The sequence below is a fragment of the Pteronotus mesoamericanus genome, unplaced genomic scaffold (assembly GCF_021234165.1).
Source record: "Pteronotus mesoamericanus isolate MK-2021 breed Mesoamerican mustached bat unplaced genomic scaffold, CSHL_Meso_final scaffold_408, whole genome shotgun sequence".
NCBI classification, from domain to species: domain Eukaryota; kingdom Metazoa; phylum Chordata; class Mammalia; order Chiroptera; family Mormoopidae; genus Pteronotus; species Pteronotus mesoamericanus.
Genome location: NW_026555315.1, coordinates 6,301,900 through 6,436,175, shown reverse-complemented (window position 1 = coordinate 6,436,175; position 134,276 = coordinate 6,301,900). Strand labels below are relative to the sequence as shown.

Below are 134,276 nucleotides of genomic sequence, written 5' to 3'. Positions count from 1 at the left end.
TCCACAGGTCCCACTGCTTTGTCTCCGTCAATGGTGGACATTCATCACCACGGCCACAGCAGTTCCATCCCTTGCTGGCCTCGTCTGATTTAGAATGGTGTTTACTACCATGTTTCCTAAACTTGGCTGTATGCTGGAATCAAAGGGGAATTGTTTAAAACAGTCTAATAATACCTAAATTCAGCCCAGAGATTCTAATGTAATTGATCTGGGGTGTGGTCTGACCATCAGGACTTTTATTATTATTATTTTGGGGTTTTTTTCAGTGTTTTATTTATTTTTTAAATATATTTTTTAAATTTCATCTTTTTCTAATTGTTCAGATACATTTGTTTCCCTTTTCCCAACATCACTTTCCCCTGCCCCACCCACCCCCACCTCCCACCTCCCACCTCCCACCTCCCATCCTCCATCCTTCCCCTATTTTGTTATTTTTAAATCCTCCCCCAAGGATATGCTTATTGATTTTAGAGGAAGAGGATGGGAGGGAGCGAGAAGGAAACAGCGATATGAGAGAACATTGATTGGTTGCCCCCAGTAGGCACCCCGACTGGGGATCAAACCTGCAACCTAGGCATGTTCCCTGACCAGGAATCGAACCTGCAACCTTTTGGTGTATGGGAAGATGCTCCAAACATTGGAGTCATCCCTCCAGGGCTGGACATTAGGACTTTTAAATGACCCCAAGTGATTCTACAGTGCAGCCAAGGGTGAGAACTACTTCAGGTGTTATCACTTCAGGAGCCTCCTAACTTCCCACCATGCTCTTCCCATCTGCCTGAAATTCACTTGACGTGGCACAATAAAGACAAGTGACTTAAAATGCAAAGGATGGCTAAACAGGGAAACGGCTGAATCTCTTTCCCACACATGCTCCATCAATCAGCCTTCCGATTCTTCTGTGCCTTCCTGGCAGGAAGAGATGAGGACAGAGGGAACGGGTCCGGGAGTGGGGAGGGAAAGGGACAGAGGATCTGGGTTCAGGAGACCCATGTTCTAACCTCAGCTTTGCCTCTGTGTAAATGTGGACAAATCACCCCTCTCTCCCCACCCTGGGTCTCACTTCCCCATCCATGAAGTGACATTCCTTTGACAGCCCGCGTCTAGAGTAGGGGCAACTCCACAATCCCCAAGAACCAGCCTGCCAGCAATCCTAAAGCCTACACATACGCAGCTCCCCTGGACTCCAGCTTGCCCTGCTTTCTGAAATTCGCTTAATACAATCAAGTTATAATAAAGCTTAATTCCCAGAAGACATCACTGTACTTCTGAGGTTATGAAACAATTCTAAGTAAATTTATGAGGTGGTGACAAGTAGAGGTTGTGGGGGATCAGCTTTTTATTGCAAAGACGAGAATTTTGTATAATCAGCTGGGGCTTATCAAGAGTCAGATGTTGCCTAAGAGAGTAGAAATGCTTCCTCTTTTGAACAGGTCACTGTGGAGTCACTGTAATAATTTTTTTATATAAGTTGTTTAAAGGGAATCCTGTTCTTGTTTCTGTGGTTACCACTTAATTGACAGGATTTTATAGTTCTTGGAAAAAAGAAAATGGAAATTCCACGGAAACAACAGGAGTCTTATAAAGCATTTTTGATGAGACACAAGAATGAGTAGGATTGAGGTAGGGTAATGTTCTGGAACCAGCCTGAAGGGTGAGCCCAGGAAGACATCCCTGAGCAACCACTCTTTGCTTTCAGATTTTTCCCCAAGGTCTGGGCTGAGGGCCCCTCTGCTACGAAGCCCAATCAGGCCATGATGGTTGCACAAATCACAACCGTCTAGCGCCAGCCCAGTCAGGCCCAAGTCCAACTCTTGAATGTTAGAACTTGAACATTAGAGGTCAAACTCTATTGCATACAGAAAGAAAAGGGTATCTGGGAAAGGACAGACTTTTTCCAGAAACTCTCTGGCACTCAGCCCCCATCCCCCAATTCGGAGATGGGAGCACATCCAAAGCAAGGCAACCTCTCGAAGACTACTCAGATGCACTGGGAAAACATTCTAGATGAAATCCATGCAATCACCTCAAAATACGCGTTGGCCGAGTCTCCTTGTGCCTTGCACTGGGGTAGATGTTCAAATCAGATTTGGGAAGTAAGTAAACTGGATATCACCCCTGCGCTCTTTCTGCAGGGCAGTTGAACAATTCTGTGTCCCAGGCACTGCGACTTCAGACTGGGGATTGAGAGGTTGCAGAAGACCTGCCCCTATTCTGGAAGGGTTCACAGTCCATGGAGGAGACAGACAACAGACCCGGCTTGACTCTCCTGCTGTCCTGGGGCTGGACTCCATCTGGACAGACTCTGGCTCTTGATTCTATTCATAATGATCCTTAAGTATTTATATCCCACTAACTGTCTGGTGGGCTATCTGGTCAACCCAGCCTCCAAATATTAATCTATCTTGATTATTGAGTTTTTTGGCAGCTCCTGAAATTTTGCTCTGGAGGCAAATGCCTAACTTATCAAACCCTAATTGAAACCCTGAAAGACCTCTGACCGACGGCCACACAGACACAAGCAGCTGCAGGGTAGAGGGGCGAGTGCTTGGAACAAAGCCCCATGAGAGTTTACAGGGACATTTGAGTAACGCGGGGGGCAGTGTTTGCCAAAGCGCTCTGTGGAACATCACTCCTGTGGGGTGCTCATCCAAAAATAAAAAATTCTGTGGACTAATACATTTGGGAAACCGTGCATACTCTAGCTTCCCATTTAGATATTTACGATGGACATGAACTTACTGAAGACTCTGGGAGGCCTGCGTGAGAAAACATTACTTTTCTAGCCCATCACCTGTGGCTGCTTAGCTGGGTCAGCTCAGGCAAGTTATCGATGTTTCTTAAAGTGAAATGAGAGGGCCCTTATCTCTTGGGGGTGCTTTTCAGAAATACAGAGTCCCTGACCCTGCTGCAGACTGTCTGAGTCAACCTCTGGAGCTAGGGCCCAGGGCTCTGCTTCGAACAAGCTCCCAGTTGATTGTGACTCATGCTCAAGCTGAGAACTCCAGATAAATATTTCCAGGCCTTGGCTTTTCCTCAGAATGTAAAGATCAAGACATAAATTTGACCAAAATATTAGTCAAAAAGAAACCTAGACACTTCCCAATTTATTCTATGATGCCAGAATTACCATGATAACAAAACAAGGAACAGACATCACAAGAAGATGCCCTGGCTGGTGTGGCTGAGTGGATTGAGTGCCAGCCTGAGAACCAAGGGGTTGCTGGTTCAGTTCCTGGTCGGGGCACATGCCTGGGCTGTGGGCTGGGTCCCCAGTGGGGGAGCATGAGAGATAACCACACACTGATGTTTCTCTCCCCCTTCTCTCTCCCTCCCTTCCCTCCTCTCTAAAAATAAATAAAAAAATATTCTTTAAAAAAAGATATCACAAGAACAGAAAACTACAAACCAATATATATGTAATAAATATAGATGCAAAAATGTTCAACAAAATACTAGCACACCAAATCTAGCAACATATCAAAAGGATGATGCACCATGACCAAGTAAGATTTACCCCAGAACTGCAAGGTTGGTTCGGCATTAAAAAAAAATCAATGACTATAATATACCACATCAACAGTATAAAAGACAACCACCGTATGATTATCTCCACGCATAGGGAAGAAGCATTTGACAAAATCCAACATCTCTTTATGCTCAAAACACTCCAACTAGGGAGAGTAAAGAAATTCTTCAACTTGATTAAAGGCATTTTTAACCAAAGTTAACACATTTAAGGGTGACAGAGTTACTGATTTCCCTCTAAGATCAGGAACAAGCAAACCAAGGATGCCTACTCTTGTCCCTTCTATTCAGCATTGTACCAAGCACAGAGCAGAATGACAAGTGCTGGGGGCGGGAGAGGGAAACACCGGTAGCTGCTGTTCAATGGGCATAAAGTTTCGGTTCCACAAGACGAGTGAGTTCTAGAGATCTGCTGTGCGACCCAGTGACTGTGGTTAATCATCCTGAATGGTGCCATTTAAAAAGCATTTTAAGAGGGTAGATCTCATGTTCATTGTTTTTACCACCAAAACCAACACAAAAGGACACGAAAAATCCTTTTGGAGGCGATGGATATATTTATTACTTTGATTGTGGTGTTAGTTTCAGAGGTTATGCATATGTACAAATTCATCTAACTGTATACATTAAATATCTGCAGTGTTTGTGTATTAACTATATCGATATATCCTGTGTATAAGTCCTTTGTCAGGTATGTTTTATAAATACTTTATTCCACTCTGAGACTTGCTATAATTTTTTTAATGGCATATTTCGATGAGCAGAAGTTTTTAATTTTTCCTTTTTGAGAAGTTTTTAATTTATATGAAGTCCAGCTTATCAAATCTCTTCAAAGTAATTACTGATTTCGAGGATCTATTTAAGATAACTTTGCCTACCCCCAGATCCCCAAAATATTCTCCTGTTTTATTCCAGAAGCTTTATGGTTTGCTTTTGGTTGAGGTCTATGATCCATCTCAAATCAACTTTGTGAATGGGATGAGAGAGGGATTAAAGTTTATTTTTTTTCTGTATGGATATGCAGTTGTTTTAGCACCATTCATTGAAAAGAATTTCATTTTTCCAATTGGCTTGCTTTGGTGACTTTATAAAAAAATCAAATGACTGTTTAATTGTGGGTCTATTTCTGAGTCCTCTATTCTATTTTATTGATCTGTTTGTTTATCCTTTTGATAGTGACACAGTGTCTTGATTGTAATAGCCTTATAATAAACCATGAAATCAGGTAAGGTAAATTCTCCAATTTTGTTGTTCTTTTTCAAGACGCTTTGGATATTCTAGGTCCTTTGCATTTTCATAAAATTTTAGAATCAACATATCAATTTCTACAAAAGGATCCACTGGGATTATAATTGAAATCGAGTTGCATCTAAAGATCATTTGGAGAGAACTAACCTCTCAACAATATTGCATCTTCCAACCCATTAACGTACTTCTCCAGTTCCCTAGGTCTTCTTGAATTTCTCTCAGTAATATTTTTTAGTCTCCAGTACAGAGGTTTTACACATATTTTGTGAATTATTCCTGTGTATTTCATGTTTTTTAATGCTATTGTAAATCATTTTTTTCAAATTTTATTTTTTATCGTTGGCAGCCGAGCCAAGTGCCAGAAAAGTGACAGACGAGACAGCCGCCAGGAGACTGTACGTGTGGGGACGCGGGGCTGGTGGGGGGGTATTTATTTACAGGCCATTGCAGAGGGTCTGAGAGGGTCAAATATCACGTGGCCATGCGATGGGAGGGAGCCTAGATGTACCATATCGTCTGGAAAATGGACTCGATTTTCTTTATTCTGTTCCTGAGAAGCGACATCCTTTCTCAACATTCTCCCAGGAAGGGAAGGCGGGCCAGTGCCAAGGGGAAGTAGTGCTGTGCCTCTCGTCCCTCCAGCTCCCCGGCTCCATGATCGACCAGCCCTGTGGTGGTGGAGCTGCTGCCGCCATGGTCTGGGACGAGTGGGTCCTTCTGTGGACAAGCGCCCTGGCCTCGGCGGTGTAGGTGGCACATTCTATTCTCTCCCCAAGGAGCTGCCGTAGCCTCTGGTCCTTCACTGGCTTAGCCAGCAGGAAGGGGGTGGCGGCTGAAACACCCAGGATTTACTCTGTAGAAGTGTCACAGCCAAACTGCGGGGCTGGCTGGCTGCGCTCCCCCACTGACCGCCCCCCTCAAAGGCTTCTCCAGCCCTGCTTCACCACGTCGCCCCACCCAGCGACAGAGCCAGCTGCCCACACCTCTCACAAGGGCCAAAACTTCCAACTCATGCTCTGAGGGAAGATTCTCAAGAAGCATAAAACTGGACAAGCCCAAACACCGCCCATCCTGGGTCTGTTTCTGTTTTGTCAGGAAGAGGGCATAGGTGGGGGGCGGGGGAGGAAGGCCGGAAGCTCCTTGTTTAGGCAATCGGGCTGTATGTGCGTGGGGGGGGGGGGGCGGTGGCAACCACACCGGGCGCTGCCATCCCTCTCTACTTCCCATGATGATCCCAGAGCCCCTTCAAAGAAAGGTGTAGCCACTGTGCTTTAAGATAATGCTAGCTGCTCTAACAAGTAAACCTCCAAATATATTGGGGTTTTTCCCCCCTCATTCAGATACCAGTTCATAGCAGCCGTTCCTGGTTTGCACATAGCTTTCCTCCATGCAGCCACTTAGAGACCAGGCTTTTTGCCTTTGAGGCGCTACTGCCCCCTGGTCTAACTGTTGTCCTTGGTGCCCACATCTAGTAGGAGGGGAGATCCTGTGGAAGGTATAACCACTTCTCAAAACCCTTGGCCTAGGAGTGGCGCATATATTTTGTTCACATTCCACTGGCAAAAACCTGTCATGGGGCCGTACTTGGATGCAAGGGAGCCTGGGAAATATGGCCCCTGACTCAGCACTTGATTCCCAGCAACAACTTGATCCTGGAAACGAGAGCTTGGGTTTTGCTGTCCCTGCCACTGATTCCTGCTGAGTTTTAACCAGTTCTGTGACCAGGCTGGATTGCACCCAACCTGGGTTTGTCATGGTTCCTGTCTCTGAAGTTGCTCTCCACCTTACTCAGCCACCTCAAGTTTCGCTGCTTTCTAGAGACACTTGCCAAAACGTAACCTCCTCCAAGAAGCTTTTCAGACACCTTAATATCCACCCTGAGGTCTTCCATTCTCTGAGCACCTTGTTTGCCGTTAACATGAGCTGAAGCAGCGTTTGGGAGCAGGTCTTTCCCTTCCTCATCTGCTCTTTATGTTTGTAATAACTTCAACTGAGAACCAAGACTTCCTCCCCCCAGTCAAGACTGAGCCTTCAGATAAACGCACTGGGAGAGGGGCCGAATTCTCACACCCCGCGGGAGCTTCTAGAGGGGCAGGAAGGAGAGCAAGGGGGCCCTGGGCTGAGTAGGGCAGGGGGCAGGTGTAGCAAGGGAGGGCTGAGGGTCTGATGCAAGATTTGCTGATGCCTCAGCTATACTTTTCAATCATACGTTGAGTATCTTTGGCTTTTTCTAGACAAAATGAGAGTAGTCAAATAGTGTCCATTTGTTAGTACTTACCCTGTGCCAAGCATCACTAAGCATATGTTATGAGCATAATTTTTTAAACATTGAAAAATTTTTTTATTTATTTATTTTGAGAGAGGGAGAGGAAAGCTGGTGGTGTGGGTGAGGGGAGAGATTGGTTGTTCCACTTACTTATGCATTTGTTGATTGATTCTTGTATGTGCACTGACTGGGGATTGAACCCAAAACCTCGGTGTATAGGGACAGAGCTCTAACCTAACTGAGCGACCCGGCCAGAGCTATGAGCATTATTTGATCAGTCTTCCCTAATGAGGGAGGGGCTTTTCCTTCATCCCCATTTTGCAGCTGAGGAAAGTTAGCCGCGGGGAAATGAACTTTCCTAAGGACACATGGCTAATCAGTAGGAGAGCTTGGGTTTGAATCTGGATGTCCAACCTCAAAGCCTGCTAATTCTTGGGTCCTTAAGTCTCCCTCTCCCCTGAGACAGCCCGTGTGGCAGAGGCACCTAGTGCTGGCTGAATAGCCATGGGCTCCTTCAGCCTTCCTTGCAGTCATGCTGGAGCCACGTGATCAACTCTGCTCCACGGGCTGTGAACAGGCGTGGCATGATATATAATTTCTGGACCAAAGTACTGAAGTGCTAGAGTCCAACCCTCTTGTTCTCTCTTGTCCTTTAGTGGTGACTGTAAAGCCCGTGGCTTGAAATGGAGGCGTCTCTAGAAGGCAGTAGTCTGCACCACTGGGCCATGGTACAAGGACGGCTGACCTGTAGCAGCTTTGCGTGAATGAGAGCTACGCCTCTGTTGGGTTAGCCCACAGATTTGGAGATTCATTTGTTACCACAGCAGACTATATAGACCAATAGTCGCCCCGAGGAGGGTAACATATATATCACTGCTCCGCCAGTTAGCTACTGACAAGGCAGGGTCCCTCTGACACTTGGTTTTGTGAACCGTATAGTTCCCCAGAGTTAGAACGGCTGCCCAAGGACTAGCTGCCACAGGAGAGAATACTGAGGGTCTTCCGGAGCCCCCTGAGCAGTGGTTCTTCCTCTGCCAGCCATCTGGCTTCTCCCTGTTGCTGGTTTCCAAAGCTGCTCGACTTTGGCCCAGGCCCTCTGTCCCCACCCCCAGCAGACGGCTTCCAGAGGCCAAGGCCCAGACGCCGCTGGCCCTTATCCAGGTGCCGACCAAAGTGCCTGGAAGTTTTCTGGAGCCTCACATTGTCTATCAGATGGATCCCTGGGGACGCAGAGCTCTCGCAATCCAGGAAATCACCGAAACTCTGTACCCGTTCTGCTCCCCCAGCTCCTGGCAGCCACCGCTCCACTTTCTCGTTCTGTGAATTTGGTCGCTCCAGGCACCTTATACAAGTGGAATCATATAGTATTTGCCTTTTTATCTTTGACTTCTTTCATATAGCATAATGTCCTCAAAGTTTATCCATACCGTAACATGTGTCAGAATTTCCTTCCTTTTTAGGGAATAATATTCCAGTGTATACAAGGTCTCTCCAGGAAAATCCAACCATCGTTAATATCAGGAGAACCTGGCAGCCAAGGCGAGAGGACTGGAAGGCGCATGTGTGAACAATGATGACTTCACTGTATTAGTCGGTGGGGGCAGTAGACGCTGTTGAGTGAGCATGTGCACTGTGTGGCTGTCACATTCGAAATGAGCAGCATTATTTACAATAGCTGAGTGCTGGAAACAGCCTAACTGCCCATCGGTAAATGAGTGGATCAAAAAACTGTGGTACATTTGCACAATGGAATACTAAGGAGCAGAAAGAAAGAAGGAACTCGTACTTTTCACAACAGCATGGAACTGGAGAGCACTATGCTAAGTGAAATAAGCCACTATGCTAAGTGATGAAAGACAAATACCACCTACGATCTCACCTCTAAGGGGAACCTAATGAACAAAAACAAACTAACGAGCACAATAGGACCAGGGGCATGGAAACATGGAACAGGCTGACAGCGACCAGAGCGGGGGGAGGGGGCGATGGTGGAAAGAAGGGGAAGGGACTAGTCAAAGAACGTGTGCGGATGACCCATGCACGCGGACAACAGCGTGGGTGCTGACCGTGGGGGCGGGGGCGTGGGCTGGGCGGAGGAAGGGAGAAGGGGAAACTTGGGACAACTGTTATAGAACAACAAACTATTTTTTAAAAATAAGTGAATTTACTCATTTCAAAAGAAAAAGAATGACTGAGTAGAGCAATGAATCTGCATCAAATTTGGTGTTAAGCTTGAATTCCTCCGTGGAAACTATTTGGATGATTCAGAAGGCCATGGCTACGGGCAACTGGTGATTGGCAGCTTCATCACCACAACACGCCAGCTCATGCATCACGTCTCCTGCAGAATTTTTTGGCGAAACATCAAATCACCGAGGTGACTCAGCATCTTTACAGCCCCCGATTGGGCGCCCTGTGACTTCTGGCTTCTCCCAAAACTAAAATCACCTTTGAAAGGGAAGAGATTTCAGGCTGTTGATGAGATTCAGGAAAACACGACAGGGCAGCTGATGGCGACGGGGAGAGCGGTGTGAGGTCCCAAGGTGCCTCCTTTGAAGGGGACTGAGGCATCACTGTCTTAGAAACAATGTTTCTTGTATCTTGTTTCTTCTTCAATAAATGTCTCTGTTTTTCATAGTACATGGCTGCATACCTTCTGGACAGACCTCTTATACCACATTTTGTTTATTTATTCCTCCTTCCATGGACACCTTTGCTTCCACCTTTTTGTTATTGTGAAGAATGTTGCTATAAATACGGAGGTGCAAATATTTCTCTGAGATCCTTGCATCTTTATATGTTTAAATCATATGAATGAAAAAATGTATTAATTTATTTGACCAAATAATTAAAATTTCAGAGAGTGAACTATAAATCAATAGAAATGGAAGTTGTACTATTTCTTCTCACATTCCTTTCAGAAGCTCCTGCTCAGCCTCCGAGCATACGTTTGCCTGGGGTGTCCTCTCCTCGCCACCTCCACACACACCACACACCCCCCCTCCCCACTGACAGGGCAACAGCCAGCTCCTGGGACCAGCAGGGGTCCACAGAGAGGGTCTTCCTTAGCCCCGGGCAGTGGCTCGGCACAGCCTTGCCCTTGCCTGCTTGCCACCTTCCCCTGCCAGACAATTGGCCAGGACACATCCCTAAACTTGGCCCGCCGCACTGTCTGTGACTCAAGGCCCAGGCTGCCCGGGAACGCCGACACCATCCTGGGGCCTGCAGCTGCTGGTTTTTCTACTTGGAAATTCCTTTATTGCCTCTGCTGCAACCATCCCCCGCTCCTCCCTGGTCCCCAGCATGTGGGGAAGGAGGGTAGGGAAGCCTTGGGACAAACACCCTCTCAGAGTGTGCGGTGACCCACAGGCTTAGAGAGAAAGGACCCACCGTCCTTCGTCCTCAATTCCAGAACCCTGAAATACCTGGAAACTAAATGTGCAGGATGGCAAAACATGACCTGAACTGACAGAGACTAAAGTGTAGTCTTTATTTATCTCGTTGAGTGTGCACCTCATATGTTTTGCTGCAGAAATGTACGTGCTTGATTCCAGGAGGCTGTTCCAGGTCCCCTGGCGGTGCCATATCACATACAACCCCTGCATTGAATCTTCTTTCTAAAATCTGAAAAGTTCTGGCCCTGGCCCGGCAGCTCAGGTGGCTAGAGCATCATCCCAATACATCAAGGTTGTAGATTTGGTCCCCAGTCAGGTCACGTACAAGAATCAATCAATGAATGCATAAATAAGTGAAAAAACAAATCAATGCTTTTCTCCCCTCCCCCTTGCCTCTCTCTCTAAAATAAATAATTTTTTTTTTAATCTGAAAAATTCTCAATTCCAACACCCAGCTGGTCCCTGGGATTTTAGAAGGCAAAGGAGTTTCCAGATTGGAAAACCGACCGTGGGTCTGTGTTACGTCCATTTTTCTGAGCTGAGCCGGGGCCCAGAGCGGCCGGCCACAGCTGGCAACGGGCTGTCGGCCTGCGAGGGAGCGGGCATCGCCCTGACCCGCCTCTCACAAAACATCCCCCACCTTTCCTCTCCTGACCCTCCTCTGGGGAGCCTCTCTTGTCCATCCAGCCAAAGCTGTAGCCCTCTTGGCAGATGCCCCGTTCCTGTTGAGTCCCAGAGTCCAGCCCAAGGCCCACCACTTATGGGCACTTTGTTGGGAGGCCAGAGGGCACAGCAACTAACGGCTGATCGGAGGCTCCAACTACTCGGAACCCAGACATTGGGCAGGTTGCTTATCCCCTGTGCCTCCATTCCCTCAGCCATAAGAGGGCATAATAATAAAAGTAACAACACCCCTCCCGTAGGGTTGGTGTGAGGGTTAGAGAATGCGGCCCGGCCAAATAAAATGCGGGAGGTCCGTACTGCACGGGACATACTTGTGCTAAAACATTATTCATTGCAATTCAAATGTAACTGAACACTCCATACTTTTATTTGCTAAATCTGGCAACTTTATCCTAGCACAGAGTTAGTCCCCAGTATATGTTAGCTGGTATATTAATAATAAATGTTGAATAACACAAGAGGCTTTTTATCATAGTATTTGTATGTGCCTACTCTTCCGTACATGATTAAAGCTGCTTCAAGAACATTCATTCATACATTCATTTAACAATTATTTATAGGGTACCTACTATATGCAAGTCAGAGTTCCAAGCTTTGGGGATAAAGCAATGAACCAGACCTGTTTCCTGCCCTCATGAAGCTTCCAGGTTGTCAAAAAAGACGAGTATTGAACACCAATTACCCATCTTGATTAATAACCATTGTGACAAGCCCCAAGGAGAAGTTCTAGCTGCAAGGACAGTCTATGACGGGCGCCTGAGCTGGCCTGGGGTGGGTCCTAAGCCTCGAATTTTCCAGCTCCTCCCTCACACCTCGGCTCTCAGTGTCCCACCTGGTAGGTGGCTGGACGGCGGTGCCGTTGGAGAAGGGCTGGGTGAGGGTGCTCCTGATCCCTGGGGACGGAGGGCTGATGTGACCACCAGTGTCGCCGCCGTGGCTCTGGCCCAACTCAAGCCAGCCACACTCTCTCCCCATCCTCCCTGTGAGCGGAATGAGCTGGGAGGTGGCAGGTCTAGTCGAAGACTCAGCCCAAGGTCAGGATGGATCTGGGCTAAATCCATGCCCTCATCTTTAGGAACAGCCTCCTGTGTGCTCGCCCACTGAGCAGACTCTGGGTAGGGGCTAAGAGAAAGGGCTTGGGGTACAGGATGTCTGTCGAGGCTACAACAATCAGCTGGTGACGTGAGGTGAGGGAAGTGCCTTAAAGATCAACTGACATGACATTTGATGGATGAGGAAACTGAGCACTCAGAGGGGGAAGTGATTTTTGAAGGTCACACGGATCTTTCCTGGTGAAGCTGCCACCAAAACCCAGGCTGATTCTCAGGCCACAGTCCCTGCTGGTCCCCTTCTCCCTCCCCCTGCCACACACACTGGTGGTGAAGAAGGGCTCCGTGACTTCACGGCCCTTCCCCCAGCTGGGAATCCCCAAAAGGGGTCACCTGGGAGTCCACAGCACCCCTTTTCCCACATCCCCCAGGCAAGTTTCGGTGCATTTTCATGCCCCTGACCAGGGTCCCCCGGCCTCTGCCTGCAGTTCTGAGCAGGGGAGCCACTGAAAGCCAACCTCAAACAACCGATGAGAAAGCTGGCCTTGAAAAAGTTTCACTTCCCAAGTTTCACTGCGGTGGCAGCCCTCTGGGCAGTGATGTCTGACATCCCTAATGCTCGCTCACCAGCTTCTTGCAAACCCTGAGGAGTTTGGCCTGTGACCCGCTCAGGCTCACTGAGTGCAGGACCCCCCTCCTCCCTTCTCCCCAGTGTTCGATAGTGACTCAGGTCACCAGCCCCAGAGACGGGGCTCCGTGAACATGCACACCCTGACCCCCAGAACCATCCTTCTAGCCTGGCAGTCCCCAGTCCTCTGTGTGCTCAGCTGAGATGTCCACAAGGGCCAGGACAGAGCTTTCACCTTAGTGTCACTCCTCTCTGTCCCCTAACCCTGACCACCTCTACTGACTTAGTGAAGACCCTTCCCAGGCTTCCCTGGCAGCCTAGCATCATGTGAAGCTCTATGGCCTAAAGCGTGTCTCTGCCATCAGGCATCCCAAGTTCACCTTCTGATGCCAGGTGTGTGTGGGAGTTCTAAAACTTATCCACCAATTCTTTGGCACTTCTCCCATTGATACGTGGGGTCTATATCTTCTCTCCTTGAACCTAAGCCACACTTATAGAATATGGGGGCCATAGGGTATGGCGGAAGTGTGGTGATGTGACTTCCAAGGCTAAATTTTCAGGACAATCAGCTTCCTTCAAGTACTCTGGGCGGTCAGGTAAAGAGCTCAAGGCTGCCATGTGGTGAGGAAGCCGCAACCGTGCACAGGTGCCTGGCCAATGGTCCCAGCCAAGGTTTATGCCAACAGCCAGCATCAACAGCAGACAGTGAGGGATGCTTCGTGTCCAGGGAAATGGGTGAGCCAGAGGTTCTGGCTAGGGATGCTGGGAACTTCCCAATCAGGACCCACAAACAGATGAAATCTTTGCTGGCCCCAAATCTGGCCTACAGGCCCAGAACCTCAATGTTGCTGAGGTCTCCAGAGATGGATGGAATGAGGGGGCCAGACTCCTCTACTCCCTGGGCTCACAATGATGAGAGACACTGGCTCTGGGCTTTTGCCCCCAGCTCATAAGCTAGCACCCTCGCCCCTCTGGGCCCCAGTCCAGACTGAGTGCGCTCATAGTCACTGGTTTGGAAGGGGTCTGAGGTCTGGACTGGAAAACCACACCAGCTCTCTAATCTATGTTTCCTTTACTTCTCTGTTTATTATTCAGCTCTCTCCCCAGTAGAGAGTGAACTCCGTGAAGTCAGAAGCTCACAGGAGTTTATCTGTGTGATAATCTGCATCTCCAGCTCTTACAGCAGTGCCTGGCACATAGTAGGTGCTCAGAAACATTCTCTAAATAAGTAAATGAAGGGACGGGTGGATGGTTAGCCTGTCACTGTAAGGCCAGACCAGTCGCAGCCTAGGCTCTGCTCCCTCCTCTGAGACATGGGTGCCACGATGTGACCCAGCTGTCAGGGGTGTTGGTGGGTGGCTCGAGAGGACAGACCAGTTTTCCTGCCTAGTGTCGCTAACACTCGGGCGAGGACTGCAGGGGTTGTTACCGTTGTCGGGTATCAGCAGGCTTCTGACCTTCTGACTAGAAGACATATTCAGGCTTTCTGAGCCCTTGACGCAGGCTCCACGAGGACTCCCAGCCTATGAGCAGATTTGGGCTCCTGACCTCCGAAGCAGACGAGACACCTCCTTGGGGCTCCCACGGCTCTCCTCTCTCCCTGCTGTCGTGCGTACTGCAATCCCAGCTCTGGTGCACTGACCACTTGTTGGTCTGTGAAATTCCAGGGTGTGAGGCCGAAGCTGCATCCTATGTACCCCAGGTCTAGCCCCACTCCTGCCTGGTGCAATGAATGGATAAGGAAGGGGTTAAGTTGGTCAGAGCTTCCTCTGAAATCACCTGATACCCTCCCATTTGTCAGATTTTGAGCTGAAACACTAGAGCCCAACTCCATCACCCCATAAGAAATGCTCTGTAATAGCCAAGATGGTGGGTCACAGGGCCAGCTTCTTCTCTTCCCTCCTAGAGTCCCATGGGGGCCTGCCCATGCGGGGAGGAAGGCGGCGGTAGTGTTAAATGGCCCCCACCTGTGCACACAGACAAGGTAGCCACAGCGCTCTGGGAGGCACCTGCATTTCCACAGCAAACCCAGCAGGGAGAGTGTGGGGGCGGGGGCGACCCAGCGCTAATCAGCACCCCTGACACCTCCCCCAGCCCTCCTGGTGGCTGAAGAACCTTTCTGTGGTGTTCGGTAGCGCCTTTCTGGTACCTACTGAGATTATTTACAGAGGAGCAGGTGTGAGGAGTTGGGACCTACCCTCCCTGCACCCCTCACGTACTTGCAACTGAGTCTGCTCAGGCTCCGGGACCCAGGAGGGGAGGGGGCCCCTCCCTCCAGAGTGGGCTGGGGAAATGAGGGCTGCTGTCTGGAAAGACAGCCTGGCTAGAAGGCTTAGAGCCAGCATTTTGGGCGGGGGTGTTCAAGGCAGTTCTAGAAAATCTAGTTAACCTGTGCTAAAAGCTAGTTAACTTTTTACTCTCTCTGGGACCCTTCCTCCCTCCATAGTGCCCTCTGCCACCAAGACCCATGGTCTCCACCTTCTTCTCTTTCCTACTCTTCCTACCTGGCAGGCCCATTTTTCTACTGCAGCAGTTGGAACCTGCCCAGTGTGGCCTCAGCTTGGCCTACCTCCCTTCCAGGCCTCGCTCTCGACTCCTCTGCAGCCCCCTCTGGAGCCCCAGGGCCCTCCGGGCTTCCCTCTGCCCCTCGGCCCTGGTGGACACTTCCCAGCAACGCTTTCAAGAAGAGGGCCTGGAGGTGGAAGGGGGCGTCCTCCCTGTTCCGTACGCAGTTTCCAAACCAATCCTCCTCCTCCTTCAAACCCCTGGCTCCTTTGAACACACACGGACCAGCTCTGCTACCCATGTCCCTGCCGGTGTTGGCACCACCACCTCCCGGCCACTCTCCCACATTCTGGGCGGGGGCGCTCATTGCCTGCCATCCGCCCCGGCCTTATTCACAATGACTCCAACATCCACAGGGATGCTCCATCTGCACCCTGACCTCGTTGCTTCCAGACATTACTTTGTCCACTCCACCCAGCTGCCCACTCCAAGGGTCACGCCCTAGACCTTGTCCTCATTGCTGACAGTCCCATCCCTGAGTTCCCGCCCTGACCAGCTCACTCTCTCCTAGGAAGCCTCTTCAGAAGCCCCCACCCGGTGGCTCTCCTGCTTCCTCGCCTGCCGTCGCTGCCCCTCCCCCATGTCCCTTCTCTCCTGCTCACCTTGGAGTCCAGGGCCTACCATTTTGGTGGTTCTCTTGCAACCACCCCACCTCTTGTCCCCTGACCCCACTGTCATCCTGTCCTGGCAGAGCCTCAGTGTGGCAAAGCCACCTCTCCACCTTCTCCCCACCTGCCCCAGAGAAGCAGGAAGCTGCCAACACAACCCCACAACCAGGCTGCCTGGGTACACTTGAAGCTCCAAGGCGCTCGGCCCTGCCTGGAAACTGTTGCGTTCTCCTGGGCTGACCACGGACCGAGCTGGTCAGGTTGAGGGGAGAAAGGGAGAGAGGATGCAGGAAGGACTTAAGCAATTCCTGGCTGGGGCAATAGTGTGTGCAGTGATGCTGTTTTCTGATGGAGAGAAAGAGGTTTGGAATAGAAACCAAAGCTTCCCGCAGTTGCTTCTGGCAGTTCTACCCCCACATCAATCAAGGCAGATTCGGCTCAGCGGTCTTGGGAAAACATCAGTGGGAATCCATCAGCTCATCGCCTTAAACCTTTCGGTGCATCTCCCTGTAGACTTTATCCAAATGTCTACGAGCCTTTCATAATCTGGCCGCTGGCCTCCCTCCTCTTCCGCCTCGTCCCTTCCACTCTCCACCTCGCCCCCGTTGAACATTTCAGCGCTCCAGCTACAAAAAGCACCGCCTCTGCTCCTCTAATGCCCCGGGCCCTGCTCCGCCCCAGCACCTTTGCACTTGCTGTGCACTAGGCCTGCTGTGCTCTTTCCATGCCTGGCGGCTTCTCAGGTGTCATCTCCTCAGAGACTCTTTCCTGCCACATGTTCAGTGCAACCCGCCGGTCCCTCCAGGTCTCTCCCTGTCACATCATCCTGTTTGTCATGCCTTTCACATAATGTACAATCTAAGGTTACCCTGTTGGTTTGTTTATGAGTTTCTTCTTCCCCATCCCCAGTGAAGGGGGCCTTGTTTATCTTGCTGGCTTTACCTCCCTGGCAGCTGGCGCACACTAAGCATTCAACACTCATCTGTTATACGTGAATGAATGGTTGGGTGCTTGGGTTCCTTTCTCTACGGTCGCTCTGAGGATGAGCCGCAACACTGGGTGGGACATCACCCTGGAAACTGGCCCATGCTGCACATGGTAGATGTTTTGCTTCACCACCACACTTGGCACATAGTAGGTACTCAGTCAGTGCTGATGAAGGAACTCATAGGGCAGGAGGCAGGGTTTCGGGTGTGAATGAAGTGTAGAAAGTGCCAGCGGCGGTGGGCCTCATTAGAGGAAGGGGGTGGGTCCCCTGTCCTGCTCTGCCCGCCTCATCCCTGCCAGTCCCCGCCTGTCGTACCCCAGCTGTAGCTCATTCTCCTCACATGTCCTGTTGTTTCCTACCACCAGCCCTTTGCTCACGAAGCACCTTCCTCTCAGAATGCCTTCAGGAAGGCCAGCTGTCCCCTCAGCACTCCTGGCTTAGCTCAGCCATGACCTGATTCCTTCATGGACGGTAACTGAACAACTGCTCTGTGCCTGTGACAGTCCCAGACGCTCAGGCGTGGGGAAAACAGCTGAGGACCAGGAGCGGACTTCCTGCCCTCAAGGACCTTACATTCTGTGGGTGGGATGGAGAGCACGGGATCAGCAATCAAAACATTGACCTCCTCCGGGAAGCCTTCCTTGACCTCCCCCCTCCAAACCCGGTGCCTCTTCTCTGCCTGCCTTCAGGGCCCTGTGCCCCTCCCCAGTTGTACTTACTGCCCCGTGCGGCGAATTTGTGTCTGCATCTGTCTCCACTCAGGAGGTAGTTAGACTGGGGCTCCTGTCTATTCTGTTTCGTCCTGACCAGCACGAGGCTGGCACTTTGCAACTGCACCTTTGGGCTGAACTCCGCAGGCTGAAAAGTCAAGGCACCGTGTTTTGGGCTGATGGGCTGGCGAGGGCAGAGCCCAGGCACCGTGGAGGGGCCTGCCTAATGGGGGAGAGCATGGGGTGCGGGAAGGTGGGGTCAAGTGGCGCGCTGGTTGGCCCCAGATTTTGCTGGGTGCGCAGGGTTCAAATGGGGTTCTACAGCACTTGCCTCGCTAAGGGAATAGGTCCCGATTTACCAAACCCCCAACGGCTCCATGGGCGTAGTCACGTGTGAAGTCACATCTGAACAAGTTGCCCCCCTCTCCCCGCTGCCCTTCCGATGACTTCCAGAAGTTTAAAACAAAGTGTCCCTGTCTCACACAGCAAGTGCCTGGCTTAGGGAACCTGTTAAACTACCAAGAGGTTAAGGAGATGTTGGAGGCGCTCTCTTGGGTGACCTATCCATATAGGGCAATAAAGGGAACTGGGATGACTTGGGGACATCCCTAACCTTTGAGGCTGACGTCATGGTGATAACTACCCACCCACAGCACATCTCGTGGTGCTGGTTCTCCATAGAGGTGAGCAAGGTCCTTAATGCACAGCTGCATGCCTGACAGCTGAGGAGCACGGAAAAGGAACTAGCACCCTCTTCCCAAGAAACTGCCCAGAAATTAGAATCATTTGAAGAGCTGTTCGTTCTTTCATTTGGCAGGTGTATATTGAGAGCCTTCTCCTATAAGCAGGGGCTCACCCCCAAAGGCACACACACCATATAAACTGCAACTCTTCATGGGTAAATGGCACAGAGGGGGTGGGGTTTACCTCCTGAGGGGTGGGGCACTGAGGAGGAGCTTAAGCTGGGCACTGAAGGATGGGCAGTGCGATCGTCAAGTGGAAGGGCATTCTGGGGCGGGGAGGACGGTCTGCACAGACACCTGGGCCTCAAAATGTGAGAAGCAGCAGGGCGTGTGCAGGCAGCAGCAGGCAGCTGGGTGTGGTTTTATGTGTTAGGTTCACCTTTTGTGCCCAGTGCTGGGCCATTTCATTCCACTGATCAAGCCCATCACCCTTTGAGGTGACTTACAGATGAAGAAGCTGATGCTTAGAGAGGTTCGGTAACGTCTCAAGTCCCACAGTCGGTGGCAGAGCTCAAGTTCAAACTCAGGTTCATCAAATTCCCAAATCTGTGCTCCTAACCATCACACTGAACTGCCCTGTGACATGACGCAGGATCTGAGGAGCCAGGAATGGCCCTTTGGACTTGACTGCAGAGGGCGGAGTGCCCTGAACACCTGCCATTTGCATTCTGCCTTCAAGAGGCCTCTCAAGGTCCTGGCCGGTGTGGCTCAGTTGGTTGGAGCATCATCCCATAAACAAAAAGGTCGCAGGTTTGATTCCCAGTCAGGGCACGTGCGTGGGTGGCGGGTCTGCACCGGTGTTTCTCTCCTTTCTCCCTCTCTTCCGCCCTCTCTAAAACAATAAGCGTGACCCTGGTGAGGGTTAAAAGGAGAGAGAGAGAGGCCTGTCACATCCTCAGACTTTCATTTTCTTAATACTTGTCTTTAAATGTTTTACTTTTTAAAAACTTAAACTTAAGTGTTTTTTCTTGATGTATAACATGCCTATAAAGGATTTCCCACACCAATTAATTTTCACTCCTGTAACAAACAGCAATTTTTCACCCAGGTCAAAATCACAACATCATGAAGCACCCCCAGTAGTTGGCCTGGTGCCCCTTCCCACATACAGCCGCACAGGTAACCTGTCTCTGGGTTGTAAAAGCATAGATTGGTTTTATTTGCTTCTGAATTTCATATAAATGGAACCAGAAAAACTGTTCTTTCTTGTGTCTGGCTCAACACTTGTATAGTTTAACTTATTTAGTTTTACTTTGATACAGTATTCCATTATGTGAATATAACAGGATGTATTTGTCCATTCTACTGCTGACGTAGAGATTGTTTTTGATTTTTGGCTATCATGAAGAAAGTTCTTATGGCTATTCTCACGGATGACTCTTGGTGAACACATGTGCTCCTTTCTGTTGGAATTCCACTCGGGAGCTGAATTCCTGGGTCGGAAGGTAGGATGGGTATGCTCAGCTTCAGTAGGTATGGCCCGTTTCTCACACTATTTCTTATAAATTGTACCCTCACTACCAGTGAACCAGAGTTTCAATTACTCCACATCCTTGTGAACATTTGATACTGGAAGTCTTCTTCGTTTTAGTCCTGGTGGGCGTACAAATTGTGGTTTTCATTCGCATTTCTCTGATCACTAATTCTCTGAGCACTTTTTACGTGTGTACTGCCACTTACACATGTTCTCTTTTTATGAACTGTTTACGTTTTTTGCTCATTTTTCTATTTGATTTTAAAATTTCTTTTAATTTTTCTTATTGATAAGTAAGACTTCTTTCTGCACTCTGGATTTTAGTCCTTTGATGGACCTATGATTTACCATATCCTTTGCCAAATATATTTATTTTATGGACCATTATTACTATAACAGAAAATCAATATCACATACCATAGGTAGTCGGTAACTGTAGAGTAAATAAAATAAGGCAATGTTATTACATTCTAGCTAAATCTCCTGGGGTTGACAGCGTGGCTAGAGTCCTGATTCAAGTTAAGAGATTAACAAGTAGAAAAGAAGTGAGAACGCCCAGCTATAAGGGATGTGGGTGCAATGAGGGCTTTAACTAAGGGCGGACATAATGCGATTGATGTTTTGGAAAAATCATTCGGTTGGCAACGCGGATAAAAGCAAAAAGAGAGGCGAGGGACCCACGTTGAGAGCAGTTGAGCAGCCCAGGTGCTGTCAAGGGTCTGTGCCGGGCCCTGGGGTGGGTGTGGGAACCGGGAAGATGGGAGGCAGAGTCTGGGCAACGTACTGGCTGAGTGATGATGTTAAGAGGGTGAAAGATGGTGTCCACGCTGACTGTGGGGTTTCTAAATTGGAGGACGGACAGGAGAGAGGTAGCCGAGACCCGAGAGGCGAATATGTGAGGAGGGAGGGGATAATGATATTAACCTGGGATGTGCTGAATTTGAACTGTTCACTGGACCTCAGAGGTAGAGTCTCCTGCTCATTCATTTCACAAATATTTACTGAGCATGTCCGTGTGCCAGAGCTGCAGCGGCTGATCATGCAGATAAAATTCCTGCTCTGGTGGAGCTTAACGGTTGTGGGGGAGGATAAACAGCTGGAAAGACACATAAGAACAAGGAAAGTATCAGGGGACTCAGGACTCTAGGCTCTGGGCTGTGAGGTGGATTCAGGGCCCTTTAGAGTAAGGGCAGCAGGTAAAGCTATCGGTGGAGGAGAGCCTGCTCCAGGGCTGGGAGGGTAGAATGCCAGTGTTGAGGGGGGTGGGCGAAAAAAAAAACTCCCAGGAGTAATCAGAGGAGGTGGAGGGCAGACGCAGGTCACTGGAGGGAGGAGGGTTTCAAATATCTGTCAACTGACACATTCGTTCATTTATTCAAACTTAGGGAGTAAGGCTCTAGGGAACAAGAGATGAATGAGAAGTCTCTGGCAAGGCAGATGTGTAAACTACAAATTCTTAGGCAAGGCTGCATGGAAAAGATTCTATTATGGAAGTACAGACCTTGCATTGTGGGAGCACAGAGGGTGGGAACTCACACCTTTGAACCCCCTCTGTGCTAGGCCCTGGGGAATGCTTCTTGGAGGAGCCATCGTGGAGCTAGAGAACAGGCGAATAGGCACGAGGGCCTCGGGCAGAGAGGGACCTGCTTGAGCAGGGGCGTGGAGCTGGGAAGCTGCTGGGCACGGCCTGGCAGCGGGGCAGCTCTGCATCCGCAAGCTCCCGGGGTTAAGAGTGGGCTGAATTTGGAAGGAGATGGGGCCGGCGCGGGTTTCGAGGGGAGTGCCTGCCACTCGGCATTGTTCCGCCGAGTGGACCCTGGAAACGCCGCAGTGGAGCTTCTCTCCGCAGCCCTGAGGTTGGCAGGTGCCCGCGCCCAGTAAGTGCCCACTGTGCCCGCTTCACGAACGCCAGCTCCGCACCGCCCAGCGCCAGCTGGGCAAGGCCCTGTAGCAGCGGGCAGGCGCGTGCAGGAATGGGCGGCGGGGCTGCGGGCGCGTGAGAGGGATATAGAGTACAGGGACGGAGGGGTTGTGAGCACGTGCTCCGGGGGCTTCGGAGCTTTCCCTTGGGAGAAGTGGGCAAGGAACTGAAGGCAGTTATCAGGGGTGAGGCAGTTCGGACGGGGCAGAGGTGCCAGGGCCCAGCCTGGCGGCCTGAGCTCAGACACTGGCTGAGCGCGAGCCCTGGGCTGGCCGGGGGGCGGTGGCTGGCGCCCTCGCCCCTGCGCCCGCCTGCCCGCCTCCTCCCGGTCCAGGCCTCACCCTGCCTCCTCCTCCACTACCCGTCTCAGCCTCATCCCTCAGCCGTGCAGCTCGGGGCTGCACTGCAACTTCTGGGGCTGGGCTCGGAGGGAGACAAGACTCCAGGGTTCCCTTGGTTCACTGGCCCAGCGGGGGCCCAAAGCTCCCTGGAACCCTTCCAGTTGTTCGCTGTTGGGAATACTCCCTTGGACAAAAGATCTCTGGCGTCCCCTACTGGCAGCTCTGCGTCAAAAATCCAATCGCTCGGTCCGCGTGGCCAACCCAGAGGGCCTGAACACAGGCGGCCGCTCTCGGTGGCAGGGAGGTAGTGCAGAGGCCAGCCAGGGCGCAGGCCCGGCTTGTGATGCTTACCTGGGTTCCTGATCGGTGTCACTCCCTCCCCCGTCCGCTCACATCTGGGAGAACCTCTTTAAAAGCAAGTAATGAGCTATTGATACCCGCAACGACTTGAATGGAACTTAAGGGTATTATGCTGAGTGCAGAAAGCCAATCTCAAAAGGTACATATTTTATGTCTCCATCTATACAACAGTCTCAAATTCTTGTCAGAGAAGACAAGGCTGTCAGGCCTTAGGGAAGGGGAAAGAGTGTGGCTACAAAGGGGTTTCTTTGAAGGTGGTAGAACAATTCTCTATCTTAATTGTGTGCATAGGTATACAAATCTATGCATGTGATAAAATGTCATGGAATTAAAGTCAAAGACATACAAAAGAAGGGGTATATGCAAAAAAATATGGTGAAATCAGTAAGGTCTGAAGTCGAGTTAATCCTATAGTGCCATTGCTTTCCTGGTGTTCCTAGGGCACTACAGTCTTGTAAGCTGTCACCAGCGGGGAGGCTAGGTGATGGGTACACGGACCTTTCTGTGCTATTCTTCTCTTTAAAATAATTTTATTAAATTTATTGGGGTGAAATTGGTTAATGAAAGTGTACAGGTTTCAGGTGTACCACTCTATAATAAGTCATCGGTACACCGTATTGTGTTTACTACCCAAAGTCAAGTCTCCTTTCATCACCATTTATCCCCTCTTCACTCTCTTCTACCTGCCGCCAGCCTCCTTTCCCTCTGCTAACCGCCACACTGTTGTACACGTCTATGAGGGTTTTAAAGCAAATTTTTAAAAAGATTTTTATTTATTTATTTTTAGAGAGGAGAAGGGAGGGAGAAAGAGAAACATCAATGTGTGGTTACATCTTTCACGCCCCCTGCTGGGGACCTGGCTGCAACCCAGGCACGTGACCCACACTGGGAATCAAACGGGCGACCCTTTGGTTCGCCCGCCGGTGCTCAATCCACTGAGCCACAGCAGCCAGGGCAGAGTTTTTTTCTTAATCCCTTCACTTTTTCACCTAACACCCCTCCCCTCTAACAGCTGTTAGTCTGTTCTATCTCTGAGTCTGTTTCCATTTTGTTTGCTAGTTTATTTTCTTCATTAGATTCCACATATTGGTGAAATCATGTGGTCTGGCTGGCTTATTTCACTTAACATAATACTCTCCAGGTCTTCCATGTTGTAGCAAAAGGTAGAATTTTCTTCATTTTTACAGCCGAGTAGCATTCCATTGTGTAAATGTACCACAGCTTTTTTATCCACTCATCTACTAATGGGCACTTGGGCTGCTTCCAATCTTGACTATTGTAAATAGCGCTGCTATGAACATAGGGATGTGTATAGTCTTTTGAATCAATGTTTTGGGTTTCTTTGGAAATATACCCAGAAATGGAATTGCTGGGTTATAAGGCAGTTCCATTTTTAATTTTTTTGAGGAAACTGCGTACTGTTTTCCACAATGGCTGCACCAATCTGCATTCCCACCAACAATGTACCTGGGTTCTCTTTTCTCCATGACCTCACCAGCACTTGTTGGGTTTTTTTATTTATTGCTGATGGCCATTCTGACAAGTGCAAGGTGATATCTCATGGTGGTTTTAATTTGCATTTCTCTGATGATGAGTGACATTGAGCATCTTTTCATATGTCTATTGGCCATCTGTACATCCTCTTTGGAGAAGTGTCTATTCAGGTCATTTGCCCAATTTTTAATTGGATCATTTGGTTTTTTTTTTTTGGTATTGATTTGTATAAGTTCTTTATAAATTTTGGATAGTAATCTTTTATCAGATGTATCATTGGTTAATATGTTCTCCCACTCAGTGGGTTTTCTTTTCATTTTGTTGATTTCTTCTGTTGTGCAAAAATTTTTAGTCTCATGTAGTCCTATTTGTTTATTTTTCTCTTATTTCCCTTGCCTGAGGACCTATATCAGAAAAAATATCACTACAAGAAATGTCTGAGATTTTACTACCTATGTTTTCTTCTAGGATTTTTATGATTTAGAGTCTTATATTTAAGTCCTTAATCCATTTTGAGTTTATCCTTGTATATGGTATAAGAAGTCAATCTAATTTCATTTGTTTGCACGTAGCTGTCCAATTTTCCCAACACCATTTATTGAATAGACTGTCTTTACACCATTATATGTTCTTGCCTCCTTTGTCAAGTATTAATTGATCATAAAGGCATGAGTTTATTTTTGGGTTCCATTCTGTTCCATTGATCTGTCTGTTTTTATGCCAGTACCATGCTGTTTTGATTAGTATCACCTTGTAGCATAGTTTAAAACCAGGTAGCGTGAGTCATCCAACTTTGTTCTTCTTTCTCAAGATTTCTGTGGTTATTTGGGGTCTTTGTGGTTCCACATACATTTTTGGAATATTTGTTACTGTTCTGTGAAATACATCATTGATATCTTGCTAGAAATTGTGTTGAATCTATAGATTGCTTTGGATAGTATGGATATTTTAATGATGTTCATTTTTCCTATCCATGAACACCGTATATGCTTCCACTTATTTGTTTCTCCTTCAGTTTCTTTCTTCAGTGTCTTATAATTATCCAAGTTCAGGTCTTTTACATCCTTGGTTAAATTTATTCTTAAGTATTTTATTTTGATGCAATGTGATTGTTTTCTTAGTTTCCTTTTCTTTCTTTTCTTTAAAAGACTTTATTTATTTTTAGAGAGAGGGGAAGGGAGTGAAAGAGAGGAAAAGAAACATCGATTGGCTGCTTCTTGCATATCTCCAACCAGGGACCTGGCCCCGCAACCCAGGCACGTGCCCTGACCGGGAATGAAACTGGTGACCTTTCAGTTTGCAAGACAATGCCCAGCCCACTGAGCCACACTAGTCAGGGCTCTTAGTTTCCCTTTCTGATAGTTCATTATTGGTATATAAAAGTGAAACTGATTTATAGATATTTATTTTGTATCCTGTTACTTTACTGAGTTCACTGGTCAGTTCTAGTATTTTTTTGGTGGGCCCTTTAAGGTTCTCTAAATACAGTATCATGTCATCTGCTACGTGAGTCCTTATGAGTCAATAATTGCTTCACAATAAAAAGTTTATGGAAAGGCCATGGTTGGTGTGGCTCAGTTGGTTGAGTTCCGGCTTGCAAACCGAAAGGTCGCTGGTTCCACTCCTACTCAGAGCACTTGCCTGGCCTGGGGCCAGGTCCCCATTTGGGGGCGTGTAAACAGCAACCGGATCAATGTTTCTCTCCTTCTCTTTCTTCCTCCCTTCTTCTCTCCCTCCCTCCCTCTCTCTCTCTCTCTCTAATTTTTTATATATATAAAAATTTTTTAAAAACTTTATGGAAAGAAGAAAATACAGTGGCTATATCATCCATTTGCACATCTCTGTTTAGTGGCTCCTGGTGGGCCACAGATGGTGAAGTCCATAAAAGGAAATCTGCCAACTTCCTCCATAAGCCAAACCCTCTTTTGAGGCTGGTGACAGAAGACTATCCCCAAGGGGTGGGCTGGGACAGGGGACTGGATATCATAGCCCCAATTCCACCTGGCAGAACCTCCTCCTTTGGTAGTCCCAGTGAGTATTCTCCTGTACTGGTCTGAGGGGGGCGCCCATCCATCTCTGGTGTTCTGGTGCCAAATGGACAAAGCGCCCCACCTTTAGCACTACTGGGACTCAGGTCAAAGTCTTGAAAACAGGCTGCCCTGGAGCTTTGGGCGATAGTCACAGGCTCATGTGCTGCTCTGCCCACCAGGTGTTCTGGCTACACCCATGGGTCTCCTCCAGACACTTGTGCCTCTGGCCCCCACGGTCTCACCACAGAGGCGGTCTCACCCCAGGATCCAGGACTGTCCTCGGGCCTGAGGAATGAAGACCACCGGGGGGGGGGGGATGTACATTGCACTTGTCTCCTTTCATCGTCCTAAGAGGTCTCTGAGGTAAGTGTGAATGTCCTAACACTGAGTGGACACTTCCCAGGATGTCCCTGCCCAGTGGGTGCCACAGGGCCCCATTTACTGTGGTACACAAGGCCCTGCACACTCTGTCCCCTTCTGGCCTTTCCCGTGTCCTCTCACACCCATGACCACTGGATTTCTGGGTTCTAATCAAAATGGTCTTAGATTTTGCTCTTCCCACAAATCTTCCTGCCTCAGAGCCTTTGTGCATGCTGCTCCCTCTGACCGTACACTCTTCCCTTAATTCCTCGCCGTGTTAACTCCTCTTCATTCTTTAGTGCTTGGCTCACATGTGGCTTGTGGAGAGGCATCTCAGGTCCCTGTGGGACAGCCATACTTCAGTGTCCCAGCTTCACAGGGTCCTGTGCTTTTTCCTAGCTCTTATATAAACCTAGTTAATCAAGTAATCAGGTGTTTAACGTATGTCCAGTTCTGAACCTTAGACCTGGATGAGCGGGACCGCTGCCCTGCCGTGGGTCCTGCCACTTGACTTCTCTGTGCCTCTCTCCCCAGGAAGAGGAAACGGGGGCTCTCTTAGAGTCCAGGCCCTTTCCTTTAGACCACACTCCTGATATGTGGTATCCCAGAATCCCCCGCCCCAGTGGCCCTTGGCCCATCGCCCCGGGAGTGGGCCATGTGAAGCGGTCAAGGGGAAGCAGCTTGCAGGGGGTATGGCTGTTTGCACTCCCGGACTGGAGTGTCCGCACCTGCACACAGGAACTCCTTTGGGCGGGATAGATCTGCAGGTGGGAGGCACGGGCGGCAGGCTGAGAGCAGAGCGCCAGCGCTCTCATTCCGCCCCATGTGGGCATGGAATTTGGGAGCCTTGACGTTTACTTCAGAGCCTGGCCTTCCAGGTTGGTACGAAAGTATACTTGTCAAAGTAGGAGAATGGAACATATTTTATTAGACAGCTGTTATCTTGATTTATAACTTTACAGTATTTCGATGTGTGTGGCCTCCGTTTGTACTTCTGCCCAAGCCCCACTGGCATTCGGGGTGGGCTTGGGTCAGCCTCACCCCCCGACCATACGCTCCACCAGGGAGGCAGCATGCAGTACCCCTGCCCCAGAGCACAGTGCCTGGCACAGAAGAGCAGGTAATAAATATTGGCTGTGAGAAACAAACAGGATAATCCAAGTAGAACGCTTGGTGTGGTAAAAATGTCAATAAATATTAACTATTATTGCTAGTCGAATAAATGGACAGGGTGGGTGAGGCAGGGGGCCGAGACCCATAAACTGAGGTGGTTTGTGTATGAGGGAAGGGGGGCTGCTGACCCCAGGGTCCACACTTCCTTTACTGAGGTTGCGTGCTCCTTCCTCCCAGCCTGCAGGCCACTCCCAGGTCTGCACAGCAAGTGGGCACCTGGTTGTCATACTTGACAACCAGGTACTGAGTGGGTTCTCTCTTCACCTTCAGGTACCTGCCCAGGCCCAGAGAGAACCCACCCAGCTCAGTTTGTTTTTTTCTTTGTTCTACCTATAAGCCCATGCATGGTTGAGGGGTAACTGATAGGATCAGTTTTACCCTCCCACCAGACTGTGCTCTGCTGTAAGAGGAGCTTGAGGTGGAAGTCAGGTCAAATGCTGGACTCTGAAAAAGTCCCTTTGCCTCTGCAGGCCTCAGTTTTCTCATCTGCAAAATGGGATTTTGTGTGGAAATGGTGCATGTCAGGTGGCAGGTGCCAGGTACACATTTAGTGAATAGGAAGAACCCTTGCACAGAACACAAGTGGGTCAAGGAGGGCAGCATCCCAGAACCCCAAACAGGAAAGCAGCCCCAAACAGTGAGAGGGCTGGGCAGCAGTGCATTCGTGGGGCCCGAGGGAGGCAGGTTCAGCTCCCTGTGCTGGAGGCTCGCAGCAGGGGCGTTGCTTCAGGATGGGCACAGTGCCGGTCCACAGGGTCTCTCTGTTAAGGCCTCAGGCCTGAAGAAGCCAGGAAGCCCCTATCCCAAATTTCTCTCCCCAGCCTGGGGCTTGGGCCATCCCAGAAAACAGCCTTCACCTCCGCCCCCACATTCTCGCACACGCACAGTAGGTGGCGCTGTAATAAAGAACAGAACCCAACTAACCCCAAAACAGGAGAGGTGAGAGGGAAAAATCAGTTTGTGACCTTCCCACCAAGGGTCGCCATACCCTCAGAACCGAGGGGTGCAGAATTCCCAGCGGCCTGTGGACCGGCGGGAGGATGAAGGTCTCCGAAGTCGAGTCCAGCCGCGTGGCAGGACCAGCGAGGGCAGGCACAGTCCCAGGCCCGCAGGGCCAACCGCGGGGTCAGTGCGGTGGGAAGATCTCTGAGCACTGCTGCAGGATGAGTTCCACCACCTGGTTCTGGAACACCATGGTCATGGGCATACTGGCTTCCTCTGTCTCGGGCCGCAGCAGCGTGGGCCCGAAGACGATGGCCACGCTCTGCACGGACATGCGGTTCTGTTCGCCGTGCTCAATCACCCTGCAGCGGGGTAGGGTGGAATGGAGTGGAATCGGGGCTCAGAGCAGCGGGGGCTGGAGGGGCGGGTCCGCCAGAGCCGCCCTCCCATTCCCGCGGCCTGCGCGCGCTCACCGGCAGAGGTGCTGGAAGAGGAGGCGCAGTGTGTCGTGGTTGGGGGCGGGCAGCGAGCGCACCAGGTCACGCACGCAGCGGCTGCGCTGGGCCTGGTCCTGCAGCTCTGGGGAGGAGGAGGGTGGGCTCGGCGAGGGGAACGAGTAGGCTAACGCCCAGTGTGCGTGTGGGTCCTGCCCATCCCCACCCCCCACCTCCCCGGGCACTCACTGATGGCCGCGATGAACTGGCGGAAGTGCGAGAAGGGGAAGAGGGGCTCGGGCAGCTCTCGGAAGAAGAGCTTCAGGGCGCCGGTGATAACGTGAACGTCCTCCCAGCGACCGTCGTCCAGGTCGAGACGCTCATCTGCGGCGGGGGCGGGGGCGGGGGCGGGGGAGGGAGGAAGAGGTGGTCAGCACCCCCTCATGCCTTCAGGGCCTGGGGCAGGAGCTGGGAACCATCCTCACCGTGGTCCACCCTATAACGCAACTTCTGGATAGTCGCCAGGTTTCCACTGATGCGGTACAGCCCGTCGATGTCCAGTCCTGAAGAAAAGGGAGGCGCTGACACCGGCTTTGGTGGGACTGGGCTAAAGTCCCTGCTACGATTCCTACTCAGGAGCCCCCAGCCTTTTCCTTTCGCCCCCGCGCCCACCCAGGGGCCTCCCTTACAGGGTCGGTCCTGGAAGGAGGCTGCCAGGCGCCCAGGATGCCCGCCCAGCCCGCCGCGTACGTACCCCGGGCCTCGACTGTGCGGATGCACTGCTGCACGAAGCGCGGCACCGGGCTCCGCTCGCGCTCACACAGCGTGGCCAGCGCGCAGCCGAATACCTGGTCTAGGGGACAGGCTCGTGAGCCGGCGCCGCGCTCCCCTAGCCCACCCGCGCTGCCCCGCCGCCCGGGTCCCTGCGGTACCTTTGATGTAGCCCTTTTCCCGCAGCGACTGCAGGGTAGGCCGCTTGAGCAGGAGCTTGCGGAGCTTGGCCCGGACCTTGCTCAAATCGCTGTCTTGGCCCCCAGGGCTCAGGGCAGGCGCAGCTGCCGCAGGGAATGCAGGGGCGAGTCAGTCGGTGGCGCCCGGGTGGCCCAGCAGGCCCCAGCCGGTTGTCGTGCCCCTCCCGCAAAAGATGCCCCCCACCCTCCCACCCCTCCATCCCGCGCACACCTGCTCCCGGCCGCGCCTCATCCTCCCGCCAGCTTCCCAGGCGCTCCCTGGACCCGAAGTCCAAGCTGCTGTTCTCGCTTTCCTCCTCCGGGGGCAGGTCTGCGGACTAGAATCGCAGGGCCTCAGAAGCAGAGCCTCCGGCCATCGGGGGTCCTTCTAGGGGAGGGGAGGGGCCCGAGGGCCCTCCCAGCAGGCCTGGCGGCCCCGGACCCCGCGGAGTTCACTCTTCCCTTAACTCGGTTCACTCCCCTCACCTGCAGCAGGGAACCTCAGAGCCTTAGCCCTCCTCAGCTGCAGGGCGCTCTCCAGGTGCAGGGAGACGTCATCCTGCTCAGCCCTACCCGGCTCCCGGTTCCTGTCCCCCTCTTTCCACATTTTCCTCAGCAACCCTGCACACCCCCCACTAGGCCAGCATTCCCCACTGCGTGGCTCCCAGTTCTGAGCTTGCAGTTCCAGCTGGGGCTGGAGCCAACAACTCCCTGGATCTGGATTCCTGCCCCTGGTAACAGAGCCAAATGTTGCGCCCAGCGTGGGGTCCTAGGGCCCGTGGGAGTCAGAAAGGCCCAGGTGGTTTCCAGGTGAAGAGCTGCCAGAGGGGGGCTGTCCCATCTCTACATCTGCAATGGATATTTTGAACCTAAAAAATGGTAGGGTCTTCACTGCCACCCTTTAAAATGTTATCTTCTAGCTTCAGCCTGTCATTCCAGCCTGAAGCTATTTCTCAGATATTTTCTTTTTCTTCCGTCTCCCTTGAAATGGGATTTCCCTCCGGGATGTGCCTCCAGCCCTACCTGGAGAGCCCTCCTGCAGGCTGGCTCCCCTGCTTACAAAGGCTGTTTCCTCAGCAGCCCTCCTGCCATCCAGCCATAAGCAGGGGCAGGGGAAGGGGCTGCATCTGCAGGGAGGGGCATTACCCACTGGTGCCATGGGGCTCCCAGAGCCTGAGTAGAGGACCCCACCCACAGTGGGCACAGCTGCCCTGCATAATGGCTGGCCATCCCCTCCCCACCAGCCCTGGAGGCCGCAGGCTCCGCCTACCAGTTCCTGGATACCCTGGGCAATGGCCTTGTGCCAGGTGCTGATGATGGCCTCCGAGTCGTGCTGGATCAGGTACTCTGAGCCATCTCGGCTCCGCAGCTGGAGAGACACAGGTCACTCAGTCATCTCTGGTTCCCTGGGTCTGTTCCTGTCCCCAGGAACTCTGAGCTAATGGAGTGAGGGCCTCACCCCAGGCCAAGGCATTCCGCCTCATTAAAAGCAGTAGGTGACAGCATCTCTGTGTTACAGATACCCAAATGAAGGCTCAGCTGTTTTCTTGTAGACGCCCGGTTTGCGGCTGATAGGGGAGGGGTTGCTCCGGAGCAGACCAGCATGGCTCACTTGTCTAGCACACTTTCCCCGGCCCCATCCCACCTCCCCAGGAGCCACGGAACAGGGCAGGCCTCGCCCAGAGCACTGGCCAGCAAGAGTCAGTGACAGAAAATCCCTGTGGAGGCCTCGGTCACTAGAATCAGGAATGAAGGAAGTGCTGGGAGAAAGCCCCTAAAAGCAGATCAAGGCTGATCTCGGAGAGAGAAGCATCCCCTCCCCCAATACACACACTGGGGACCTGGCAGTGTTGTCCCCCTTTCGAAGCCAACAGTCCAACCCTGTCCCACCCCCACCCTGGGTAACACATCCCTTTATAGCCCACTTCATCAAGGAGAGTAATTACTCATCAAGAAGAGCAATTGCCGGGGGAGAGGAGGGTAGGAGAGAGGTGGGGGGAGAGAAATGGTGATGGAAGGAGACTTGACTTGGGGTGATGAACCCACAATACAGTGTACAAATGATGTGTTGTGGAACTGTGTTCTTGAAACTTGTATAATTTCGTTACCCAGCGTGTCACCCCAATACATTCAATAAAAAAAAAAAGAAAACAAAACAAAAAAACAACAACATGCTTGAGGGGAAAGTGTTCTGACTACTCAAAGCTCTTTCTGACCAGCAGGCTGGGGGTAGCAACCCACTTACTCTTATTCACTCCAAGGAAACACACACACACGGCTTGGAGAGGCCTGTGAGCTGGAGGAAGCGTTGCCCTGCAGGTCTGCTGGGGGCTCCTTCCTGACCGCAGGCCGTACTCTTCCTCAACGGGCCCCGAAGGCTGGATTTCCAAAGCCACTATTTTATACTATTGAGGACTAAGCAGATGTCCACGGCCCAGGCTGTCCTTCAAACCGACTGCCGTTGAGTGTCCTTATTCCCTAACAAATCCCCAAAGAACAGGGCGAGGCAGTCGGCAACTTGAACAGATCTCTCATCAGCCTGCGGCTCTGAGGACCAAGCGTTCAAGGTTAAGGTGAATGTTTGCTTTCAGCAGCTCATGCCAACCCTGCCCTGGGGGTCCAATGAGAGTTGGAGTCAGCGGACACTGTCTCAGACAACAGGGTACCACTTCCAGAATCAGAAAAGGCTATGTTTTGGCTGCCCGCCTGAAAACCTTAGACAGAATGCTATTTAAATAATTTTTAAAAATTAAAAAAAAAAGAAGATCTGCATGCTCCAGCCCACCACCATCCCCTCAAAGACTAGAGAGCCTTCAGCAGGCAGCTAGCATAGCCCCGCGCTGGGCTGACAGCGCCCTGCCTGTTATCCCAGAGAACGGTCTAACAACGCTTCTAGAACAACCGTTGTTTTGGGCAGCGTTCTGAAAACATAATCAGTTCATATTTGACAGTTTCATTCATAAGGCAACGCTGCATAATTACGTAGCACTGTTAAACGGACAGGCCAGCAGAGTTGCCTCAAACCAGCTGTTTTTGGAAGACGGTGATTCAAGCTTTCTGTGGCTCTGGGGTGACTGAGAGGAGCTGCTGTGTAATTTCGCCACGCCCAACTACCTCACCACAATGTAGAATGGCGGGCGGGGGCAGGGGAGGGGGGAGGGCGGGGTGTTTCTTGAGAAAAGTCCTGGAGTTGCCTACAGGCCAGCCCTGAGTGGAGAGAGGACGGCCACCTGCCCACCGGGAAGCAGGGGGCTCCTCGACTTCCACTCAAGACGGCCAGTCTTCCCTCAGCTTGAGTAGCTTCCAAGAGTGCCATCTGCCTTCCATCCTTGCCAGAAATGACAACTTGGAAGTGTTTACTCTGAAAATCGCACCAAAACCCTGCCGGAGAGGTGACATTTATAGAGCACTAATTGAAGGATGTCTCTCTGGGTCAGGGAAGGAACATGCCTAGCAAAAGTGATGTCCTTCCTCCATTTCACACCTGTGGCAAATAGTTGATCACCGCATTCTACCCTGCTAAGCCTGCCGAAGATTCCAGACCTACTGATCAGAGTGGCTCATGATCGGAAACCAGTTCTCCAGACCTGCTCTGTGGATACTCTGCACCAAACAAAGCTTGGTGAGTCACCAGCAAACTACACCCTCGAGCTCCTTGCAGAGTTACCTTTCCAGCGCTGAGATGTAAGGTCATGCTTTTGGCTTTCATAATGTTACCTGAAGCAGGCCCAACAGTCCCTTACTAAACCAGAATGGAGCTGCACACTAAACATTTCTTCAAGAGCTAAGGGTTAGAAAAAAGCTTTGATTTCCCTCAAAAGCTGGGAAAGCTCCCTCCCGCCCCACAATGAGTAATAGGAGCCATGTAACTAACCGATCGTCATTCTCTTTTTGCTTTGGGGAAACCCGGAGCTCCCTTTTTGTCAACAGCAATAACCTTAGCACCTGCCCTTCATCTGCCCCCTCATCCCTCTCCACTAACTCGTCCCTCTTCTCTAACTCGTTTTGCCTGGTCCTCCCTTCGCAGTAGATCTTACCAGCTCACCATACGTGTTTTTGTTGTGAGCTGTCTCAAAGCTTTAGGAGATGGAGGCGAGAGTAAAAGTAGTTTGAAATAAGACAACACCAGGGGAGCGAAGGGCGTGACACTGTGAGGGTCCTTGCCTGGACCCCACCTGGACCCTCTCCTCCTGCCGGGGGAGACTGAGGAAGTGCCCACTGCCCTGGTTTATTCAGGGAACACAGCCCAGCTGGAAGCCGAGCTCGACCCAGCTGCACATTTCCCCGGCCTGTCAGTAAGTGGCTAGGGGTGTGGCGCCTGCTGTGTGTCTCAGGCCAGAGCAGCTGGGCTGAGGGCTGCCTTTCGAGTCATGGCAGAATTTTGTCCCCCAGGCACTCTTACTTCTCATCACCTTCCAGGGCCAAGGACTGGTGAATTCAGCTCCTGGAGAGGAAATGGCAGAGCCCGTAGTGCCGGAGATACCGTGCATGGATTGCTAAGGGGGAGGCAACTTTGGCCTTGAGCCTGAGAATTCCAGCCCCAACTCTCCCGCCGTGCCCCTGCTTGGGGCTTGCCTAGGCTGAGTCCTAAGCCATCAGTAAGCCCCCTCTCACTCTCCCTACCCCCACAACTCACCTCCAGCACATTCTTCTTGCTGGATTTGTCTTTGGGAGCCCAGGAGAGAGAGGCCCCCTTTAGCTCCACCGTGTACTCGGGCGTAGAAAGCTTGGAAGGCTGCCTCTGTGGGAGAGAAAGGAGGTGTGAGGGGGGCCCTCAGCTCAGACAGACCTGCCTCAGCGCCCTGGCTCCCACCCACCAGCCTCTCTCGGCTCTAGGGACGGGATGGGGACACAAGGTCTAGAGGAAGTGGGCCCAGGGATTCCCGGAACCCAGGGGTCCTGGTACTTTTTAACCACAGAGCCTGCGGGCTGGCGGGCCCTGTGCTGCCTGCCTGCACAGGGGAGGCAAGGAGAAGGGTGAGCAGCTCCCACTCCTGCAGGCAGGGCGCCCAGTCCCCAGCTGCCTGCCCGCCAGGCTGGAGCTGTCTGCCCGCGGGGTGGGCGGTGAACCTGCTGTTGTCACCCCCTGCCAAAGGTCCGGCCTCCTGGACATCCATGTTCCAGTGTCTCAGACCTGGTCTCTGACAGAGCAAACCAGGTAGAGACAGGAGTCAGGAGCAGATGGGGCGACCCCTGCCTGGGGGGTCTGGGCCTCACCAGGCCAACTGCAGTTGAGGACTTTGAGTCCTTGAAGAATGTCAGGACGCCGCCTTCCAGCACTGTCCAGGAGGCGCTCCAGTGCTTCTTCCTAGGGGGGGGGGGGCGCAAGTGGGGGGCAGGGCTTGGATGTGGCCCTGGGCTGGGGCCCCCTTCCCACCCCCAGGAGCAGGGCACAGGGCTTAACAACACCGCTTGGGACACCCAGCCCTTGGAGGCGGACCCCCATTGTCTCTCCGTGCCTCAGTGTCCGCAAAGGACCTCTCGTAAAGTTGCTAGGAGGATTAGCAGAGCCTGGCACAGCGGAAGTACTCGGTGAAGGTTGGCACGAAGGCCCGCCCCACCCCACTGTGGGTGTGGGTGGGCTCTCACCGAACCCGCTTTCCCTTGTCCGCTGTCTTGGTACGATGGAGCACGCCCGCCTTGTCCAGGGTCTTGATCTTAGAGAGAGAAGCAGAAAGAGGAAGCAGTTAAAGGGGTGAGGCATGGTGGGCAGATGCCGGTCGCCCCCTCAGCCAGCAATGCCCCACAGGCCGGGCCTGGATCCCCACCGAACCCTCTGTGCTGCTGGAGGCGGAGGGGGGCCGGCTCTCACAGCAGCAGCAGCGGGAGAGATTCCCCCCCAGCTCCTCGCCTCACCCAACTCTGGGCCTGCGATGACCCAAACCCAGGTTCATTCAGCCCAGGCTAGTGCTGGGGCCTGTGGGGGAGACATGCCTGGCCCAGTTCGAGACCCCGGCACCTCCAGAACTCCCTTATTTCTTCTGTAAGGTCCTACCCAGCCTCCACGCCCCTTTCCTTACTTTCTCCTCGGGAGGGCTGGCCTGGGCTGGGGTCTCACTGTCCGGGTTGGATTTCAGGATGCTTCGAGGGGCAGGAATTGGGACCTGGGGAGAAGGGCACTGTCAAACAGAATCCTCTCCTCTCTCCCCAGGGCTCTCCCTTCCCCAGTTGGTTACCTGGGGCAGATCCCACTGAACAGAGTCGTTATTTGGGTTGTAGAAATAGGGCTTCCCATGTTGGTCCTCCAGCCTCACCCACTGCGGGGAGAGGGAAGGTCAGGGCTGCCAGCTGGCTTCGTGGAAGGGGAGGGAAAGGTTCCCCCTAACGAGAGCCCACCATAGACCCAAGGAGTCTGGAGGGACAGGTGCAGGTGACTGAGTATCATGGGCTGGCTCGAGCCGGAGCAGGAGCTGCAATCTGGTGTTAAGGGGAGCTAGTAGTGAGGAAAAAAGGGTTGGGGGCGTGTCCCCGAGGCCGTCTGGGCCACCTGGCCATTGCCCTTACCTGCTCTTGCGTGAAGTGGTTGGTGTAGACCGTCTGCCCTTCTGGGTTCACATGGCAAGACCAGCCCGGGGGCGTGGCCAAGGGAGAGGCAGGCCCAGGCTCACTGAAGGAGCCCGAAGGGGAATAGTCCTCCTCTGGGTAACTGGTCGGTATCTCAGGGTAGTCCGTCTCCGGGGTGGGAGGCTGAAGGGAGCAGAAGGCTGGGTCAGAGGCCCTGCGGGCCAGCCCCACCCACTGCGGGCCAGGCCCCGCCCCTTCGGGCGCGGCCCCGCCCCTCACCCTCTGGTTCTTGGGGCTGCCGGGGCTCAGGCCGGGCTGCATCTTCAGCTCGTCCTCGTCGTCTTCGGTCTCGTCCTCCCAGACCGTGTCGCCGGTCAACGGGTTGTAGAAGAAGACCCTGCGGCTCTCCTCATCCCAGTACTGGCCCCACTCGGTCTCGAGGCTCTCGCGGCTGCCCACCGAGGATGGGGAGGTGGCCGGGCTGGCGGCGCCTTCGGCGGCCTCGAAAGGCGATTCCCAGGTCGTCACGCCCGTGTCTGGGTTGTAGTAGTAGGGCCGCCCGGTGTCCGCGTCCGTGTGCGTCTCCCACACCGGGCCGGGGCGGGGAGCCGCAGGGGCGCCCGGTGAGGTGGCCGGAGGCTGTCTCTCTACGTTCGCGTACACGGGCTCAGGGGCTTCATCCCCCTGCGCGGGAAGGAAGGACACGGGTCAGCGTCGGGGTCACACAGTCCCGACTAGGCCGCTTGCCATCTGAGTGACCTTTAGCAAGTCATGTACTTTGCTGCCTCAGTTCCCCAGCTGCAAAACATCTGCTTGCCAGCTGCGGAAATTGTAGTGAAGAAAGAATGAGGAAGTGTTCTTGAAAGTGCTTTGCAACGTATGAAATGCCCCAGAGGCGTGGGACAATTACACGAATTATCAATAAAATACTGATAATGGAATTCTCCCAGCTGCGCACTCACGGGGCTGACGCAAATGGTGGGCAGGAGCAGAGAAATGGCCGGGCGTGGTTTGAGAAACGCACACCTTAAAGCACAGCTTCTGACACCTGTTTGAGTTCAAGGACACATCTTTTTCTTTTCTATCTTTCAACAGAAAATTTTAATTGTACTTATTCATAAAACAATTTAAAAACCTATTCACATCCTTTGATGAAATCATTTGACTATATTAGTTTAAACCCTTTTCTGATTTTTATCCACTGATTAATGAATTTCACACCCCTTTCTCTACAGTGTTTCCTATTTTCATACATACTTATGTTCTGACTTTTTCACTTTTAATTGTTTTTTACACATTTTCCAAGGTAGCTGCAGTTGCCTTAACTTTTCCCCCGTCCCCATTCGCCCGGGTCCAGGCCCCGCCTGCAGCATCCGGCAGTCCCCCCTTCCTTCCTGGCGGGGAAATCTCTGCGGCCAGAATTGGCACTGCCTCTGGATTTGGGGCGAGAACTTCCTGGATGTGGTGTTTTCAGGCCTCTGAGCCAACTCCACACAAGGGAAAGAGAGGAGAGCCAGATGGAAGGGAGGAAGAAGGGCAAAGAAAGGTGAACCCTCCCCCGCCCACGAACCCCGACCCCCTGCCCCAAAGTGGAGTGAGGTGGGGTGCAGGATTCAGTCGCACAGAATATAAGCCTGGTTATGCTTAACACCCTCAAGGCTCCCTGCAGCGTTCAGGGCAAAGTCCAAGGAGCTTTAACAGGGCACCAGGGGCCGCCTATCACCTGCCTGTCTTTCACCTTATTTCCTGCCACTCCTTGCCCCTGAACTTGAACTTTAAGCTACAGTAGCACTGCCCCCCCCACCCCCACCCCGCCGCTCTCTGCTGTGTGTCTGACAGGCCTCAGCTCCTTCACAGCCTGTCCTGGCCCATCCCCACCCCTTTCTCACCTGGCTGACTCCTAGTCCTTTTTTAAGACTCAGCTCAAGTGTCACGTTCAAGGCCTTTCCAAAGATTTCTCCTGTGTGCCAAGCATAGCCTTGCACCCTCAGCCCACCAGAGGGATAGATATCAAACCTCAGGCAGCGGACTAGCACAAGGAGATTAATACTGTGTCTTAAGAATATAGAATGTGCCCTGGCTGGTGTCACTCAGTGTATCGAGCGCCAGCCTGTGAACCAAAAGGTCGCTGGGTCAATTCCCGGTCAGGGCACAGGGCACATGTCTGGGTTGCAGGCCAGGTCCCCAGTTGGGGGCACGTGAGAAGCAACTGATGGATGTATCTCTAACACACTGATGTTTTCCTCTCTTTCTCCCTCCTTTGCACTCTCTCAAAAAAAAATAAATAAATAAAATCTTTTTTAAAAAAAAGAATATAGAATGCTACAAAGAAAAAAAATGATTTCAAGATGGTAAACTCAGCCTAATTCCAATTGTTTTTAGAAACCCTCCAAAATGCTAATCAATGGAGACCATCGACGGGCAGTTGTAATTGCATGGATTGGGCTTATTTGCTTTAGTTTTTTTCCTTTAAGCTTTTCTGCAGCCTCAACACTTTGTACAATAAGCTTTTTTTTTAAATCACAGAATTTTCTCTGTTGCTGCGACACCTCCACTACGCTGTAAACTCCCCAGGAGGGGAAGCATGTCCTGCTCATGGTGGCCCTTCCCTGAGCCGTAGGAAGACACCTATAAAAATACTCATTTGTTCAGCAGATTCGCCTGCTCTGCACCAGGCACTGGTTTAGGCACGGGAATGGGGCAGTGAAGAAATGGACGTGAGGCCATGGCCAGGTAGCTGTTTGTTAGTGTCATCTTGATATGCCAAGGTTACAGGTTCGATCCCCAATCAGGCACATACAAGGAACAACCAATGCACGCATGGAAAGGGGGAACAACAAAGCGACATTTCTCTCTCTCTAAAAAATAAATAAGTAAATAGGCAAATAAGCAACTAAATAAATAAGAAGAAATGGACAGGACCCCCTCCCTGCCCTGGCAGCCTGCACCCTTGTGCAAATGGTGGGGGGTGGGGAAGAAGCAGGGTGATAAGTGACGAGCACAGGAGGCCAATGCGGACTGCTGCTAACAAAACAAAAGCCCTGCCAGCCAGGGGGTGTGGCAGCCTCGCCCAGGCCTGTAAGGCAGGTCCCAGGCACGCAGCGGGCGGGAAGAGCTGGCACACCAGCCCTTCAGTTCCTCGCTCCTCTCCCTGACCTCACAAGCTCCCATGTGGCTCAGACAACCCTCAATCCCACTTCTCCTTTCTCTCCACCCACGACCGCACTCCTGCGGCACCGTGTGTTCCAGCCACATCAGCCCCCAAACACACAGGCCTGTGCCTACATCCACGCCTTTGCCCCAGGCATGCCCTCAGCCCGGGGCTCCTTACTCTCACTCTCTGCCTGCCACATCCCGCTCTGCCGCTGGAGCTCGGCCCGCAGGCCTCAGCTGGGCAAGGCCTTCTCCCTCCAGAGAAAAGTCTAACCTGAAAGGACAAAGCCAGCCCCATGTGCTGTTGTGGCATCATTTGCCGAGCAGGCCTGTGACCTTGTTAAACCAGGACTGCCACTTTACTCTTCTGAGCTTATGTCCCCAGGACTGGAAAGTACTGGAAAGCAAGAACAGAACTAGCCGCTCTGTACAGCCACAGGCAGAGGATGACGTTGATCGAACTGCGGCCTCGAGTTTCGCCTCAACAGCCCCCACCTCTTTTTGAATCCAAATGTAACCCAATAAAAGCCCAAAACCCCCACCCCTCAAGACTGGTGTATCCCTCCACACCATGCCCCTCTCCTTTCTTGGGAAGTGAATAAAAACTTTATTCTCTACACTTTCTTCTCTTTGTGAATTCTTTTACAGCCCACGTCACCAACCACCTTAAGGTAACCCGCTGTCCCCTTGTCTGTTAGGGTCGGAGAGCATTCTGCCTTGGTGGTCAGCTCCCTGCCCACCCATCTGCCTACCTTCTCTGCCCCTAAAAGGCAGGAGTTTCTCGCGAGCAAGGCTCAGAATGGTACAAGTGACCCCAGTCGCCCCCAGCAGGTGGTCCAGGGCAGATCCACCACAAGCACTGACTGCTCGAGCACACAGGTCACCTCCATGGCGGATGTCAGCAACCAAAAACACACCTGACACTACAGGACAGGCTGGGGTTGGCTCTGAGCAAGGTCTTCCTGAAAATGAGGGTTCAAGCAACAGGAACAGGGGAGTCCTTGGGGTGACAGGATGGAGGCTGGAGAGGAAGGTGGGTGACCAGACACAGCTCCTCTGCACCCTGCTGGACCCACTGAGGCAGTGGCCTGGCCCATCCCTGGGCCAGGAGCGCGGGCAGTGGACTGGCCAAGGAAGGCGCCAGGCTCTCTGCAGCAGGGATTTCCACCTGGCCAGGCTGCTGGCCTTGGTCTGAGTCCACGGGGAGCCCCAGGCTGGTCAGACTGATGGGAATCTTGCACAAGGAACACTCCCAGCAGGTACAGAGAGATTTGGAAAGCAGGAGTGCAGGCCTCCAGCATGACATGGCTGCCAGGAGGAAGAGGAGATGCAGAATCACACTGTGGGGCGCCGGAGTGCAGAGTAGAGGTTAAACGGGGGCAGGACAGTTCCCCCTTGCAGGAGGCACATCCCGGGATTGGGGCCGCCCTGGGAGGTAATGAGGGGCCTCCCCGGGAGGTGAGCAAGCAGAGTCCCGCCCCCTGTGAGGGAGCTGGACCGCAGCAGCCCTGATGCCCCTTCAAACTCTAGAACCTTCCACAGAGCCCCTCATCGCTAAAACAGAGGTACCTTCCTTTGCTGGCAGAGCCTCAGCCTGGATCAGACTGGCTCCTGGAAGCCAGGTGGGGCCAGTCCCTTTACATCCTCTGGCTTTTGAGGGGGCGCTCACCCAGCTTGGAGCAGGGCCTGCCCCCCCGCCACCCCTACTCCGGAAGGCCCAGACAGGGCCCAGGCGCGGCCCACGGGCAGGGGCCTGACTAGGGCGCCAACGGCTCTCGGGGCCCAGTCCCAGTTTTGGTTGAGACACCGGGGATACCTAGTGGGAAAGAGGAAGTGCCTCCAGCAACAGGCCTGGGGACAGAGCTGAGAGGGGCCCGGCTCTCACTACACTCAGCCTCCCAGCCCCCAGCCCTACTCTTGTCTTCAGTTCCCACCCGCAAGCAGGTGGCAGGCCCACCTCCCTTCCCCCGGGGCTGCTGGTTACCTCGCAGCCTCCCTCTGCGGCCCCCTCGGTCAGGCAAGGCCTCAGAGAGGGAAAGAGCAAAGGAGGAGGGTCCCCAAACTCCGCGAGACTCCCTGCTCCGAACCCCAGATCCCCAGCTCCTGACAAGGCCAGGGGATGGAGGTCCACTGCTGGCCCCCTGACCCCACAGGCGGCTCTGCTGTCCCTATCGGAGGCCGGGTTCAGTCCCCAGTGCCAAGGTCCCCTACCTGTGCCCGCAGGGCCCGGCTCTGCCTCCTGGTCAGCTTGGCAATCACATCCACCATGCTGTCCCCTCTGAGCTGCTGGGATGCTGTCCTGGGAAGGCTTTGGGGAGGAGCCACGGGCATAGCCCCAGGGTTGGCACAGGGCAACAGGGAAACAAGAAGTTGCTTCGATGAGGCTGAGCCTCCAGCCCATTTCCTGTCAGGGCTGCGGAAGTGCTGCCGGAGACAGAGGCTGCCTGTGACAGGCTGTCAGGGGGGTTTGCCTGGGGTTTGCAACCCCCTGGGCCTGGGGGCTCGCTCAGGTCAGGGGGATTTTTGCTGCCCCACTCGGTGCTCTGATTACCCACGAGCTCTAAATCCCAGGCCCAGACACAGCCACTGAATAGGCTCCACGGAGGATGGCACTGGAGCAACGCGTGGGGGAGGGGTGGTTGCACGGATAGGGACAAGGATGGGGACAGCTGGGTGCTGGGGACTCAGCTGACAGACAGGACAATCAGTGGCCATCAACTCCCATGAGGTGCGGGGAGGGTATGATGGGAAAGAGGAAGCTTGGGCGTGGGTGGATGTCTCCAAGAGGAAGGGGTACCGGCAGACGTGGTATCAGAAGAAACCGGCCTCTGGACCTCTCGCCACGTGAAGGACAGGAAGGGGTTTGGCCACATCACCATCTACCCGCCTGACCGCCTGGGTCTGCCTCCTTCAGCCTCTGCGGCGGGACCACCACACAAACAAGTATGCCCATGCCCCTCCCGCACTCTCCAAGGACCCAGAGGAGGGGCCCAGGGACCAGCTACCAAACCCCACTCTAAAAGCATCCTCCTGGCCTCTCCTCCCGCAGGTGGGCGCGCAGACCCTGGTCACGCACAGCGGACACAAGGATGCAGCGTGTCCTCAGTGAGAAGCTGCAGCCCCTCTTCTATCCCCTTTGGGACCATTTTGTCTTTACTAATCCCTTCAGGGGGGCTTCCTCCCCAGCCCCGAGTGCCAGGCAGTGCCCTACCCACCCACCTGCCAGCCTTCGAGCTCTCCCGCAAGGGGGCCCAGCTCCCAGTTTAGGCGCCGGCCGCCACCTCCCACCCGGGGTCCCAGACTTCTTATCTCTTGTTCTCCCACCTCGGTCATCTTCCTATCCCCAGAGCTGGCTCTCCCTTCTCCCCTGCCCTTGCCCCCCAGGCCTATCCTCCCTTGCACCCACTATGGGCTTGGGACAGGGACACCCGAGGAAACCAGGCATAGTATGGACTTGGGGAATGGGACACCTGGGAGATCACCACCAGAGCAAGCGTGGGGTCTCTGCTCTATTCTGCCCTCAGAAGGTCCCCTACAGTTGCTGGTTAGATTCCTGGTCAGGGCACATGCCTGGGCTGGGAGGCCAGGTCCCCAGTGGGGACGTGTGAGAAGCAACCGATTTATATTTCTCTCACACATCTGTGCTTCTCACCCTTTCTTTCTCCCTCCCTTCCCTCTCTCTAAAAATAAATACAATCTTTTAAAAAGAAAAAAAAGTCCTTTACAGCAAAAACCAGAATCCCAGAGGCAGACTAATCCCTTCCACCGAAGTCCTCACACTTGTCACACACATGACATGTCACAGCACCCCACCCTGCGGGTCAGGGCACACACACACACACACACACACACACTACACACACACGACAGGTCAACAAGATTGAGGGAGCCAAGCCCACGAGCTGGAAACAGCTATAAATTCTAGCGCAGCCAGAAACTCTGAACCACCAGGGAGGGCCTGGGGCGGGGAGGCCAGAGAGGACGGCAGGTGTGGGAATCCAGGCCTTCAGCTCTGCCCTGCAGGTGGAATTGGGAAGCAGGGACCAGGAGTGACAGGGTGGGGGACTGGCGCCACACAAAGGCAGCCACAGCCCCACCGGCCGCTTTTCCCCAGGAAGAGGTCTGGCCTGCATGCTGTGGGGTGCCCAGTAAGCAGGCCCTGGGCCCCACACGGCAGGGACTGGGGAAAACCCACACAGTTCTGCTCGCTCTTGGTCACCGAGGTTGGTTTCTCAGGTCTCCTGCCTCGGCTTCCCCTACCCCAGCAAGAGGAGGTGCCGACCACAGCGGCTCCCAGTTGGGTCCTCTTCCCTCAACTACACCCTCAAGCCTTGAGAGGTACATGGTAGGGGAGGGGACAGAACAAGCCAGCTGCACATCACCCATCTCTCGAGCCCTCTGTCCTCACCCCCTCTCAAAACCCTCACAGGAGTTTTCGGGCAACTCTAGCAGGTGCAGCCAAAAAATCCTATCAGCTCTCTGGGCCCAGAGGCAAAAGAAATACCTACCAACCCTGGACTGGGGCCTGAGGCATAGCTCAGGGGGCTGGGGAGGGGAGAGGACCTCCTTGGCTGCCACAGGGCCAGCAGGACGAGGGAGGCTGAGCCCGGAAGGGCGATCTTTGCCTCCAGGAGCTCAGCGCTCCGGTGCCTGCCCCTCCCCTGCGCACACATTCTCCCGAGCAGAGTCCAGGCCTCGCTGCATATCTGCCCCGGCTCTGGCCACGTGTCCACCTACATGCACTGCAGGATGTGCCGTGGGGAGGCCGGGGGTCACCCACAGGATCTGGGTCCTCAAGCCTCAGAATATTAGGGGAGCCCCACGAGCCTGAGGGTCTGATGTCACTGGCCTGGGCTGGGGCCTGGGCCACGCTTGTCGTGTTCCGGCCCAGGTGGCTCAGTGTAATCTTATCACAGGCTCTAGCGTGAGATTCGAAACACAATGGTCTGAGGTGAGCCTTTTCTCTTGGGTTAGGGCAGAAGCTTCAGTCAACTGAAAGGAAAAAAGAATGGAGAAGGAGCCCAGGGACCTGGCTTCCTGTGTACACTCTGCTCGGCTTCTCCCTGGACAACCTCTCGAAGCTCCGGGCCTCGGTTTCTTTGTCCACACGGCGGGCTGTCGTTCTCTCCCCACTCCCAGCGCCGGTTTCTGTGCGAGGCCAGAGCAGGCGCCTGAGTCCCCACGCCCACCGGGACGTGGGGAAGAGGACCAGGTTGGCTGCACGTCTGCTTTACTGACTTTGGGTTTTGATGGTGCGCCCTTGGCTCTGGCCTTTGCAGCAGCGTCTGGGTGACTTCATGGGGCTGCCTGCTCGGCTTGCTCCCCCAGGATGGGTGGGCCCTTGGGCGGAGCCCCGTTGGGCTCCCAGCCCATGCGCTCTGAGTAAGGCTGGCAGACACCGGAGGCCTTCGCTGCTGGGCCAGGAGGATCAGAAATGGTCTGTCAAGGAAGCTGCCGGCCGGCCAAGGCTGTAGTTATAAGCCAGCCTCAGGGGTTGGGAGGATGCGATGGAGGTGGTCACCTTCTACCCACTCCCTCAAACGTATCTGCACCTGCCTCCACCCCGCCCCATGTCCTCTCCCTGCCCTGATGGAGGGAGCAGGGCCTCCCGTCGCAGCCAGCTCCCTGGGCCTGGGCACCTCACTGCCTCTCGCTCGCTCGCTCGGAGGCCGCCTCACCTCCAGCCTCCCGCCCCTGCCACCTGACTGCCTTTGTCCCCGTGGCATTTCCGCAAACCCAAGGTCTCTCCATCTTGAGAAGAGAAAGTGTGCCCCGGGAGCCGGCTTTCCCTTCCTCCTTTACAAAACCGACCTCTTGAAGGAGCGTGTGTGCCCCACTGTCTCGCCATCCACTCGGAGCACCAGCCACAACTTCCTTGATGACAAATTTGGACCACATGGGGCCAGACTCCTCTCTCGTCCTTAGTCCTTAGGATCTACTGCCTCAGACATGGTCCCTTGGCCGGCTTTCTCTTCCTCTGTCTGCGGCTTCTCGGCTCTTCAGGTCTGCACGGCTCCTCCTCTGCCCGCCTCCTGGCTGCTTTGGTGTCCCCTCTCTGCCTCTCACCCCACTGTCCTGCGAAAGCTCACCCGACCTCGTTAGGCCAACGACTCGCAACGTCATCTCCAGGTTCAGAAACCCTGCTGCCCGCCTGGATGCCCTCGGCACGGTGAAAGCTGCGTGTCCGAGACTGAGTCTGTTCATCCCCTCGTATCCCTCATCTCGGCACCCTTCTGTTGTTCCAACAGAGACTTAGAGTCACCCTTGACTCCTGCTTCCCTGGGATCATCGGCCTCAGAGCCCTGGTGACGTGACCTGCCTCGGCCCCTCTGATATACCTGTCCTCAGGTAACAAGGGTCAGAGGAACACGGGCACAGTGCCAGGAGGAAGCAAACATTCCAGCCCAAAATAGACTTTCTACAGCACGACTGGTCTGGTCTCTTTCACAAGTCCCTGTCAGGGCAGGAGGAAAGGGAGGGGTTGTCAAGATAGATTTAAGAGACAACAAACGTCACGCCCGGCCCTTGCTGCATCCTGGCTCAAACCAACCAGCTGTGAGGGACTTGTTTTAGGTCAAGCGAGGAAACTTGACTATGGCCTGAATCTTAGAAAGGAGTTCATGTTAATTTTGTTCAGTGTAATAATGGTATTGTGGCTGGGGAGCAAAATGTCATTTTTAAGAAATGCATGCTGCCCTGGCTGGTGTGGCTCAGTGGACTGAGCAGCGACCTGTGAACCAAAAGGTCACTGGTTCAATTCCAGTCAGGGCACGCGCCTGGACTGCGGGCCAGGTCCCCTGTTGGGGGTGAGGCAACCAATCCATGTTTCTTTCACACATCGATGTATTTCTCCCTCTCTTTCACCCTCCCTCCCACTCTCTCTGAAAATAAAATCTTTAAAAAAAATGCATGCTAAAGTTTTTAGGGGTGAAATATGATGAAGTCTGGAATTTAATATTTCTTAGGGAAAAAAAGGACAAACATGGTAAATAGTAATTGTTAAATATAAGTAATTGGTATAGGTATATTCATTTTAATATTCTTCTTGCTCTTTTGCATGTTTGAAAATTTTTGTAATAAAAAATAAGAAAAAAAACCCTTAAACTTTTTTTTTTTTTTTTTTTGCTATTCCATACCCTCGGTGTTACTACTCTAGGAGGTATTTGCTATTTCTTTTCTGGGGACAGACTGGCCCTTCCAGTTCTCCCAGACCCACTAGCTATCACAGGCAAAGTACTTTCTCTCCGTTTCACATACAGCCCTGGGGCCAGGAGTTCTGCGGAGACAGCAGCTTATATAGTCTTCTCCCAACGGCTACTCTCTGCAGCCCGAGTCGAGCAGGGGCTGGGACAGTGTGACAGGCAGGCCTGGCTGGAAGGGGTCGGACTGTCCGGGGCTTGGGAAACCCCAGGGCAGGCTGGGTCCGCCATGGGACTTTAGGGGGAAGGCGGCAATCCTCGTACCAGACCCCCGTCCCCTAGGAGCAGACGGGGAGCCAAGCAGGTGGGCAAAACACCCCCTACCCTCAAGGCTGGGAACGCTGAGGAGGTGGGCACAGGCTGAATTCCTGCTGGAGGCGTAGGCGGCCGAGGCCAGCCGCGCCCCACGGGCCCATCGGTAGGGACCATCACCCCTTCTCTGCTCCAGGGCGCCTCGCCAAGTGGGCAGTCCCAGTCCCGGGGGCAGACACATGCAGAGCCCACTCCTCTGACCGCCCAGTGGCTGGAGGCGGGGGGACACACAGAACCACCAAACCAGCCACTGTTATCAGACCCCGTAAGGCGGGCACCGGGGACATGCTAGAGACGCTATCACTGACCATGGTGGAAAGAGGAACTTGTCCTGAAGAGCTGACAGGGCAACTGTGTCCATCCAGAGAAAAACAATTAGAGATGTATCTACATCTCACTCTGCCCACTCAGCTACATCCCACCCCCACCAAAGGGTCAAAGATTTAGATGTAAAAAGTGAAGCCATAAAAACTCAAAGAAGGAAACATGAGGAAAACTTTACATTTAAAAAAAAAAAAGGCTTTTGTAACCAAGGTTCAAAATCCAAAAGCCAGAAAATTAGTGATTCAAAGATTTCATTATATAAATTATTTTAAGAAAACCAGCGTGGCCAACAAACACCATTAGCAAAGTCGAAAGACAAATTGGCGGAGGGATTACAGTTTATGTCGGAGACAAAGCACTATTTTTTCTACTATTTTCGGAAAACTTCCTAAAATAATCAATATGGAAAAGACTGATAACGCAATAGAAAAATAGGCAAAGGATATGAAGAAACCATTTGCAGAAAAAGAAAAAGTCCTTAAATATGTGAAAATACTAATTCAGCTACCTTAAAATAGTACATTTTACAGCATTGTTTGTAACAGACAAAGACTAGACACAAACCAAGGGTTCATCCACAGTGGGCCTGGTAAATGAATTGTGATGCATCCCAACAATGGAAAACCACGTGGTTATAAGGAAGGAGACAGACACTCTCTCGGTACAATCTCCAAGCTACATTGTTAGACCAAAAAGATAAAAAATAAACAAGATGTAGGACTGTGCCTACTGACTACTAGCTTTGTGTAAGGCAGGCAGAAAATCAAGTAAGCAAATATATATTCACACTAGTTTGTATTTGTATAAAGAAAATCGGGAAGAATAGAGAAAGAATGACTAAAAACAGCGACTTTGGAGTTGACGGAGAACAAGACACGGAAGCAGGGAAGTATGTGAGAATTTTGACTATATATTTCAAGATATTGCTTTGATTTTTAAAAACTATGTAAGTACATAGTTTAAAAAAATTTTTACAGACTATCAGCAGGAGGGAGGGCCTGGAAAATACAATTAAAACTTGATCAAAAAATAAGAACTCATAAGGAAATTCAAGTGAAGCACCAAAGAGGGGCGGAAAAGGACTACTTATATTTTAGAACTTAAAATATATCACATGCTACTAATTGACGGAAAAGCTGGGCACTCTTGAAATGCAAATCTCTGGCCTGGAAGATTAAGCAGAAGAAAAATCTTAGGCCTTGGGGCAAAAGTACAGAGGGAAAAAAATAAAGAGGAAAAAGATAAGAAACTGGGAGGACCCAGTCAGGAGAATGAACATGCAAATAAAAGAAAAAGTAAAAGAAACAATAATCACAGGACAAATAGATTTCTCTAAGCTGGAAAAAAGACCCAAGTCTCCAGCCTGACAGGGTTTGTGACTTTCAGAGGGGAGTGCTGAGGAAAAGAGTCCCCGTCCCTGCACATCCTATAGAATCTGCTCACTCAGGGTCCCCAGGGAAAAGCTGAAGCCACGAATGAAATGGAAAGTGTAGCAGGACAACAGACTAGCAGGGAGAGAAAAAGAGAAGCAATAGTAACCCTGCTGAAGGAAAAAAGTAAACTACAGATCAAGTACAGCGTATCAGTTGTTAAACTAGATGTGAACAGACCGAATTATCCTGTTGGAAGACATTAGTCAGCTTAGGTGTAAAAATATAGTCACATGATATACAGGGTCCGACAGAAGGAACACCGCTGAGCGTGGTTGGTAGGGCACGTGAATGTCTCGCACGAGATGGACAGCAATTTGAACATTTCACCTAAAATGTCATTGTGTGCTTAAGTGTGATATTGTTATGTTACAGAATTACATGCTTATGATTTTGCTATAAAAGATTTTTAAAAACTTTATTTATTTATTTCTAGAGAAGGGAAAGGAGGGAGAAAGAGAAGGAGAGAAACATCAATGTGTGGTCGCTTCTTGAGCACCCTCCACTGGAGACCTGGCGTGCAACCCAGGCATGTGCCCTGACTGGGAATCGAACCAGCGACCCTTTGGTTTGCAGGCTTGGGTTCAATCCACTGAGCCATACCCGTGAGGGCATAAAAGATTTTTATGTAATAAAAAAGGGGTGTTATTTGTGCTGACCCTGCATATAAAATAATACGCTTTAAAAAAGTGATAATGGTTGAAAATAAAAGGATACTGCAAGATACCAGCAAGTGTAAATAAAACAAAAAAGAAAGAAAGAAAATAAAAAGTAAGAGTGGTCACCATATTAATAAGAGAAAGACTGAATTCCAGGTTAGTGATACAAGGCCCAATTTGTGATGGCAGAACAGTCAAAATCTAGACGCTCCCAACAACATTGTAGTTACATAGAAAACAGAAACTATTAAAAGCACAAGAAGAACTTTATAGAGAAAATTTCAGTGAGAGATTTAATAAACCTCTATTAGAATAGTATAAAGGACAAAAAAAATAAGAAGCACACAGGAAATGCAAGTTTGAATAATATAATCAATAAACGACATTTGATCCATATGGAAGCTTAACTGGAAAATAAAAACTTTTTCATGTGTACAAAAACTTAGAAAAATTGTTAATTTGGACACAAAGAAATCTATAAATAAATTTTAAAAGGGCCCTTTCATAAATTTAAAACAAAAACAAAAACACGAGCGCTTTCCTAGTAAAACATGAGATGGCAAAAATTAATGGGACAACTAGTGGAAAACTTGAAAAGGTCAATTACTACTGATGAGAAAAAAATGTCTGCTGCTGTAAAAGCACCAGGTCCAGAGGGATTCACAGAGCGGCCTGGGTTCAGCTCTGACATCACCTACCTGGCCAGGAGGCGATCTCAGGTTTCCCTTTGGCTAGTGAGATCCAGGGGGTGTGCTCCTCCAAAGTATCCCACCCCTACCCCCGCACACAGTACCCTGAAGGCGCAATCACTCTGCCAGATTATAACTATTGGTTTGCTTGCCACTGTCTCCTCCTGGACAGTAAGCTACCCGAGGGCAGCGACCATGCCTTATTCTTACTGCCTCCCAGTGCCTAGCATAGCAGCCGCCACTTACTGAATCAACGAGCAGTCAGTGAAAAATTACAGTATAATTATCAGCACGCCACGGTGTCCCCCTATCTATAAAACTACCAACGTGTAGGAAAGCAGAATAGAAAAAAAACAAAATGCTAACAGTCATTAGACTGAAATTTCCCCCCATTAGCCAAAAGTTTGTAATGGGATTACACTAGTTTTGTAGGGGGAATGGCAATTGACAAGTCAGCTGCAGCGAGGAGCATCCCAGTGTGTGGAGGAGGAAGGCTGAGGGCTGGGAGCATCTGGAGGCGGGCGCCTTCCAGCGCCGCGGCTCCCTCTGTTGGGCCGAAGTCCCAGGACAGGCATGGAGGCCAAGACAGGGACCTCTGCCGCACGCCCGGCCCCCACCATTGCCCACCAGACCCCAGGGCCCCGCCTGAGCAGAAGGGGCCGGCGGGCTGCGCCCTGCCTAGGCGGCAGCTCTGGAAATCCCCTCAACACCACAGTCCTTGCTCAATTTGGAAACAGTGTCCAAATTTTAACAGGATGTCCCTGGGACCCAGCCTTGGCCGCCCCATTTCCCTCCACACAGGCCAACATCAACTGTCCCCTTGCACCCCCACACCGTGGTGTGGAACCCTGACCGCAATCTGATCATCACGATGATACCCCGTCACGATGAGGGGCTCTTCCAGCCCAGGACCAGACATTCAGTACCGATTGCCCGGCTCCTCCCATTACTGGTCACAGGTCCAGGAAGGGCAGAGAAAATAGATCTAGGCTGAGGCCAGCGGCTGGGGCTCAGGAAGGAAGTGGGGAGGCAGGTGCACTTGGCCTGGGCCCGTCTCAGGAGGCCCAGGGGCTGAAGGGAACAGGAGGCTGAGAAGGTACAACGACGCCCAGGCTTGGGGGACACTGCCCAGAGCGCGAAGGGCTGCCATCCGCCTGCAGGGTGAGAGGCTGTTCTTTCTGACTCGTGAGCTGTGGGTGGGGAGGGCTCTTCGTGGCCAGGAATGTGGGGTGCGGATGGGAGGGGGCTACCCAACAAGCTGCTCTCTCAGGAGCCAGGACACCGGCTGGGCAGTGGGGACCCTGGGCCAGCCCGGGGCTGGGAGTGAGTCACTGGGGGGAAATGGTCAGGCCAACTGTGAACAAACCAGTTGGGCCACCCCAGGTCGGCTGCCCTGGGTGGAGAGAGTTGTTGGGAGGAGGGAGTCCAGACAAGGGGACTCACTGGACCCTCCTGTTGGGCTCAGCTCCCGGCTCTTCCTAGCCCCCTTTCCTAAAAGCTGCCTGGCTGGCCCCGAAGGCGGGGTCCAGGTGCATCTGTCCAAGGCCAGCTCTTTTGTTTCAATCACAGCTGCCTGGTCCACCGTTGGAGTTTGTTCAGGGAGGGGATGCTAGGCCCAGGACCCAGAGAGGAGGGCCGGGCGCCTCCCAGGGTGGGTTTTAGCTTGGGGCAGGAGAGGCCGTGGGAGCCCGGGAGGGAGCGGGAGCGTGGGGAAACTGCCCTCTCCCCCACGGTCCCAGCTGCATTTGAAGGCAAAGGGTCACTTACGGTTCCTGGCCGAGGAGGGGGAGGCCAGGGCCCTGGGGCTCCTTCCAGTCCAGGCCGCCTGCTCAGGTGAGGTGCCTCCCAGGCTGCCTGCCTAAGAAGCCTTAGAGGCCGGGGCTGTAACTCTTTCCTCCCTGCGGCCAATGCCCAGGCAGCAGGGGCGGGCTGTAGTCCAGATGGCAGGCCTGGGCGGGGACGGTGACCTCACCCTGAAATGCCCCAGTCAGGAGGGCCCCTTGGACAGGGGTGGGCCCCAAGCCACAGCGGAGGAGTCTCGGGCCCCTTCCTCCTGAGCTCCGGGGGCACCTCCTTGGAGGGGGTCGAGGTGGGGGAGGGGGTAGAGCACCCCAGCTCACCTCCCCTGATCTCCACCCTCCCTCCTCAGGAGCAGGTGCTTCTGCTCTCTCCTGGGACCCCTCATTCCCCTACGCCCCCTCAGCTGCAGAAAGCAAGGTGAGGATTTAGCATTCACGCCCCTTTCCCTGCAGCTGTGCCCACGACAGCACTGGGCCGTACAGAACATTCAGAAAAATGAACACTTCTCTGCCGATGGCCTGCACTGCCCTTGCTGAGGGGAACAAGGTGGCCAGTCCTGAAGGCCACCAGCTGAGACTGAGCCTGGTGGCCAGAGTGGGGTTTGGGGTCAGGAGGCCTGAAATTGACCAGAATGCTGCCACCTCCTGGCTGGGTGACTTCCAGCTTGTCACGGAACCTCTCTGAACTTCCATTGGTACTTGGGACAAATGGGGGTACCTGTGCCTGCCTTCCGAGCTGCTGGGAGGATGAGCCTTTGAGTGTGAGCCCACGGGAGACCACGCTGTAAGTCCCCAGCATCCAGCACAGTCACCAGCATATGCCAGGTGTTCTAATTGTTACTTAGAACAATTATGTGCCAACTGAGGCTGTCAAATGCTGTATAGTGCACTGGCTCCTCTCTTCTGGCAGGGTGGAGGGGTGTCCCTGCCTCTGACAACTGTCCTGCCCTCCACACCACCCTCGCCCCTTGTCCAGTGGTCCATCAGCTGGATGCTGACTCCCACCCTCTCCAACGGCCCCACGTCACCTCCATCTTCACGGCCTTGCCCCTCCTCCCACCTGCTCGGTGCCCCTGCCTCACCCCTTTCTCCCGGGACCCATCTCTTCCACTACCTCCCCCCCACCCTCAGCCCCCGCCCCCGCCCAGCTCCTGCCATTCACTTAGGTCCGGGGGCGTCTCCACCCTTGACCTACAGCTGCCGCTGGCCGCACGGCGCCTCTCCTCTCCCTGCCAAGCTTCTGAGAGTTGCCCACACGCTCAGTCCGCATCCTTGCCTTCACTCCTCTGCCTCCCTGCCTTCAGCAACTCCCTTGACCAGTTCCTGATAAGGAGGCCACTTCTTGTGGCCTCTTCTGATAAATGTTTAATGGCCTTAATCTAACTTCCCATTTCTTCTGGCCACTTCTCCTCAGATTCTGGGCCAGCGCTCTCCTGGTTTTCCTCCTTGTTTCCTGCCAGTTTCTTCCACTCAGGCTCCTGTCTCCTCCCTTTGTTACCCAGAAGCGGGGCCCTCACGGCTGTCTCAGGCACTGCTGTTCCCCTGCCCACACTGTCTCCCCACCCCTGGCTTCAGCATCACACACTGCATACCTTCTCCTGGGCAGCAGACCCAGCGACCCAGCTGCTTCCTGGACGCAGCTCAGCGGGGCCAACGTGGGCGGTTCTGCCCTGTTCCCCCCCCCCCCGCCTCTCCTGCCCATTGTCCCCCACATCCCCTTCAGTGTGTCACCTGGGAGCCTGGAGCTCTTCTTGGTTTCCCTCACACCTCCCTCAGCCCCTGAGCCACTAGGTCCTGCCAAGTCTACCTCCTAAATCTCCGGTCATCACCGAGTGCCCGGGATCACGAAGGTCCTCCTCCATTCTCAAAGCCTCGGCAACATGTGTCTTTTCTCAACACCCCCCCCCCCCCCGCTTTTTCCTGCTGAGAGCCTTCAAAGGGCTTCCGGATAAAGCCCAGGCTCCCGGTGAGAGCTCATGAGGCTCATGAGGCTCATGAGGCCCCGGCTGGCCAGGCACTCCCCATTCCCCATTCGAGCCCCTGTTCCTAACCCCAGCTGCACAGGGTGGGCGCGGGTTTGCAAGGCCCCGAAGGGGCCGCATCTCATATCCCCACCTCTTCCCATGCACTTGAGTGTAGCTGGATCACAGATGGCCTGTGCCGTGCTGGACTGAGGTATCTATCCCCTCCTGACACCCTTCTGTCCCAGATGGCGGGCCCCCCAGGGCCGGGGCTGTGCTTCAGTCACCTTCAGATCTGAAGGCTCACAAGGTGTTTGGCAGGTGTTCAGCCAATTCATGCTTAACGAACAAGTAAACGAAGGGGAGGGGTAGAACCTGCTTCTGTCTCCTCCAAGTACACAGGCAGGCTTGCCCTGACCGGTGTGGCTCAGTTGGATGGGCATCGTCCCACAGAGCAAAAGGTCGCCAGTTCTATTCCTGGTCAGTACACATGCTGGGGGTTCAAGTTCAGTCCCCACTTGGGGCGCATACACAAGAAGCAACTGAACGAGAGACAACCTATCGATGTTTCTTTCCCTTTCTCCCTCCCTTCCTTTCTCTCTAAAAAATAAATAAGTAATCTTAGAAAGAAAGAAAACAGGCAAGCTCACCTTTCAGGAAATGCCTTCTCTAAATGCTACCGTGAACAACTAAGAACAGAGTGGATTTTCCTTCCCAGGGGAAAACAAACTTCTCACCCCTGGAGTTTGTTGGGGACAGAGTGACAGGGAGACCCACAGCTGACACTTGAATAAAGTCTGGTTACAGGGAGTGTGATTTACATACACCACGCAAGGAGGAAACAGAACCAGAGATGCTAAGCAACTTTCTGAGGTCACACAGTGATTTAGGACCAGAGTGGACCAGGCAGAGCCTCCTTGCCAACACCCAAGGTCCACCTCTACCCTCCCTCAACATACCACTGCGACTGCAGGGAGCCTGCGGGAGGAGAAGTACACGACCCCACAGTGACTGTGGCTGCTTGGGTGACTTCTCAGGAGGTACCCGGATTTGGGGTCTTCTCCCCCTCCTTCTCCCACCCTGGTCCTGGGCTCTGGAGTGAGGTCCCTTGGGCAGCCCTGCAGAGCCCGGGCTCATGGGGAAGGGACTAGTCGACAACACACTCTTGCGCATGCTCTGTGCGGGACGCGGGGGTTCAGAGGGGCAGGCCAGTCCTCCACCTCCAGGGGTGCACCTCAGGGAAACAGACAGATGCCCCACCATCACCAGGGCAGAGAACGCGGAGGCCCAGGAGGGCGCCGCCAGGGATCTGCCCAGAAAACAGAGGGGTGCCGGGAGAAGGAGCGCCGGCAACAGCCACCCATCCCAGGGAAGCCGTTTGGCCGGCCGTCAAAGGCACCGGGCACCAGGATCCCTCCGTCCCCCGCCCCCACCCGCATCCCCGGGCTGGTTCGGGTCTGGTCCCCATCCGCCGGATGCTGTTCCAGACGCTGGCCACAAGGGGGCGGGCTGCCCCTGCGGGAACTCGGGCGAAGGCGGCGCAGACCCAGAGGAAGGGATGCCAAGTGGGACCCCGGCCACTCTTGGTGGATCGCCTACTACGCTTCAGGCGCGTCCACGCCTCACGCCGCTGAAGGCTCTCAACACCCTTAATCCTTAGGCATGGTCCTACGTTTACACGCAATGACACTAGGGCTGAGGGATGACTCGCTGGCCGGTGACTCAGCAGAGGATGACTCTGTAGCCTCAAATCCTGAGCTCTGCGCACTGTAGCCAGACGCGTGGAAGGAAGACCCCAGGGGCTTGCAGACGGGACCGCTGCCTCCTTCCTCTGGACGTCCCAGACTCATCCTGGCCCTTGAGAGGGATCAATACTTACTGAAATTACACCAACTACCAAGAAAGAAACCATAAACTTCAGGGATCATCCAGCCATCTAGCCCTCCCCCTTCTGGGCTAAAAAATAGGAAAACAGACCCCGAGAGAGGAAGCGAACGGACCATCGCTACGCAGCTGGGGGCAGATGCCTGCGCATCCGCATCCGCCTCCCCTCCCCTCCTGCAAAAGTCCTAAAGTTCAAGATGTCAGGCCGCCGGCAGAACTCCGAGGGATATAAGAGTTTTAAAAACGTGCTGTTTCCGAGTTCCCAAATTAACATAACTGGATTCTGAAGGGGGGGGGGGCACCACTGTGACTTCTTTCTGAAGGCAGCCTGTCACCATCAAGCTTTTGGTTTGTCTGTTCTTTAAAGAGGGAACCGAAATGTTAGAGGAGGCCAAAAAGGGAAGCAGACCCCTGACTTTCATATCCATTATCTCGTCCCACACCCGCCCCCCCCCCCCAAGCCCTCAAGTTCCTGTGAGAAAGGCGAAGCCTGCGGCGCGGGCTGCTAGTCCACGACCCGCTATTTCATGCCAGGTGCGTTTCTGAACGGTTCGGATTTGAGAGCGATGACCCGGCGCACACACCTTGCTGCCGTAGGGGGCGTATCGCCCCCCTCAAGGCCTGGGCCGGGGCCCTGTAATCAAGTTCATCTGTAGCAAAGCCTGAATAGTCACACTACATGGAATAAATAAAGACCCCCAATAGCCTCACATCGGTTCAAGTCAAATTTTGCCATCAATTTTGTTACGGAAAAACCCTGGGGCTCCAGGAAGCTTTGGGAATTTTGGAATTTCAGATAAGAGATGGTGAGCCTGTACCCCTCGTTTCATGGCTGAGGAAGGGGAGGCTCGGTGTGTGCGAGCGCGTCCAAAGCCGGCGGACACTGCTGCTACCCGTCCAGCAGGACGCTAAGCCAAAGGGGTCCCCTCGGCGCAGCCCCCTCCTGTGCTCCCCACCCCCGCCTCCGGCTCCCCGCGGCAAACCTGCTCCGGGCGCTCCTCCCGCGGCGGTCCGCGCACGTCCTCGATGACCTCGTACAAGTTCTCAGAACCGCTGCGCGCCAGGGGCCGCGGGCACACCCAGGAGCCCGCCACGCTGCAGGCCTTGAAGCGGCCGGCGCTCCCGAGGAGGCCGGCAGGGGGCGCGGCGGCGGCACGCGCCAGGTCGTCCAAGGACTGCGCGGCCCTCACCCGCGCCGCGGGCCGCGTGTACAGGCAGGTGGGCAGGCCGGTCGCCAGGCTGCTACGCGGGGTCCCCGTGCCGCGGCGCGCCGGGCCGCACAGGGATCCCGCACGGCCCCGGGGCTCGGCGGACATGCCGTCCCGGCCCGCATGCACCGGCGCGCTCACGAAGCGGTAGTCATAAGCAAGCGGTTCCGGGGCTGCCGGGCCTGGTTGGGGCGCGGGCGGCGCCGAGGCAGGGGCAGGGTCGCCGATCGCTGGCAGTTCGCGCACGTACTGCGCGGGCAGGTAGAAGGGGCGTCCGTCGGGCTCGCGCCGCACATGCCACCAGTGCTCGGTGCTGCGGCGTAGCAGCCGGTAGCGCTCGTTGGGCTGGATGGCGACGCGACCCCCGTCCTTGCCAGTGTACTCGAAGGGATGCTCCACCAGCACGTACACGTCCCCCTCGACGTCCGCCGCCATCGCGGCCGCGGCCTTACCCTGTGGACAGCAAGGAGAAGGGGCACCAAGGTCAAGGCCACGAAGCCGGGAAGCGCACCGGACTAAGGGGACGGGAGACTTGGGTTCCAGTGTCAACGCTGCGCTCGTCTTGTGCGTCTTGGCCTCAGTTTTCCTGTCTCTGAACGGGAGACTTGGATAAAATCTCTTAGGTTCTCATTCTTAAACACAGTGATGGAAATACGGCACCCCTTTCATTCTGCAGTGTTGATTTTAAGAGTTGAGCCTGGATTCAATTCGTCGGTCGGGAGACTGTGACTAATACTGGGACTTGGTTCAAAGAGATAGAGCAACGATTCTCAACCTTTTCCATCTCATGGCACACATAAACACTAATTACTAAAATTCTGTAGCACACCAAAATATATGTTTTGCCGATCTGACAAAAAAAAATTGGTATAATTTTGATTTATTCACACCAGATGGCTATTGTTGTGTTGGCTGTTCTCAGTTCTCAATTTGACGGTCTAAGGGAAAAGAGGTCAGTGTCCCTCTTTTGCATGTTTTGAATGTTTTAAAAATTCTTGCAGTACATCAGTGTGCCTCTTGGGATACACTGACTGAAAATCGCTGAGATAAGGTGATTGCCTGGAAGGAAGTCGACACCACAATTTGCCTAAAAGTTGACCGGGCCTCAGTTTCTCAGTCTGTCAAGTGGGAAGAACAGCCCATTCCCTACACCCACCCCCAGCCCCAGCCCCAGCCCCACCCCCGTTCCGCCGCCTCCAGACCTCAGGGAATGCGCGTCCACAGCGCCTCTCTCTCGCGCGCGCGCCACCGGCCGCTCAACCCGTGGGAGTGTCCCTACTCCGCTTAGTTCAAGAGCTTTGGCATAAGTGGCCTAGACTGCCAAGGCCGGGGAACCGGTTCTCTCGGTTTTTCCTTCCTTCTCCAGCGGCTGTGCCGCAGACGTGAACCCGGAGTCTGGCCCGCCCAGACCGGCCCGCACCGCCTCTGCTCTCCAGCTCCGGAGAAAGGCTTGGCCTTCGCGGCCTGTCTCCCCTGCGCTGAGGTCTCTACATTGCCCCCCCCCCCCCCCGAGAGGGGCCCTTAGAGAATGCACTCTGTCAGTGACTACTCGCGCGTTGTCCCCGGGGGTCTCAAAGGCTGTCCTGGAGTGATCACCACAGCCCCCCGCCCCATTCCATGCTGGCTTAGCTTGGCCTCAGAGCTTCACTCTAAATCTGCTTGTGTCCCTCCATCAAAGCATCCGTCGGTGACCTGCTCCGGAAGTGGCTGGTCTCTCCAAGCCTTTTACGCTACCCACACCTGGGACCAGCAGCTGGGAGCTCGGCTGCTTGCTGAGGTCCCACCGAGGGGGGCTCATAGAGCTCCTTCTTTACTTTGTCGAGCTTTTCCCAATGGGGCAAGCGGTGTAAAGTGAGTCACTGTTCACGCTGGGCCTTGGAGGCGGGGTCAGAGAGCTGCCCAGAGCGACTCCAACACACCCCAGGGAGGACATCCCTTCTCGCCACCTTCCCCTGACCTTCCGCGGCCCACTCACGTTGGCAGGGCGGGACTTCGGGCGCCCATGGGCTGGATGGGCTGAACCGGCGGATGGGTGCAGGTTAGGCCCCTGCCATCTCGTTGGGCCAGGATTCAAGGGCTAGGCTGGAGAGATTTCGGGTAGCAGGAGCTGGCAAAGGGAACAAAGAGGGAGAGGTATGCTCTGGAGGGCTGTCCCCAATCCCCAAAGCAGCCGTGTCTGGGAGAACCGAGGGGGAGCCTGAGTGAGTCTGTCTGTGCCGGCGCGGGCACTGGAAGCTGGTCTCGGCGCAAGAGAAACTACGAGGGAGGAGCACAGGCAGGGAGCGCAGCGACTGAAGGGGCGCTGGCGGGTCCCAGGCAGAAAAGGTAGAGCCCCGCCCCCGCCCCGCCCCCACCCTCCCGGGAGGGTCTGCTGTCCACGAGCCTCTGCGTCCCACGGACTGCAGGACCCTGGCTCGTAGTCTTGCCGGGGTGTCCCCAGTCCGAGCGCGGCCACTTGCACTCGGAACCACCAAGTACGAGCCGCTCCCAGCCGGGTTGCAGCCACTACCGCTCCAGGCCCACCCCCGCCCTCCCCGGACCTTTTTTCGGCGCCGCTGAGCCGGGCCTGGGAAAATTCGGAGCGGTGTTCCCTCCAGGGACGGCCACCGGAGCGCAAGGGCTGGGGCTGTGTGGGGAGGGACCCGGGTCTCGGCTCCGTTCCCGACTCCGGGGGAGCGAAGAGACAGCGGGGAGTGCGGGGAGCGAGGAGGACCTCCGGAGCGAGCGCGAGGACGGACCTGTCGCCAGGAGGTGCCCTGCCGCAGCGGCGCCAACGCCTGGTTTGGCGCCGGGGCCCTGAGCCTGGGCCGCTCCATTCCCCGGACGAAGGGCCGTCCTTTCCCCCCCTGTCCTCCGTGGGAGGGGGCCGTCCCGCGCGGCATCCTCCCGGGCCCGCGCCGCTCTGATCCCCGAGCGGGACGGAGAGGAGCAGGCGCGCGATGCTCCCGCGGGAGGATCCGCCACCTGCGGCACCCCACCCCCTACCCCCGCCTCAGCACCCCCCACCGGGTCTGGCCCGGCCTTGGCACCTCGGGGTGTCCACTCGCTAGCCTGGCCTCCACTTGTCCCGGCAGGGCGCGCGTGGGCTCGGCGTCCGGCGCTCCCTCCTCCACCGCCCAGCGACCGCGCTGCCGGGTTTCCTGTTCAACAATATAGCGAGGGAGGCACCAGCCGAGAGCACCAGGCAGAACTTCCTCCCGGGCTGGGGCTGGGCTGCGGCCGCCAGAGACAATCCCCGGTGTCCTGGCTTCCTGTCGCCTCTGGGCTGGGCCAGCGCCTCAGGAGCAGAGACGCCACCCCCTGCCCCTGCACATCCCGGGATGTTGGGCCACACCTGGCTGTCTTCTGGGAGCGGAGGCAGCAGGACCAGGATGGTGCGATGAAGGACGAGGAAGCCTCCTCACCGACTTCGGGCCAGATTTCCCTCCTACCGCTTGACCCTCCCCCCCGCCGCCCCCCCGACCCCCGCCCCACGACTCCCACCAACACGCACACTTCCTCCTCGATCCTTGTCGGGGAGGAGGGCCACCCTCCAAACTGCCTCTGGGGAAAGATCGGAGCAACCTCAGGCTGGGCTCAAGATCCTCGCCTTATCTCTGCATCTCTTTTCTTTCCTGTAAACTGGGGACAGTAACACCTACTTCATAGGATTGTTGGGAAGATTACATGAGATGCACTGAGGACAACTTTATTATTATCACATTATTATTATATTTTTATATCTTTTTAAAAGATTTTATTTAATTATTTTTAGACAGAGGGGAAGGGAGGGAGAAAGAGAGGAAGAGAAACATCAATGTGTGGTTGCCTCTTGCGCATCCCCCAACTGGGGACCTGGCCCACAACCCAGGCATGTGCCCTGTCTGGGAATCGAACCAGCCACCCTTTGGTTTGCAGGCCGGCCCTCAATCCACTGAGCCACACCAGCCAGGGCCACATTATTATTCTAAGAATACACAATATATTAATTATGATGATCACTACTTCTAAAATGAGATGAGCCATCCTCTTTGGGGTTGGACTGAGGTCTCCAAACCCCCAACCCTCCTTTCTGCAGGGTGGGGGAGGGGAGAAACATGCGCCTTCAGAGGCCCTTTGCTGAGGACGAAGGCGCCGAGTCCAAAGGTAAGGTAGGGTCACTTGTCCCTGGTCCTCTGCTGGACCTGCCTCCCCCCAGCCCTCAAACCAGGTTCCTCTTGTCTTTCTGGAGCCCACTCTGGAGGGATGTGAGGCCCTTGAGGGAAGCCGGGCTCATGGGATGGGCAGGGGGTACCCCCCATGAGCTGAAAGGACAGGAACCTGCAGATCTACGTGTCATCTTCCCAGTCCCATCTTCCTGCAACCCTATTTCCCTGAAAATTAGTGTTTCCTCCTTCTGTCCTCACAGTGGGCGGCGGTGGCCATCCCCCACAGGGGCCCTGGGCTCCTCTTGCACCTTCAGAGGGAGGTCTGCAACTGAGTGAAAGCCGCTGTGAGCCATCAAACCGCGAGCCCTCGCCCTGATTCGGGGCCCTGCTCAGGCAGCCTGTCCTGCAGCGGGATGTAGAGGCCTGAGGTCTCACATGTGCTAGCGTCGGCAGGGGCCTGTGCTTTGACATTTAAGGCACAGGAAAGAAGCCATGGTGGTGGAATCTCAGGCATCCACAGTGGTGGAATTTCAGGCATCGGCTGCAGTTTATACCTGTGAGTGTATGCGAGCAAACCTCCCAAAGGCCCTGAAATCTGACCCCATGGGGGCTTTGCCTCCTCAGTGTGGCAAGGGTGGGGTACATACCTCACGAACGAACGGGTGACTGCCCCCTCCTCTGTGCCCACTGCTGGCACATCGGCCCCCTGCTTGCAAACGTTTACCCCTCCTCCCACCCCCTCTCATGTGCGAGACACAGGGGAATGGAGGCCTTAACAGACTGGTTACGGATGGACCCATGGTCTCCCCCGATCAGCAGCCGTGTTATGATTCAGAAGCCAGACCAGAGATTAGAAACATCAGGTCTTTACTGCAAAATCATTCAAAAGTCACACAGCAGCAGTTCCTTCAGTACATTGCAAAGCACTTGTCAGGGCCAGGGCCCCACACTGCAGTTTATTGCATAAAATGACACTTTAAAAATAGTGAGGTTCACGTCAGCTTTCCATTGGAGGTGAGCGGGTAAGTCAGCTCATCTGAAAGCATCAGCAGCTTTGGGCGACGGGGAGAGGGTCGTTTTTAATGCTACTAATCTCTGGGAGGGCGGGGGTGGGGTGGCCTGAAGTGAGCACCTCCCGAGCCTCACTCCTACCGCCTCCTAGGGCACCTTCTGGAACACAGAATACACTCAGAGGCCCAAGGAGACGGGCCAGGCTCAGGTGGCACTGCCCGCCCCAGGCTGGGCTCCGGTCCACTCAGGGGTCGGGGCAATTAGGGCTCCGACTTGGCTGTGCTTGCAATGCAGCATTGATGCCGCCGTGAGGGGCTGGGATGAGGAGAGGGATCCACCTCCCAGTTCCAGAGGCTTTGGTGTGCTGGGTACAGGTGTGCACTGTCTTCGGAGAGGGGACACAGAGGCTATGTGGCAGTCCCCTCCCCCACTGCCTAGCACTTCCTCTGTTCTATTGCACAATTTATCCAGCTCCACAGAGCTAGGCAGGTGACTCAGCCGCCGAATCAACCCAAGGGGGAGGTGGGAGTAGGTTCATCTCTTGACAGTGGCAGGTGGCTCTCCACCGGAGGTCTCCAGTCGCGAGCTGAGTGTGTAGAAGACGGCCAGGGGCTGAGTGCGGCCTGCTGGCTCAGGAGGGGTGGGGGAAGGCAGCAGAGAAATCACACCCTGGCTCCCCCAAACCCCAAGGGTCTACATATTCGAAAACAATTCCAGAGTCCCACGCCACCCCACCCCTAGACCCACTCAAACGGTCATGGAGCTCCAGGGAAAGTTTCCAATCTCTAGCAGCGCCCCCCTGGGCTGGTCCAGCGAAGGTGCGTGAATCCATGGCTTTGTAAACTGAGGTGAAGCGCCCTTCCGCGGAACTCCTTCCGCAGGCCCCTGCACGTCTCAGCAGCAGGGCGGGTCACCGCTCCACCTGCGCGCTGCCGGCTCGCCCCGGGCTCACTGCCTTCTCTGTGGGTGCAGCCTGCCTCTGTCCCGGCAGGGGTCAGGCGGCAGGGGCGGGGCCCTGGAGAGTGCCCGCAGCAGCGCCCTGCCCCCGTAGGGCAGGAGAGAGAAGCGCATGGGGCTGACGGGTGGGCAAGACAGTAACCCTTCCCTGGACTGAGGGAGACGCAAAGTGCTGACAGTGCTGGTCTGAGTCACCCCCCTTCCCCTGCAGGGACCCAAATCCAGGCTACAGAAGAGCTGGGGGGCTCTGACACAGAGAAAGATGATGGGCTTTCCAAGCGGGGAGGCCGGGGACGGAAGACAGAGGGAGGAAGGGGTGGCCGTCAGCTGGACCGGCCTGCCTGGCCCGTTGGCACGTTGCACTGGAGCCGCTGGCAGCAGGCGTCTGGGGGGCGGAGGGAGCGGCGCCCAGTGCAGCCGGCGGCCGACCCGGCGCGGCTGGCCTGCCCAGCCACCCAGCCGTGCGCGGACCAGGCGTGGGCGGCACCTGCACATTTGCTCAGGGTGGGAATGCCTGGATTTCTTGGGCGACTTGTGTAGGTTAAGAATAAAAAAATATTTTCTGTTGGAATATGAAGGGAAAAAAAAACCCACCTTAAAAAATTAGACCTTTTAATCAGGAATGTGAATGTGAAAATGTGCCCCAAGTCTTGTTTCCACAGTGTGTGAACAGCCCTGATGGAGGCGCTGTGTGGGCGAGGTGAGCTGGGGCCTGGCTAGTGCGAAGTCCCCTGCCCCCAGCGCCCCAAACAAGGGGGTCTGCTGGTGTCCCCGCCTCCTGGAGCAGAACGGGGGGGGGGCGGGGGGGCGCATCAACAAGGGCTCCCTCTGGTAGCCCGTGCTCTGGTCAGGCCTGAGAGTCCTCCCCACAGGGAGACGGCTGTGACACCGACAGGGAGGAGCCCCGGCTGGCAGCGCTGACCCCTCACCGCGAGGCCTCTGGGTTGGGGACAGGAGTCGGGGCTAGGTGACAGTGTTCTGTTCTTGGTACTTGCGCCGGCGGGCACAGCGGGGGCAGCCCTTCACCACGGCCTGGCAGTTCTGGTGGAAGACGGTCTTGCATTCGCCACACCTGGGAGAGAGCGGCAAGGGCTGCTCTGACCACGGGCCTGAGGGCCCCTCGGCCTGAGGCTGGCCGGTGGTCCTGGGCAGGGCCCACAGCGGGCCGCGTCCTACACACAGCCCCGGCCCGCAGGCAGAACCTCTCTACCCGGCGGCCAGCGACTCTCCCGGCAGCGCTTACCCGAGGTCACGTGATCGAGGCACGCTGGTGCCCTGTTTCATTTTTTAAATAAATGCAGCTGAGACTAAGTGACTCCCTGCCCATGTTTAAGACACTGCAGCAAAGAAAACTCAGCCCTTGTCTGTTCAGGGGCTGAATCGGGGCCAGGGGACGCCTACTGAGAATGAATGAATGTGCCCACCAGTTCAGATTTCCACTCCCACGTGGGCTGGAATGAAGGGATGGTGGATGAATTTGTCCATTTAGAGGCGTCTGATAGTGAGTGATAACTGGGGACAAGAACGATCATGACAGGGGCAGAGGCAGCGGTAGGTGTCACCCACCCGGTGCCGACTCTGTGCCAGGCCTTGTCCAGCACTCCAGGGCAGTAACTCATTCGGTCCATCCTCAACCCCTAGATGACAAAGCTGAGGCCCGGGAAGTTCCCCGCCCCGTCCCTGCAGGGAGCCAACAGCGTCCTGTGAGGGCTTGACTTGTCCCCGGAGCTGGACGGGGGCTGGCCGTGACTGCCCAGGGCATCAGCTGTTCTGAACAACTCACCGCCCCGAGGCACGGGCACAGAGAAGATGCTAAGTGTGTCCTCGCACGATGGTGCAGGGCCTGGCACCCGGGAATGCTGGGGGTGGGGCAGCTGGCTCGGCGTCTTACATACCTGACCGTGGTGTCAAACTCAAAGGGGAAGATGATGTCATGGTGGTGGCAGATCTGGCAGATGAAGCCGCGCTGGGTGCAGAGGTCACAGTGGTGGACGTGCTGGGAGGCAAACTCAATCAGAGCCTTGAGGAACCCTTCATACGTCCCTTCTGAGATCTGTAGGGGCAGACGCAGGCCGCCGGGCCTTTGATGGAGCCGCGCTGAGGCCAAGGCCGTCTGCAAAACGCGGCCCACGGCGCCCTGCCCGAAAACCCCCTGCTCCAACAGAATTGCCCTTCCGCCCGGGCACGAAGTCCTCCCCAAATCCAGAAGCCCAACACAGGCACCGGGCCCTGTGCCCACTGGGGACCACGGGGTTGACAGATAAAACCCAAATCCACTCTTCCCTTCCTAAGGGAAGGGACGTCTCAGACTCTCACCCCTGGTTTTGGCCTTGGCTGAGGTGCCTGCTTGATGCAGGGGATTGGGGGCTCGCTCACTGCCCCAGGACGCGAGGGGCAGCGGGACGCCCACTCTGGGGTCCTGAAAGCCGAACGCCGCTGTCTAGATCCGGTGAGCTCAGGCAACGCCACCGTCCCTTCCATTTCTTATTTCTCCAGGAATGGGGTCCCCCTAGAGAGGTCTGGGGGGGATGACCTTCTCACCTGCTGGAGGTCAGCGACACTGTACTTGTGGGGAGACTCCAGGAGATAGTTCCTGTGGTTGAGCCTTCAAAGAAAACACAAGGTTCCTCAGAAGGTTTCCAAGCCCGGGCCAGCCTGTGTTTGTTTTCACTCCCTCAGCACCACCAGCCGACCAGGCACTGACACTTCCCGCCCGGGCGGGGCGGTGGCACGGAGGACAGTCAGCCGCCCTGGGCTGGAACCGGGGCTTCCAGGTGCCTGACTTGCCGTTGAAACCTGGGGCTGGTTACTTAACCTCCCTGAGCCTCGGGTTTCCTCACCTGAGAAATGGAGCTGTTTTGAGGATTAAATAATTTATTTAAAGCATTTGGCACAGTGCCTAGCACATAGTAAACAATGAATAATTACCTACTATAGTTGATAAACTTGTATTGCATAATTGAAATTTGCTAAGAGCAGAACTTGAAAGTGCTTACAAAAAATATTTATGAATAGCCCTGGCTGGTGTGGCTCAGTGGACCGAGTGCCAGCCTGCAAACCAAAGGGTCACTGGTTCAATTCCAGTCAGAGCACACGCCAGTTGGGGACTTGCGAGAAGCAACCGATTGATGTTTCTCTCCCTCTCTTTCTTCCTCCCTCCCGCCATCTCTGAAAATACATAAATCTTTTAAAAATATCTATGAATCAATCAATCAATCAAATAAGTAAATAAGGTGATGAATGTGTTAATTAACCAGATGGGAGGAATCCTTTCACAATGTGTACATATGGCTTAATCATCACACTGGACATTGTATTTTACAATTTTTTCAATTATATCTTGATAAGGCTAAAATATTTTTTTTAATTAAAAGTATAAAAAAATAAAATAAATGCCTATAAAAATAATAAGGAAGAGGATGAGGAAAGCTAACAGCTGGTACCAGGAACTGGGCTGAAGTACACGCATGTCTATATACATAAACTCATCCAACCTTCGCAATGAGTCTTTGAAGCCGGCACTGTTACTGCGCTCACGTTGAGAAGGCGCCGACACGGAGGCACAGAGGTTAAATGACAGCCAGTAAGTGGCAGGGCTGGAGTTCGAACGCAGGAGTCTGGCTGCAGAGCCTGCATCCATCCAGTGAATGCCTATTTAGCTGTGGTCATTATTGCCACCATCGCATATCAGGGACAGCGCTGGGGACAGAAATGCACGGGACGTGGCCCCTGCCCTCCTGCAGCCCCTGGCTTGGCGGAGGAACAGACGTTCAAGCGTCTGGTTTCGGCGCTACGTGAGAGGAGCGGAGACCCGCCCTAAGCACCACGGCGGATCCCATTTCAGAGGCGGCCCGGCCGGGGAGGAGGCAGCGGATGAGGCCCAACCACCACCTGGGCTCCGGTTTCTACCCCGCTAATGGCAGCGACCCAAGGTTACGTCCTGAGGGGCGGGGAGGAAACGCCTGCAGACAGTCCCCCCATACGAAGAAGCCTGCCGGCCCTGTATGTGTGTGCTGTGTGTGTGTGCATGCCCTGCGGTCCTGGGGAGAACATGCCCCACGTCTACGGAAGCTTGGGAACCTGCCCCAGGAGGCTCTGAACTTTCAGGGTCAGCGCGGGGCCAGGCCCTGGGGTGTCTGCCATGACGGCCTGGCCATGGCTCACTCCGCAGCCTCCATTACGGTCCAGGGAACCCCATCCAGGCTGGAGACGGCAGGCCCCGCCAAGCAGCCAGGCAGGCTACCTTGTGTCGTGTGGGGTGAGGACGCTGGCCACTGGACGCTCAGGTCGCTCGGCCGGTCTCCCTAGGAAAATCCCAGCTTTCTGGGAACAGGAAGCTGCCATTTATCACCAGGAAAACGCAGGGGACGGGGAGCGCACAGGCTGTCCCTGAGCTGGCAGGAAAGGCGGGGCTGATTTGGTTGGAGAGTCACATCTGCCCTCTGCTCACAGTCATGGGAGCCCCGGGGGCCAGCCAGGTCCAGGGCCCCTGGCAGCCGCCGTACTGTGGGCCTGTCACATTCAGAGAGGCCTTACAGCTGATGTGGGAGGAGCTCCCCGTTGCTGGTGGCAGCCCCCGTCCAGGTCCTCTGAGAGAACAAGGACCCCACACCCAAGACCTGCCCATTCCTCCTTGACCCCTCCCGTCCTCGCCCTCCATCCTGGACGACAGTCCAGGCCACCTCACTTCCCGGGTGAATTACCACAGCAGCTGCCGGACTGTCTTCTCTCCCATCCAGGCCAGAATGCGACAGTCCCTTGCTCAAAACCCTCCAATGGCTCTGCAGTGTCGGCAGAATAAAACCCCAACACCTCTGGCGTGGCACACAGGGCCTTCCAGGTCTGGCCCCCGCACCCGCAGGCCCCCGCACGGAGCCCCTCGCAGGTCCCCGCATGGAGCCCCTCGCAGGTCCCGGTGAGCCTCGCAGGTCCCGTCCCCTCCAGGCCACAGGCTGCCTTAGCTGGGAAAGCTGGCCCTCCCGTCCCCGCTCTCCTCCTAGTTCCCCTGAGCCCCAGTTTGCTCTGCACGGGATGCCACGCGGGCTGCGGCGGCGCTGGTCCGGTGTGTGAGGACAGAGGGAGGCCTGGAAGCGTGCCCAGCAGGACCGAAGGTGCTGTGAGGGGGTAGGGCGGTGCCCCAACTTTCTGCCTGATCTCTTTCCCACTGTTTAAACACTCTTTGCAAAGAAGAAAAGCATTCTTTTTCTCCTTCATGAAAAGAAAGAACTCCACAAACCCTCAGCTCAGATGCCACCTCCTCTGGCCCTCCGGGCCCTGCCCTGGCTGGTCAGGGGCTCTACCTCACGACACAGGCCACGCCAACTCAGGCCCTCTGTCCTCCTGTCTGTGCGCCTCCCCAGACTCCAAACCCTTCATGCAGCCTTCACCACAACTCGGGAAGACCACACGAATACAGGGATGACTCGCCCCCTGCTATAGACAAGCGAGCTGAGGCTCAGAAGGGATGCAACTTCCCTGAGTTGCACGGCGGGTCTGAGCCCCTGAGCCCAGGCGGAGGTGCCTCTCGTGCTTTCTCCTGCACCAGCTGCTTCTACAATGGGTCTCCCACAGTGGGTCGCAGCAGGTGCTCCTGGAGGCTGGGCACACAGCAGGTGGGCGGGGCTGGGGAGAAAGAGGCGGGGCTGGCCCCGGTGCTCCCCACAGGTTAGTTCAGACAGGTCAACGAGACTGAGGACCTGAGGACCGAAGGCTCTCAGCAGGGTGGGGGCAGGAGCCCCCCTGCAGGCAGCTGGTCTGCAGAGACTCCCTGACACCTGGGTCAGGTGACGAGGCCCCATATGACCCCAGAGATTTCCCCACACTGGCCACGGGGTCAGGGGAGGCAGGGGGACAGACTCTGGAGCCCCAGGTCCTGGACTCTTCAAAAGCAGGGGAGTGAGCAAAGACCCAGGCCCCCAGCGGACGGCCTCCAGAGGGCTCTCTGCTCTTCCAGGCCCTGTGGAGCAGACCTCTGCCTAAGAGAGAGCCCCCTGCAGCAGCCCCATCCTTTCTGAGGCCCAGGGGACCTCACCGGTTTCGGCCCTGGCCCCGAGGAGCCGGGCAGGAGAGGCTCTGGGAGAATGGCAGCCGGGTGGGAGGAGGCCCAGCCCACCAGACAGGCCATGTCTGCGAGGGCCCTGTGCGGAGGGGAGGCTGCAGGGGAAACGTGGAGGGGCCTGTGAGTTGCTCCCAGTCCCCAGAAGCAGGGCAGTGAAGCCCACTGGGGCGGCAGGCACCAGTTCCTCCGCCGGTGCCTGGCCTCCTGCGGGTCTCAGAGCGGCCCAATCCCACCAAGGGCTGCGACCTAGGGGCTAGGTGGTGCTTACGAAGGGCACAGAAAGGGCCTCTAAGTCCTGGCTGAATGAAGCCCAGCACTACTCCGCCCTGAGCCGGCCCCCTGGGTACTGAGGAGCTTCCGAAGTGGTATCCTGAGGGTCTCACCCCAATCTTGCCCTCTTCCAAGGATTGTGGTGGGGAGGCCGCCCCAGACAGCAGAGTAGCAGCCGAGGGATGGCGGGCTGGCTGGCGAAGGGAGAAGCCAGGGCCACCCGCCCTCTGTGGCCTGGCCCTCGCTTGTCTCTCCAGCCTTCCTCTCACCACACGTCCCACTCCCCTCCTCGTTCCCTCCAAAATTCTCCTGGTTCTTTCCACAAATGGGGCCTTTACTGCTCATGCGCCTCATTCCTTCCGTCTCAAACACCCTTTCTCGCTTCTCTTCCCCTTTGTAACTTCTACTTATTCTTCAGGTCTCACCTTAGATGTCAGTTCCTCCAGGAAGTCTTCCCCCTCCCTTTCCTCCTCCAGTCCAGCTAGACATGCCCCTCGCTAGAGGCAGGCGCCTCCCACCGCTCCCTCCCAGCCCTCAGCCCCAGCAGGAGCCCCCCCTCAGGAGGGCGGGGCCCAGCCTACTTTGTTCTGTGTTGTATCCCATACACATATTAGTACGTTCCAGTAAATATCTGTTGAATGAATGAATACATGAACCAACGGAAGCTGCCCCTAAAGCACGTGGTGATCCCCCAAGCCCCGTGGGCCGGAGCTCTCCACCCGGCCCTGGCATCTCTCCCAGGGGGATGCCTGAGTGTGTGTGTGTGTCTGTCCGTGCCCAGGCCGCTCACCTTTTGCTTAGCTCCTTCAGGGCTCCGCTTCGGCACAGGCCCAGGTAATCCCCCAGCAGCTTCAGCTGCTCCCGGCTCTGCCGGATGAGATGCATCCGCTCCTCATGTTCGTACAGAGATGGGTTCACCAGCTGCAGGTTGATGAGGGGGTGGGCTCGGATCTGCGTCAGGAACTTCAGGGCCTGCCGACAAATCTGGGGACACCACCGGGCAGCGGCGGTGAAAGCAAAAGGCCATTCAATGAACAGCTCTGGGCCAGGCACTGCATTACCCACCCACTCACTCACGCACGCACCCTTCAAGTGCCATCTTCATTTTACTGACGAGGAAACTGAGGTTCGGAGAGATGCGGTGACTTGGGTGGGGTCCACAGCTCATAAATGCCAAGCTTTGACCTCAGTTTATGTGACCCTCTCACCTTCTCTCTTGCCATGGCACCAGCAGCTGCCCCTCCCAGGCCATGCTGGCTGGGGTGGAGGAGGGGCCCCTCTCCCCCTGGGCCTCGTGGGCTTTTCCCATTACTTTCTCTCCTCCCAGCCCCCATTTTCCTGCCTAAAGGAAACCGGCACTGTCCCCTGAGCAGACTCAGCAACAGGTGACTTGATCTGAGTCAGGGTCCAACCACAGGAAGCCACAGATCAGACACAGCTTAACAAGAGGTTTCCCCAGCTTCCTCAGCTCTCGCCAGCAGCGCCTCCCCGGGCCCGCCCCCTCCAAGTCTCCGTGCGGAGTTCAGTGACCAACTTCAGGCTCTCCCACCTGACAGGGCACAAAAGAGTCTACCCTCAGACCGAACCCTAATGCCAAAGCCAATTATTGAGCTCCTACTGTTTGCCAGACACTGGGCTGTGGACCAGGACCATATCTTTTCTTCATCCTTGTAAGAAGCCAAAGGGGAAGGTGCCATCATGCCTACTTTATTCATGAGGAAACTGAGGCTCAGAGACACTACCATGGCTTACCCAGCCCACCTGTAGAAAGTGGGGACCAGGCCTAAACAGAGACTAGGTCTGTTTCCACACACCAGGAAGCCACGCTCACTAAAAGAGGCCTCTCTCCTCTGCTGGTGTCCCCTCTCTGTGACAAGAACGAGAGAGATGAGACACCCTGGGCGGTGGTTGGGAGTCTGCCTTGCAAGTCAGAACGGGATTCAAATCCCAGCTCTACTAATTCCTAGCTGTATGACCTTGTGGACCTTCCTTAACCTCCCTGTGACTCAGTTTCCTCATGTGTCAGGTGGAAAAAATAAAGCACTTGTCTTCTGGGATTATTTGGAGTTTAGAATACAGAATAATCCACGTAAGCTCCTGGCACGGCAGCAGTAGCGTGTCCTCGTCAATGGGATGGCCACCAGACTCTGGGTGCGCATTGTGGATCAGCTGCCCCCTGGAAGGTTGGGAATGTCACAGGGAGCTTGGGAGACTGTTACCCCAGAGGCTGGGGAGGCCTGTGGCCTCCAGTCTACCAGCTTCACTGGCATCCCTCGCCTCTCCCAGTATGGACATCTCCTTCTTTCCGGTTTCCCAGAGGTCCCAGTCCCCAGCCAGTGGGCAGCCCCGTGGCAACACCCTGGTGACTTGGATCAAGCTGCCGGGCCCCAGCCCCAGCCCCGGCCCATCCCCGCCCACGATTCAGCTCCAGGCCTTGGGTGAGGCTCAGATGAAATGACACCAGGAATGTGCGCTGAAAACTGCCAAGCGCCGCAGACAGGCAGGGGCTTTGTGCTCCCCGGGGACTGTTCCTATCCCGTGGGTGCAGAGGAGACAGACAAAGAAAGCAGCCCCAGCCCTGGCCTCACCTCCTGCCCAGTGCCAGGCAGGCCTCGCCCAAGCGGGTCAGCCGGAGTGGTAACGGTGAGCAATGGGGCCCCTGGCCTGTGGGCCAGTCCCTTTCTAGTTTGAATTTCCCAAGCCAGGGATCTTGAAGAGAGAGCTGGGTATTTCCCAATCTCAGACATGCCGAGAATAGTATTGTAATTTTCTAGCTGGAAGAAGGAAGTGGCACAAGAATTACAGCACAGAATAAGGAGATGGCTCAATGGAAGTATCCGGGTGCCATAAATACTGAGTGTTTTATGGCCAAAGGGTGCTTTGCATTTGTGGCGATTTTCTTTTTTAAAGATTTTATTTATTTAGAGAGAGAGGAAGGGAGTGAGAAAGAGAGGGAGAGAAACATCAATGTGTGGTTGCCTCTTGCGTGACCCCTCCTGGGGACCCAGGCATGTGCCCTGGCTGGGAATCGAACCAGGGGCCTTTTGGTTTGTAGGCCGGCACGCAATCCACTGAGCTACAGCATCCAGGGCGCATTTATGGCAATTTTGGGGTTTGATTTTCTCCACATAGTTAGTTAAACACTTAACATTGAAGGTGGGGATGGGATGACATAACCAACAAATGAAGCCGAAGTGATGCGAACGCCCTTGGGGTTCCCGCCCCCGGGGGAGTAAAGGGTGGGGTGGCACAGACTCCGAGGGTCACGCTCCCTGCGCTCTGGTAAGGACACGCCCACATGCCAAGACTGCAGGGACCCTGACCTCGAGCACTAGCGACAGAGGGCATGACGTGCCTCGGGAGAGGGGACGGGCACTAATGTGACACCCTCGGCGCGACTGGAGGGTCCTGTCTCCTTCGGTCCTCACACAAGCCTGGAACAGACACTGCTTTTAACCCCCTTTAACAGATGAGGAAGCCGAAATTAAATCATCTGCTCACGGTAACACAGCCAAAAAAGGGAGTAAGCCGAGCTGGAGAAGAGGAAAAACCTGAATAACCTTAGAATGCATCTTAGTCAAAAGCATCTGGTGAACATAAGTACTGAAGATGTAATACTAAGTAAACAAAACATGTCATAAAGCACTATGAGTCCAGTATAATCCTAATTTTATAAGAAGTAGCTGTGTATATAAATATAACACACGCATGGTGTGGACAAAAAGGGACGCTAAATCTAACCAAAAGCTCACAAGATGATCTGCTCATAAATTCCTATCTAGGCAGGTCACAGTGGGCAGTCAAGCCCCAGGCCTACAACTTCTTCAGCAAAAAGCTTATCTTTGCCTTAAGCAAGCCCTGCCTATAGCCTCTGCGCCGTCCAGGTTAACACACCTCTGAAATGCCTCTTTTCAGACTCCTCCTCCTCCTGAAGAGTGACCCCCATCGAGAGCACATAACTTATTAACTATCTTGTAGTCCCACCCTGCCTTGCTTTCTCCCAGCCTCGTATAATCTTCATTATGGTCACTCTTTAATTGCAGAGTTTAAAAGAAATGCAAAGCTGTCATCTCCAGGGCATTTGAAGTCTTGCTTCCCAGCAACTGCCGTTAGTTTTTTACATCAACAGAAAAGGCTGGCTGCTCCAAGGGGAAGTGCAAGCAGCTGGCCAGCCCATCCACCTCCCACCCCCGACCCCACCATCCATCCATCCATATCCACCAACCCCCTCCATCCATCCCTATTCATCCAGCCGTCCATCCATATTCACCCACCCACCCACCTATCCCTCCGTCCACTCAGTTGCTGGCGCCTTAAGCAGTTTTGTGTGTAGCCATGGGAAGCTGCAGACAACTGTCCTCACTCAGCCTCCCACCTGAGGCCCAAGGCAGACCCTGAGGGAGCCCTGAGCAGGGGCCATAGCGCAGCACCAAGTCTTTTCTTGGTCAGTTTTGCACCATCAGGGGGCCTGAACCAGTGACCCTGCTTTCCCCAGAGTCAAACTCCTCCCAGCAGAGAGCAGCAGCAACAAAGCAAAGTGACCATTTCTCGGCCGTTCAGCAGCCCATTCAGTGTGGCCACAACGCGCTGGGCTCGAGACTCACCGGGCGCTTGGTGAGGTCCCAGTTGTGGATGATCCTGGCCGGAATCACCGAGGCATCGTCTTGGTGGCAGATGTCACAGTAATAGAGGCCGGAGAAGGCACAGAGCTTGGGTCGTACAAATGAGAAGCCGATCTGCCGGGAGCAGCCTGGGGAGAAGGATGGCGGGAGAGGGGTGAGCAGGGAGCGGCGGGGCCGAGTCCGCTGCTGAGTAACGCGGAAGCTACGACGGTGGAAAGGGTCTGCTATTTAAAAAAGTAAAAACGTTAAAAAAAAAAGTACAAGGATAAGAACCACCACTTCTCAGAGTCAACCCTGTTAGCTAATCTTTACGAGCATTCCAAGTTGGGACGTGCTGGTTCTGGAGCCACACTCTCTCATACCTAGCTGCCTTCTTCACCGTTCCCACTGCTTGCTCACCAGTGCCACCCTCTTCTTGGTCTGTCCCTCTGCTGGGGCCCAGAAAAGGAAGCAACTCAGTCAGGACCTTGGCAAGCAGGGAAGAAGCTGGGGACATGGGGCGGGAAGGCTGCAGGAGGCAGGACGGTCCGGACACTGCCGGGCGCCAGCTTGAAGCCAGAGCTGCTGGAGGCCTCAGGGCAGAGGTGTGGGCCCCCCAGGTGGGGAGCAGAGGAGTGGGAGTCGGTGTGCCCCAGGCAAAGCGAAGGCCTGGCTCCGACCCTGAGCACACGCGCAGCCTCCCTCCCACGGACCAGGGGAGGGTCCCTCTGGCCAGCGGACTAGAAAGGCCGGCTCCTCCGCCCACCAGTTGCCTCATCCTGACTTTCGCCAAACTTTTGCCGGGTTTCATTTCACTACCTGTACAATTCGGCCACTACTGGCTATATTCTGCGGGGTTTATTTCAAAGTTTAAATGAGATCGTTTTGAAGATGCCCCACAAACTATGAAATACAAGCCAAATGGCAGTGATTGGTGTCTGCCTGGCCACTGAGCTGTGCTGATAGGCGGAGAGGAAGCTCAGGCTTCCCAGTTCCAGTCTTGCCCACAGGCGGTGGCAGACACGGCGAGAGCTGCCCCTCCCACCCCGGCCAGCATTCCTGCACACCGCCTCCCGAGGGGTGAGGACTGGTGGGGGGAGTTGAGGCTTGAAGAAGTTTTCTGCAGGAAGCTCTGCCCTGCCTAGCTTCTCCCACCCTCCAGGGGTCCTGACCGCAGACCACTTCCTCCCAGACACCTGAGGCAGGCTTTCCCCTGCAGTCCCGCAGGCCGCGCTCCGCCCCGCCCAGCTCCTATAGACCAGGCCGCTGCTTTGGCACCCTGCAGCCGGCAGGCTTCTTGCAGCCCAGTGGGAGAGCCGGGGTGAAGGAAGTGTCTGGTTCCACTGAGAGGGAAGAGCTAATGATGGAACGTGAGCAGTGGAGTATCAGGCAGCTTTGAAAATAAGGGCCTATGAAGGCCTGTTGAGAGCACAGGTTCTGGGACCAACATGGTCCCCACCCAGCTCCGCCACGTACTAGCTGTGTGGACCTGGGACAGGGTCTCAGCAGCCCTGTGACTCAGTTTCCTCAGCTATAAAGAGACAATAGTAGCAGCTATCCCTACAGGGTGGTTGTCAGGGTTAAACGAGATAATCCAAATGAACTTGAGAAGCACCTGGCCCAGGACGCAGCACAGAAGAATTAGGTTGGATGGTGACAATGATAGAGCAGATGTACTGACTTGGAATAATATCCATAATGTATTTTTAACTAGAAAAAAGCTAAGTTGCAGGACAATATATACTGCTATGCTGTCCAACATGGTGGTCACGAGACAGGGGTGCCCTTTCATATTTACATCCACTTCAGCCCTGGCTGGTGTGGCTCAGTGGATTGAGCACCAGCCTGCGAACCAAAGTGTTGCCAGTTCGATTTTGAGTCAGGGCACACGCCTGAGTTGCGGGCCAGGTCCCCAGGTGGGGGTGTACGAGAGGCAACTGGTTGATGTTTCACACATCGATGCTTCTCTCCCTCTCTTTCTCCCTCCCTTCCCCTCTCTCTAAAAAAAATAAATAAATTTAAAAAAATTAAATCAACTTCAATTAAATAAAATAAAAAATTCAGTTCTTTAGTCACACTTGGGGGACGGTAGCCCCCTGTGGACAGCAGAGATCTAGGGTATTCTCGTCAACATAGAAAGTTACGTTGGACAGTGCTGAGTAGTATGAGACTATTTTTTGTAATTAAAAAAAAAAAATTGTGTGCACTTGCAAAAGCATGCAAAAATATTTGAAAGGGTACCATGTCCCTGCTCCAAAATAATATGATAATGTTGTAGCACAGTGACAAAGGGAGTGTGAGCTCAGCTCCCCGGAGCCCCGAGCAGAGGTAGGCGAGCGGCAGAGCTGCCACCCACAGGTCTCACTGCTGAGCAGGAGGTGGCAGGAGCAGGAAGGGAGGGGGGCTCCCACAAGGAGGGGCATGGGCCTCCCTGGCTGCTCGGAGGAGCAGACGCCACTCGCTGCCACAGCTGCAAACAGCTACAAATGGCCTCATTTGCTGCAACACCCCAGGGGTGCAATGGGGCCACTTGTGGAGGGACAGGAAGGGGTGCAGAGCCTGGAACAGGAGCCCCACCGGAGACAGCGGGAGGCGGGTGGGCTGGGGGTGGCAAGTCAGCACCTGCGCAGAAGCAGCCCTGGGAGTCGAGGCCCTTCTCGGTGGGGATGGCCACCAGGTACTGCAGCAGGAAGCCGTTCTCCCCTGTGGCGAACTTCAGCACCTCCTGACAGTTTTCGTCCAGGCTCCCGCCCAGGGTCACTGCCTCCTCGGCTGTCTCCAGGTAGGACGCCAGGACCTTGCGCACCAGATCCCTCCACAAGGCGGCCTCCTCCGCGTTGCTGGCCTGCAGCTTCAGGATGGCCTTGGCCGTGATGATTTTGAAGAAGGACGGGCCCCCGAGGCTCGTGTCTGGCAGGATATCTCGTATGGTCTCAACTCCGTGGCTGTCACTCAACATCTTCTCATTGTTTCTCACGCGGAAGCATTTCAGGGACTCCAAGGACAAGGAAAAAATATAGGGTGTCCAGGTCCTGTCTGCGTACAAGTACAAGAGGGATTCTTTAAGAGCATCTGGCTCGGGAACCTGGGCAGAGGACCAGTCGAGCTGTGTGCCCTGAAAGGTTTCGGGCTCTGTGAGCAGGTCCGAATGGGAGGGGAGGCCACCCTGGGGGCCATCGGAAAGGTCGTCGGGCCGCTCCGGGTACTGGATGTCCACCCACTCCTCCTCCTGCTGGGGCCGGCACTTCTGCAGGGCCTCCTGCACGCGGTCCAGCCAGTCCTCGGCCTCGTCCTGGGAGGAGGCGCGCAGGGTCAGCTTCTTGCCGGAGAAGACCAGCTCGAAGCGGCCGTCGCTGTGGGCTGGCCCCACAGACTCACAGCGCAGCAGCGAGCAGTTCTCCACGCAGGTGCGCTCTTCGCCGTTCAGGTAGAGGCGGAACTCCAGTGGGGAGAGCTCACAGAAGAGTTCCTTCCAGATGCCCATCGCCCCCCGCCGCTCCACGGTGCCCAGCTTCATGAGACCCCGGAACGGGTTGGACAGTCCTGGAGGCAGAAAGCGGCACTTTAGACAATGGTCCTGTCCCTTGACCACTCAAGAAAAAAACCTCCAGAGCCCGTTGTCCTGTGGGCATGGACAAAGTGACTGCCACGGGAGCAAAAGCCAGCTACTTCTGCTCGGAGGGAGCTGGCAGCCACTGCCGGGTCTCAGGCAGAGGGGCATGATATGACATGTTCTAAATGGGGGTCGTCCTGGGTCATAGGTTGAAGGACAACAGGGGACGAACACCAGTTAGGAGGCTATTACCATAACCCAGGCCGGGGGTATCGGTGGACTGAACCCGTGAGGTGGCGGGGTGGTAACAAGCAGAAGACTCTGCACGTGCAATAGGACTTGCTGGTGGAGTTGATGTCTGGCGTGAAACAAAGAAAATCAAGGATAACTCCAAGGCTTTCAGCTCAGGCATCTGGGAGGAGGAAGTTGGCCATTTTATGACGTGAGGAACACGAGGAGAGAAGCAGGTTTGGAGTGGGAGAATCGGAGTCATTTCTGGACATGTCACCTTAGAGAAGCCTGTAGACATGCGTGGAGCAGATGGAGATCTGAATGTGAAGTTCAAGGTCAAGGTCCACACTGCAGATACAAACTGGGGATTTGCTGGCAGAAGGCCCTTGAGAGTAGGTGAGGTCAGCTGGGAAATGGGTGTCGGCAGAGAAGAGGGCCCAGGACTAAGGTCTGGGGCGCAACAACTGAGAGGCTGGACGGAACATTTTTTGAGCGCCTCTACCCCATCCTTACCTCTGTTGACTATACTTCTGTCTGAGCCCCGCCCCGCCACGCTGCCCCCACTCCTGCCTCCTCAAGGACAAGGACATTTCTCCAGCAAGTCTCCCTCCCTCTCCTGTGTCCCTGCTTTCTCCCTTCTCTCCTGGATAGTTCCCATCAACACACAGACATGCTGTTATTTCCCGTCATTAAAAATACCTCCTGACTAGGCTCATGCCTCTAATTAGCACCCTGTTTCTCCACCCCCTTTACCGAAAGTCCCCTGAGGAGGTCCTGGAACTCTCTCTTGTTCCCCTGCTCCTATTCCTTCTTGAACCTGTGCCAATCAGGTTTTTGTCTCTTCATTCTACTGGAACTGCCATTGGGAAGGCCACCAGGTCGTCCTTGTCACCAAATCCAAAGGGCAATCCTTGCTCTCATCCAGCCTGACACGTCAGCATCACTGGCCACAGCTGAGCCCTCACGAGACACCTCCCCCAGCTGGTTGCTAAGACACCACTCCCAGTCCTCCTCCACTGTCACTGTCACTCTTTGTCCCCTTGACCCACTCCTGCTTCTCTTGCCGGCCTCTCAGTTGTTGCGCCCCAGACCTTAGTCCTGGGCCCTCTTCTCTGCCGACACCCATTTCCCAGCTGACCTCACCTACTCTCAAGGGCCTTATGCCAGCAAATCCCCAGTTTGTATCTGCAGTGTGGACCTTGACCTTGAACTTCACATTCAGATCTCCATCTGCTCCACGCATGTCTACAGGCTTCTCTAAGGTGACATGTCCAGAAATGACTCCAATTCTCCCACTCCAAACCTGCTTCTCTCCTCGTGTTCCTCACGTCATAAAATGGCCAACTTCCTCCTCCCAGATGCCTGAGCTGAAAGCCTTGGAGTTATCCTTGATTTTCTTTGTTTCACGCCAGACATCAACTCCACCAGCAAGTCCTATTGCACGTGCAGAGTCTTCTGCTTGTTACCACCCCGCCACCTCACGGGTTCAGTCCGCCGATACCCCCGGCCTGGGTTATGGTAATAGCCTCCTAACTGGTGTTCGTCCCCTGTTGTCCTTCAACCTATGACCCAGGACGACCCCCATTTAGAACGTGTCATATCATGCCCCTCTGCCTGAGACCCGGCAGTGGCTGCTACTGCCCTCGGAGCAAAAGTCCATGGCCTTCTGCGGCCCACAGGCTCTCCCTCGCCCCGACCTCATCGCCTACTGCCTCCGCTTCCCCTCCCTGCCAGCTCCCCCGCTCTCTCCTTGTTCCTGGTTGTCTCAAGTGTGTTCCCACAGCAGAGCCCGCATTTGGTCTTCCTACTTGAACCACAGAGCTCGCCTCATGCCTTCCTCCCTCCCTTTCTTCGCATCTCCTCAAATGTCACCTGATTTGCATAGCTTGCTTGGCCTTCCTATATGAAACATTACACTCCAACTTAGCACTCCCTGACTTACTGTTCTCCATAGCAATTGTGATCGCCTGCCCATACCATACGTTTACTTGTTGTTTTTCTTATTTCCTGTCTCTCCCACTAGAAGGTAAGTCCTATGAAGCGAGGGACTTTGCATTCTCTCCTGCTGTGTCCCTAGCACCTAGAACAGTGCCTGTACATCACAGGTGCTCAATAAATATTTGCTGAATGAGCGAGTGTGTGCATGGCCACGTGCCACCCACTGCTCAATGCTCCCTGCTCCTGGGGGCAGGGTCTGCCACCAGCTAGGAGATCCAAGGGACACACAATTCACCCTCTCCCAGCCTGGACCATTGTAGAGGGTCTGCCTCCTTCTCAGGGAGCCTGATGACCCAGGCACAAAGCACACCTTCTCCATGTCACCTGGGCTGACAGCAAAGCGTAAAAGAAGCCATCATTGAGCCCAGGGTTCTGCCCAGTAGTACTCCCCATGCCCGGGCCCCAGGAACCTGGCCAGAGTTCCCTGCGGGGCCACTGTAAACAGAAAACGAGAGAAAGAGACAGACTCTAGGGCACACTTTTTTGTTTGGTTGAAAGAAGAAGTTCATCTATGAGGTTATAAAAAATTAGGTTATGGTTATTTGATGCATTCTGGACTTCATGGGGCGGGACAGGAGCGGGGAGATCAAGCTGGCCTCATTGTAAACAGCACACGGAGGCCACTAAACAAACAGCCGATATGACAAAGCCCCCAGAACTGCTAAGTAAACCCTCTGAGACGGAGGCCTTGGGAGGGAGCACTTGAAGCTCCTGGGCCTTCGAGAGGCACGGTTCGCTCTGGGCTACAGCAGAATGAAGAGTTCTGTATAATACGATTTATGGGGTAGTTTCAGGGAAGGCCTTTTCCATTTCAATGTATGAAATGGTTTTTCTGCACTCTGCAGGCAATTTGGGGCATTGCTTTTCCAGGTTGTGTAAAAAAATATAGTAGCTTTCCTGCAATGCTTTCTTGAATGACTCAGCAAGGGTGGCTCATTACATTTTGGGATGAGGGTTTTCTTGTGAGAAGACACCACTCAAGTGGTGATGGAAAAGAGGGGCTTCACAACTGCTTTCTGAAAGGCAGACCCGCAGGGAGGCCACCTGGCGCTCGGTAGCTACCTACCCATCTGCCTGCGGTGCACCACCCGGAAGTTCTTATGCTCCCACGCTGTGGCTGTCTTGCTTTTCCTGCTTCCTGGAGAAGGCACACAAGCTTTGTCTAAGGCCCCCATGGAGGAGCTTTTTCTTGGTCCTTGAGAAAAATGCCTGAGGAGACCAGGCCTGGACTCTGGAGTACCCCCGGAAGAAGCTACGGAGCGATCGGAAGGACTGGAAGGGCTCTCTGGGGGTCGCTCCTGGGGAGGCCGGTAGAAGTCATCTTCCGAGATCCAGCTCTTGCCTTTCTATTGGGGAAGAAGTAAAAACATAGGCTGTTTTCAAAGTCTTTTTAAAAAAAGTCTTCATTGAGATATTCATGGAGTTGAGCAATCGTTACCACTAAATGGAGAACATTTGTCATTGCTCATAAAGAAGCTCCATTCCCATTAGCAATCGCTCCCTATTTCCCCTAAACCACTTTAGTTCTACACAGCAAATAATCTACTTTCTATTTCCATAGATTTCCCATTTTGGACATCTCGTATAAATAAAATCTTGTAACATCAGGTTTTTTTTTAACTGGTTTCTTTCCCCTTAGCATAATGTTTTGGAGCTTTATCCACGCTGCCGCATGTATTAGTACTTCATCTGTTTTTATTACCAAATAATATTCCAATGTATGAATGTGCCACATTTTGTTTATCCAGTCATCAGTTGATGGACATTTGGGTTTTTTCTACTTGTTGGCAATTACGAATAATGCTGCACGTTCATGCAATTATTTTCAGATGGATGTGTTCGCTACTGTCTCGGGTACTCACCTAGGAGTGAAATTAATAGTAACTAGGACTAACTTTTTGAGGAACTCCAAACTATTTTCCTAAGTGGCTGTACCATTTTACAGTCCCACCAGCCATGTATGAGGGTTTCCATTTTTCCATGTCCTAACACTTGTCATTATGGTTTTTTCGTTTGTTTGTTTGTTTGTTTGTTTACTATAGGCATCCTGATGGATGTGAAGTGCAATCTTGCAGTTTTGATTTGCCCTTCTCTAATGTCTAAGGACCCTGAACAGCCTCTCACGTGTTTCTTGGTCACTTGTACATCTTTGAAGAAAAGAGTGGAGCAGATTCTTCCCTGAACCCCAGAAGTCATCAACCCTACCAGCACCTGGAGTCGGGACTTCTAGCAGAGAACACATTTCTGTTGGTTTAGGCTATCCAGTTCACAGTACAGAAGCCCTACAATACAAATACAACTTGCAAATAATTTCTCCAAATCCGTAGGTTGTCTTTTTATTTTCTTGATTGTGCACTTTGAGGCACAAAATTTTAAAATGTTGATGAAGTCTAATTCATCTATTTTTTTTTTCTTTGTCTCTGTGTTTTTGGTGGTATATCGAAGAAACCGTTGCCTAACCCGAAGCCACAAAGATTAATTTACACCTGTGTTTTCTGCTAAGAGCTTTATAGTTTTAACTTTCAGAATTAGGTCTATGAGTTAATTTGTGTGTATGGTGTGAGGAAGGGGTCAACCTCTATTCTTTTCTGGGCAGATATCCCGCTGCCCCAGCACCATTTGTCTGAGGGATGCACAGGTTTTCGGCCCTGCTTCTCAGGTTTGAGGTGAGGTGAGCAGGACCCCCAGTCCTCACCTGCTGCCCTGCCTCTGCTCCCCGTTCAGAGCAGGTGCCCGGGACCCCAGGCAGCGAGGCCCTTCCCCTGTGGCTGCTGTCCCTCTGAGTCTGAAATTGCTCACTGGCCATGGGAGGTGGAGTGGGTCTGGAGTCGGGGGCTTGTGGGAATGGATTCTAGCTTATTTCCCCCCCTCTATTTCAAGCACTCCCTGCCTTTCTGTGCCTAAGCATGTAGGAGCAGAAGCAAGGAAGCTGCTGGGCCACCGGACATGGCTGTCTACACAGAGGAAATGAGTCACACAACGGGTGGGACCAGCCCTTGTGTGACTCAGCCCAATGTTGCTATTTCCAATCCTTAAATCGGGACTGCCTTCCCTGCTCCCCTAGACAGAGAAGGGGAGCAGCACTGGGGCTTCCCCAGAAGGATTGGTTTGGACATTTTAATTCATTCAGATGCTATAAAACTCCTTCAGCCAAGAATGGGAGTTCTGAGTCAGGATCTTGGCAGGGGGCTCACAGAGCTAGGCCTCCTGTGCTTCCTCAGCCTTGGCAGCTGCTTCCTTCTGCCAGTGACAGGACAATGTGTCAGGGAGGATGGCTGTAGGGGACCATTCATACCACAGCGTTCTGAAGAAAGCCTGACGAGGTCCCTGAGACTCAGGGGGAGTCCCTGAGGAAGATGGGCAGCAGCAACCTCCCGGCTGTTGAGGTGGCCTCCCGGGGCCTCCCGGAGCCTGGCACACACACACCTGGGTCGTCTGAGGCCTCTCAGCCCCTGCTAATGCCCCTAATGGGAGGGACCGCTCTCCACTGAGACTCAACTCAGGGGTCATCTATGTACAGTGGTCCCCAAGCTTTTTGGTACCAGGGACTGGTTTCGTGGAAGGCGATTCTTCCATGGAGGCGAGGGTGGGGGGTGGGGTGGGAAACAGGAGGCCGAGCTCAGGAGGTAGTGAAGCTTTGCTGGCTCGCCAGCGGCTCACCTCCTGTGGTGCGGCCTGGTTCCTACCCAGGAACCGAACTGCCGGCCAGTACTGGACCCCAGTACGGGCCACCCCCTGGGGATTGGGGCCCCTGATCTACCGCCTCCTCCTGGAAGCTCTCGCTGTCCATCCGCAGCCTACCCTCCTTCCGCTCCCCAGCTGGGGCTGGGCTCCCACAGCGTGCCTTCTAGTCTTACTTGCATCCTGGTGCCTACAAAGCAGTTTGGCACAGAGTTAAAGCAGATGAAAGCATAAATCTTGACTTTCCAAACATCTTCAACGTAAAATAACAAGGGCGGGGCGAGGGAACCGGAAGGAAGAAGGCGCATGTGGACTCTGAGATGATGCACGTTCCCTGGCGAGCGCTCCTCTGTCCGCAGCGGAGGGGAAACGAGGAGGCAGCGGCAGACGTGCTCCAGCGACCACAAGTTGCCTACCAGGAAATCACACTCTAAGGAAAACCTTTTGTTCTCTTAAGCAGTGTTTCTCCACCAGCGGGAACACTGGGTCCTTGAAGCTTCTGCGCTTGGCCTGGACTGAGCCCTGAGGCTGTGCCCCACGCCAGGGACCCCAGTTACAAAGCAGAGAGGGAGGCAGGGGAAAGAGGCGCACGCCACGATCTCCCTTCTCCCCTTTCACACCACCTTCCTACCTCCTGCTCACCCCGGGTCCGGTCCGCATCTGGCCAGTTCCCTGTCCCTTTAACGGGGGCAGGGATCACTATTGACCAAGGATCTCGGCCAGAGCAGCACCTGCCACCAGAGGGACCCAAGACATGGGAATGCCACCTGGACTTACTAAAGGCATTGGGACGCGTTATACAACAGCCAAACCCAGAGGGGAGCCTGGCTGAGAAGTGAGCCACCAGGTCTCTGGACCACTTTCCGAAAAGCACATTTTGTCCTCCCTGGAGGAGGGAGCCCTGTGTTATTGGAGGGTGGTCCATGAGACAAGTGATTAGGGCCAACTCTTAGATTTCAGACTGTCTTCTGCAAATGAAGCTGAGACACGAACTCATACCCCCGCAGATCCCACAGACGCGGTCTCCCTAGCGAGCTCCCCCACGCGCTGCACCTTTCCTCCCCAGCATGTACTACAGTGTCATTATGATCCCTGGAGTCTGTCCCCAAAGAGCAGGGCCCTTGTCTGCTCTGTTCCATCACTGTACCAAGCTTGGTGCTTTGGACTAAATGAAATTTTAAAAAAAGTTTTAAAGGAGGATTGAATGGCGCTTGGAAATTAGAAACCTGGACAGTGAACTCCCCTCCCAGAGTGGTAAATAGCAGTGACGAAGTGACAGGAGCATAGAAAGATGATGAGAACCATAGAGGCGGCATACAGGGCGTAGCCCCACCCTGCACAAAGGCACGGAGCCCACCCGGCCAGTGTGAGCAGGCAGGCCACACGGTGCTGCCCAGCAACCACCCAGCGGAGGAATGAACGGATCCGCCACTCCCCTGGCATGTGGGCTCCGGAAGGGGCGAACATCTGAAGAGCCCACAGGGACTCACAGGTACTTTGGTTTGATTCCACGTTACCCAAACAACCCTCCAGCAACCAGACCCCCCTGAGGCCCACAAGGAGGCAGAGTCTGCTCTGGCCAGAACAACCTGCACCCCTGCACTTGGTGCTGCACTCACAAGCTGGCATTTCAAGAATCTCCGGAGAGTTCGAGAACTATTACTTGATACCCACCCTCTCCCAGGTGCACTGCTTGGAGCTGACAATCTAGAAGTGAACAGACATGGTCTTTCATACCATGAAGCCAATATTCTAGTCAGGAACACAGAAAATAAACAAGTAGACCAATAAAGAGATATGATCATTTCACAGAGCGACGGGCATTACAAAGTGAGGCAGGGAGATGGGAAAGAGTCCCTATTGCTTTCAAGTCAGGGTGGTGAGGGAAGGCTGAGATGCCAGTGTGGAAAAGGAGTGAGTCAGAAAAGGGTCCACACAGAGGGAACAGAAAGGAGAAATGCCTGGGGCTGGAAGGACCTTGCTTTGTCATGAGCTGCAAGAAGGCCAGGGGGTCAAAAGCTGGTGAGCAGAGGAGGAGCCTTGTCATGTGTGACCTGCTCTGTCCAGACACTGAAGGCGAGGATAAAGAGAAATGCCAGCGCCTGTGTACTGCTCCTGTGAGGATAACTTGGCACAAGCGCTGTTAGAAAACTTTCTGGCCTTATCTACTAAAGCTAAACATACACCTACCGAATGGCCTATCAACCTCACTCCCAAATATATACCCGCAGAAATGGGGGCGTGGGGTCCCGGCCATGTAGCCCAGTTGGTTAGGGCATCGTCCCCACACACCAAGGCTGCAGGTTTGATTGCCGGTCAGGGCAGGTACAAGAATCACCCAGTGAATGCATCAGTAAGTGGAACAACAAATCAATGTGTCTCTCTTTCTAAAAATCAATCAATAAAAATTATCGTTGAAAAAATGAATGCATAGGTTCACCAAAAGGCCAGAATAAGAACGTTCGCAGCAGCTCTCCTCATGTCAGCCCCAATCCTGGAAACAACCCAAGTGTCTGTTAGCAGGCGTGTGGAAAAATACATGGTATATTCTTACAACAAAATGCCAGAGAGCAATGGAAAAGACCAAGCTATGGCCCCATGCTGTATGTGCAGAGGAATCTCACAGACATAATTTTCAGTGGAAGAAGCAAATGAGTATATATTGTATGATCCATTTATATCAAGTTCAATGACAGGAAAAATGAATCTCTGGTGGCCTCCTTTGGTAGGCTGGAAATACTCTACACCTCAATCTGGATGGCGGTAGGAGGGTGTATATCACATGTAATTGCTCACTGAGTGTATACCTGAGGATCTGGGCACTTGAAACACATCACTCCTCAAAACTTTTTAAAATGGGGAAATAACAGGCTTTTAGGCAAATAGTGCTGGTACAACTGGATATGCAAATGAATGAAGTGGAACCTCATCCTTATACCATATATAAAAATTAGCTCAAAATGGATCACAGATCTAAATGTAGGAACTAAAACTATGAAAATTTTAGACTAACACATAGGAGTAAATCTTCACGATGTGATTAGGAACTGGGTACTGAGATACAATACCACACCAAAGCACTAACGACAAAAGCAAAAATACATGAATTAGGCTACATCAAAATTTAAAACTTTTATGCTGCAAATGATACGATCAAGAAGGCAGAAGAACCCTGGCTGGGTGGCTCAGCTAGTTAGAGCATCATTCCCCACAGCAAAAGGTTGCTGGTTCGATCCCTGGTCAGAGTGCATACAGGAGGCAACCAATCGATATTTCTCTCACACTGATGTTTCTCTCTAAGATCAATAAAAATATCCTAGGTGAAGATTTTAAAAAAGTAATTTAAAGAAAGGAAAAAAACAACTTACAGAATGGGCAAAAATATTTGCAAACTACATATCTAATAAGGGTCTAGGATCCAGAATATATAAAAAACTATTGTAACTCTTCATTAACCAATGCCACCCCAATAAATTCAATAAAAAGTTTAAAAAAACCCTATTATAACTCAATAATAAATAGACAGATAACCCCAGGCAAAGGCTTTGATTGACATTTCTCCAAAGAATATACAGAAATGACAATAAGCACATGAAAAGATGCTCAACATCACTAGCCATCAGGGAAATGCAAATCCAAACCATAATAAGATACTACTTCTCATCCACTAGGATGCCAATAATAATAATAACAATAACAATAAAGACAATAAGAACTGTTGGTGAGAATGCAGAGGAATACACTGCTGGTGAGAATATAAAATGGGGCAGCTCCTTTGGAAAATAGTTTGGCAGTTCCTCAAAAAGGTAAACATAGAGTATGATCTAAAAATTTCACTCCTAGGTATGTGTTCAAGAGAATTAAAAACATATGTCCACCCAAAAACTTATACAAGAATGTTTATTGCAGCATTATTCATAATAGCCAAAAAGTGGGGGGGGAACCCCCAAATGTCTATCAACTGATAAAGAGATAAATAAAAGGTGACATATTCATACAATGGAATCTACAATGAAGTATCACTCAGCAATAAAAAAGAATGAAGTAGGGATACATGCTACAACATGGATAAACCTCCAAAACATGTTAATTGAAAGAAACCAACTTCAAAAGGTTACATATTATAAGATTCTATTATGTCATATGTCTAGAATAGCGTTTCTAGAGACCAAGCAGATTAGTGGCTGCTGGGGGTTGAGGTGACTACGGCGGGGGAGGGGAAAGGTTGGCGAGTGCCCGCTCATGGTAAGCCATCTCTTTGATGGGAGATAAAAAGGTTTTAAAATTAGACAGTGGTGATGGTTGCAAATCCCTGTGAATATACTAAGAAGAAAAATTGAATTCTATACTTTAATTGTGTGAATTGTACAGTATGCGAATTATACGGCACTAAAGCTGTTTTAAAGGGTGTGTGTATGTGCCTCTTTCAGTCTGTTTCATGTCTCTGGTCCCATCCTGCGTTACACATCTGGAAGCTACAGGCCAAAAGACAGATGTACATGGACGGAGCTGAAATGTAAGTCCGTGCGTCAGTACTAGCGTGAGCCCCAGAGAGTAGCTGGGGTAAGCTCTGGGCTTCGCATGTCCATGCGCACATGTGCACACCGTCCCCACCTCTGCATTTGGTGACATAAAAACAAACATGAAATGGCCAAGCTCGGGTGCACGGGTCTGACTGCTGCTCCACTAGGCCAACACTTCTCAAGCCTCGCTGCCCACGGCCAGTGCCAGGCTGACTTCCTTTGGGCTGTCTGCCAAAGGAGGCGGCTTATTGTAGAACAGCGCTGTTCTACAGGAGTGTACTGTGAGTCACGTATGTCATTTTAAATGTTCTGGTAGCCACAATTTAAAAAATGTAAAAAGAAGCAGGTGAAATTTTAATAATATATTTTATTTAACCCAATATATCAAAATATTTTCATTTTACTATGTAATCAATAAATTCCTAATGAGAAATCGTCCACTCTTTTTCCCATGCTAAGTCTTCAAAACCCAGCGTATGTTTTACACAGCTCATCGCAGTTGGGACTTGGCCACATTTTAAGTGTTAAGTTTAAGTGTGAGCGGCTAGTAGCTGCCAACCCGGACAGCACACACAGTTCTAAATGGGAATCATGTTGCAAAATGAGTCTTTTCAAAGGTATTACATAAAAATATTAATTTATTAGTAACAAGTACAGAGGAGGAAACTGAGGTTCAGAGAGGCAAAGCACCTTTTGCCCAGAGCCTGAAGGTGTTAAGAGGCCGTGGTTAAGAGCAGACAGTCTGTGGCGAAATGAGAATTGTCTTCTCACAGGGTCGATATGAGGACAACAGAAGGTGACCACAGGAACTGAGTGGCACAGCACCCACCACTCACACACCAGGAAGCATTAGCTCCATCACCACAGTGCTCCTCACACTGACAGCAGGCGGGGAGACGGGGTGCGTGGGGAGAGGGCAGCGGCCACTCGGGGTCACCAGCCCGGGAAACCCTGGCCAGTGCTGAGACAGTTCCCCAAGACCGCCCCCAGAACAGCCTGTCCCACTCACCGGGCTGGTGGGTGAGGAAACCACGAGGCTCAGTCCAGCTCCGCCGTCCCCCGAAGGCTGCTGCGGGCCGCTCCCTTGGCCGACTGCTCTCACAGGACCGGGGGGCTGCTGGTCTGAGATGCTCCCCGAAGTGACAGCGTGGGCAGTGCCCAGATGCTGCAAGCCCAGGGTGCCGGGTGTCTGGGAAGGCGGCTCCTGCCTGTGGCCGCCATCCCGAGCCCCAGAGGCTGCCTGGGCAGGGAGGGGCTCTGCCGGCACAAGGAAGCGCAGGGGTGTGCTGGTGTCGAGGCGGAGGCCGTGGAGGGACGGGAAGGCCTGCGGCGGCGCAGGGCCCTCCGTTTCTTGGCTCAGTCCGTTGGTTGGCACATTGTTTACTTGGGCTTTGCTGAACTCTGACAATACCCTAGAAGTTTTTAAACAAAGAAACCTGTGTGACAGGTTGTCAGCTAGAATGCCCAAGGCCACGGGGGCAGCAGAAGGAATGGAAAACTGCTGTTTGGGGATTTAAGAAACAAACATCACTCCCACTGTCCCTCGGTCACACAGCCCTCCTCTGACACTCCCCACCAGTTTGTCCCCCCGCCACGGGGACCCAGGCACACGGGGTAGGCAGCGGAGTTGTGCAGCCCAGGATCTCAGGGGAAAAGCTCAGAGAGCAGAGAAAGGACTAGATGTGAATGGGAACGGGAACTGAGTGCACAGGCTAACTAACTGTGGGCCTGGAGTTTGCTCGGCCGAACACATGGTTACGCAGGCCATCATTTCTCCCGCCGACGGCGGCCCAGGCCCGTGAACACAGTGCCTCAGGGCTGGGCTTCCCAACAGCACTGAGGCACCAAGGCTCCACCCCCAGGACGTGGACTTAGCAGAACTGAGGACCTACTTTGTTCCTCGTACAGTAACTGGGCAGCAGGGTTGGGGTGAGGTGCAAGGGCTGGTTTACCTCAGAGCTGGACTGGTTATGGAGTCAGAGAAGCCTCCCGTTCCCAGAAATTGCTGCCGGGGATCAGTGACCACCCGGTATGTGAGTATGAGCACACGTATATATGAGGTGTGCACCTGCTCGCTCCTCTGCAGGGACTGGCTCTCCCTGCCCCTCGGTGGTGCTTCTGGGCCACAGGGAGACAGTGTTACTGCCTTTACACACACACACACACACACACACACACACACACACACACATCTTCTGGAATGTGCACAGGCTACGAGCTCTCTGCCCTCCCTCTCCTGAGGCTTCTGAGAATTCAGGTTCCATTTCCAAAGTAAACCTATTTGCTGGCTCCTCTGCTTAAGAACTCAACTGAACCCATCATGGACAAATGCAGGTTCAGAAGACAACAATGCTGTCTGGAGGCCAAGAGACTGCTCACATCTGCCCTCACAGCTTAGATTGGGTCCAGAAGACATGCCACACTCCCCTTACTACGGGCTTACGGAGACTGAAATTTCAGGACTCGAGTCTTTACCCAATCACCTCCTGGCTGAGCTCTGCTCTCATCTACACCCTGAACGACATTTCAAGACATTCTAGTCAAGAACAGGTGACCAACCCATACATCCACGGGCAACTGATTTTCAACAAGGGCACCAATGCATTTCAATGAGGAAAGAACAGTCTTTCCAACAAATGGTGCTAGGATAAGTGACTAGTTCCCTGCAAAATGAAGTTGGACCCCTATCTCACACCATGTTAAAAAAATTAATTCAAAATGGATCACAGACCTAAAGTAAGAGCAAAAACTATAAAACTCTTAGGAGGATGCAAGTGTCAATCTTCATATCTTTGGGTCAGGCAATGGCTTCTTAGATATGGCATCTAATGCATAAGCAGCCAATAAAAAACAAGTAAGTTGAACTTAATCAAAATAAAAAACACTTTCATGCTTCCAAGGGATATTACTACCAAGAAAAGGAAAAGAAAACCCACAGAATAGGAAAAATATACAAATATTATCATATATCTGATAAGGGTCTAGTATCCAGAATATATAGCACTTTTACTACTCAGTAATAAAAAGAATAATCCAATTTAAAAATAGGCAAAGGACATGAATAGACATCACTCCAAAAAGATACACAAATGGCCAATAAGTACATAAAAAGATGTTCAATATTATTAGACAGTAGTGAAGTACAAGTCAAAACCACAATGAAATCTACTTTACGCCCACTAAGATGGCTATAATTAAAAACAAAACAACAGAATAACAAGTGCTGGTAAAGATGTGGAGAAACTGGAACATTCATACACTGCTGGTTGAGATGTAAAATGGTGCAGCCTCTGTGGAAAATAGTTTGGTAATTCCTCAAAAAATTAAACAGAGTTATCACATGGTTCAGGAATTCTACCCGTGGGTATATACCCAAGAGAATTAAAAACTTATGTTCACACAAAAACTTGTACATGAATATTCTTAGCAACATTAATCATAATAGCCAAAAAGTGGGAAACAATCCAACTGTCCATTAGTTGATAAACAGGTAAGCAAATTGTGGTATATCCATACAATGGAACATTGTTCAGACATGATACGTGCTAAAACATGAATGAACCTTGAATACATACTATGGGGAAAAAGCTGGTCACAAAATTCCACACATTATATGATTCCATTGATATGAAATGTCAAAAATGGGTGCTGGGTAAGGGGTTTCCTTACAGGGTGATGAAAGTGTTCTTGAATTAAACTGAAGCAATGTTGTACAACTTTGTGAATATACTAAAAACTAATGAATTGTACATTTAAAATGGAATTTTATGGTATGTGAGTCACATCTTAATAAACAAAAAGGTGACCTATCAGAGAAAGGTATAAATGTGTTTGTGGAATAGTTATGGGGGAGGCAGGTGGGTGCTGGTTCTCATTCTGTGGCTTCACTCTATAAACAGACTGACTTCTGGTCAAGATGGCAGCATAAGCAGACATGGCTTGCCTCTTTGCACAACCACACCAAAATACAACTAAAATATAGAACAACCATCACTTAGAACCATCAGAAATCAAATTGAATGGAAGTCTGACAACTACATAATTAAAGAAACCACATCCATCCAGACTAGTAGGAAGGATGCAGATGTGGAACGGGCTGGTCCCAAACCCACCTGTGGTGGATAAAAATTCAGGAGGGATATCTCGGGAGCGAGGGGTCCCAGCCCCACACCAGGACCCCCAGCCCAGAGTTCCAGTGCCAGGAAGATAAGTCCCCACAACTTATAGCTACAAAAGCCAGTAGGAATTGAGTTGGTGGAAGAAACTTTTAGAGCCCCAAGCAGTTCCTCTTAAACAATCCACACATGGACTTACCTACTCAGGCTCACTCCCTCTGAGCTCCAGCACGGGATGCAGCTTGAAAGGCACCAGTGGCATACTGGAGAAACTGAAGTGTCTGGCATCAAGGTGAGCAGAGGCCATTGTCCCTTTTCTAAACCCTCTCCCAACACGGCCACAGAGCCAGCGAGCTGGTGCCATATCTGAGACTCTATCAACCTGGCTAACACTGTTTGACCTGCCTTGGAGATCCCCTGAGATTGTACCCAACCCAGATTACTAGAGGTCACAGCCAATCCTTGTAGCTGAGTGGCCTGGGTAAATCCCTCCCATTGACCTGTCAACCACCAAGGTTCAACTATATGAGGAGAGTGTACTTAGTCCACACAAAGGGCACACCTCAAGTACCTAGCTTGGGTGATAGGGGAGGCTGTGCCACTGGACGCTACAAAACACCTATTACGGTAGGACACACAGAGTCAGAGCAGCTCTACCTAATACATGGAAACAAACACAGGGAGGCTGCCAAAATGAGGAGACAAAGAAACATAGTCCAAATGAAGGAACAGATCAAAACCCCAGAAAAAGAGGTAAAGAAAATGGAGATAAGTAATCTATCAGATACAGTTCAAAACTTTGGTTCTAAGGATGCTCAAGGAGCTTAATGAAGACCTCAGCAGCATAAAATAGACCCAGTTAGAAATGAAGGATACACTAATTGAAATAAAAAATAATTTACGGGGAAATAACAGTAGAGTTTGTTAAAGGATAAAGGTGAGAATCAAATCAGTGATATGGAACATAAGGAAGCAAAAAACAACCAATCAGAACAAGAAGAAGAAAGAATGCAAAAAAATGAGGATAGTATAAACAGCCTTTGGGACAACTTCAAGAGGTCCAACATTTGCATCATAGGGATGCCAGAAGGAAAAGAGAAAGAGCAAGACATTGGAAATCTATTTGAAAAAATATTGGAAGAAAACTTCCCTAATTTGGTAAAGGAAATGACATGCAAGTCCAGGAAGCACAGAGAATCCCAAACAAGAGGGATGCAAAGAGGCCCACTCCAAGACACGTCATCATGAAAATGCCACAGGTTAAAGATAAAGAGAAAATCTTAAAAGCAGCAAGAGAAAGGCCATTAGTTGCCTACAGGAGAGTTCCCATAAGACTGTCAGCTGATTTCTCAAAAGAACTTTGCAGGCTGGAAGGGATTGGCAAGAAATATTCAAAGTCATGAAAAGCAGGAACCTATAGCCAAGATTGCTCTACCCAGCAAAGCTATCATATAGAATCAAAGGGCAGATAAACAGCTTCCCAGACAAGAAAAAACTAACGGAGTTCCTCATCACCAAACCATTATTATACGAAATGTTAAAGAAACTTATTTAAGAAAAAGATCAAAATTATGAACAATAAAATGGCAAAAATACAAATCTATCAACAACTGAATCTACAAAATAAGCTAAGCAAACAAGAACAGAGACAGAATCATGGATACAGAGAGTGTTTTGACGACTGCCAGATGGGAGGAGGTGTGGGGGATGGGTGAAGAGGAGGGGATTAAGTAGTACAAACAGGTAGTTATAGAATAGCCGTGCGGATGTACAGTACAGTATAGGGAATGGAGCAGCCGAAGAGTTTACATGCATGACCCATGGATGTGACCAATGGTGGAGGGACTGCTTGAGGGAGTGGAGAGAGCTGGGTGGAGGGGGGGCAAAATCAGGACAACTGTAATAGCACAATCGATAAAATATTAATTAATTAATTAATTAAAGGAATAAGTAAAAACAGACCCATAGAAACCCAGGAGTGCCACTTGTAGGGAGCAAGCATCATGAGTCCTGGAAGCAAAGCGCTAGTTTCCACAGGAAAAAGGAGGGAGGGGCATTTGCTGGCCAGCTGCATGTGTCCAAACTACCGGGACAGAATGGGGCCACATTCCAAAGAGACCTGGGAGGCAGATTTTTGGCAAATGTCCCCTGTGAGATCCCAGCTCTTCACAGGCTCCTGGGAGGTGGCGGGAGCAACAGCAGGGGCCCAGCGTTCTCCTGGCCTTGGTTAGCACATTACTAAGTGCCCCACGACAGGTCCCCAAAGTTCACAGATTTGATTCCCTTACTGTAAAACAGACATGGTAACAAAACCCACTTTTGTGACTGTGACAAAGATTCAGTGAGATAATATAGGTGAAATCCTTAGTGGAGTGTCTTGCACAAGTTAAATACTCAATATATGTTAACCTCAACTTATTACTGTAGCTGTTTTTATTATCGCTGATAAGACTACTCAGCCTCCATGTCCATAAACAGAAAACTGGAAGGAAAGGAGCAGAATTATGGAAATACTAGTGTTATTACCAAAATTGTTACCAGTTATAAATGAATCCTAATCTATAAGCAAGGTTTTAATGATAGAGTAGACTGGGTGTTAGAATAAGCAAGTGACAATGCATAAAGAAATGCCACAAAAAAAAGCAAGAAGCTTGTGCAATAAATTAGAGCTTCCACCAAATCAAAACCAAGGTCAAGGTGAAGTCAAGTTCATAGAATTTGACCAGAATCAGTTTGGGTCTTCAGGACCCAATGAGAATAAGGGAGACAGGTACCTCAACTGGAAAAAGTGTTAGAGGTGAAATTTTGAAGGAAAGGCAAAAGAAAACTTCGAAAAAATTTGAAGACAATGAAACAGAAATGAAACAGTGAAATTGCAACCATCTCTCCACTTCTGTCTGCTTCAGGGCAGTGGTTCTCAAAAACATTCTGTTCAAAAATTTTAAAACTTTGTGCATTCACTTACAAAACCATTGGAAAGAGTGCATGCGTTGTATGCATATGTATTTATGCGTGTATGTGGGAAATAAATAAGAAGCAGGGCCTGGAGACTCTGCATGGCCACCTCATAACGATCCCCTGCCAAGAGCTTCCGAGCCTGTGGCTTTCCTGACCACGCAGACTGTCATAATGGCGGCACGTGGCAGTCACCAACAAATGCACGGAGGTGGGCTGCATGTGCTAAGAATCATTTCCTCCATGGGAAGGCCTCACGACAACATCTGACAGACATTACTAACCAGCTTTCTGCAGCAGTGTCCATAGCAACAAGGAGTAGTAGAACTGAGGTTACCAGTTCTCAGCAGAGCTCAGCAGTAAATGACAATAACTCCACCTATTGGGCACTCACTATGTGTCAGGCACTACTCTAAGCACTGCCTTACCTCATTTAATCTTCCTGGCATTCCTTTGAACACTATTATCCACACTTTACCGGTGAGGACATCAAGGTCAGAAAGACTGAGTAACTTGTCCAAGGTCAAAAATCGGGTTAAAGAAGACTCGGCTGGTCTGGCTCCTGAGTCCACATTCTTAACCGACAGAATGTCCCCGTGCTTCTCAGGGATAATTATAGTTCAGACCCAACAAACACGAAAGGAGCTACTCAGGGCAGTCAATCCTCTATTCATCAGGACAACTGCGATTTAGTTTCAGTGAAATAGTATAACAATACATTTCATTTTGAATGTTAATGCTTTATACTTTGTTTAATTTGTAGATGTTTTGATTTTATAGTTATAAGAGTTATAAGAACAAGGTATTTATGCTTAATTTGAAGTTATGTTTACGTAATACAGTGAAAGTAGCGTAAGTCAAGTCCTAAGTGCTGGTGAGACTCCTTACCCTGGAAACATAGACTCCACATAGCGCTGCTCTCTGCGGCTGCTCCAAGGCCAACTTCAAGCCCAGCGCCGAGGAGGCGGGATGTGTGCGCGCGCATTTGTGCGCTTAGTGGGTGCTGGTTCCTGACATCGCTGTCCAGGGCTGCTCTGCACACCCTGACCCTCTCCCCTTGACTTCCCCATAATAACCACGCAGAGTGGACGGCCACTGGCTTGCTGACCATAAGCTGGAATTTTCCAATCACAAGACTCATGAAAGATAAAGGCAAAACACATGACGAAGAGCAGGCTGGCTGGTCTGTGGGAGGAGGGAGGCAACTCGTGAGTGAGCCGAAGCCCTGCGCAGGCCCGGCCATGCTGGGGCAGGGACTGCGCCCTTCCAACATGTCCTGCCTGACTCCTCCCAGTTGACATTGGAAAATTCTGTCTAATGTGCTCAGTGCTCAGAAGCCGTTTCTGGTGCCTACCAGATACTCTTTTGTGTGCAACTAACTCACTAACAGGCACCTGATTTGACCCTCAAACAGCCCCCCTTTATAAGGAAGGGGGTCTCCATTATAAAGATGGAAAAACACAGAACCTCAAAAAGAGCCAGCAATTTGCCTGACATTATTGGGCTTGTAAGTGGCAGAGAGGGGCTTGAAACCAGATCTGCTCCCAGTCAGTCCATAACGCCACCCAAAACTGGTGTTATTCCCCCACCACGCAGGAGCCCTGTAAAGACCTGAACCGAAGGCGGGAGGTGGTGGGGAAGAGCAGGAGTGAGAGCGAAGGTCCTAACCAGGGGCTGCCGAGACATGGATCAACTGGAGGACATGCTCAGGAAAAGGCTACCATTTTTTACCTATTACATGAGCAAAATCCAAATCTGATAATACCTTCTGTTGACAAGGCTGAGGGGACACAGGTACATTCCTGATGGAGTGTAAAAGGCAGTGTCTGTGAAAATTACAAACTAATCCACTCTCTGGCTCAGCAGTTTTGCTTCTGGGTATTTACTGAACAGAGATAACGGCACAGAACTGAAAGACCACACACGCAGGGGTGCCTATAAAACACTGCACTCCGATGTCCATTAAATATAGGGCTGATTAAATAAACTATGGTATGTTCATACAATGGAAAAAGATGTCACAGGGGGAGAAAGAAAAGAAACTGATATGAAAAGATCTCCTCCAAAACTAGGTAGAGAATAGTGTACTTATACTAGCTTTTGTGGAAAGAGGTGGGGGAAATAAGAAATAAAATTTTAAAACATGCAGGTGCACATTGCTTACAGATGCATGTAAAAACATTTGAAGAATACACAAGAAAATAATTATGGCTATAGGGTGGACAAGACTTCATACTGTACACACCCTACAGATTTTTTTAATTCTTTTTTTAAAACTATAGTGTATTTTTTATTGTATTTTCCCCATTATCATTTATCCCTCTTAGGCCGTCCTTCCGCCACCACCTACTCCCCTCCCCCCTACATGTTATATACTTCTTAACCATAAAAATAGATTATCTATTCAAAAATTAATGTTAAAAAGCCTGAAAAAGGCAGGCTCTGCACAGGCTCCCTTCTCTAGCCAGCCTGGCTGCTCTGCACGCTCCCCGTCCACACACGGGCCTGGCCCCCTTCTCTGCCACCTCCTCTGGGCAGCATTCAGGCCTGTGGCCCCTAGGAGGTCTTCTGTGAGGTCGCAGAAGACCAGCCCGAGGCATCGTGCTTTGCTGTGGGTTTTGGAAGATGTAAATATAGCTTTGAACTATTTGTTTCCTTCTCTCTTGATAAAGACGACAAGAATATTTTACACTGCGTCCCAGAGCGACTAAATAACTGGCCAAAGGTCACTCAGGACAGCGCTGGGGCTTGAACCAGCTCTGAGGCCTGTCCACACCCATTCTCCTCACTGCCTGCATTTTGCCTCCCGTTACAGGTCCTGGCAACTTTAGTCCCCGAGGAAGAGGGGCAGTGTTCCCTCCGCCTCCCTTATGCCCTAACAGAGCTTGGTGCTCGGTGACAGGCAATTACATGCTATAGGAAGGAAGGGAAGGAGGGAGGGGATGAGGAGGAGGAGAAAGAAGGAAGGAAGAAGAAAAAGGGAAGGATGGGAGGAGGGGTACTCACTCCTGCAGAGACGGGTCTGAATCATCAGCATTGGCTGTCCCCAGGTCTGAGTCGTATGACATGGGCTCCTCCGAGTGGTCTGGGCTCTTGGAACCATTCTCCTGCAGCGGGAGGCTGTCGGAGTTCAGGCTGCAGGACAGCTGGGACGAGCTGGCCGTGTCCAGGCTGAGGGATGAGGCAGTGAGCTGCCTGTTCCGTTGGATCTTATGGCCCGAGTGCTGGACTTCGATGTCCTCTGAGCCTGAGGAATGGGAAATGGAATCCAGAGACTCCTTCCGCTGGAGTTCTGTACCAGAGGGAGTGAGGGGGTCGAGCTCAGAGAGTGGGCAGAGCCCGGAGAGGGCCAGCGGGGTGAGCGTCCACTCGTTCAAGATGGCTGACTTGTAGGAGAGTTCGAAGGACAAGGACGTGAGCCCCTGCAGGAAGCTGAGGAGGAACTCGCTCTCCTCCACGTCCCGAAGCAGGGCGGTGGGCTGGTAGTACTCGCACAGCTGGGCCGGCTCCTGGAGGAGCAGCTTCAGGTAGCACTCCATGAGGCCGTCGTTGAGGGCCAGGCGCAGCCAGGCGCGGCAGCGGCCCACGTCCGTGCTGACAAAGACCAGGTGCTCCAACTCCGAGATGATGTGTCTGGGAACAGGGAGGACAGGGGTCTCTCAAGGAATGACTTGGAATCACTGAGATGACATTTTATACACTGCTTGGCGAGAGCCAATAACAAGAACTGCAAATCTAGACAGCCGTGAGAACCTCTCGGATAATAGTGTTTTAAGGGGAATTGTGAAATATTAAATGTTAGTCCCCAACTTTTTGAGGTTGTTGTCATAAAAAGTTAGTGGCTATTTTTGTTACAACTACCCCTGGGGCCCCTGATACTATCTGATTGTGTCAAAGACATGTTTACTGTGCTCTCAAGTGCAAGGTCCTCGGAGCTGTGAAGACACAGGATAAAGAGACATGGCCCCTGCCCTCTGTCCAGGTAACTGCCTTTCAAGGGCACACCTGTTGTTAGTAAAAGAAATGCCACCGTTAGTAAAAAATGTCATAGAAGGGGCAGTATCCGAGCTGGGCCTTGTGGTATTTCAACAGGCAAAGACAGAAGAACTTTCCAGGCACATGGAACTAGTAGGAAAAAAAGGCATAAAGGGTAGGAAAGCAGCAGACCTGTAACCAAGTGGGAAGCACCCCTACTACAACACTGGGAACATGGGGAGGGGGAGGGGGTGATTCGGGGGCAGAGCCAGGAGCCTGGCGAGGCAAAGTGCGGCACTGCTCCCCACACCGAGCTGTGCCTCAGGGTCACCGGGGGAACTCGGGCCGGATACAGATTCTGGGGCCCCAACCGAGTGAATCAGACTCCAGGCTGGCATTTGGAAGCCTGTGGGTTAAAGGTTTTTGCATAGGAAAGTGATTTGACCTCAGCTATGCAGACCTCAGGGTGGGTCGCTCTGGATAGGCTGAGACCCCGGGCGCACCACACGCAGTTTCTGAACCCTCTGATGAAACGCCCCTCCTGTGACTACCAGTCCCCTGCTCATGTCTCCGCATGGACGGTGGGCCATGCTCTGCAGGACTTAGTGACTGGCTCCAGTTAACTGAAGCTCAATAAATGTTAAGAAAAGAAAGAACGAGATAAGGGGGACAATTAAGACAGCCACTGTCACCCAGGAGCGAGGCAAGAACCTGAGATAGGGCAGTGGCAGAAGGCATGGAAAGGGAGATCAGAGACTGACAAGGCACCTTTGGGCTGAAGGTGGCATTTAATAGCCCTCAGAGGCACAGTGCCAGCTGCCTGCTCCAAAGCCCAGACAGTTAGGGGCAGGGCCACAAAGACAATGTCTCACAGTGAATATTCAGACGTTCTACCTGGATTCCACTCTTATTTAAAAAAACAAACAAACAAAAAACAACCCTACTTCATTATAATACGTAGCATAGAGATGTTCAAACACTCTTAAGGTGGGGTCAGCAAACTTCTGCAAAGGGCTGGACCGTCAAGATTTCAGGCTTCGCAGGCCTCCCGACCTCTGATGCAACTACTGAATTCTGCCAGGGTGTGGCAAGAGGACGGCACCTGCCGAAGGGACCAGCCCGGAGGGTGGAAGCAGTCCCAGGCTGTGACGTGAGGAGTGAGGGGCTGAAGAGCCTCGGTCTAACCATAACCCCTACCTCAGCCATCTCTGTTCTAGCACAGAGCGCGCCGGCTGCTGTCCCGTACAGCTGGAGCTGAGAGCCCAGCGTCCCGCCCTCCAAAGCGCTCCCCCAGAGCAAAGCCGCCCCAGCTGGTCTCACTTGTGGGTGACAGCTTTCAGGAGGGGCCAGAAGACAGGCTGAGGCAGGGGCTTCTGGTAGGCGCTCTTCTTCCTTTTGCCCCCGGCCTCGGCCCGGATGTGCTTGGCATGTAGGCCGTGGATGAACACGGCCTCCAGGGCGCTGCACATGCTGTTGGCATCTCCGTCTTCGCTGGTGACCACTGTGTCTGAGGACACGTACTGCTTCTGCAGCGCCTTCATGGACCCCACCAGCTTCTTCTTGATGACCTAGGCAAGGCCAGACGTAACACAGGCCTTTAGAAGATCCTATGGCGTCCTCTGGAATGTAACTCTGCCCATCGCGAAATACATGCACGACGACACACGCACACACCTGTATGTATGTGTCTGTATATGCCTGATGTAAAACGAGCCCATGCTAATTATAGAAAATGAAGATAAAGTACACAGAAGAGGCCCTGGCTGGGTGGTGCAGTTGGTGATAGCATCATCCCCTTACACCAAGGTTGTGGGTTTGATCCCTGGTCAGGGGCACATACAAGTAGCAACCAATGAATGCATAAACATGTGGAACAACAAATCAATACTTCTCTCTCTCTCTAAAAGAGCAAAGATTTTTAAAAAATTAAAAATGAAGTGTACAGTTCAATGGTTTTTGGTATACTCACAGATTTGTGTAACCGTAACCACTATCTAATTTTAGGACATTTCATTGCCCTAAAAAGAAATACTGAACCCTATTCCCTCCCCCCTAAACCCTGCCAACCACTAATCTACTTTGTCTCTAGGGACTTGCCTGTCCTAACAGTACATATAAATGGAGTCATACAATAGGCAGCCCTTTGTGCCTGGCTGCTTTCAATTTAGCATGTTTTCAAAGTTCCACTATGATATAGCATTCTTCATGTAGCAGGACTTCATTGCTTCTTATGCCAAATAACATTCCATTGCACGGATATACCACTTTTATTTACCCATTCATAGATTAATAAACATTTGGGTTGTTTGCATTTTTGGGCTATAATGCTGCTATGAACATTCATGCACAAGTTTTTGTGAAGAAATATGTCATATGTTTTTAATTCTTGTGCCTATGTACCTAGAAGCGGAGTTGCTGCGGCATATGTAGCACTGTGTTTAACTTTTTGAGGACCTACCAAACTGTTTTCCACAGTGGCTGCTCCATTTGACATTCCCACCAGCAACGTGTGAGGGTTCCAGTTTCTCCACGACCCCACCGACACTTACTATGTCTGCTGTTTTGGTTTAGCCACCGTAGGGGGTGTGAAGAGCTGTCTTGTTACGGTTTTGATTAGCATTTGTCTAATGTCTCATGATGGTGAGCAGCTTTCTGTGTATTTGCAGAACTTGTATATCTTCTTTGGAGAAACCCTTAGTCTTCAGGTAACCTATACTGAATTCCAACTGTCCTTTTGTGAATTCTCACTGTATCACAATAAGATGATCTAGAAAGGGCAGGACCTCCTCAGAGTTTGCTTCTGCTGTGACTTTTTCTCAGCCCGAGGCCTCTCTTACCCAACAGTGTCCACACGTTTCAAAGTGAGAAACACCAACGCAATGGCTGTCCCGGGCACCCCTTCCCCACCGTCGCTCCCCCTTGCCACCTACCGGGATGGCAGCCCGGGGGTCCAGTCCATTTTCCACCACTGAGAGCATTTCCACTCACACAGTCGCTTCCAGAGAGAACCGCATGACACCTGCTGAGACAGGCGGCCGGGTGAGCAAGCTCCCAGCTCACCCCCTCAACACCCCCTCACCCATTCCCCACCCCCAAGGGGGCCGCATGAGGTCAGCCCATTTTACTCAAACTGCAACTGAAAGAAAGGCCTTTGAATACAAAAGTAAAACTGAGAGTGCATTTTCTGGAAGGAAACAAGGAAGGAAAAAAGTCTGAGAGCCGGGCCTTGGGAGGTGAGGAGGCCTGGGGAGCGCCCTGGGCGGATCCACCCCACGGAGCGGCTGGAGCGGGCTCTTCCCTCCACGCTGAACGCGGGCCCAGGACACAGGGGACGGAAGGCGGGTGACTGAGGTGCAGAGCCGAGGGGCCGCCAGAGCGGCAGCCGCAGGTGCAGGTGCAGGTGCAGAGGGCCCTCAGGGACCAGGAAGCAGGCCCCAGACATCACAGTCGGGCGGCGCCTCGCAGTCGCCCTTCTGACTCCTTCCAGCCCAGTGAAAAGTGCAAGCGAAAGGGCTTCCAAAGGGGGACTCTCTGCTTACACATCTCCTTCTCCTCTGGGCTGCGAGGGACACGTGAAGGGGAACAGCACAGGTTCTCATCTCGATTTGCCCTTAACCGGCGAGGCGCAGGGGGACACTATCACGCTGCTCAGATGGAGGCCATGACTGTGGAAAATGCCTCGGGCAGGGCCTAATGTACCAAGGACAAATGGCATCTATAATGCCAGTGGGTGTGGCCACTGAATTTACAGGTGAAGAATGCCACCGCCTGAATCAATGCGCATGGGTCGGTGGAGTCGGTACACGGGAAAACCCCTCAGGCAGCGGGCTCCCTCCCGGGGTGGCTGGGGGTGAGGGGGTGGGGGTGGGGCTCGGGGCTTAGTCTGAGGGGCTGCCGGCTGGCCTGCCCGCCCCAGCCGCTTGCACAGCCCAGGACCAGGCAGACACATTCACACCTAAACAAATCTCGAGTGACCCCGCAGCTGGGCATGAGGGACACCAGAAATAAAAGGTTACTGCTGTCTCTGCTCCCCCAAAACTCGTGGCCTAAAGAAGTTAATGAAACCAAGGCCTGCTCAGTGGATTTTGCACCGCCCCTGGGACAATGCCCACCTCAGCTCACAGGGGACCCCCGACTCCTGAGTGAGTGCAGTCGCGTCTCTTCTGGAAGAGACAGGTGTGAGCTAGGGCTCAGGGGTGGGGGGAAAGGAGGCAGAGAGGAGGAGGGGGCAGCGGGGCCTGGGGGAGGACCCTCCAGCTGGGGGCCCTGGTGGAAAAGGCTCTGATTCGATCCCTGGCCTCTGGAGTTGTCAGAGGGTAAACGGGACCCAGAATCAACCTCTCTGAGGGCGATGAGGCCGCGCCCGCCCTCGGCATAGCGTGCGGACCACCAGGAGCAACACCGGCCAGGCTGCGGCCCCTGACTGCCTGCCTCACCCTTCACCCATCTTCCTACTCCCACCTACCCAGGATCCTCAGGGCCCTTCTTGGAGAACAGCTCCACGCTGTGGCTACCAGGTGACAGGAAGAGAGGTATGTGCTGCGGTCAGAGTCCCTTTAAAAAATGTGCCTGATCCTGGAGGCTGGGCTCCTTCTAGGCTACCTCCCTGAGCCCAGCAGGCCAAGTCCAGGGTCCCTGGCTCCACGGCCCTGAGCGCTCTCCCCGGTCAGCGATTCCAGCCCTCAGGCCAGCCCTTCTGCACAGAACTGCCCTTCCCCCAGCCAGCCACAAGGCCAGGCCCTTAAGAGCTTAGACCTCACCAATCGGAACCACAGCCTGGGTCCATTAAGGCCCATTAGGGGAGGGAGGCTTAGCAACAAGTGGGTACTCTGGCCAAGCGCAAGTCTACGGAAAACCCAAAGTAAACTGACGCTGAGGGGTCAGAGCAGAGTCAGAGAAGACACAGATAACCGTTGCCTAAGACAAAGTGTCAGTAAAGCCACGAAATGACAATAGCGTAGATGAATCCAGGAGAAAAGCCACTGGACAATTCACAAAACAGGACTGGGACTCCGGGGCTCAGGCCACCGTTCAGAGCATACCTTTCGTCACAGTAGGCAGAGCACCCTCCCTCTGGTGCGTGTTCCCCAACACCTCATAGAGGCAAGACACTGGCTCCGAGGTGGGGATCCGCCAGCCTCTGACTGAGAACTCGATGGAAGCAGACGGGGCCCTGGGTCTCCTGCCTGCTGAGTCATGCTGAATCATTCTCCTGGTGGCCCAGACACCAACCTACCATCCTGTGGGGCTGGATTCACTCCCTGTCCTCAGAACAGTCTTCACTGACACCAAGAACCAAACCAAAGAGAGATGTGGCTTCAAGGAGACCTCGGCTGAAGGGACTAAGGACAGAACTTGAGCGTCAATGCAGTTTAGCAGAAAAGGTGACTCTGCCTCTTAGGAGACTCCAAACCCTGCTAAGTCAGCCTCTCCCCCTAAGTACTGACTCACCCTGACACTGCTCTTCAAGCTTCTCTCATCCCATTAGCTCCTACAACAGTCCTGGGAGACAGTTTTATAGAGAAGACCAAGGCTCAGTACATGGTTTCTTTATGCCAAATCCTGTGCCTTTCACCAGGCACACCTGCCTCAGGTCTTTGGTTCAAAAAGTTTCAGGCAAACGTAATACTTGCCAACGCTTAAGAGGCACTCAGAAACCTCATTTATCAAATAAGGCTTAAAATCAACAAGAAATAATCTTGCCGATCAGCTCTGCAGTCCCAAGAAGCTGGGGCCAAGTTCTTTCCATGCTATGAAGGAATTGTTCCGGTTGTCCTTCACTCTACTGCCTTGCCCTCTAAACATGTCCAGTTTCACTTCCCCCAGAAACCAAGGAAGAAAGAAAAGAGAAAAATGGATTACATGAGACTTACATTAAAAGAAGAAATAGATGAGCCGGCCTCACTGCTTTTGAAACACTCTGTCCATCAGTAAACAGCAACCTCCTCTCCTTAGAGACTTCTCAGCCATTCCCAACAGCCTCCTCTCTGCAGCCTGACTCTAATCCTGTACCTGGCTGCTCAGGACAACAGCCTGGTGTTTACCATCCAGCCACTAACAGTATCAATGGATGAATCATGGTTTCCAACTGGAAAAAATAAAAATGACAAAGTTATCTTCTGATTCAGAAAGGCAGCTGATCTTTCAGCCATGTGAGTGATGAGTGAGTAAACAGCACCTCCTCCTACCTGGAGAAGATTGGATTTCTGGCCCAGCATCCTATAGCAGGTGTGCTGGGGGAACGAGGCCTTTGAAGCAACTGGGTACCAGCTGGCAGGAGAGACTCTTCTAGCTCATGATTCCCAGACCAAGGGCTGGTGGGTGGGCCAGAAATGTGTGGTCGGTTAACACTGGCTATCTTATCCCTCCCCCTTTTCTTTCCATCCAATAACAGCCATCTCCCCCATATTCTTGTCCCATATCCCTTAGGATTCTAGCGAGGGTCAAACTCTGAATGCATAAAAACTGGTACTTTGTGCAGCTCATTCACCATTGTATTTCCAGTGTCTAGAACAGTGCATGGCACATGGTGGTGCTCAGAAAATACTCGCTGAATGAACTGAGGAATAAAATAAAAATAAGGCTCGGGGAGGGTACCTCCATTTCGTAAACTGGGAAGGTACAGTATACAATTCTTCAGAGGTAAGAGCTCATTCAACTAAACCAAGCAGCCAGGAGGCTGACAACCACTCAGACCTATCACACCTTACTGGGGAGATACTGGGGGTAGAAGAGCATTCAATTTTCAAAGGAACAAGGCTATAAAAGGCAAGTAAAGACAATGGTCCTGTTTGGGGCCCTTTACAATTGCTGTCATCTGCCCTGGCTGGTGTGGCTCAAAGGATTGAGTGTCGGCCTGCGAACCAAAGGGTCGCCGGTTCAATTCCCAGTCAGGGCACCTGCCTGGACTGCAGGCTAGGTCTCCAGTAGAGGGCACACGAGAGGCAACCACATATGGATGTTTCATAAAATCTTTAAATTGCTGTCATCTGGCCAACCCCCTGATACCAGGTCACCAGAATTTGTCACCAGAATTGGGAGGGAACATGTACTCAAAAAGCCCAGATTATAAATGCTAAGCATGCAGCCTGAGTGCCTCAGGATGTCCCTGTGCTTCAGCTACTCTAACTCAGCTCCCTCTGTTCACAGGCAACCACGGAGGCCAAAAGTCAATGATGCAGCCCCTGCAAAAAGAGGAAGCGATTCAACAGCCTCCATACCCACCTGGTTCTCAGCCTCCTCAGGACCCGCTCACCGACACTCTTTACAGCATGTGACATCACCTCTGGCACCCATAGTCTTCCCTGTGACCAGTGCTGGGACTGATCTGTTCTCAGATGCGGCACAGATGAGCTCTCTGTGAGGGTCCTTTCCAAGCACTAGGAAAACACACGTGGATTTGGTTCTGTAACCCCAGGCAATCCTGCACAGTGTTACTTTCTGAGCTTCTTCAGGCCAGAAGACCAGCCAAAAGGAAGTGCTGGTTTCTGTTGCCCCAGCCTGAGTGAGCTGGATGAGTGGCCATTCCTCACCTTCCAGGTATTTGGAAGATACCTACCATTCCACAGCACAAGTAATTTCATATGAATGCTAGAATCATAATCCCTGGGGACAGAAAGAGGGGACCAGACACCCAGGCAAGGCCCCTGACCCAAAGGGGAATCTTGTCTCCTCCACACTGACTTAGCATGTGAGGCCTTGCACGCACCAGTCAAGCTGTTCAGTCTCACACAGCGGAGGTGAAAGGATATGGAGACCCCATTTTAAAGAAGATTGGTTGAGAGTGGTAGGAACTGGTGGCAGCAAGAGCTGGGGCAGGGAGAGAGGATGTCCTCAGGATGATTGGAGTTGGAAAGGAAGTATATGATAGGCTAGGAAGTTAAGGGTTGGGCCTCTGAGGACAAGATACATACAAGACCAGGACAGGACTGTGATCAGTTATCAAGAAGAAAGATCTGAGCTCAAAGTACATCTACTTTGGTGGTGGGTCTTAAATGAGGGTGGGACAGAGATGGGCTGTTCAGGATGAGCTGACCTTGGGGAGCTGAGGAGGGGGCTGTGGGAGACTGGGATAAGAAAGCTGATCCAGAAAAAACAAACCAGAATGATAGGTCTCAAAGAGATTTGCGTGGAGTATTAGGATTGCCAAAGGGGCTGACGGGTGAGGATGAGGTGTGTTAAAAGGGAGGCGGAGGAATGTGGCTGAGACCGGGTTGGAACTGGGCTCGAGTGGGGTCAAGGGTGAGACTGCATTTATGCAAGACCGGTGGTGAGGGGGAGGCGGTGAGGGCTGGAGACAAGTCATGGGTGGGAGAAGAAAGAGAGGACTGCCCAGCTGTGGCAGTGCCGGCCAAAGGCTTGGATCGGAGTGGGAAGTTGGGGCACGGTGTTTGGGGCAGGGAAGGGTGCAGGCTCTGAAGGAGGGCAGTCTGGAGTCAAGCTGGGGTTTGGGATCACGGCGAAGGCTGGCCCAACGCACGTTCGCGTCTCGGCCCGCCGCCCCTCCGCTGCCCTCCACGCCCCAACCTCTAACTCACCAAAGGGAGGGGGGAGCGCGGCGCGGGATTCTCCCGGCCACAGCAGCCCCAGAAGATCAGACACGACCTGCGGCCTCCGGGTTACAGACAACACCAAGCTGCGCCCAGGGCGCCTGACGCCATCACGTCGGCTCAGTGTCCAGCCCCGCCCCCCGCTCGCGGAGCCTATCGCGGAGCCAGGGGGAGCCGCGGGGCGGGGCGGGGTACGGCGGGGCGGGGCTAGCGCTCCCAGACACCCAACGGTTCCCAGACCCGGAGAGGCTTCCGGAGGCTCCGGGTCGGTTAGTCTAGGGGGGGTTCGGAGAGCCCGGCGTAGGGCGGAGCGCGTCCTCGTTGCCCGTTTCCCACAGTGTCTGCGTCCGAGTAGATCCTGGCGTCCGGGTTCCCGACGTCGCCTGGCCTCTGATTTGTCTGCGTAGCTTTGGGGCTCCTTCAGCGAAGGTTGTCCACTTGTCAAATGTGACCAATGACGCCAACCCTCTGTTCATCCCTGACATGGCGTCAGCGTAGCCTGGGAGGCAGAGCTCAGGCCCAAGTTGTAGTCTCCCGCCTGTAGGCTCTCAGGAAAAACATACACGTTTTGACCACATCTTCCTCCAAAGGGAAGCGCCTAGAGACCCCTTGAGCATTCTCCTGTAACCCGCCCATCAGCGGGAAACAAAAGGCTCAAGAGACCAGCCATAAAGATAAGTGTTTAATTTCCTTGTAAAAGAGACATTTCTCTTTCAAATTGATTCAAAACACGACCGCTCTGGGGGTGGTTTGGGGGGAGTAGAGGAGTCGAGCAAAAATTTTTTTTAAAAATTCATGGACATGGACAACAGCGCGGTGATTGTGGGGGACGGGTGCAGGTGGAAGAAGGTATAGAGGTAATGGGGAAAAAATACAATAAAAAATGGAATAGCCACATTGTAACTTCCTAATGTCATTTTCCCTGATTTACCCTACTTTGATCCTGAGACCGGTTTTTGGCTGAAATGTAATTTTATCAGGGTAAATAGCTTCACAGAATTTTTTTTTTTTTTTTTTTTTTTAAGTAGCAGGGGGCATACTGCGGCGCTTCCCAGACGGGAGCACTGCCAGCCAGCTGGCACCGAGTGTGAGCAGGGATGCGGAGGCCCGGCTGGATGCAGGGCCGGGCTGAGGAGCAGGCCAGTTCTCAGGCGTAAGCTGCACTGATCTCTGCCCGGACGCCTGTGCTCCCTCTGCCTTTCCGGGAAGGAAGGTGTCCCTCATGTCTCCAGGAAGGTTGAGGTCCCAGTGCCAGTTTCTACTTGTAAAATCAGCCCTTGTAGTGCGGCTCCCGGCATGGTAATTCTCTCTCCAGGAGTGAAAACCTCCCCTCCTAGGTCAGTGGAGTGAGTGCTAAGTGCCTTCACTACAGTTAATGATTGAGCAGGAAGATTAGAAATAAAAACTTAGTAAAATATGAGAATCTCTGCCCTAACCTAGGAGATGAGGGGTCAGGGATTTAACATTCATGGAAAACAGTTCCTACTGTTTGCCAGGTGGAAACTGTGATTCGTCCTTACCAGCCAGCTGGAAGGTGGTGCCTTTGATATCCCATAGTACAGATAAGAAAACAGGCTTGAGAGAAGCAAGTTGGGGCCCAGGGCTGCACACGTAATAAAAGGAAGAGGCAGGATTCTCACAAGGCTCTTTCTGATTCTAGTTGGCGAGAGGTAGCATAGTTCCCTCAGTAACTGAGTGAGTGGGCTTTAGAACCAGGAATGCTTAGGTTCGAATCCCAGCTCTACCCCAAGCTGTTTTCTGGGCCTCCCTAAACAGGGGCCTAGAGCAACTGCCACAGTGTCTGTATTTTTTGTAGGTCCCTTGAGATAGTGTTGAGGATAGACACTTCTCAACGGAATTTAATGTTCAGGAAAGGAAAGTCATGTCACACCACCCACAGCCCCTGAGCCTCAGGAAGAGAGATCAGTGTGTACTAACTCAGAGAAGTTTCAAAAACCCTCTGAGGCTCAGTTCCTCATCTGTAAATTAGGGAAGATATCAGTTGATGTGAACATTAAATAATGACCTTAGGACAATTTTTGGTCTGTAGCAAGTACTTGATGATGATGATGATTATGAGTTATTATTATTACAGTTCTAGCAATTGTCACCTCTTCAAGCCAGTCACATCTTGCCCAAAACTGCCATTCTGAACATTGGAGTGAGATCCTTTCTCTGACTGAAGTCAGGCAGCCACCTCTCTTGATACTAGAATAGCTAGTGTTCTTCTCGGTTTTGTTGTAGGAAGCTGGGTTTGCCCATACTCTTTTTAAAAATGTATTCAAAAGTTTTTACTATTTATCAATTATTCCTCAATAAATCTAGAAAAAGATCAAAGACAATGAACTAAAACAAACAAACAAATAAAATTTATTGTACACGTAGTTGAATACAATTTGCGGGTAGCCTGGGGATGGGGTTCGCTCGGTGGCAGTGTCCTGTGCTGCGACTCACCTGTCTCCTAAGCAGCTGAGTCGGTAGCAGCGACCTTTAACACTGCGAATTCACCGCGCAACCTGGGGCAAGAGGGAGAAGGCCAAGGTTTTCCCTTTTGAAAGGAACAATCACACTATTCATTATTTCCCCATTTTAGACAGGAATTCTAAATTGTTCCCAATCATTTACATTTTGTAGAACAGCTCATCCTCAACAGGTGAATCTCTGTCATGTAGCTTCTGTGCCATGTTTTCTATGCACGTGGCACTGAGCGGTCTGTGCAAATCCCTGAGCCACAGCGGCGGTCTTCCGCAGGGGCTGCACCCCTGGGAAACAGACAGGGGAATATTAGGTCTGTGTCTCCCCTGCTTTGTTCCACCACAGAGTCCCTTACCCTCTTCAAATGTACCTTCATCATGTGTTCCGCTGAGCATCTCTTATGCCAGAGAATTGAGAAAAAGCCCCTGGAAGGAATCGAATAGTGACAATTGGTAATTTATGCCGTTCTCCACGTCTCTCACAATGTACAGCTTTGGTCTTATTAGGACTCAATGGGTAACTGGGTCCATACACACAAGCAAAATCACCACTCACCCTCTTGGCCAAGTGCCCTTGGGCAGTGAAAAAAAACCACACACAAACCCCACCACCGCGCTGGGCAGAAGCAGTTTACTCTCTCTAGAAGCATTTTACACCGTTTGCTTGGGAGGAGGGAGAAGGCGCTTTTATTTTCCTAGCTGCTTTATCCTACAAGTTGAGTCACACCAACTAAATGCCTGAGTCCAAACAGCGAAGCTAGCTAGCGCGCTACCTTCCGTACGCAAGCCATCACTGCCGGCTGAGTGAGTTGTGAAATCAGTTTAAAGGTCAGACCAGCGCTAAAATGCAAAATATCCTTTGTGAGTACAAACAAAATAGAAAAAGCAATCAGAATGCATAATGAGTTTGTTTTAGAAATGACTGATGTCCATATGGTGTGCGTGTCCTGAGTTGTGACAGAAAAGGCAGCTCACGGCCCGACCTCGGTATCATCAGTGGAGAAGTCCCCAGATGGGAAGGAGCCATCTCGTTTCTGACACTCCCTAGCAGTGTGACCATATTTTCCCTTTCCTCTTCTCCACTTCCTTATTGTTAAAGGAGAAGACAAACTACTGTCTAAGGTCCCTCCCAGTTAAAATTCTATGAGGGTTGGATAAAGGGAATGGAGAGAATCGTGGCCTGAAAACAAGCAGCATGAGAAGGGCAAGTTTTCCTGCCACTTTGCAGGAAGGGTTTCCGTGTTCTCCCTTTCCTCAGCCTTGAAGGAGGATGGCACCCTTCCCCTAGGACCATGCGGTCTTCCCCACCCCTTCCCCAGAGCCCCCACTGCTGGCAGGAACAGGAACAACCAAGGCCTTTCCCTTTGTGCCCTGTTTCCTTAACGGACCAGTGACAGCAGACGCCTCTGTGCCAGCCCCGTTCTATCTTTGGCTAGGGAGCTACATTGCAATATCTAGGCAAAGCATCAGGGTAAGTAAGTATTCTTTCCCAATGTGGTGGTGTTCTCACTGTAAAATGAGGAAATTGAAATAGATGGGTTCTAAGTTCTCCTCTAGCTCCCTCCCGGGATGTCTGTTTTTCTGTGCGACCTCCTCTTCGGGTTTAGGAACAATCTACTCTTTCCCAGCACCAATCATCTCTGCGTGGCAGGGAGAGCTCACATACGGGCTAAGCAGCCACTGAGCTCTGTAGGTTCTGCTCTGGATCTTGGGAGCTTTGTTCATCTGGACGTGCTCAATGACCAGAGAATCTATGTCCAAACTCTTTAGCTCTGCATTACTTTTTGCATTTTTAAGCACATGCGGCAAAAATTCAGCAGTCTTTTTGGGCCATCGGCCTGCGTCCAGCCCATTCTTTGGCCTGGGCACACCTACCAGCTCCACCATTGTAACAATTCCACCAGTAACATCCTTCAGATACTTGGTGGCTTTTCAGATATGCAGACCCTTGATGGCCTGGGCAGTTTCACGGGTGTGCTTCAAGTGGACGTGAAAACTTGAACCTCTTGATTTGCAAGACTTTGTGCAATTTCCTGGGTCCAGTGAATGACGAACCATTTTCAGAGGCCACCTGAAGCTGCTTACAGGAAGAAGCAGCTGCTCTAGTTCTAAAATTCTACTTTAAAGGGTCAGACTAATGTTTACCTTGAGCTTCCTTCTTTACTTCCCTTTGATGATGGTCTCCGACAATGAATCTGTTTTGGAAGAAAGCAACATCATGATTATTCACCGCAAAGACCGCTATCTCTAAATCTTTATTAGTTCCCTTTTAAGTGAGATCAAAACTTTTCTGAGGACAGGAATTCTGTTTACAGTCCTTTGATTCTTTCATAGTTCCTAACTTAGGATCTTGCATACAGCTGGCAAGGTCTTTTATTGGTTGTTTTAGAGAACATTTAGCAGATAATTCCTAATAAAAACTCTTAGAAAAGAAAAGAAAAGTATCTACCAGAAACCTACAGAGCAGCTTTGTTTTAAGGTCAAGAACAAGGGTAGAATGCCTATTGTTACTGCTACTATTCATCATCATTGAGGAAGTCCTACTCACTTTAATAAGAAAAATGAAGTATTGGGAAGAAAGAGACAAAATATATTTGCCTATGAGATGATGCAAAACTTAAGAAGCCCAAGAGCATCAACTAAAATTGTATTGGCAGTAATACAACAATTCAGTAAAATGGCTAAGTCCAAAATCAAGAGATCAATATGCAAACCTCAATAGCTTTCCCACATACCAATTAAAAAATGAAAGCAAGAGCCCTGGCTGGTATGGCTCAGTGGATTAAAGCTGGCCTGTGTACTAAAGGGCTACCAGTTCAATTCCCAGTCCGGGCACATGCATGGGTTGTAGGCCAGGTCTCCTGTGAGGGGCCTTAAGGTGAGAGGCAACTGATATCTCTCACATACTGATGTTTCTCTCCCTCTCATTCTCCCTCTCTTCCCCTTCTCTAAAAGTAAATAAATAAAACATTTTTAGAAAATGAAAAAAATAACTCATTTATAGTATCAGTAAAAATGGATAAAATACCAAGGAATAAACTTAACAAAACATGTATAAGATCTATGTGATGGAAACGTTAAAATTCTTCTGAAGGACATTAGGAAGAATACATGATGTGAGATACCGTATTCCTAGAATGTTGTAGAGATGCCAATTCTCCTGAAATTAACCTACAAATGCAATGCAATCTTATTCAAATTCTGAGATAGTTTTAAACAAACACTGTACAGCTGACATTTGGTAGAGAAAATATGCAAGAATAGCTATGAAATGTATGGAAAAAGATGGTCCAAAAGCAGGAGCTTTTCCTACCAGATATCAAAATATGTTATAAAGGAATTGGAATCACATAGTGACATTGCTCCTAGGACAGGAAAAGATAACTGGGTCAACAGAATGGAGTCCAAAGATAACATTTTAGGTCCGTGAAGAAAGAATAAGCCATTCAATAGAAGATTCTAAAACAAATGAATCTTCATATAGGAGAAAAAGAGTCAAGCACACTAAAAACAAATAAAACCAATGGTAGACAAATTTTAAAAATTAAAAGTAAAAAGAAATGTTATAAAAAGGACTGGCAGAAAATATCAGAGACTATTTTCATACCTTGAGGTGACAAAGGCTTTGTCAAAAAAGCTACAACCCATAAGCCATGACAAGACTGGCAGACATGGTACAGCAGACTGTCCACACACACCCTGCTCTTCACAGCCCTTGCCTTCTTCCTGGTGATTTGGCCTTCACTGAATTTCAATGTTCAAATATTCGTCAGTGTTTTTGTCTTTAAGGAGACAGAACAGTAGAGTAAGAAGCACAGGCTTCGCAGTCAGGCAAAACTGCATTCTGCTTTTGGTTTTGCCGCTGGGGCCTTAGGCTGATCTCTTTCATTTATAGAAGATGGTGGGAATGTTCTCCTCACAGCATTGTGGAGACTGAATAAGACAATATATGGAAAACTCTTCACCCTGTGCTAGCATAAACCAGTGCTAAGTTTGCTAATGGTGTCACAGACAAGGTGGTCAAATCTGTCAAAGCATTCTGCCTGGCCCTGGCCGGGCAGCTCAGTTGGTTAGAATGTTGGCCCAATACGCGAAGGTTGTGGGTTTGATCCCCAGTCAGGGCACATACTAGAATTAACCAATGAATGCACAGATAAATGGAACAACAAATTAGTGTTCCACTCTCTTTCTCACCCCACTCCTCTTTCTCTCTAAAATCAATATATTAAAAAAAAAATTTCAGACAAGGGTTCTGCCTGTGGTATCAGGCTCAGAAAGTTCCTTACCACAACAGAATTATAAAAATATTGCTTCTATTTTCTTCTAGTACTTTTATGGGTTTTTTTTTTTTTACCATTTATGTAAATACATTGTTTATAGAAAGAAACAGAGATCTGCTGTTATTTCCCCCTCAAATAGTTAGGATGCTGTTCTATCACCATTTACTCATTTTCTTCCACTGATTAGAATATTAAAAGATGACTTTTCAAAATCTTAGGAACATGTGGGTCTGTGCTGCCGAGCTCTGTATGCTACTTCAAATAAGTATTAGGTTGCACGCCTCCTCATTGTGGAACTGACCAAGTGTCTCATCTTTCTTCCTTTGAACACCAGTGCTGTACGCTATAAAACAAAACACGGCATGGCCCATGCCCTCAAAAAGCTTATCATCGAAGTGGGGAGAGGAAATAATGAAACCACAGAAATAAACATAAATGCAAGGCTATAGTAGATAGACATTAAATGCAGCATAGGAGTTTATAAAATTCCAAAGAGCAAAAGACCATATGCCACCTGGAGATGGAGAGGGTACTGTCTCCTCATTTCAGCCAACAAGGAAAGAAATCAGTGGTAGAAAGAGAGTAATTGGTGAGTCTATCAAATCGGTATCTCTATTTTGAGTTGAAAAAATTTTGCTATCGTGTCAACTCTGGCCTGTTAAACTTAGCTTCTCAAAATAGTCCAGCTGATTGTTATCTTGATTTCAATTCCACAGAGATCTCTGGGAGTGGGCTTCCTTTAAAAATCCCTGGAACATAATTTGTAATACAAGAACAAAGCGTATCTCAGTGCTCGTGGCTACAGAGGAAAACCAAGAAGGAGGAGGTGGGAAGGTGGCTTTGCTCTTCAGTTTGTGGAAATCCGATTATGATCTGAATCTAGTCTAAAGACAAAAAATATTTTGGAAACCTGAATTAACTGTCGTCTTACCGCAATGAAACAGAACATTACAGTGAAAATGATTGTTACTACAATCACAGGTATCGTCACAATGAGCTTCTTGTTGTACCCATATTCTGGCAACTCTTCTGTGAGCTAAAAAAGAAACCAAACAAAGGACAATTAAAAAAAAAAAACAAACCCAAAATGGAAAGGATAAAGACTATTCTCTAGCCTATTCTAGCTATTCTTAACTACCAATCTAAAACCCCAGTCTTTCAGGTGACGAGCTAATAGATTCTTAAAGAACATACCAAACCTAATGTGTTACGGAATCTTAGTGTTAGCATTTTCTTGTGTAATTTATTTGTCTTGTGTGTTAGGCCCTTCTCTTGTCCACCCCAGGAACAGCGGGAGGATGGAGATCGCTGTCTCAGCCAAAGTCACGTGGCCAAGGCGAGATTCACACAGACTCGCCTGGCTCTCCCACCTGGGTGCTTTCACAGCAGGTTCTGACTGACTGAAAGCCCAGCTCCCATGACTCAGGAGCTGTCCTCACCTCACGTGACTCCTGCTCTTCCTGTTCACCTTTGGCTTCTCTCCTCTTGTTCACATTGTTCTCATTTTTCCACTGATCTGTATCTTGCTCTTCCTTGGGAACCTTTGTTTTTTGCTGCTCTCTGAGAAGCTTTATCAGGAGCCCTGCTCCAGGAAGTAGAATTTCCTCAATTAATTTTTGAAAATTCTTTTATTTTTTTATATTTTAAAAGATTTTATTTTTAGAGAGAAGGGAAGGGAGGTAAAAAGAGGCAGAGAATCATTGATATGAGAGAGAAACATTGACTGGTTGGCTCTTGGACACACCCCAACTGGGGACTGAATCCACGAGCCAGGCATGTGCCCTGAACGGGAATCGAACCAGTGACCTTTTGTTTTACGGGATAACACCCAACCAACTGATTTATTTCGAAGGCCCTCAATTTATTTAGAAGGGTTCCTTCTGTTGTTTTTCAAGTGACTCAGGGGAATACCTCCATCTTGCACATTTGAAAACAAGAGTTTAAAGAATGGTAATAATGTTGATTCTCTATCTTCTGTATTTCCCCCCAAGAATAAGGCCATATGCACTTAGCGCACTACTAGCCCTTTAACATTAAAGTCTAGCTGCTCACTCAGGGAGGCTGACAAGCTGTTGCCCTGCTTGCCGGAGGGCTCCCTCTCCAGCTCAGTGGTCAGCTTAGTGCTGGTGTCCTCCTCCCGGCCTTCCACCGCTTTCTTGAGCAATTCTCCTATAAATTCTTTATCTGTCAAAAAAGAAGAGACCGTTTCTGATAATGAAGGGCTCGTGGGACAGCTTTTTGTCAGTCCACAGCCATACATCCCAGTCAAAAAACTGGGAATCAGCAAATAGTCCAGTGCCATTTAGAGAGGAGACAATGTAAACCCCAACTTCAACCTATGATTGTCGACACCACAAAAGGAGAAAAGGTATCTTCTTTAAAAAATGGTTATTTACTCAGAACATTCCAGAGTGTGAACCATAGGAACCTCATTTAGGATTATTCCATTGGTCCCCAAGGGCCAATAGCCCGGTTCTGAAGAAAAACCAAGGCTGCAAACTCGACTCCGTTAGACTCTGCAGATCTGCGGCTCCCCACATTCACAGGCCCCGTCCCGTCCCGCTCAGACGCAGAGGGAGTGAGAGGCTTCCTCCCCCGCTCCTCCTCGGGGTGCTTGTGTTCTTGCTGCCATCACAGGTGACCACGATTAACCCCCACTGTGACCAGGTCCACATCTGGACATGCCCTTCTCCACCTACCCACCGACCCCTCAGCTTGGTCCCACATCCCCAGCCCCGTAACCGAAGACCCTATACCAAACAAACCACTATGTCCACACTCGTTGTTTGCTTAAGTTTAGGCAGGCATCTGGGATGTAGGTTGACATCTGGCAGGTTGTGTGCCAATGCGGAATGTTCGAGAAGTCTATGGAATGACACTTGGGGTCCTAAAATACACGGGGGAAAGGCAACTTTTGTCAGTTGCCTACTCTGCTTTCATTTCATGTCACTGCTTGTATTTTCAGCTTTCCTTGGGGAACCACCTAAAGCTTCTGACTGCGTGAAGGTCAAGTGCACCATTGTGGAGCTGGGTTTCTTTTCTCGAAGAATTAAATGTATTGCTGCTGGTGGTGAGGGTCAAAGAAATATGGAAGGGTCCTGAGAAAGGAGGGACGTGGGCTTGCAGAGCCCAAAACTGGGACCGGAGACCTGGGCAACAGGTCTTAACACTTTCTCATCTTGTTTTTATGCACCTGCAAAAGATTAAAATGCCCGTTCTGCCTACCTTTGGGGTAGAAAGGAGTAACATGATTGGTCAAAAAATGGTTTTGAAAAATAAGCAATGCTATCTTAATTATCACCGTGTTATTATTTATGACGTGCTCCAGATCACTGGCAGAAAGTACATTCAAGCTATCTGGGCATGAAAGTACCTTTTGGAAGTTATAATGTAGGTGCCAATAAACCTGTATGTTGAAAAATCCCTAAGAGCGCCTGAGTGTTTGTTGGAGAGAAAACCGGGAGCTTCAGAGCAAGTTCGGAGCTGGATAGTCTACGAAGACAAGAGTCCTCTCATCCATTAGAAGGGCCTGGTAGCAGCTTCTGGTGATGGAGCCAGGAATTCTCAGGTTTTAAATACAACTTTCGGAAGACAGCATCATTTGGGCTCTTTTTATAAAATTGCAAAACAAACAAAATAAAAATGTATCTATAGCTGTCCTAGTAGGCAAATGGCAATTGAAAACTAATGCCCACAAAACCAGTGTACAAAACTGTGGCACCCTAATGAACAAGTTCTCATTCGGAAGCAAAGCACCAGGCAGAGAGCACAACCCACACTACGTGGCCATTAATGTTAATTCCCTCACCCCTTCCATTCCTTTCTCTTGTTCCTTAATCTGACTTGTGGCAAGGGAGTCACTCTTAGAAATTTAGGGAGTTGAACTCTGAATGAATGAATGAATAAAAATAATGCAGTTACATTATTTGTTTAAAAATGTATCATCCTTGATTGAAAATAAAAACATAAATAAAATTAAAATTAAGATATTTATCATCGGGCGATTCAGACTCACCACCACATGTGCTTGTCAGACATTCAGAGTCACAACGCAATTTGACTGTCTTGCTGACAGCCTCAATATTACTTTTAAATTGGCAGAAGCAGCAGGCCAAATGGCTAAGTAAGAGCCTATAAATGGAAACACAGAGAATTAAATTAGTGGCAAAAGAATTACGTGAGTAGGTAGAAGAGGTAGGGCAAGGCTCCGCAGGGATGTGCAGAAACGAGTTATGGGGGCATACTGCCTCAGCAGTTTGGTAGGGGTTGGTCGGCCATTTGCTGCTCTTGAATATTATAAATAGAGGACAGAAGTGTCCAGCAGAAGGGTAAGAATGGCAATGGGTATAGCATGCCTCGAATGAAAGTGATTGGAATTGGGTGACACCGGTCTGTGGTTTAATTCGGAAGTACCTCCTTCTCCCAACATGAAAGTCTCACTTTGGGTTGAGAGTACACCGGAAGAGGGATGACTCCTAAGAGGACTCTGGATAAGTCCTCAACTCATGGAGTTCCTTTTGCTCTTCCTAATTGTGAGTAGTTGCTATATTAGAAATTACTCTGGGCACAACCACCATTGTATGGTTAAATAATTACAGATTGCATTGGCCAAATCTAGGTCATTTGAACATTCAAAAGAATTATGCTAATAAGGTATAACAATTTATTCTAAAAAGAGGCCATGAGTTCATGATGATACTAAAAAAGAAAAAGAGGGAGAGCTGTTATCTACAGAATAAATTGGTCACTTCGTCACCACCAACGTAATAATAGGTTGAGACAAGGAATATCACTGATGCACAGTTGGGTGAAAAGTTGAGAGTAGCATCTTCACTGATCCCAAAGTATCATCCCACAGGTAATTTATTAATTACCGAGGGAAAAATAACTTTACAATGGAAAGATCTGGAAGACATTACCTTCACCAAGTGATCAAACTTAGCATGATGGGCCACTTAAAGTGATGCAGTAGGAAGAATACATCGCCTATGTAGTATTCTTTATAAAACAGTTTACCTTGAACCTAATCATGAGCAAACAGACAAGTCCAGGCTGCGGGACAGTTTAATAGACAACCATTTTTGGCATATCCAAGATGCCAGAGTCATAAAAGACCAAAAAATAAAAAAAGGTAATAAAATGTTTTAGACCAAAGAAAACAAAGACATGACATGTGATGACAGATCTTTAATTGGATCCTGGATGTAAACAGAACAGGTTTAAAGAATATTATTAGCAAAAAAAAAAAAAAAAGAATATTATTTGCTTTTGACTAAAATGGAGTAACTGGGGCCAATTTGACCTTTTGCCTAAAACAGTTTAAAAACCAGACAAAACGGATGTGACAACAGTTCTCAAGAAATTGGACCTCAGGCAATGAAGGACACTGATCCCCAAGAGACAGGAAGTAAATGAAGGGAGCCCCGTGATTAACTGAGCCAGGCCATGATGCAGAGAAGAAAAAACCCAGAGACTGAACTCTCCAAGAAAACGGAGACGAGAGTCGGGGAAAACCAAGGTGACTAGAATTTACCAAGCAGAATACTAGGAAAAAAGAGGTGCACAGACAAGAACTCTGGGGTTACGCAGAGGGACCTCTTGAGTATTCTGCAAAGTACCGGTCAGCGCATGCGTGTGAAGGATTGCGTGGGGCCAGGAAGAGAATCTCATATTATACCACCACCTGTCACACCACCATCATTCTCCTCCTCATCCCGGACAGAAGCTTTACAGGTCACACCTAATCTTTCTCTCTCCTGTACCCCCCGTCCCCCAACTCCAGTCAATTACTAAATCTCCTAAGTTCTTCCTTCATAGTGTTAGGATTTTCTTTCTACTCCCATCACAATCACTCTGATTCGGTGTCTTCTCACTTTACTCCTAGATTTTGCTCGAACATTCTATTTGGTTTTCCTGAATCAAGCTTTCCTTTTAGATCGCTCTACATAGGGAATCTAAAATAATCCTCTTATTTTAATCATCTGTCTCCCTTGCTTGAAAAACTGGAGTGCCTCTCCCTGTGTCAGTGTAACTTTCAAGCCCCTATAGCTGAGAGCCAAGGCTTTTCATAATCATATTTTTCACTGCTTCCTACACCCACTCTTTACACCAAGATGGGTCTATTAAGTCTTGGTCATTCCCGCAGCCGTGACTTTGCCTAGACTGTACTCACTATTTTTTCTCTACTTAACAAATCATAGCCACCATTTAAGTCCCAGCTAAAGCTCTAGCTCATCCATGAAGCCTTCTGACTTCTACATCCCAGCGACTGCAGATTCTGCTGAATTATATAGCACCTCTGGTCTGTATCTCTTTTAGCACTCACTTTATTTAGCTGTGTATAATGTGCTCCCATGTATAATGTGCACCCATGTTTTTGGCCCAAACTTTCAGGGGAAAAAAAAAATCTTTCATTTTAATTTTTAAATGCAATTATTTATTTATTTATTTTTAGAAACAAAACTAAACTTGGGACATCATATCCCAAGGTATTATTTTGCATATGGATATTGTTATTGCTTTCTAGAGTTACACTTTTAACACATAAGCATAAATAAAAGAATTAAAAACATTTATATAGATATGGAATTAGTACTACCCATGCATAATGCGCATGTATATTTTTCCCTCAGAAATTTGGGCAAAAAAGTATGCATTATACATGACAAAATAGGATAATTATATATCATCTCCCCTTTTTTGCATATTTCCCTTCTTCCCATTTTTTGTTGCCATGTTTGTAGACGATGTCATACATCTGTGGCTCCCACAGTTACTTAGCCCAAAATTGGGCACAAAACGGATGACATATTTAGAAAACCAGAGGCAAAGATGAGCTCTGCATGTAACTGAGGAATCAAATAATAATGATAGTCAACACATATGTATGTTAGGCACTGATATAAGTGCTTTCCACATATTAACTCCCCTAAACCTCACAACAATCCTATGAGATAGTAGCTATCACCATCTTCATTTTACAGATGAGGAAATTGAGTCCCAACGCTCATAAATGACAGACACCGGGGTTCAAGCCCAGCCACTCTGGCTCTGGAATCGCTAGTCTTAACCACTTTGTTGTACCACCACCGCCGAGATGGGGGAAGGGCCACAGTTGCTGTAAAGGGGACGCGGGGCAGAAGGGGGAGGAGAGTAGCAGTAAAGGAATGAAAGGATGGGGCTGAAAAAAATGGATAAGGAAAAACAACACGGGCAATTACAGGCGAAAGACTGGTGAAGGGGTGAACAATAGTAAGAAGAAGAATGAAGATAGGGCATAGGGGACAGACAAAAGCTAAGGCCCAGGAAGACGTTGAGGATGCAGAGAACTAATGAGGAAAGGCAATGGTTCCAAGATGGCAAAAGTGCCGTGACAGGCGCCAGGCTCGGGCACGGGCACGGGCACTCCGCGGGGCTTCTGCTTTGGGCCGAGACCAGTACATGACAGCGTCTCATGAGTGCAAGTACAGAGCTCACACACGTTCACGGTGGCCTTCCGTTCAGTCGTTGGAGGAACTGTCTCAGATGACGCTGGTTGCTGAGTTCTGATAATTTTCAGGCCCAAAGGTTGCACTGTGACTTCAGTCGAGGTTGGCTGCTCAGCCCGAACAGGTTCTGGGTGTGGAAATGTCCCCTCGGGGTGCCTTGGAGGCGCTGTGGTCTGCCGCCTCCAAGTATCAAGCCCCCGAAGCAGGCCGAGCTGGGCTCTCCTGTGGGGGTGGAGGGACCTCCTGCTGGACTGCAGGTTTGGCCACCTCAGTGGACTTGGGAGGGTGGTTGGAGCTGTCCTGGTCAGACACAGGCATTTTGGTCTCCTTAGGGGGCTCTGCCGTTCTCAAAGCCCCCAGGTCTGCATCTTTAACATTAATAAGAGGCATCACTTGAGTGTTGAGCTTCACCTGAACCCAGAGGCGAGACTGTCACCTCATCAAGTGCTGAAGCGTGAGCTACCACATCCACAGAGGAGCTTGGAGGCCGAGCTGGACCCTTCTGCTGGAGTGGAGAAGGTCCCACGCCGGCAAGAGGCACTTGAGGCCAAGCTGAGCTGCTCTGCTGGACGGAAGATCCAGCATTTTTGGAGGGGGCTGGGTCCCGACCAGGAACTCCTCCAGGGGATAACAAAGGTTTCAACGGCTTGGAGGACATTGTAGACTGAGCTGAGGCCTCCTCCTGGGCTGAAGGGGCTTCTGCTTGCTGAGCCGAGGGGTTAGAGAAGGTTCCACTTCCTCAAGGGCCTCAGGAGGCAGAGCAATATCCTCTTTCTGGAGGGATGGAGGTTCAACATCTTTGGGGCATTTGAAGGCTCACGTGGGGGGCTTTGCTGATCTAAAGGCCAGGGCTCAGTTGGCCCCAGGGCCGGGGAGAGGGGGCGATGGAGTGAGCAGGACAGGAGCCCGGGACCTACCCCGGAGGCTGAGCTGCCTGGACCAGCAACCACAACAGCTGCTGCATGAACAGGAGCTGTGGGGCCCAGGGGTGCGGCCCAGACATGACAGGAAGAGGTTTGGGGCACAGCGAGTGACCCAGGCGAGTAGTGTATCAGCACCACACGCAGCGCGGAGCAGAACAGCCCTGTCACGATTGGCAACCCAGTCCTGCGCCCGTCCCTTAGCAACCAAGCACCCCTCCCCTGCCTCAGGGTCTGACCTTTATTTAGGCCACTTGTGTTAAGTCTTGGGCTGAAAGTGACTGTGGAAGAGGGGACCTTTTCCCCAGAATCACCAGGGACCAAGGGGTCCTTGTCCCCTACAGAGGGGACAAGTACTTTCCCCCTGAGCCTCCCTGCCCTTGCAGCAAGGCAGGATTTGGGCAGCACCCCTGGGAGGCCCCAGCCTCCAGCAGCCTAGGGGATGGTGGGGCCAGGGGAGGGGGCGTGCGTATTGAAGGGGGTTGGGAGTTGGGGGCTGTTGCAGGGCTTCCCACGGAAGCCACAGGGCCTGCTGGGGAAATTTGTGTTAGTCCAGTTCTGGCAACCGGAGCTCCTCAAAGCTGAAATCTGAGAGACATTTTCCTCCTCCTCTTGGCCATACCGCTTCCAAGAAAAGCAGCTAACCTACAAAATGAACACCGCACGGGCGGGTGCGGGGAGGACACACTTTACAGCTCTAAACCGTGGCCATTCCCTTGAGGTTCTTGGTGTCTGCGTCTGATTCTTAACTTACTATGAGGTAGGAGCTACCCTTGAACCAGTAACGACTCCCAAAGGGCTCTTGCTTTCTGTAGGCACCAGAGGTTCCAGATTTCAAAACTGCAGCTAAGTATTCTCTGAAGTCCCACACAAGTTAAATGTGAGAACTATTCTCATTTCAGCTATGATTTAAAATGTTAAAGTTAGCAAATGCTTGATTCCAAGGTGCTGTCAGAACTCTACCAAATGCCTATTCAAAATAGATTTCTTATACAATCCTTTTCAAGGTATTGGCAAAGTATCTCATAGAACCTATAGGCTGAAATAAATTTGAATTTTAACAATAAAAATAAATAAAAGCCTTATTCCGCCAAATACCTCTAGCTTAAGCCAAACTAGATGATTTCAATTTTGTACAATATTAACATGTTGTCATCCCTATATGGGTATGGAAGGTACTCACTTGTCATTTAAATTTTTTCCTCCATAAAAGGAAAACATTTACTCTCCAGTGAATAAAACTTCTAAATCTATAATTTTAGAAAATTAAGCAATAACATCAACTAACATCTTTGCACCATCCACAGTTATATTTACTGGCAAAATACTCAGTAAGAATTTAATGTTAGTACTTACGCCAACATTCCAGTCTACAAAAATTAACCTAAGTTACCAATAAAGACTATTCCTCTTTTAGCCTGGACAGCAGAGCAGTATTCAAATCCACCCATCATATTTCTTTATGTGCCTTTAGAATATCTTAAACCAGCCCTAGAATGTTTTTACTTCAGAGAATACACACATACATGCTTTACCTGACACACTTCTTCCCAGCCTTTATTGTGTGGAAGCACAGACAAAATAAACCGAATGAAACTAGTGCTTAGCCTGAACAACACACTGTCATGCACTGTTACTCATTCCAGGCAAGCAGACATATTCTAAAAGTTTAGAACACAAAATGTATCATCCCTTTTGCCATAATCCCGAGAAATAATATTTCAAAAGGTTAAAGCATCCAACAAGTTAACACCACATCCAATAAGGAAAGGAAAATGCCTGACAAATGATAGGAAACGGCAGCTCAAAACACACTAACTGCTACTAAAAATGGTCACCGGTCAAACTGCCTACCAAAATCTAATTAGGCCAATTTTTAGTTTCCCAAATCCAAAATATTTAGAGTTATGGCACCCACTGAAGAATTATCAAAACTACATCTGTTACAAGTTCCCACCTACTGACAATCATTTACCCAACCAGTCTTTGATGAGCACGTGCCACAGCTACATGCAAGGCACTTCGCAAAGAAATGCAGGGGATATAAGATTAATATAAAGATTTATAATCTTTAATTTCATATAAATATTAGACAAGTCTACACAAGGTAGACTGTCATTAAGAAAAACAAAATGTTATGTAAGTACACAAATATCCTATTTTTCTTAAAGAAAACCCCACCACAAATTGCAATTTAACTCAGCATAGACACAGCTATCAGTCCTGGATACTGTCTGCTGGGTCTTCAAAGAGAAGTTAATGTTAGCAAACTGCCCTGCCCAAATGCCCTGGGATAGTGTAGTTCGGTCTCCACGGGTCTCTCAATTTTGATCTCTTCGTAGAGAGGACCACGTGTGATTCCTTAAGTAAAAACTGTAACCATAAAAGATGCACTAAAATCGAGTTGGCAAGAAGTAGCACGGTCCCCTCTACATACAAAACATGCAACTTGACAATTCATTCCTTTCATTCTCCAGCCAGCAACCCCCCTCCCATCCCAAGACGGGCAGATGTTTTTACTGTCGGGCAAAAGAAGTTACCCATTTCATTTGCTGTTAGGACGATCTAAGTGGGTTTACACTTGGTTTAATCCTCGTACTTCTCCAGTAAGTATTTAAGCATTTAAAAAAATGGGAACTTTTAAGTTAAAAAATGGGTTTAAGTTAACCGCATCTATTGCCCTAGTCTCTTGGGAAAAAAAAAAGTGAGACCCCTTACTTTTAAAAATCCTATTTCTTCATAAACTTTACTTTGTAAATGCTCTTAAAACTGGATTCTAATTTACTCTAAATTAACAAACATATTTTAAAAATCTTGTAGGTTACTGCTACAAGTCATGCTTTTTAAAAAATAATCTAGTAACATGCAACTACGTATTTAATACAAAGCAGCAATTGTGCAGTTAAACAAACAAACAAACAAACAAAATCCATCTCAGCACCAGCCCAGAGAAACTTTCTGTGAAAAATTGGAGAAGAGTCACCATGGAGAATTCATTACAGACCCAAGAAGGACTTTCATCCTTCAAAATGGGATAAAAAGAAAAAGTCATTTTCTAATAAATCCCTCTATACTTAGTGTGATTTAGAAGTTGATCCAAAAATGTATCCTAAGCAGTGAGGTCTGAAGGATCGACTGTACGTCTGCTGCAGCACGTGACATCAAACCGCGTTTCTCGGGCCAAAAACAAAGGGATCAAATTAATGAAACGCGTGTTCCTACAATGTCGTACTTTTATTTTGAATTTTACCAAAATGACTGTGAGTCGAGTGAATTGCCCCGTTTGTTTTGGTTTTGTTCGGTTTTCTGCGTTGCTCTTTTAGTCAGCCATTCCCCAGCAACTGTTGCAGGAGCCCATCAGCACTCGAGAATAAAAGCAAACAGAACCAGATAAGGCTCCCCTACCAATCCAAACTGATCCATTTTCTCAATGCATTTTAAACCACACGGCTAGGGAGGCGCAGAGAAGCCTGGTGTGTGTGCGCGCGCGCGCGCCAACCGGTCTAGTGCGGGGGAGGACCGGCGGCGGCTTCCTCCGGCTACCGCTGCCCTGCTGGGCCAGTTCAGCCGCATCTCGGGCGCCACTTGAGCCTGGGCGGCGGCCCACCTGCCGCAGCAGCTGACGCGGTGCCGCGAACCGAGCCCCAGAAGGGTCTGGTCCGGGCGTGGACGGCAGCGGCGCTGGGTTCGGGCGCAGCTCTGCTGCGGGAGCCGCCTGCCCCGCGGCCGTCTCACGTCGGAGCCGGGGCAGAAGGAAAGCGGAGGGGGGTGGGGAGGCCGGCGCGGGCGGGTGGAGAGAGAAGACCCTTTGAGTTGCTGGAACCCAACTCAGGTTTGCCTTCAGCCGTCATCTAGTTTCTTCCGTCTCGCTGGGTGGTGGCGGCCGCCGGCCCGGGAGCGCCGTGACTTGAGCTGCACCGCCGAGAGGCCTGGGACCGAGCGAGGCCCGCGACGGCAGCTCGCAGGAGCGAGGGAGCACCGGGGCGGGGGCGGGGAGACCGGGACGCCGCCGCGGAGCGCCGCCGGGCCACAGACACAGGCGGCGCGGAGCAGAAAGGCGCTGACCCTCGCGAAGTGCCACGCGCCAAAAGCCTCAAGACGATTCTGTCAGGGGAGCCCACGCTGGAGCCGAGCTCAGGAGGGACTCTTTCGGTGTCTCCCCTTTTCCAGCTCCAAGAGGAGGGCGGGGGAGTCCCCAGAAGTATAACCCTCCAGCCGCCTTGATGATGAAAGAGCCAGAGGGTACCGTGGAGGGGGGCGACTCACTCTAGCAACCGAAGGGAAATTAACCAGGGGGCCGGGAAGACTTGGTTCTCGAGAGTCCTGAAATTGATCCCGATGACAACTGTTTGGGGGCTGTGTGCCAGGAACCACGCCCCGGGCTGCCAGAGCCCGAAGGAGAGTCATTCCGCTTCGCGTTAGCACCCCCACCAGGCTCCTCGCGTTAGCTTCCCCACCCGAAAAGCCTGTATAAACTCCAGAACACAACTACATTCCAGTCTCCTCCCACTTTCCCTAGTATCCCAGCTAGAAACTCCACCACCTCAGCAAGAACCTAACAGGTTTTCATAGAAAGGATGACTTCCCACCTAAAACCTACTTCAAAATGGTATATGTTTGTGTTAGCAGGAAATAATTTTAATTTCTCTCCCTGACAAATCATCAGGTCTCTGGTAAGCCCAGGGAACCGATCAAGATGAAATTTTAGGCCTCCCCAGACCAAACCAGGGGGCTCAACACACTGCTGTTAAGGCGAACACTGGGGATAAGACGAAGGAGCAAGACCTAAGGCGCTCGATAGGGTTAGCGGGCTAGAAACACCCTGTCGCTTCTCCGCTCATCCTTAGGTCCTCCATCCACCCATCAGTTTAATTTATCTCTCCATCCATGCTGCTGACACTTAATAATCACCTACTGTGTGCCAGGAACTGTGCTAAGCCCAGTGAGGGCCAGTTAGCCACGTCTAATGCAGATGCTACCTTCAAAGGGTCTATAGCACAAGAAGGAAGATATGCACCTAAAAAACCACAAAGCAAGTTAAAAGGAGAGAGTGTTGTAAGACAGGTGTGTGCAAATTCTGGGCAAAATGGAGACTTCCCCAGCATGCAATAGGATACAGCCTTTGCACTGGCTGTTCCCTCTGCCTGGAATGCCCTTCCCCTAGAATTTGGGTGACCAGGCCATTGGTTCAGTACTGCTCAATGTCAGCCCCTCAGAGATGCCTTCCTTGACTTCCCCTTCTAGAATAATACCACCCCATCACTTCCCCGGCTTTCTCTTCTGCATAGCACTTACCACCATCAGGAAGTGCTTTGTATATTTCTTTAGTTTGTTTGTTAATTGCTTGTCTCTTCCCCAGAATGGGAACACTATGAGGAAGGAACTTTGTTTACATGCCCAGCATGTAAACTAGCTCCTGACACTTAACAAGTGCTCAGTTGATAATTGTTGAATGACTATGGAATGCTGGGAGAGGCTTCTTGGAGAGGGCTGCATTTTGAATTTAGCTTTCAAAGGTGAAGGAGAGAAAGAAAGAGGGCCACTTAGGGCATGACCAGGAGAGGAGGAATGGGGGTGGGGGCGGGGGAAATGGCACTCACAGTCTCTCAGGGAGCAGCCCTCAAACCCATCCATGCCTTCCTGGGGCAGCACCTTGGCCAAGTCACAGAGGTTGATGAGGCCAGCCTGGTTTGTGGCAACGAGGCAGCTGACCCAGGCGATGAGTAACGCCCTCCTCATCCTTGGCGGGGAGCAGGTGCGGCGGAGTCTCGCGGACTTCCTGCTGGTCTTCTCTGAGAGGCTAAGGAATCTGGAGAGAGCAGCCAAATGTCCTTGCTCACTCGCTAACTGCTCCCTGCCTGGCTGTTTCCAGCCTCTTCTCCTTTATTCTGCAGCGTTCTGGCTAGGGACACATAACCTCTGTTTAATCCTGAGGAAACATCAGAAAAAGCCATGCAGAGGGAACGTCTAAAACAACTGGCCTATATTCTGCAAAAAACAGTCCATGCCATGCAAACAAAGAATGGAGCTGTTTCTGCCTCTAGTGGGGTGGGTGTACATCCTTCCCCATAAACTAGGTGTTCCTGAGGACAAGGGTTCAGCTTCTCCATCCATCAGCTCGGTGAGTCAGGCGTGAAGCAGCTTCTGTTTGGACAAGGAGGCTACCCGGAAGTCACCTTGCCTTCTCCCGCATCTTTTTTTCTTTCCTCTAAGACTCACTCCATGCCATCCTGAGCTTGCAAACATTCTTTTGTTTCTCTTCCCACCCTAGAGTTACAGGGTGCCGAGTCACATTAGAATTTCATACAAACAACATACACTTTTTTTTAGTATCAGTGTGTCTCATGCAACCCTACCCTGCTCTGACTCAGTGGGACCTCTCAGAGACAGGTGTCACTGAGCCTTGGGAAACAATGAGGTCCACTCTTGGGGTCCCCTTGGGGCAGACAGTGGTTCTGGCATTTCTACCTCCCCTTCTGCCCCGCCTTCTGCAGCTTACCTCTCTCCTAGCCCTCTCGGACCCTTCCTCCCAGCCAGCTCAGGGATTTCGGGGAGAATCTGCAGAACAAAGCTGTCTGGCTGGGAGCTCCTCTTTTTCCTGAACTGCACTCCAGCCCCACCCAGCTCACAGCTCTCCTTGTTCTAAAGAAGGCGGGAGTGCTGGGCCATCCGCCCCGGCTCCTGGAACCCTTGTTCTGTGACATCATCGCTCTCCTGGAAATACTCTAGTCTTAACCATGCAAACTGGGGCTGTCTTGAGGTCTATTGCAGCTTCAGATGGAAGTGACAGATGGGCCTGAAAGGAGAGGTGACAACTGTGATGAAGACCACTGGGTGGGACTGGGTGGGACAGGGTAGAGGGCACTAGTGCTTTTGTCAGCCTGCCTCCCTTCCCTCCTGGGAGCAGTGCCACTTTTGAGGGGACTGCGTCCCCCACGGGGTGTAAGTGGGGCTGCCAGGTGTAGGGCTATGCCCTCCAGGTGACGGCGGAGTTTGAGTTGAAACTAAGGGGAGCAGCTCGGCTTCTCACAGGAAGCCTGCGGGTACGAGGCTGGAGCTGACAGTGTGGACTCCTGAGGATGTCGCCCATCGGCCAGGGTAAGCCTCCCGGGGGAGGAAGGAGGGTCCGGACAGGCTGCCAGTCCCAGAATCGGCTTCTAAACACACGCTCGCCTTTACTGCAGCCCTGCAATCCATTGCATTCTCTTCTTGTGAGAACAAGTTTGACTTGGGTTTCTGACACTTGCAACCGGTAGGGTCAGCGTGGGGTGAACCATCTATGGAATGATGACCTGACAACCTGTCACCTCCCCATGAAGGCCACGCATCTCAGTACCATTAGTCACCAAGATAGTCTGGGAGATATTTCCACCAACTGGAGTAAAAAGGAGGCAAGAAAAGTTTTGTTACTGGTGGCCATTCTGCCCTCTGAAACACAATGGCGGGGCGGACAGAAAGGGAGTCGGGAGCGCTTTCTAAGCGGGCAGCGCTGCCCCGCATGCCCTGCCTGCGGACTTCTTTCTGCCAGCAGGGCAGCGGTGCATTGCATGTTGGGATGGGGAGCCAGCGGGAGCTGGGTTGGAGGTAGAGCCCTGGGAGGAGGGCATTCTTGGGGTACCACTGCATGAGCTACCCCCAAAAATCTTATGTTGCCTCAGATGCCTCTGATCTGTACAGGATTAGAGGTCTGGGTGGGAGGGGAGGCTTCTATCGCCCAGGACCACATGCTGGAAATTTGACCAAAAGAGGGTCTTCCTGAAGTTTAAAATCTTAGAGGGGATGATGTCAGCACTCAGAAGGGAACTGGAAGGACTCTCCACCCTCACTTCCTTGACTGGACAGACAGGAACCCTGGGGCAGATGCCTATCCACTCAAGGAACTGGAAAACCCAATTTGGGTCCATGAATAAATTCTCACGGTCACAGCCTGCGGCGAGAAGGCAAATGGAGGCAGCAGATCGTCTGCTGAATACATACAAGTTCTAAGCCAAACCCGCAAGCTGTTCAACAGGCTCTGCCCTCGTATCTTGACCCATAGTCCTTCAAAAGCATAAAAATTGTAAATGTATACAAAGTTTTGGTTTATACATGACTGAAAGGTAGCAAAATGCCCAAGATGGCCAAGCTGAATTTTTGCTGCGCATGTCCGGGTGCTCTGCTGATGGGCTGACCATGTCGAGATGAATAATGAATACATGTATAATTCCTAAGTGATTATAACTATTCCGTGAAACTTGTTTTTCTTATCTTCCTTTCAGCAAAATCACTATGTTATTGTCAAGATTTTAAAATATATTTAAGGATTAAAGACATACTTATATTCAAACTACAAAAACGTAAATATATTTTTATAAAAATAAATTTATGTAAAAAATTTTAATTACTTTTTCCAAAAATTAACTTTTTAAAATATTGAAAAGTATTTAATGATTTAAAAGGCAAATACAAATTAGAGTTAATGTATAACAAATTTTTATATCAAAATTATTTACGTAAATCCAAACATTTAATTTCACTCTTGGAAAGCTTAATTTAATTTTAAGTAACTTTCAGTTTTAAAATTTAATTTAAATTATAAACTTTATTGAACATTTAATTTAAAATTTACAGAATGTTTAAAGCAAAAATGTCAAAATTCCTAATTCTCGCATCAATGCCCATCTAGTTGCCAGTGTAAAGAGTCCATATCATGTTATTCTACACTCTAGACATAAAGACACATTTAAGACTAAGGTGTAATGTGATTTATGTGGTATTGCAAAAAATGCCCTCAGTTTCCATTTACAACTGAGGCAAATACTGTACAAATTCGTGGGCCCCTCCAGAACCACTAACAGGAACACGAAAACAAAAAGGTGTACACTCAGTGTTAATAGAAAATGCTATTTCATCACACTCATATCTACTCTCTGAGAGAAACACTCTGATGAGGTCGTTAATTTTTCCCTTTACCTGCTCACCCTCCCGAACGGTACCCCGCAGGGGCCCCGGTAAGCTTTCATTGGTCCTGGAGAGGCAGCTGCATCCCCCCCGCCCCCGCCTCCGGGACATAGGGTAAGATGTGAAGAAGCACCTCTCTGGGCTCGAACACTTTGTCAAGAGAGTGGGTGCAAAGACGTCAGCGCTGAAAAAGGTGAGGGTGCAGATCTGACGGGTATCCCACGCCCCAGAAAACACATGAAAACACAGTGGCCACTTAGACGTAGCCAAACCATATGCTAATAAGACTGTGAGTTTTTGACTTTATTATCGAGCTTATACTTTCCCCCACGGAATATATACCTTCTCAAATACTTGCAGGGGTGTCCAATCTTTTGACATCTCTGGACCACACTGGAAGAAGAAGAGTTGTCTTGGGCCACACATTAAATACATTGCAACATGTAATCACAAAAAATTGCCATCATGTTTTAAATAAGTTTATGATTCTGTGTTGGGCCGTGTGCACAGCCATACTGGGCTGCAGGTGGCCCGAGGGCCACAGGTGGGACACCCCTGCTACACATTGATTATAAACTAGATTACAAATAATATCTCAACTTCCCCCAAAAGGAAGAATTATATAGGCTCCGAACTCTGGCTACAATTAAAATTTTCTTATAATTATAAATGAAACACACACTCCCCCCACTCCGGTCCCCGACCCCGCGTAACTATTGGTCAAAGGCAAATTTAAATCTGGAAGAGCAGGTTTCTCGAACCATGAAAATGACATTAACATATCAAGGTTGTGAAATCATAAAACTGATAATTTATTAAAAGGGGAGCATGGGTCTGTCAAGGTTGAGAATTCCAGCATCAGGTCGATTCACAAGTGGGAAAAAGCGGCGCCCACACCCCCGTCCTCAGGCCAACTCGCTGTGCAATTCACCCAGTGGCCAGTAGAGGCCAGGAGCGGCCCAGGCACAGCAGGTTGGGGCGGCAGGGCACCAATACAAAAGAATTCCCTCGTCTGTGCTCTCTCTGGCTAGGGAGCTGAGAGTCAGTATCTCCAATTGGTGGGGAGTCATTCCAATCTGCCTAGCCCTTTCCCTCCGCTTCTCCCTTCCCCCACCCTCACCATTGGAGCCCAAGCCTCCAGCCAGCTTCTTTTGCCTGGATTGTTGAAAAGACTCCTAAAAGACTTCTAAATGGCATGTTTACTTTGTAACTAGCTGCCTTAAACAACTTTTATTAGTTCTGAGTTGATTGTCTGCAAATAATGATTTGTGAATTCATTCTCTCAGACAGGTGTTCTGCAAATAATAATTTGGAATCTCCCTTTGAAAAATTATACTTTTGATTTAATCACATTGGCCATCAGATCTTATACAATGTTAGGCAATAGTAATCTCAGGTTCGCTTGTCTTAGTTTTGGGGTTTTTTTCCCCAAGTAAAATCAGTACTTAGATATAGTTTATGATGTCAATAAAGTACTTGTTAAAATTACTGTTTGAAAATGATGAAAAAAGGAGACTGAGTTTTGTCAAATGCTCTTTCAGCATCCATAAAAAATGACCATTTGGCTTTTCTTACTTGATCAATTTAAGTGACAACAATTTGTTAATAGAACTTCTCATTTGAAAAATGCCTGCATTCCTTCAGTAAATCCTGGTCAGTCATGGAATAGGTGGTAGAGTAGTAATTCTCAAGGAAGGGCTTTTGCAATTGATACAAGCTGCTCCTGTTTTGAATTATGTCCCCAGACCGGTTGGCCCCCGCCCCAGCCCCCTTAAGTCCCCAGAGCTGCTGCTACAGATGGCAGTGCTGTAGCCCCTGGGTGTGTTGGTCAGAAAGGGCGAATGAGTGCTCAGCCCTGGAGACCGTGGCCCCGGCCCTGATACAACGCCCTCACCTGCTGGAGCTGAGGACCCCTTTTGGCACTAGAAGCAGACAGAGGCTCCTTCCCCAGGATCCCACGCCAATGACCTCACTCCACTGAGGAGACGGGCACGCAAGCCCAGGGAGGACATATGGAAAAGTGTGAGAAGGGCACCGTTTATTCCTTGGCACCTGCTCCACGCCAGGTGCTTTACACGCGTTACGTGACCTTCTCCTGAAATGCGTGAGGTACTTATCCCCGTTTTACAGATAAGAGGCCAAATAACTTACCCAGGGACACGATTACTCAGTGGCAGAGTTGTCCTTTAAAAACCAGGTGTAGTCCCAAAGCGTGTTTAAACTGGGCTTCTAATTTCTGAAGACTGGCCCTCAGGAGTGGGTCAACAGGGCAGAACCAGGAAAATGGTTACTACTCCCCGCTGAGCACGTGGGCTCTGCCACTCCCAGTCCGTGGCCTCGCCTGTTTCCAGCAGGCTCAGAGGTCCTGTGGCAGTGCCTCTCCCGCACTGCTGGGTCCTGTTCCTGAGGCATCCAAGCTAACATCTCACCTAAAGTGCCATTGGAAGAATCCAGCTCTTGGTTATCGGGAACGTGCATGCTGTATTGCATTTATTTCTGCCTAGTGGTCTGCAAATTCAAGGAAAATAAATATCTAACATTTACTGAGTATCAGATGC

At 51.5% G+C, this 134,276-nt stretch overlaps 2 protein-coding genes across 4 annotated transcripts; both read right to left on the bottom strand.

The window, feature by feature from the left end:
- Positions 1 to 27,344: 27,344 nt before the first annotated feature.
- On the bottom strand, positions 27,345 to 60,154 carry ARHGAP27 (Rho GTPase activating protein 27). Of its 2 annotated transcripts, XM_054592943.1 has the most exons (18): positions 60,043 to 60,154; positions 58,989 to 59,120; positions 56,789 to 57,466; positions 36,675 to 37,079; positions 36,396 to 36,578; positions 36,068 to 36,148; positions 35,912 to 35,995; positions 35,481 to 35,548; positions 35,109 to 35,199; positions 34,528 to 34,632; positions 31,162 to 31,260; positions 30,124 to 30,229; positions 29,874 to 29,996; positions 29,696 to 29,794; positions 29,427 to 29,504; positions 29,191 to 29,325; positions 28,981 to 29,086; positions 27,345 to 28,869 (listed from the first exon to the last, which is right to left on the bottom strand). In XM_054592943.1, the coding sequence occupies exons 3-18, from the start codon at positions 57,446 to 57,448 to the stop codon at positions 28,692 to 28,694; spliced, it is 2,601 nt and encodes an 866-aa protein (XP_054448918.1). In that variant the 5' UTR covers positions 57,449 to 57,466; positions 58,989 to 59,120; positions 60,043 to 60,154; the 3' UTR covers positions 27,345 to 28,691. The 2 variants fall into 2 exon arrangements, with proteins under 2 accessions (XP_054448918.1, XP_054448919.1); XM_054592944.1 differs by lacking the exons at positions 56,789 to 57,466; positions 58,989 to 59,120; positions 60,043 to 60,154 and adding an exon at positions 41,760 to 41,830.
- Positions 60,155 to 63,942: 3,788 nt separating this feature from the next.
- Positions 63,943 to 107,733, bottom strand: PLEKHM1 (pleckstrin homology and RUN domain containing M1). 2 transcript variants are annotated; one of them, XM_054592916.1, is made up of 14 exons: positions 107,606 to 107,733; positions 106,293 to 106,447; positions 104,942 to 105,156; positions 101,999 to 102,087; positions 100,389 to 100,636; positions 98,100 to 98,726; positions 89,033 to 89,435; positions 80,886 to 81,165; positions 76,660 to 77,580; positions 74,041 to 74,186; positions 70,227 to 70,420; positions 65,650 to 65,713; positions 65,004 to 65,161; positions 63,943 to 64,180 (listed from the first exon to the last, which is right to left on the bottom strand). In XM_054592916.1, exons 4-14 carry the CDS (start codon positions 102,044 to 102,046, stop codon positions 64,072 to 64,074), a joined length of 3,198 nt encoding a protein of 1,065 aa, XP_054448891.1. In that variant the 5' UTR covers positions 102,047 to 102,087; positions 104,942 to 105,156; positions 106,293 to 106,447; positions 107,606 to 107,733; the 3' UTR covers positions 63,943 to 64,071. The 2 variants fall into 2 exon arrangements, with proteins under 2 accessions (XP_054448891.1, XP_054448892.1); XM_054592917.1 differs by lacking the exons at positions 106,293 to 106,447; positions 107,606 to 107,733 and adding an exon at positions 105,257 to 105,281.
- Positions 107,734 to 134,276: the final 26,543 nt, after the last annotated feature.

Bases quoted from the DNA above. Each gene is read 5' to 3' on its own strand.
- PLEKHM1 (XM_054592916.1), bottom strand. From the start codon at position 102,046: ATGCTCTCAGTGGTGGAAAATGGACTGGACCCCCGGGCTGCCATCCCG. The intron at 89,436-98,099 runs GTGAGTACCCCT...AAAAACTTCTAG, and splicing joins TCAGACCCGTCTCTGCAGGA to GGTATTGTCAGAGTTCAGCA. The intron at 65,714-70,226 runs GTGAGCGGCCTG...TTTTCTTTGAAG, and splicing joins CTGAAGGAGCTAAGCAAAAG to GCTCAACCACAGGAACTATC.
- ARHGAP27 (XM_054592943.1), bottom strand. From the start codon at position 57,448: ATGGCGGCGGACGTCGAGGGGGACGTGTACGTGCTGGTGGAGCATCCC. The intron at 37,080-56,788 runs GTTTGCCGCGGG...CTTCCCGCGCAG, and splicing joins GGGAGGAGCGCCCGGAGCAG to GGGGATGAAGCCCCTGAGCC. The intron at 35,549-35,911 runs GTAAGGAAAGGG...TCTCTCTCTAAG, and splicing joins CCAGCCCTCCCGAGGAGAAA to ATCAAGACCCTGGACAAGGC.